The sequence below is a fragment of the Acinonyx jubatus genome, chromosome F2 (genome assembly GCF_027475565.1).
Source record: "Acinonyx jubatus isolate Ajub_Pintada_27869175 chromosome F2, VMU_Ajub_asm_v1.0, whole genome shotgun sequence".
Lineage (NCBI taxonomy): Eukaryota > Metazoa > Chordata > Mammalia > Carnivora > Felidae > Acinonyx > Acinonyx jubatus.
This window is the reverse complement of record NC_069394.1, coordinates 75,098,904-75,220,799: the sequence shown is the minus strand read 5'-3', so window position 1 is coordinate 75,220,799 and position 121,896 is coordinate 75,098,904. Positions and strand designations below refer to the sequence as shown.

Here is a 121,896-nt window from a genome sequence, read left to right as displayed (position 1 = left end):
TGAAACTAAAAATAGGGACTATGTCACCCTTGGATGTATTTAAAAAAAAAAAAGACTCCCAGACCAGTTTGAGAGTGCTATTTCTCACACTTTTTTGTAGTTGAAGTTCATGAATTATCTCGAAACATCAGAGATCTTAAAGATCACCTAAGCCTTCTGTTGTCACTGCAGATTACGGAGACACTTCCATCAGAATGCAGACGAAAGCTGGATCCGCTTTGGAGAAGGGAGTGAACAAAATTGTGCCTGACTTTTGCCACCACAAGTGAATTAACTTTGAGGAGAAAAGCAGAAACAAAGTTTTAGATAGCATGAGGTTATCGTTACACCGAGTGATCAGTGAAGTTACCCCTACAGGATCCTCCTAGCTTCCCATCAGTCCTAGACTGTTCCACCCTCCCCTTTTGTGATCAACATCACTTGGTGATGGTGAAGCCCATCTCTCCTGGGTGCCAGCTAGTCGGTCTCTCTGTGTGCTGCGTCACGTCGGGCTGCGTGCGCTGATTTCACAAGCCGTCTTCACGATGGATCTTCAGTCCATCACTGTATGTAGCATTTATGAGAGAATGGGAAGGGCGCATTATGGATGAGATTAAAATCAGACAGGAGGTACAATTGCCATCAGCGTGTACTTCAGGGGAAAAAAGTGGGTTTAGTGGTATGTTTTGAAGTTCAGCATCAGAGATACGAAAGTATTTTTCTTCCCTGGCTCATTTTAGATTTCATATTTTTCTGTTGTTTTCCTCAATGAATGGAGTGGAATGGGGAATGCCAAATGATGTCAAGAGTTTTGCAGTTCAGAAACTGTGACAACAGTCTTCTGGTTTATTACCAGAGTGGTTTTACGTGAGCCACAGCTCACATCTTTAGCCACTGATGGTGCTGGTATTGTCATCTTCTCTGCAGAGGGTCCAGTGGATAACCAAGAGACAGCAACATATATAACAGACCTAATTTAATTCTACCTTCAGAACCAAAGTTAGTTTAAGAGACAAGAAGTAACCAGAAAGCCGAGTCAGGCAATCTCTCTGGACCTTGATGTATTATAGTTTGGATTTGCTCCAAAGCAGACCATAACACAAGGACATACAGGGGATTTATTTGGGGGACAGTCACAGTGAGTACCTTTGGAATGAAGGAGTAGACAAAATGAGGCTGGAAAGAGAGAAAAGTCAAGGTAGGGACATTAATGACCTAGAATTCCTTCTTGGGACCTTGAGAAACTCTGCAGGACACCCCTCAAGCCTGTCCCACAAGGGGGAAGCCCTCAGGCAAAGAGGCAGTGAGACAGGGGGTTGAGGAAGAAAGCTGTCAGCATGCCTGAGTTATGTACCAAAGCAGCAGGGGACCAGAAAGGGACCTAGAAGACAGTGGGTGGGGCTACAAGCACATCTCCTGCAACCAGTGATGTGTATTGTGAAATGTCCCTTGTAAAGGCTCACTGGGGATTGAAGCACAAGAAGGCTGTCCAGGCGCACCTGAGAACACGCACAATCGTAGTCTGGTTTACAGAAACACCCCTGGACTAGTAATGTTGTGAGTTTGGCCTAAAGATTTCCATTAATAACAAACACGGCATCAAGAGTTAACAGCAGTAGGTCTTCAAATATAACATTGAAATTCAAACTGGTAACAGTGTGGCAGCTGGTAAGACCACGTAACCCTATAGGAAACACAAAGCATTACGGGATTTGTATTGTTACCACAAAGTAGGGTCACAGTGGCTAGTAGTCAGCTGTCATTTCTGGGATCATTGCGGACTTGATTAAATTCATGATCCTTTCCTCAGGTAATTTTAGGTGGTTTTTCTCAACAAGAATCTATGAAGAAGTAATGTGTGAAGGAGTTCTTTTGATTCCACCCAGAACAGCACGTCCTTTGGGTCCTACCCCTCTCTAGAAACGTTAGTGAGTGTTTGACATGACAAAGTGACTCTGTTTAGGAGTGAAGATGCCAGGATGCCCTTCCACAACAAGCCCAAGAATGTGCTCTATATATTATTTACAGAGGAAAGTACAGGAGAGGATGTGTTGAAGCATGGAAAAAAGGAAGGAGGGAGGGAAGGAAGGAGGGAAGGAAGAGAGAGAGGAAGGGAGGAAGGAAGGAGGGAAGGAAGGAAGGAAAGGAGGGAGGGAGGGAGGAAGGAAGGAGGGAAGGAAAAGAGAGAGGGAGGGAGAAAGGAAGGAAGGAAGAGAGAGGAAGGGAGGGAGGGAGGAAGAAAAAGGAGGGAGGGAGGGAGAAAGGAAGGAGGGAGGGAGGGAAGGAATGAAGGAAGGGGGGGAGGGAGGAAGGAGGAAGGAAGGAAGAGAAAGGAAGGGAAGAAGGAAGGAGGGAATGAAGGAAGGAAGAGAGAGGAAGGGAGGGAGGGAGGAAGAAAAAGGGAGGGAGGGAGAAAGGAAGGAGGGAGGGAGGGAAGGAATGAAGGAAGGGGGGGAGGGAGGAAGGAGGAAGGAAGGAAGAGAAAGGAAGGGAAGAAGGAGGGAATGAAGGAAGGAAGAGAGAGGAAGGGAGGAAGGAAGGAAGAGAGAGGAAAGGAGGAAGGAAGGAGGGAAGGAAGGGAGGGAGGGAGGGAGGAAGGAAAGGAAGGAAGGAAGGAAGGAAGGAAGGAAGGAAGGAAGGAAGGAAGGAAGGAAGGAAAGGGAAAATTTGTTTCTACATGTCTCCAAATATATCAACATGCATGGAAACAAAACTGGTTTTACATATTAGGGCTCATGGTTTTCAATCTGACCACCTACTAAACTGTGTCACAGGAGCAGGAATCTGAGTAAGAGAAAAGCCACAAACCAGAAGCCTTTGTAGAAGGGTTTATGTCTTACATTAGAAACTACCACAAATGGGTAAAATAAAACTGCAGAAGAGAAAAAAAACCACAGAATTTTATTTTGATAGATAAAAGTAACTTGCTTATCTTCTTTCCTTCTTTCCCCTTTTGATGCTAACTGTGGTAACATTATCTCTTCTAAAGTAGCGGCTGCTGCTGGCCGTCCTCGGCCTCTTACTGCCTGCATTTGCCGTGTGGGGACTCACGTTATTTCCGTGGGGCTTTTCTCTGCCTCCTGCACCAGATCGATACGTGGCAAGTGGAAAGCAGTGTCTCTCGGCAAACTTCAGAAGGTGCTGCTGCGCTGTGAGGCCAGTGACAAATCCCAGTACGGGTGTTGTGACAAGGTCATGGCCAGAGAGCCTGGTGCCGCACCCGAGCCTGTCTTCACCTGTGAAAGGTAGTGCTGGTCCCTCTGGTACCTCAAAGAGTGTGCTGCGATGTGGGTAATGCTGTGTGTGCGTGAGCTGGTGTGCGTTCAGGTGTGGGGGTTTGTGTCGCTTACCCAGTATTCCACATCATCTTTACTCATTGATTGTTTGAATGACCTATCGCTAAGCATCGCAAAGAAATCTTATCGTCATTTCTCACTATTTCGGTGTGCTCTATATATCACACGAGGATCAAAAGTTTAATCCTGGAAATTTTTACCTCCATCATGGTAATGTTTGTTTAAATGTTGGCTTTACTTTACTTCCATTACTTAAAATTGTAGTGTTATACCAATTTCATAAGGGAACTTAGCAAGAATTGTGGCAAGAACTCTCGGAATTGAACCTGTGAAAGACAAAGATTAAAGTCTAGATAACAGGCTTTCCCTTGAGCCTCATGACATGTAACATTGTGTAAATTTAAGGTATACAATGTGATATTTTGATACTTTTGTATATTGTACTATGATTGCCTTTGGAACAATGTTGATTACGTTACAGCATTACCGTACAATTTTGTCTGTATTCATCACACTGTACATTAGGTCTCTGTGGCTTGCTTACTGCTCCCTGCAAGTTTGTATCCTTAAGTACCATCGGTCTCATCCCCGTCCACTCCCCGTCCTTTGATAGCCATTTCTGACCGGGTCCTACTGCCTCCAGATTCAAGCCTTGCTCTCTAGACCCTTGAGTCTTCTCTCTCCAGAAGCTCCCAGCTGGGTATTGATGCTTGGTTCTCACCACAGGGAAGAGGGTGGGCCCCAGACCCAGGAACGGGATTGAATTACGATAGGGTTCTACACAAAACTCCAATCTATTGTACACATGGAGGAAGAAACCTGGGGTTCTGTTTTGCAATTTTGAATCCTCAATGTTGGGGCCCTACGGCCTTCTTTCAACAGATCATAGATAATCAACAGGAAACGAGGCACAAAAAATTATAGACAAAGAATGGCTTTCAGGTTCAGGCATATAGATTCGGAGACGTCAAAACAACTGCAACTTGAATTGCGAAGCCAAAAACAGAGCAGAAGACAGTGAGTCAATTCAGCTAAAAAATCTTAAATGCATGCCACTAAAAACCACAAGCCAGAGATGACTGGGGGCGACTAACCGAGCAGGAGCAGTGGGAACCACAGCGGGCTGTCCCCCTCTTGGGCCTTTGTAGTCGTTGAATTCAGTCAGTTCCTTTTCACAGGGCCTGTTTAACACACCCCTCCTTTTCTGTTATCGCTTCCTTTATTCCGGTTGTGCCCTGGACTAGACTGTCGAGGTAGGTTCTGGACTGTCTTGATTCCTTCTCTTCTGGTCCTCCCTGCTGGCCACTCTCTTAGGACTCTGACTCTGCTGAGGCACTTTCTAGCTAATCCGGCTCTGACACAAGCATCATTCTGACTTTAGCTTATCTCTTCTTCTTTCATTTTTCTCCTGCTCTGTTTTATAATTTTCTTGAGTACTTCTTGCAACAGTTTTGTCCTGAAAGTTTTCAAGAAACAGAAAAAATGCAAGGATGATGTTGTTCCTAAGACAGTGTTTCAATGACGTCATTCCCCTGTTCAAAAATCGTCAATAATCTCTATTACCTACCAACAAACAAACCAAAACAGCCTCATGACCTTTCTATTGAAGGCTTTGACTCCATTCCCACCCTCCCCCGTTTGTTTTCATAACTGTCCTCTTGCCAGATCTCGGTGATATGAGACCATCTCTCGTTGCTGGAACAAGTTCTGTTCCATTTTGCTTCTGTCCCTTGGAGTTTGCTGCCTTTCACTCAGGAAGGCCCATTCTTCCTTTAAGTTCCTATTCAAATTCTCCTGCCAGCATGACCTAACTGGCCCCACCAGAAACACTTCTCCTTCTCCCAGTGCTTTTTCAGAACGTAGCATATACACAGAACCGCCATTTGCTGAGTGACAAATATGCTGGAAGGGACTGAGTGTCACCTCCCAGCCTCTCCCACCTGCAGCATACGGGCATCACAGGGGCAGAAGGGAAGCTGTATTTTATTCCTCGCATCACAAAAGCTAGGGAGTGATTCATCTACGATATTCTTCTTGGGTTCTAGTATACTTTGGCACATTAATACAGTTGATTTATTTTTATTTTATTGAGAATTCTTAAATATTTATTTTTCGGAGGGAGACAGAGAGAGAGACAGAGAGGCAGACAGAGAGGGAGACACAGAATCCGAACGGGCTCCAGGCTCCGAGCCGTCCGCACAGAGCCCGACGCAGGGCTCGAACCCGCAGACGTGAGATTGTGACCTGAGCTGCAGTTGGACACCTAACCGATGGAGCCACCCGGGTGCCCCTGATTCTTTTTTAAATGTGAACTCTTCTCGGGGTTATTTAGATGTGTTCATCACACCGTTCAGGCCTACAGGTACGTACCCTGTCATCAGTGTTGCCAGCCCTGGCCACCATCACCCCCACTGCCTCCACCATCACTCCCTGCACCACCTTAGGTCATGTCTGCATTAAGCTAATACATCCTTGTCTGGAACGAAGAAACACAAGTGATGGCTAAATGTAGTTTCACCGGATTGAGGCTGAAGAGAGTTTAATTACGAAATACGCGAACTGACCAAAAGTGACACAACAGATACGCACCGTTCCGACACAACCGACTGATGATACTTGGTGTCCCGCTCACAGTAATAGGTCCTGAGAAAATGGTAGCCGATGCCCATTCACACAACACCCTGATGAGGAAAGTGAGTTGCAAAAATCACTCCCTCCTGTCTGTCGGTGTGAAAAGATGAGGCAGATCCTGTTTTCTTAATTCTCAAAGAAGCAGAACAGTAGCGGCACCAAGAATAGAACCCAGGCCCAGCAGGCTCCTTTCTACGACAGAAGAGGACCTCGAGGCAGCTGCCGGGCGGTTGCTTCTGTGCCTTCAGAGCCTCTCTCTGCATGTGAAAGGTCAAGGACAGCTTATTGTCAGCAAGGCAGGTGTGAGTCTGGAAGGCCGCTCTAATAGGACGGGAGACCCACGCTGCACGCAGGAGCTGGACGGACCTCTTCTCTTTTGGGACTGCCCGGCCTCCTCTCAGGCCTGATGGGGAGCCGGCCGCCGTGGGGTGCCGGGTGCATTCATGACGGCTAATGAGTTCTGGGGTGCAGGCAGCAGAGACGCTCAAGTGTATACATCACAGGGGAAACGGAAAGAAAATCTCGGTACGCTTCTGATGCTCCCTCACAGGACCAGAATGTGCAGCACAGCTGAATTAGGGCCGAGAGAAAGACCACCGAGCGTTCGTTCCTTTTATAAGTTGAGCGGGAAAACGTGAACTAGAACGCACAGCTACAGGAAGAGGACGCTTTTGTGCATCACAGACGCTTCCTGCGAGCATTTGCGTTTCCTTTTCTTTTTTCTTGTCTCCTCTTCAACTCGACACCCACATCCTTATGGTTTTGTTTTGTTTCTATACCTGAGGATTTTATTTTTCTGCTTTTTGTACATTTCTCATAGATAAGAGTACACACCGCTGGATTTCTACCCTTTCCGCACAAGGGTTGGCGGTTTGAGTTTGGGGCGAGCAAAATTGGTGTCTAAATCATCTGACCATGAACTGAAGTAAATACTCTAATTTACTATTTGTATTCGTTTCCTATGACTGCCGCAATAAATCCCCACAAGCTTGGTGGCTTAAAACAAGAGAAATTTGTTCTCTCCTCATTCTGGACGCCAGAAGTCCGAAATTCAGGTATCAGTGGGGTCGTGCTCCCCCTGCGGTCTCTGGGGAATGAACTTTCTGTGCCTCTTGTAGCTCCCGGTGACCAGTTGGTAGCCTTGGTGGAGAGCTGTGTCCCTCTACTCTCTGCCTCTGCGGTCACGTGGCCGTTCGTGTTCTTTATCTATGTGTCTCTGTGTCACTTCTCTTCTTATGGGGACTTAGCCATTCAACGAGGACTCACCCTGCTCCAGTATGACCTCGCCTTAGTTTATTGCATCTACAAACAGCCTATCCTCACATAAGGTCCGTTCTGAGCTTCTGTGTGGATACGAGTATTTGGGGGCCCTGTTGAATCAAGTACGCTATTTGAGTGGCTCTCACGATGTACTATCCACCACAAGATATATTAGCATTAGATTAGAGGTTTCCAGATTTTTCTGTATGTTACCAGACTTATACATGTGTGTGCATGCATGTGTATAGACTTTTAATATTGACATCACCGAAAAGAAGTTAGTATCTACCTTTTAATAGAAACAATGTTATTTACCAATATATTGGATAACCCACTTGACCTAGGTGGGTCTAGATTCACAAATGGTTAATGGCAGAGTTCTTCAGCCTGAGGACAATGAGGGCCAAGAACCTCTCAGCGCTGCCTTCATTACTCCTCACTGGCTTCGGAAATGAAATTGGCATTAGCTTGTGGGAGCAGGTTAGGTGAAATAAAGACCCACCTAAGGGCAGTTCTAAATAGAAGGTGATTTATGGAGGAAAAATTGAAATGTTAAATACAAATAAATGATATTTTGAAAAACTCTCTAACTTGACTTGCCAAGGCAGAACAGCGTGACCTGCTTTGTCCTCTCAGAAGCAAATTGTGGTCAGATAGGTGGAGTGACCCTAAAGCGTATTATCCTAAGGAATAAGGACAGGATGCTGCACAGTGTTCCTCAGAGTTGGTATCGCAGCTAACACTTCTAAAGTGTTCCAGCCTCATTTCCAGTCAGGTTTTTTTTCTTTTTTCTTTTCTTTTCTTTTCTTTTTTTTTTTTTTAGGAAGGTTGAGATCATTTCCTTTATGTAAAAGTAGAAGAAAAGAAGACTGCAAAAGCTCTCCTCTCTGGGTAGACTAGACTATCAGCAAATCCTGGGTACTTTCTGTAAATGGAATGCTGCCTCCACTCAAGGCCCACACCCACCATTTCGGAATCCTGAACATCGTCTGATTGTTGAAAACAGGGTCTGTTTCTCCATTAAAATAATCGTGAGCCCTGCAGGCATGCGAGGCAGGCATTTGAGCCGAGTGGGTAGGGAGGCCTTTGTCACACCCTCGAGACAGCACCCTTTGCAGCTCACACCAGCCTCACGCGCCCTGGGGGAGACTCCGTGCTTCTCCGCTCCTGGTCGGCCCTGGGTGTTCCTCTCAGCTGGTGCTGTGCCACCTGAGTTTGCCCAACCTCTGGTCCTCTCCTGGTGCCTGGAGTCTTGTGGGCTCTCACTCTGTTTACTCGTGAATCAACACGAGGTTGTGTCCCCTGTACCGGGGGGTCTCTCCTAAAGCTTCAGGTTGGGCCAACTGTCCCTTCCTTCCCTATTTTTACCAAAGTACGTATTGTTAACTCAACACTCACTTTCCGTAGTTGTATTTGTGTATTTATGTCTATGTGACTTCTAGCTCTCACAAGACTTTCTTCAGGTCAGACTTACGTCTTATGTTTCTATTCAATCCCTACCGTATATCCTGAAATACAATAGCTTAAAGTTACATACCTACTGAACTGAACCGAAGGGCATGCATTAATGAAGACACTATAAGCCCTAAGGCAAATCACCTTAAATGAAGAATTGGGCAAGCCCTAAGGCAAATCACCTTAAATGAAGAATTGGGCATTAGAACATGGAATCTAAAAGGTCTACATATGTATAAGACATGTATAAACAAAATTATCACTTAATACATATTTTGAAGTATTAATACAATACCAAAGAGTGATTCTTTTTTTTTTAACGTTTATTTATTTTTGAGACAGAGAGAGACACAGCATGAACGGGGGAGGGGCAGAGAGAGAGGGAGACACAGAAACTGAAGTGGGCTCCAGGCTCTGAGGGGTCAGCACAGAACCAGACGCAGGGCTCGAACTCACGGACCGAGAGATGGTGACCTGAGCCGAAGTCGGCCGCTTCACCGACTGAGCCACCCAGGTGCCCCAAGAGTGATTCTTAAAGTGAGCCCAGAAGTGTAATATTCCACTGGTATAGATATTTTTGTCAATGAACCGTTTATTTGTCTCACGATATCTCGGTCTTGAAAAACTCTCACGTTACTGGTTGATTAACCACAACTGGGACTTTTGTGTCTTCACCGTCTGGCAGAGAGGGGCGCAATCTCTGTGGTTTCATCTCTGTGGCTCAGGCATTGGCAGGGCTGCATTAGACGCAAGAGGCTCTTAAACGGAAGCAAGGTTGATGATCCCCTGTCTACCATTCCGTCATGATCATTCACAAAGCATCTTCCGTGCTTAGTTGCCTGTGCCAGTTCTGGTGTTTATTTTCTGGCGTGTCTTCCGAGGAAATCACACATGAAGGTCTATGCCCTTAGAAGGGGGTCATCAACACCCTCAGTGTCCATAGGACAGACTTATCCCAGAATGTTGTAGGTGCTCAGGAAGCGTGTGCTAAATTTGAAGAATTTGTGAATGAATCATAAACTAAGTTATAGACAGGGCAGGATTGAGTTTGTGGAGAGGGTCAGGAAGGGACTCAGGGCAGCCCAGTTTAAAGGGCACGCTTCTTCACATCACCATAGTGGACAAGGGAAGTGTTACACCCAGGCCAGCTATGTGTTAAGGTGTTAGTTTGTAGTGCCACGTGTAAAATGAGTTGACCCCTCCTGTCTCCCCAACAGCCTTTCTAGTCTTCTCTCCTAATTCTCCCCAATAAAGTGCATTTTGCTCTCTTCCGTAGACATTCTCCAGGGACATTAATACTCTCTTACCGCACAGGTCTTAGCTCATTTTATTCTTTCCTCTGCTTGGTGAAATCCTTATCCTTCAAGGCTCAGTATACAATGCTGTCCATGCCACGAAGCATTCTCTGCTTGCCCAACCAGAAGTGTTTCTCTTTACAGTTCTTTAGAGCTTTACTTACACCTCTGTGCAATACTTACCACACAGCGTCATCTACTGTCATTGTTTACAAATGTGTTTGTCTCAGGTACTTGATGATAAGCTTCTTAAGCTTCTCATACATTTGTTTTTATTGTCCAACATGGTTTCTTGCACCAAGCACAGACTTGGCCAATACTGGAAGGAAGGAAGGAAGGAAGGAAGGAAGGAAGGAAGGAAGGAAGGAAGGAAGGAACTGAGAGAAGAGAGAAGGAGGGAGGGAAAAAGGAGTGGCAAGAAGGGAGGGAGGACTAATAAAAAGCAGTGGAAGAAACTTTAGAGGTCTCCTCCTCTTTATATCAGTTTCCTCTGTAACATCCTCAGGTGTTTCAGTAAAAATTGTTTATGTATTTGTTTATTTTGAAAATAATTCAGCTTATGTACTAAGAGTTTTATTTTCCCTTTCTGGGAAATAGGGGAAATGATCGATAAGAAAGGACACTGAAATTTTGACAAAATACAGAAATGTAAAATACTATTTTTATAGGGAGAAAATAATAAAAATTATCACGAGACAGTGAGCAATCACTTAACTTTACTGATTTTTTTTCCCCTGAAAGAGGCCACTATTAATCATTTCTTGCTATTCTGAGCATGTATTTGTGCTGCTGCAGATTTCCGGGCTCTTTTTGTCAGTTCGAGCCATTCTTCAGTATGGAAGTGACAAGTGGTGATGGTGGGAAACTGACAGAATGAGGCGCAGGGATGAGTCTTGCTCATTTTTCGGGATGGGGGTGGAGACGTAGAACCTTCTTACAAGCATTTAGTATTTCTTCTGCCGTTTTCGATGTGAGTGAATGGTGGCCGTATCTAAAATATATCTCAGACAAAATCTCCTCTATGTCACCTTTTTATGCCCCTTCCCCCCAAAAACAGCCCACATATTTAAGGGCGACATCACTCATACATATTCCATGGTTGTCCACTTTAACCTTAAAAGGCTAGAGAAATTTCTTTTCTTTCTGTGTTTGTATTTTCTAGCTAGCCAGCGAAAGGGAAGCCCCTGGTGGTCTGGGGGTATTTAAGCATGCTTCTGCTGGTGGCTGCAAAATGTGTGTGGTGTTTGTTCTTGGGCAAGCAGGCTCCTCCTGCTTACCTTTTGTTCCATTCCTTTAATATCATCATGTTCCTCAAGCCATACTGCTCCAATATTTTCCTCTGTTCACTGGATTGGGGGGAATTTTCACATCCTAATGCAAACACATGGTTCACAGTCCTCAACAACTAGTCTTGGTTAATCCTCTCAGTTTCTTTTGTGGCCCATTCTGGGATAGAAATTAAGGGATGGGTGTGGACACAGACCTAGGCAGCTAGGTAGAGCCATTTTTCAGAAGAAAATATGCCTGTGCTGCAAATAAGCATCATCCACAGCAACTAAGATTTATCTTGTTCTGTTAATTAGACAGAGTTCATGAGTCAGTATCTAATGATGCTATAAAACCGTTAGCATCATAGAAATTATGGTGACTGATGGGAATTAAGAGTTCATAGTCTTGGTGATTTCAAGTTAAGAAATCCATACCTGGAACAAACCAGAGGGAATTAGCATATACACAGATTAGTAGATTTCCAGTACTCAAAAGTCTCAGTAGCTTTCAGGGCCACAACCTTGCTTTAGCCGTGTATCTTCTAAAAAAAAAAAAAAAAAAAAAAAAGAGAGAAGCCATACTAGGGACCTTCCATGCACGGACGAAACGAAAGACAAGTTGAGAGTATGACTTTGAAAATTTCAGTTGGTCAGTCGATAAAGCCTGGTTTGCTGCAAGGATGAGGAGTTCACTGAAGTTAATTTTAGAAGGGCAACTTGGAAAGTGATTCTCGTGGAAGCCATCAATAAAGAAGTAAAGCTAGACATTGTAAATTAGAAAGTCATCAGAGAGCCAGTCCCTCTGTTTGCATTTCCACAGTGTCTCTTCACTGAACATCTTTGTTCTGCCTCTCTACACCAGCTTCTTCTCTCTGTGCGCTGGCTTTTCTCTGCCGTATCTTTGGCTTGGGCTCCAAAATGCCACCTGGCCTTAACATACAGATGCTGTGAAGCCTCCGTTGTCCGTGCCTTCTGATGACAGTTTCTGTGTCTCTTGTGTGAAAATATGAAGACCGATTGAGTAAGCATGGATCAGGTGTCCCTATCTGCCCCAGTCAGCTATGGTAAGAGGCAGGACTTCTGGTGTAAAGGTTAGTGTTCACGGTCTACTTCTTTATGACATATTTGCAAAGCAGGGGCATGGCAGTCACCCCAAATGGAACTGTAACCCCAGCTAAGTACAAAGTACTGGGTTTGGCAGTGAGAAGATACAGTAGTGACAGATATTTGGTGGCCATTTGTCACACATCAGATACTGTGATAAATTTATGTATCTAATCTTGTATCCCTATTGTGTAGCCACCATTATTATCTACAGTTTACAAATGAGGAAATCGAGGCTCACAGAGACGAAGATTGCTAATCAGTGGCTAAGCAGTGTGGAACCAGGCAGTCTGACCGTGCGTGAAATCCAAAGACTATGTTCTTCAACATAAAGTTGACCTGCTTTGTTCTGGCTTATCGGGGAAACTGTGGAGACGACCATCTTGCTGCAAAGACAGGATACATAGACCAAAAGAAAGCAAAATTGCATAATCGGGCTAAATAAACACATAAAGTAAGTTATACGTGTTATTAGATTTCAGAAAAGGGAAAGAAAGAACACTGAGCGAAAGTGATCAGAAGGAAATAGGAGCTCTCAAAGCTTTGGAAAAACAGAGAGATGAGCTGTCCTGAGAGCTGAGGTGAACACAGTCCACCTTTTTACCCTGCCTGTTAGCATAGTCTGGAGATTTCAAGACCAGAGTGGTGGAGTGAGTCCCGCAGCCCCACCTCTGCATCACTCGACACTCTCAGCTCCAGTGACCTCCCCTTCAGTGACCCTCACACGGGGTCCACTCCCCTTTGCCCCCGTGTCCTTCCCAGCAGCCTCCTGTGCTTCAGCCATGTGGAACCTTGTCTGTGTACCTTTGCCGATGCTGTTTTCTCTCCCTGTGATGCCCTTCCCAATCTCTGGTTTGCCTGTCAGACCTCTCCTTACCCTCCGCCCTTCGGATCAAGTATCACCTCTTTGTTGACATTTGTTTGTTCTTCCTTTGTACTTCCCCATTGTTGCCATTCAGGCTTGGTCAGCCTCCTTTTCTCTTCCTACAATATCTGCAAGTATTTCTATACATCCACCTATAACTCTTTGTACATCGATACCTTTACATGTCTGTTTCCACATTTCACACTGAGATTCCTTCAGCTCAGGCTCCCTGTCTCTATTGTTCTTCCTGTGTCCCCAGCACTTAGCAAAGGACCTGGTGCACAGAAGGCACTTTCTAAACACTTATTGAATAGACGGATGGAAGGAATGGAAGTATGTTTGTGAGATAACAATAACTGTGCTTATTATGATATAATAGTAACATTTATGTACCACTTAATAGTCCATAAAGTATGTTTACGTGACTGTTGACTTCAGCTTCACAGCAGCTCTGTGAGACAGATAACTTAGTCAAGGAAATGAAGCTTTAAGAGGGTAATGTCACAAAGCCAGAAAATGATAACGTTGGTTTTCTGAGTTTAGCCTTGGCTTTTTCAACGACATGGAGCTTCTAACACAGAAGTTTGGCTGATTTAGAGGGAAGTTGTCAGGATGAGCTATTATTTAGCATAAGCACATTTTCCAAAGTGGTAATATTTTCATCAAGTTTTAAGGTAATACCGTTATTCTTTAAGGAGGAAGAGATATTAGAGGAAGTCATGTGAAAGCAAGATAGAGACCTCCATAGAAGATGTATGAAAATGAGGGAACTTCTTTTTCTGGGCCAATGGGTGGGCCACCCTTTCTAGCCTAGCCCAGGTATCGGGTTCAGTCTTAGACTAGCCCTTGCCTTCATCACAGCTTGGTGGGGCAGGTCTCTGCTGGAGCCCCAGGTGCGTTTACGAGTGTTGTGACTGAGCACTGATAAACCCGGAGAAGTAGGTGGTTAGCAGGTTTAGCAATTTACATGTTCTATTCTTCAAGCCACGGTTATGATATCGTTCTTACCACAATCAGGAGTACACGGTAGATTGGATTGTTTGACTTTATAAAAAGCTGTTTTTTTAATAGTTACCTTTTCATGTTCAAAATTAGTATAGAATTGAGCTTATTGGAAAAATTGAGAAAAAAATTAATTTTCTTTCTTGTTTTCTTCTTTCTTTTTTCTTTCTTTTCCTTAGATGGCTTCCCTTTATGTCTCAGGGCGTAATTCATTCAGAAATTGAACTCTGTCTTCAAGGTGAGGATTAATGAAATCTTCAGGAGAAGAAAATACAAGATGATTATTTGAAAAGTTTTTATTTAAATTCCAGTCAGTTAATATACAGTGTAATATTGGTTTCAGGAGTAGAATTCAGTGATTCATCACTTACATACACAACACTCAATGCTCATCCCACATACCCTCCTTAATCGCCATCACCCATTTAACTCATTCCCTCCCCACCACCCCTTTGGCAAGCATCACTTTGTTCTCTCTAGTTAAGAGTCTGTTTCTTGGTTTGCCTCTCTCTGTCTTTATGAAAATAGCCCAAGTGTCCATCAACTGATGAATGGATAAAGAAGATGTAATATATATGTATATATACATATACACACATATACATATATATACATACATACATACATACAATGGAATATTACAAGATGATCTTGATACTACTGGATATCATGGAACATTCCTCAGTTGTCCCCAGAATGTCCCTTTTGATAGTTTACCTTTGTATCAGATGTATAGTTATTTCTCACAGTGAAAATAAAAGCACATATAAAGATGTGTCTTGGCAACATTATATGCCCTATAATTTGTAAGTTACAAATCAACCTAAGGATTTGGCTACCATTAAAGAGTTAACTCACCCTTCATTTTCTCCCACTTACAATATCATCAGACAAATCTATTATTAACTGTACTTCACTTTTATTTTTGCAGAAATGCAAATAAATCATCAGCCTAAAATACAAGAGGAAGCAAATGGTAAATGTTGTTGCCACTTTTCATCTTCTAATCATCTGAAATGATCTATTTCTGTTTCAAGATTACCTGCCTTGTATGATTTTTAGTATGTTCTTATTGAGTTTAAACTATTGATCCAAAAATATTTAAAATGAATATAGGAACAGGCATTATATTATGGTTTGATTTATAAAGAAACTAAGATAAGTAACTTTAGCCCCAAATGCTTTTTCCCTTCAAAAGTTTAAATGTATGGATGAAATAATCATTTTCCAAATGATTAATTTCTATTAATTGTCCTTTTTTTAAACTAATTTTGCATATTGGTTCTCAGTTTTCTTTTTAAGTCTTCTGAGATTAGCTTTTTCTATTAGATCTTCTTCAAATCAACCTGCAGTTGTGTTATTAATATATTGACATTTTAAAGCTGATCTGAATGATATGGATAAATACAAATTACTAATATGCATACTCAGTGAACAAACCTTCATGTTTCCAAAACTGTTTGTTCTGTGTGGCAAGTTGAAATGAGGCAAGGGGTAATGCTAACATTATTATAGTCGTAAAGTCTTGTAGGATGGCCACTAAGATGCAAACACTGTGTCCATAAATGGCATTTGCATTTATTGTATTAGAAATTGTATTTTGGTTAATATTTTACTTTTTGTTTTCTAATTATGTAGAGAGGGTAAGCTGTGTAGGTGTCAGACTGTTAATATGGGTGTAATTTTACTATTGTTCTAGAATCTGTTAGTAACTTTAAGGGGCCTCAGAAGTTCTGTGTTTTACGGTAAGTCTGGAAGTGATAAAACTTGAAATCGCACTCTCAGTAGAAAAATTATCCATTAATCTCAGGACTTGGTGGTGACTTCATTATATATGAATAACATAGGCTAATAGTTTTGAACTGAAGGTTTTAAATAAGGTTGAAAATGTTGAAAGTCCTTTGTTAATAATAGTATCCATGTAATCAACATCAGTGATACCAAATAGAATGAGGTTGCTTAAGTAGCAGACATGTTTACCTAGGAGGTTGGTAGATACACTTTTAAAACTTTGCTAAAAATTAATTTTGATTAAATAAACTATACAAAATGTTTTCTTTATTTCTGTGGTTTTAGCTTATTTTTGTGGTCGAATTAAAATGTATTTTTTATAGTACAAATGCAGATTAATCACAGACCTTAGTTCTTGGGACACTATCCTCATTTGTCTGTGAATGGTCTTTTATTTTCTTTCATTTTTGAATTCTGAAGAATGCGATCTTTAATATTTCTTGGAATATGATTCTGGAAATACATCAGTAGTTTTACGGTTGTATGAATCAGCTGGTTTATGGTGTGGAAAGAACCTTGGGAAGTTACGTAGTCTAATCTGATGAGGCAGCATTACATTGTGGTGAAGAGCAAACATGAGGCTTAGGCTTGGAAAGTTCATGAAGCGTGTTTGTGTAATTCATGCCCTTCCGTGTAGCTGCAGTGGGAAAAAAATAGCCCAAGATCCTAGTTCGGTTTAGTGGTAGAAAGGACAAGAAGGAATCAACTGAGTTAATTTCATTTCACTTCAGGGTAGTTCACAGTAAATACAATTATGTACCATCATTAACTCCAGGCCATATTTAATAAATTCCCACAATTATCTAAGACATGTTTCCCAAACCTGATGCCTTATAAACATAAATATTTATAATTCATATAGGTAAAATAATTTATCACAGTAAAGCTGCATTTCTGAGTTAGACTGAACTTGCTCATGAATAATATGTTTTGTACATTGCAGGATTGAATTTTTCATCTGTTATCAATGCCTCTTATATCATGCTTATAGTTAGCCATTATGGTAAGCCCTCTTAGTAATTCTAATAAATGTATATTAATTTATAATATAATAAATAATTTGATAATATATACATACATTAATAAATAACAAATATATTAATCATAACTCGAATAAATTTTTACACACTTTTTGAATGATCTGTGAAGGCAGCCACATTATATGTGAATGACGATACCTTTTCTTGTCCTAGGATGCTATCTACGTCTGTACTACAATGTGGAATAGAGGCAGATGGCAACATTAATAGTGAACTTATATAGGTTTTTACTATGTCGGGTCTCCATGTTTTAGATCTATTTATTTAATCCTCACAATAACCCAGGAGGTAGACAGTATCATTGTTCCATTTACAGATGGTGAAAGTAAAGGATACACAAGGTTTTGGGTTTTTTTTTTTTTTTTTAACTCACATAAGGTGACACAGGTGGCAAATAGCAAATTTAGAGCTTGAATCCAAATAGTTTGATTCCAGAGTCCGTACTGTTCTTTTTAAAGGAACTTCTAACTGTCCCTAGTCATTCAGAATGTGTGTGTGTTTATGTATGTGTAGATATCATCTGTGTCTTTGGATTTATTTTGTTGTGTTGTGTTTCTAGTTGATTAGGCTATATTTTTAGATCTTTAGTTTTTAACCTTATTCCAGACACACATGAAAGGACGTTTTCAGTTCTCGGGGGTGTTATTGTTATTATTGTTTTATCTTTATTAATCTTTCTTCACCTAGAACCTTTGTAGAGACAGATCAGGCTTCTGCTGGGCTTCCTTTGCTTATGATTACTTGGAGCACAACCTTTCACTAAGGGCGTAGACTCTTTAGGCTTGCCTCAGAAGTCTCAGGTCCAGCTCCCAGCCTTGTGTAGCTCCAGCCTCCCGCCCCAGGCCTGGGGTGTTGACATTTACCCTAAGCGCAACTCCAGACCTAGCAGTTGCTGGTGACTTGCCACTAAATTTCTGCTGATGGCCTCTTTACTACTACTATTCTTCTTCTTCTTATTCTTCTTCTTCTTATTATTATTTTATTTGACAGTGGGGAATTTTTCTTACTTTCTTGGGAATGAAGTAGTGTACTAAAAAGGTTTTTTTTTTTTTTTCAATGTATCCAGAATTTAGTGGTATTATAGTGACAGAGCTTTACAAATACCGTCCCAAGACACTGGCTCAGAAGTATCAGAAGCTTGTCTTAAGTCAAACAGTAAATGAAAAGAACTGGTATTGGCATTCAGCTCTTAAGCATTATACACACGAAACTGCTTCACTTTAAATGGCTGAGCTACCTACAAGCTCTCAAGGGTTTCTGACCTGAGGGAGTATAAGACTCTGGGAGCACTCATTTATTTACAGGCAATGCCAACTTTTTGCAGCATGAGTATTAGCAGCTTGACAGATTATCTGGGGTAAAGATTATTCCAATATGTTCTCTCTCCTCTCAATTCTATTTTCTATACATGCTTTCAGGTCTCTCTACCCAAAGAGTGTCTGCTCTAGGAAAGAAACTGAAATTTAATTATTGGATTCACCTAACCATAATTAAGAATATAAACTATTTTATAACATCATCACACATTCCAAGTCAAGTGTAGATGGCTTTGAATTGCTCCCTGCTCTGATCACTTATGGCACAGTTTTTGGTAGTTGTGTGGATAAAGAAGTAACCACCTGAGCTCCTCTGTCAGAACCTTCTACCTGTTTGGTCAGTCTCATTTTCCGGATAGAAAGATACGCTGTGGGCACCTGAGAACCTGGGTGGGCCTGAGGGGTCAGTGTTTCAGATAGGTGCCCATGATGTTTGCAGCTGAGATGCCAGGGATACCATTTCTGGGATTGCCTCATCAGTCCCAATATAGGTAGCCTGAAACGTGGTTAACAAATTCCAGCAGGGTTAAATGGGAAAAGAGAAGTCAATGTGGGGACAAGTTTGGAACCAAAAGGAAGAAGGTGAAGTCGCAGGAATTCTCAGCTGAGGCTAGATATTTGCTGTGACTTACTGTTTGGTGCCCAGAACCTTCGACGTGGGTCTGCCAGGAAGAGTTAAGTGAGCAATGAAGGAAACGATGCAGTGTTTCCCATCCCCCCTGCTTGGCTTTGGCCTCATTTTGTCCTGACAGGAAATGGCCAGTGTTTGAATAGTCATTCATGCTGCATTGATTCTAGAAGGTAGGTTCGTATCTTTTCCTGACTGAGACAAAATACCCATAAATCAACACAGTAATTGAATATAATGGATTTGACACTAAAACAATAATATGATCTCAGCATCTTCAGAATATCCAACAGTTATGCAGAAACATTACCACAGAGAGCCTACTCTCAACCAATTTATAGTTGGAGATCATTCACAAAAAGCATAGTGCAGTTTGGGGTAAAATAGGAATAATCAAATTGCTCTTAATCTGAGGCAAGGTTCTTAAACCTTGTAACTATTGACATTTTGGGCTGGATAATTCTTCATTGTGGGGAAACTGTCAAGGATGTTTAGCAGCATCCCTGAACCTCTGCCCACTGGATGCTAATAACCTTCAGCCCCCTGTTGTGACCATGAAAAATGTCTCCAGGCTTCAGCAAATATTTTCTGGGGGGAGAAATTACCCCCAGTTGAGAACACTGACCTAGAGAATAGTGGTTTTGTTGGAAAAGGGGGCTGAGGAGCGTTGGGATGGGCAAGTCTGAGAGGTAGATGTGAAAGACTCTATTTGCTAAAATGCTGTAGCTACATTTCCTGCCCCATGGACTCTCCCAGAGCCTTGCCGATTCCCCACAAAAAGGTGCAGTCAACCCAGTTAGACCTTTGGGACTGCCTCAACTAGTAGCATGGAATGCAAGTTACGCTATGTGACATTTGTGACATTTCTGTTTTTTACTAGTAAGTAGGTCAAAAGATGTGTTAGTGCTTCTGCCCGGCTCTCTCTTGGGGGGTGTTTGCTCTTGTAGCCCAGCCACCATGCTGTAAAGAAGCCCAGAACACATGGACAGGTCTACATGGAGAGACACAAAGGCTGTTACCCTGAGCCCTGCCTGGCTGAGCTCCCGGCCAGCACCAACTTGCCAGTCACGTGAAAGAGCTATCTTGAACACAGATCCTTCTGTCTGCTGCTGAGCCACCCCTGTCAATGCCATGTGGAGCACAGATGAACTTACCCTGCCAAGTCTGGCCCACATTGCAGATTCATTGGCCAAAGAAATAATTGTTGTTTCAAGCCATTCAGTTTTTGATGGTTTGTTCCACAGCAGTAGATAACTACAGCTGTAGAACTGATGGAGGGTGGCTCACGTAGAGTGCAGATGTGAGTCGAGACATGCGTTCTGCCACTGAGGACCGTGAGTAGCGATCCTAATGACGCCAGTGATGTGGTTCTGAAGGTAGGTTTAGACCTAATAGGTTGCTTGGAAGCCAGAGCATGAAGTATTTGAGCACTGTTAGCAGATATCCAAAGAGGGGCAAGCTAAGGTGTCTAGCCGGGGTAAGGTGGATGGTCAGTGGGGGAGTTTGAAGGGAATTGGGGATAAGGACAAGGCAGAAATACCCACTGAGGAGAATCTGGAATCCAGGTTGAGGATGGCCACAGGGACCCTGAGGCACCCTGGAGGAGCCTGACACTTAGCCATTATGCTATTCCGCCTGTCAAGAATCAAGAGTTGATGTGGAATTGGACATACCAGACAGAGAGAGGCAGAGGATTCACAGCACGCTGCAGTGAACAGCGGTCATCCTAACTTAACAGTGACACGTGACAAGTTCCAACCCGCAGGGAGGCTATGGAGCACCGTGGTTACAGGTGTAGGTTCTGAATTTTGACCGCACTGCTTACTCACTGCCTGGCTTGAGGAGATCCCTGGATTTCTCTGTGCCTCAGTTGTTTCTTATAAAATAGAGGCCATAACAGGAACCGTTAGGGTTGCTGTAAGGATTAGATAAAATAATATCTACAAAACATGTAACCAGAGCCTGTACGCCTCACAACCCCAGTACGTGGTAATGTTTAACCTGCATTTTCCCTTGTGGTAAGAGGGATCAAAGGTCGTGAGCATCCAGTATCCCCCACGGCCATCAACTGTCTCTAATCACTGAGTCTTCTGTATTCAGCCCTGTAAATTGGGGTGTCCTTTACCCCATCACGCAGCAATAAATAACGAACAAAACCACAGAAGTGACAAACCATGTACCCTACACCAATATCAATGTGGAATATATCACAGATTCATTTCTGATAGTGTTTTATGCTTTTTTCCCAGACTTAAAGTGAAGAAAATGGAGTATTGTTTGAAATCATTTTATTCTAGGAAGCATAACTGTTTCTAATTCTGTATCGAATTTATCCTAATTCCTGGGCTAGTGAGCACATAATTTCTCTATTGCTTTGTATGTATAATAGGATTAATGATATTTGTCTCTTGGAAGAATAAAAATATTTGTCAAGTACTAAAAAAATTCAAAAAAAAATCTCATGATCCTCTTATGAGGTTGTATTTTGAAGGATTTGTGAGTTTATAGACAGAATTGTTTGGAGATAAAATTATCGAAAATTAGGATAAAGTAATAATTTGTCTTATTTATAATATCCTTGCCAAATCTCATTGAAATATATTTACATGCCCTTCAAAATTTGGGTGATATAAGGTCAATATTGTTTCTATTATCTTTGTGCTAATAACAAGACCAATTATGAGGCAAATAGCAATGTCCTTGTCCTTTGTACAAAAAAATACCCTAATGACAGAAGTCCTAATCAGAAGAACTTACTCTTTGTTGAGAAATAGTTGTATATTGTGCTAAAGCATTCTTAATACCTTGCATATCCTTTCTCACACGTGCAGTCTTTGCCTTTCAAACTATTTCTTAACGGATCCCCAAATATTTTCTGAATTGTTCACTCTTTCGTTTTGTTTGAGAGCCTGCTCTGGGCCAAGGGTTGTACTAGGTGCTGGGTTTACAGAGACATGTAAGACCCAAACTGGTCCTTCGAGGGGCTTACAATCTGGGTGGGTGCATAGGGGTAGGAGGGCCAGAGAGATGGCGCTTACTTATAGATCTCAGAGTTGAAGTTTGCATAGGGTCTGTTAGAGATATGGAGAGAAGGGTTCGTTCTAGTGACTGGGAGGGGTGTTTGGGAATGCTTCTTGCAGGAATTGACTTGCAGGTGAAGGCCTGGAGGTAGGACAAAGCCCTTCGAGATAGCTGAGGGATGGTGTAAGGGAAAGTGGCTGTGGGAGAGAGATTTCGGAGAGGCCAGAGGCTGCGGTGGGCAGGGGGTAGCAACGGTATGAACAGAGTAGAATTAAGCATTTGACCAGCATGCCAGTCCATAAGCAATGCTAAAATACTTCCATGGATGTAAGGATTGAGAAAGTTTCATTTGCCATGACCTCTCTCGAGGAGAAAAGGGACTGTGAGTAGAGTAGAATTCTTAGATTCGTCACCTAGAGTCTGGGAGAGCCTCGCGGGGCCGTGTGAGGGGGGGATCTGGTTCCCTTTAGGGCTTTTGTTCCCGAGTCCCCTGCAGCTCTCCTCCCTCCTTCCTTGCCACAGGCTCAGCCTCTCCACCAAGCTCGAGCCGAGCACACGCTTCGTGATGCACCGTGCTATTGTTCTTTGTAGGCTGTCTCAGTCTACCTGTGATTGTAATCAGAGCAGTGGGAGGCTGCGATCTGCAGAGGGGAATAAGGCTCTGTCACGCTCACTGCATCTTTTTGTGTCCTGCTCTCTTAAGGCAAGCGTCACAGGAATATACTTGCTGTCCGGTGCTTCATCAGACAAAGCATGCCTGGCCCGTGGTTTTTACTGTGCATTAGGATGACTTAGGTTGGCAGCTAAGAGGAGTTTTTTCCTCAATATGCCGAGCTAACAATTGCATGGTCAGAGCTTAATTCACATGCAGTCTCCTTACATTTCTTTGAGTATTCGGTAGGGTAGTTGCCAAGTAACTGAAATGTGTCTAGACACAGATGTTTCTATATTCAACAACAGGGTCAATTTTCCGAGCTACAAAGGCAAATGCGTGTAGCCTCTGTAACAGAATACACAGAATAAGGTAAATATAAATTGTTAAGATCTCAAGAAGGGCTATTGCACTTTACTAGCTGCAGGGATTTTGCTCCCCAAAATAACTCGCTCGTGCCTTCCTGAAAATAAACCTCCAATTAATGAGAAAACTTGGGAAAGGAAACAGTTAACAGTAGACTTGCAATCTATTTTTTCCCCTTTTCCTAGGAAATGAAGGAGGTGCATCAGTCAAACCCCCCTGCATACATGCTAAGAATAAGACCTCCTGGTAGAAACACTAATGGTATTTATAAGAGAAAAGATAACAGAGAGCTCTTAACTAGGAAATGCTTTCAGCCGCTCTTCCAATTTTCCACTGCTTCATACGAAACCACCCTGAAGCTTAGTGGCTCAAAACAGTAATTGATTACCGTCTTTTACCTTTCAGTGGGTCGATGTGGCTCAGCCAGGTGATTTTAGCTCAGAAACTTTGGTGACTTTAGTCCAATAGTACTTCATTTGCACAGACCTCTGAAGCTATGGCTAGCCAGACTTCCAAGATGGGTCACCCGTTCCACCGGTCGATGACACTGGGAGCTCAGCTGGAGTTACCTTCCTCCGTAAGGCACCTTCCCAGGTGCCTTAGGTTTTCACAACACAACTCCTGGGGTGTAGGAGGGACTGTCCTAAAAGAGTGTCCTAACAGACCCAGATCAGTCTAGACTCAGAAGGCCCAGAATGTCACTTTGCTGCATCATAATGGTCAAGGGCAGCCCGAACTCAAGCAGGAAAAATGGACTCCACCTCTTAGTAGAGAGGTAAAATGGGCATTTTGCAAAAGAGCAAGTGGGTTGGGCGATATCGGTAAGGCCTTTAAATAATGCAGTGAGATCAGGCATATTCTGTGTAGATTGCCTATTGCAAATAAACCTGGTATTTATGGAGTGGTGGAGGCATGACTGGAGCCTGGGATGTAAACTGGGAAATCGATGGAGTTTGATAGCTGTGCTTGCATTGTTTAAATTTCGCATGTTTAGTCTGAACCAGCACATGTCCTAACGCAGGCTGGAGAGGACATTTTTGAGTTATATCGATCGTGCAGGGCAGGACTCGGCAAACTTTTATGATAAGGGGCCAGATAATAGGCATCTTAGGCTTTGCAGACCATATGGTCTCTGTTGCAGCTACCCAGCTCTGCTGTTATAGCACCAGAGCACCCATGGAAAATACATAAACAAATGGGCATGGCTGTGTTCCAGTGAAACTAATTACAAAAACAGGTTGTGGGCTGATTTGGCCAGTGGGCAATAATTTGCCAACCCCTGGTCTGGGATCTCTTCAAAGGAAGAACGCTTAGCCTATGGCTTGCCAATGAATAATCACTAAATTTGGTATTAGTTAAGATCTACCAACTGTCAAGTCTGGTTTAGTACTTTGACTCACATGACCCTTAGAGAGCCTTTTGAATATCTGTCACAATGCTTGAACATAATATGGACACTTCCTACTTGTAAGTCAGCTGGTCAACAACTACTAGTTGAATTCCAGTTGTTGGCATACCGTCAGGTCCTAAAGTTCAGGATTTTCTGGTTCGGTTTTATCTATACTGATTGCATTTAACTATGTAAGAATAGCAAATGACAGAACACATGCTTTTCATTGTTAATGTGGAAGCCCCTGTTTACACTTACTTTATTATTGACAAGAAATTTAAATTCATTGTTGGGTTATTTAGAGATCATGGAGTATATCTAGACTGCTTTTAAACATTTCTAACACAAAAGAAAAATAATCCTCCTAGGATGCAGCGTCCAAGAAAAATTTTCTTTTTTTCTGTAGTAGGATTTCTTCAAGTGGAGGTGACTATTATAGTATCTTTTCCAAATTTAAGCGTTGAGAGCCACTGAAAAGAGAGTAAAATGGGGCAGCCTGAGACAGATGCTCAGCGATGGCTTAGTGCACAGTCAACAATCTTTTTAAAACCTTTCAAAACATTGGTAAATACAAGATAGATATTTAGATTTCAGTTACGTGGAATTTTCTTGCTTCCTTTGGGAGCTTTGAGTTAATAGAAGTGATTTTCTGAAGAAGTTAACAGTATTTTGAGGTATGACTCCTTGGGGTTGGACACACAGCAGCTCTAAGGAGAGAAATAAAAGAGACACTTCGAATATCTGAACTCATGTTCTTTTGATTTTTTGGTAAAAAGAGTTTCACAATAGAAAATTAGAGAACAAAAACCTTGTAATTGTGACGCGTGATAAGAGATATAAAAACTATAAACATATTTTTAGCTCTGACAGAAATAAACTTTCACAGGACAGTGGAGTTTTTAGTTTAAATATAGACTCAGATTGTTTCTCTCTGTGATTTTCTACAAATGTTTCTAACTATTTTGTATTTTAGTAGTGAGACATTCTTAGAGAAATTAAATGATCAGATTTTAAAAAGTGTACTCTAGAAAATACTGGAAAGTAGTTAAAGTTTTTTCCAGTGGTGGTAAAGAAAATCCTGCCCAGAATAATGACAGTTTAAAAATATCACTGCAGAAGACGTTTCATTGCTTACTCCACTTTTAAAGCTCATATCGTGGTGACCTGGTAATTTCAAAAGGGAAGAATACAGGAGTATTATATAAATCAATGGCTCATTGTTACTTGTCTCTGTTTTAGTAAACAAGATATCCAAGCCGACACGCAAACTCCTCTGTGTCCCTCTCCCCATGATAGCATGATACAAAAAGCCCAGGGCGGGCCCAGATGGCAGGGGAAGGAGATAAGGATGAGATAGGAAAGAAGATCTAAAAACAGGAAAAGAGATACTTTAACTTCTTGAATTATGCATCAAAGCACAGGTGGAAAGCCTTCTATAAGAATTAATACCGTGATGAGATTCTCAATGAGATCATAGTTTGAAATGTTCGTGTTCTCTGTTTTCCCACTGAAAATGAACTGAAATTCCTCAAAGCAAACTTGCCACAGGGTGGAAGTCGCAGGGTGCACCCTGGGACTTGTGCCTCTCCCTTGGCATTTTGGTAGTGAGGCCTAATTAAATTCCATCTTTATTAACAAATGCAACATTACGCAAAATCTACCTGATGCAAGTTTTGTCAAACTGACTAGAGACGTTCCAGTGATCTTTGTGGATGGATTAGGGGCCGGGGAGAGTGGCGTTATGTATTAAAAGGGAAGATAACCTCTGAGTGGAGGACTTCCTGAGAACTCAGATATTCAGAATGGTGGTGGGTCTTCACCATCTTTTGCAAATGTAATAAATACTCACAAGGCGGGATGTACTTATGGAGGCTTTGAAAATAACAATAAAGACACCTTTAAATTGGCCTTACAATCCAGGATCGGTTGTGATGAGTCGGGATGCGTGCCCTACGTAGAGTTCTAGGGGACAGGAGGACTCTGTCCTCTGTTTCGCTTGACTACGTGGTATTGAGCTCGCATGGGAGGGTTTCACTGCTTTGGGGTTGATGATGTCGTTTTCTAAAGCGCACCGGATGATGAAATAAATACTATCTCGATTTGTTTTCCCAACTAAGTCTATCGTAGAACAATTGGTAGACCTTTTAAAAAGATATTTTCTGTCGTGCTCTGCTTGTCTCAGCCTTCCTGTGCCTCCAGCATTGCCCTGGCAGAAAGCTCAATGACCCGTTCAGCTTACACGACTCCTGGTGTTCCTCTGCTTCAAATTTGTCTTTTCTTCAACTTCCCCCTCCCAATTCTGCTAGGCCCTACGTACAATATTTTACTCCTTCCTTGTTGGTTCCTTCCACCCCTTAGGGGTTGGAATTTTTCTTGAAAAAAAACTTTAGCTCCTTTTGCTTTATTTTTAGGTTTTCCGCCTCCTCACCACAATTCTGCTAGAATCGCCAAGCCCATCTTGCCAAGGCTATTCCCTAGTACAGATACTGCCTTAATGCTGGGTTGTCAATATGTCTGTCATCAATTACCACCCAAAGGTTGGACGGTGATAAATTCCTAAATCTTCCAGCCAAGCACCTGGTACTAAATGTTTCCAGTTTAACGTTTTTCCCTAAAATGTCTGCTGTCCTACAAAGTTCACTGCTTATTTGCTTTGCGATTCAAATGCTCTATTCTAAGGCTTTTCCACATGCTAGTTTCCAAAAGGGAGTCCATGATTAGCAATTGCTGTAATACTTCTTGATTTCACAAATTATTCATCTCATAACTAAGTAGATTAGGTAGAACTCCTCATTTCCTAATATTAATATGGTTTTCTTCCACAATTTTTCTTATTTCCTTTTTTCTTTGCAGAAGGAGATTGGAAGGTGACCGTTGTCACTGGGGATCTTGAAAATGCTGGTACCACAGCAACTGTATCCCTTTATGTCCATGGGGAGGCGACATGTTCAGGTCCTATTATTTTGGGATCTGGGAAATACCAGCTATTCAACTCTAACAGTGCAGATATATTCAAGGTAAAATTGATATGCTACAACTTGCTTGCTAAGATATATTATGATATACATTCTCTAAGGTGGAATAGACCGTTCTTGTTTTGATTCTGTATTTGCATTACATTTTCTTGGTAGACATGAAATCTTTTATCCCAAGAGGTAATAGGAGTAGAGGGATAAATGGGTGTAATAACAAGAATATAAGATTTTTTGTTTCTTCACCATTTTTTTTTTACTATAAAGGTAACAAAGTACATGAACTTCAAAAAATTTTTAAAATTAGAGTGGAATACTTTATTCCTAATGCGATCATCAAGCAGTATTTCTGTTGTTGAGTATCTTTTCTAGTCCTTATCCATATCCAAGGAATATAATGCTATGATAAAAAGGAGGTGTGGCCTCATGGCTAAGACATGGTCTGAGGAGGCAAATGGCCAAGATTCAAATGTTGACTTGACTATTTACTGACACGGTGACCTTGACAACTACTGTGTGCCTCAATAACTCTTACCTCAAGGGGTTATCATGAGGCTTAAAATGAATTCATATACGTAACGTGTTTGGGGGCACCTGGGTGGCTCATTTGGTTAAGCGTCCGACTTCAGGTCAGGTCATGATCTCATGGTTCGTGTGTTTGAGCCCCACGTCAGGCACTGTGTTGACAGCTCGGAGCCTGGATCCTGCTTCTGATTCTGTGTCTCCCTCTCTCTCTTCCCGTCCCCGCTCATGCTCTGTCTCTCTCTCTTTCTCAAAAATAAATAAGCATTAAAAAAACTTTTTAAAAGTGTTTAGGGCAGTACCTAAAGGGCTTAATAGATGTTTACTCTTAATATGGTAGCACGAATTCTGTAGCCCCTTATTTATGCAAGGGACTACACAGTCTTCTGAACTAAAATCTTTATTAAATATTGACTATATGAAATTTGCCATATGCTATAGTTGTTGCTGTTGTTGGACATTTAAATGGCTTCAAGGTTTTTATTATTATAAATAATGTCATAATGAATATGTTTTTTACCTTAGTTTCTTTTTTTTATCCAACCAAAGCTTTTTATTTCCTTATGACAAATTCTGAGAGATGGGATTACTCTTTTTTTGTAAGATTATTTATTTATTTGAGAGAGAGAGAGAGCGACCTTATGCAGGGTAGGGGCAGAGAGAGAAAGAGAGAGAAGCAGGCTCCTCATTGTCAGTGCAAAACCCGACACAGGGCTTGAACTCACGAACTGTGAGATCATGACCTGAGCCGAGATCAAGAGTCAGATGCTTAACGGACTGAGCCGCCCAGTCCCCTCGAGATGGGATTACTCTTGACCCATTCTGACCAAGTGCTGACACTTTGTAAAAGTGTCTGATTTGTATAACACAGTGCCTGGCAAGACATAGTAAGCAATTGGTAAATTTTACTTGTTATTAAATAAGTCCTACACACCCCAAATCATGGTATTTATTTCTGCCATACACAGTGCTTAATATCTTTTAGTTAAAAAATTTTAATACCTCTTTCCAAGTTGCAGTATGTGACTGTGGATCTGTGCAAGTTATCTTCATTTCCTACCTTTTTGTTAAAATACCTTTATTGAGATGTAATTTACATACCATAACATCCATCCATTTAATGTATACAACTCATGATTTTAGTATATTCATAGAGTTGTGCAGCTAGCATCACATTCCCATTTTAGAATATTTTCACCTCCCCCCAAAAGAAAGTCCAGACCCATTAACAGCAACTCTCTAGTTTCTAGCCTTAGGAATTGAGTATCTACCCATTATTATCCAGTATTATATATATTATCCAGTATTATCCAGTATCTATGCAGTACTCCATTATATGAATATATAACATTTTATTTATTCACCCATTGGCTAATAGACACTTGGATTGTTTCTACTTTTAGCTATTAATATGGATAATTATTATGAATAATCTGTGAACATCCGTGTATAAATTTTTATATGGATACATGCTGTACAATTGACTCTTGAACAACACTGGTTTCGACTGTGCAGATCCACTTATATGTAGATTTTTTACAGCACAATACTATAAATATACTTCTTTTTCTTTATGATTTTCTTAACATTTTCTTTTTGCTATTGTGAGAATACAGTATATAATGTGTATGACATACAACATATATATTAATCGACCATTTACGGTATCAGTTAAGGCTTCTGTTCAACAGCAGGCTATTAGCGGTTAAGCTTTTGAGGGAGTCAAAAGTTATATGCGGATTTTCCACGGTGTGGGAGGTTGGCACCCTCACCCCTCATTGTTCAAGGATCAACTGAAAATTTCTCTAGGGTAGGTACCTAGGAGTAGAATTGCTGTATCATATGGAAGCTCAGTGTTTAACATTTTAAGAAAGTGATAAGCTTTTCCAGAGTGGCTGAACCAATTTTACATTCTCACCAGCAATGTATGAGGGTTCCTATTTTTCCACCTTCCAACAGAAATTTGTTAATTGTCTGTCTTTTGATTCTAGCTATCCTAGTGGATGTGAAGTGGTATCTCGTTGTGGTTTTGATATATATCTCCCTAATGACTAATTACGTTGAGTATCTTTTCATGTGCTTGTTAGGCATTTCTATATCTCCATTGGAGAAATGTCCTTTCAAATACTTAGCTCATTTTAATTGGATTATTTATCTTTTTACTAATGAGTTTAAGAGTTCTTTATATAGTCTGGATATGAAGCTCTTACCACATATATGACATAAATATTTTCTTCCATTTTGTGGGCTATCTTTTATTAACTTTTTTGATGGTATGGATTTGAATTACTTCTGGTGTCCTTTCAATTCAGCCTGACACATTCCCTTTAGTATTTCTTGTAGGGTAGTTCTGCTAATGATGCATTCTCTCAGTTTTTCTTTACCTGGGAATGTCTTAATTTGCATCTAGAATTCCTTGTCGGCAGTTGTTGTTGTTGTTGTTGTTGTTTCTCTCAGCTCTTTGAGTATGTCATCTTACTGCTTTCTGGCCATCATGATTTCTGAGAAGTCAGCTACTAATTTGATAGAGGATTCCTTGTGTATGATGAGTTGTTTTCTTTTGTGGTTTTCAAGATTCTCTCTTTGTTTTGGCTTTCAGTAGTTTGACTGTGTTGTAGCAGGATGTAGACTGCCTTCCTGTTGTTTTTCACAGCTACCATGGTTGCAAGTTTGCTGGGTTTTAAGGATATTGTAGAGCATGAGAGAAAAATGGAAGTAGATCAAGTTACAACACATAAACCCTTCTGTTCTTAACAAGGTCCACAGTTTTTATTGAACAAATGCTTTTCAGATTGTTGAAAGTCTTTGATTAATTTCCAGAGTTCTTGAAAATTTGATTTCAGTAATTTTTGCCATTGCTTTTATGGAGGGCCTCAATACACCATTCCAGAAGTCCTGCACTGTCCCTTTTTAAAAAATCTTTATCATATTTTGTTCTACTTTATTGAAATTTCTATTCTTCTATGAAATAATCTATTTGTGGCTGTGATTTTTATTATCTGCTGAAGATAAGTAGGATCTGTCCCAATGTAAACTTTGAGCCTGTGACTTTGAGCCTGTAATGTCATGTGACTAAATCCGTGCAACTTAAGAGCCACCAGCCAAGTGGTGTTAAGACATTGACCATCTCATTTTTTTAAGTTTATGTATTTATTTTGAGAGGAAGGGAGAGAGAGATTGAGAAGAGAGAGAGAGAGAGAGAGAGAGAGAGAGAGAGAGAATCCAAGCACCTTTTACACTTTCAGCACGGAGCTTAACGTGGGGCTTAAACTCATGAACTGTGAGATCATGACCTGAGCCGAAATCAAGAGCTGGATGCTCAACCAACTGAGCCACCAGGCACCCCTTGACCATCTCATTATTGTCAGAACAGTGAAAATCTTTTTGTTGTATAACTGGTTCATGTTGTGTTTGGCAACATGGGGCAGCTATAATGTTTCCTTGACCCAATCATAGGTGTTGAAGGAGAATTTAATGGTAGGCGCTACATAGAGTAGAGGATTCGAGCATCAAACAAGGGCTTGCAAAGTGATGTCAAGCTTTGTAGTAATTTTGGTAGCTACCTTCCATAGACTGTGGAGTCAGCCCTGTAGGAGCACCTGTAATGTCACAGAGAACCAGCCTGAAGGAAATGAGCCATCCTCAAAAAATGACCAAAAACAAAAATCAGAGCACAGTCTGTTACAGCAGGAAGTTTGAAGACAGAGGAATTTCTAGACCACAGGGACTGGACCTCATTTAGTTGCTAATTCTTGAATCTTACCCATTGACTGACATAGACTAGATACTTGTGGATGTCTTTTGACAGCATGAAAATTTAATAAAAATGACTTTGCTGAAATTTGTTTAATATTTGCTGCTTTCTCTTGAGGCACTCGTTGATTTTCCCTTGTGATCATTTGCACCTTGGAGGCATCATAAAGGCATCCCGTGTATCTTATATGTTTATTATTTACTTATAAACCTGCCTAGAGATTTAACTGAGCTTTTTATTGCATTTTTGCAAGTTGAAACACTAATAGTATTCTGTGTTGCTTGGGTAAGGTTGGTAGCTGAGCCCTTTGCTCCTAGAAAGTGTTTCCTGCTTCTAGTTTACTGTTGGATGAAGTCAATTAATTTTGTAGATGAATAGAATTAATGTTTATTATGAGCTCATAGGGCACTTACACAATTATTTGAATATCCCTTATGTTCCTCGAATAGAATGCATCATACATTTTTGCCTTTTAAGAATAATTTATATCAGCAGGAATTAGAAGACTTATATTTGAGCTCCAACTCTGACCTTTACTGTCTAAGGAAATATGGATAAACCACTCAACATTTCTAAGCTTTAATTTCCTCCTTTGTAAAATGGGTACAATAATACCTCAGAATGTTATTGTACATATTTAAAGAGTTAAAAATTAAAATGATTTATAGAAACACTTGACTTTATACTTCTAATGCAGACTCTATGTTCCTGCCCGCAAATTGAGGTTGTTTTCCTGATGGGGTGAGATTTAAGAAAAATTTTCAGATGAATGAGGGCAGGAAGGCAGCTCGGCAGATGGTTGGTAGGTGGCTATTGCCGGCATGGGAGGGTCTGCGTAGAAACGTGTCTGGAGGCTGGAGTAGGAGGAAGAAGGAGAGGGAGCCAAGACTAGGTTGGCTCGGCTAGAGTAAGGCAGTGACTATGTAAGTAATAGAAGGGATGTTCATCTTGGGACTTTTCAGTGTTGAAAGGTTAGATATTCATGTGGAGCTACAAATTATTAGGCATTAGCTAAATGGATGCTAGCATGTCATTTTGATTTTGGCACAACTGGGTATGACTTATTTCTTTGTAATTTTCTATCCTTTTCTCTCCTCCTCTTGTCCATTCATCCTCCCTCCCTGTCTACCTTCTTCCTTCCTTCCTTCCTTCCTTCCTTCCTTCCTTCCTTCCTTCCTTCCTTCCTTTTTTAAATTTTTTTCTTTTTCTTTTATTTTTTATTTTTAATATGAAATGTGTTGTCAAATTAGTTTCCATACAACACCCAGGGCTCATCCCAACAGGTGCCCTCCTCAATGCCCATCACCCACCCACCCTGCCCTCCCACCCCCCCATCAACCTTCAGTTTATTTTCAGTTTTTAAGAGTCTCTTATAGTTTGGTTCTGTCCCTCTCTTTTTTTTTTCTTCCCCTCCCCCATGGTCTTCTGTTAAGTTTCTCAGGATCCACATAAGAGTGAAAACATATGGTATCCGTCTTTCTCTGTATGATACTGAGATACCACCTCACACCAGTCAGAGTGACTAAAATGAACAAATCAGGAGACTATAGGTGCTGGTGAGGAGGTGGAGACACGGGAACCCTCTTGCACTGTTGGTGGGAATGCAAACTGGTGCAGCCGCTCTGGAAAACAGTGTGGAAGTTCCTCAAAAAATTAAAAATAGATCTACCCTATGACCCAGCAATAGCACTGCTAGGAATTTACCCAAGGGATCCAGGAGAGCTGATGCGTAGGGACACTTGTACCCCAATGTTTGTAGTAGCACTTTCAACGATAGCCAAATCATGGAAAGAGCCTTTCTTCCTTCCTTCCTTCCTTCCTTCCTTCCTGCCTTCCTGCCTTCCTGCCTTCCTGCCTTCCTGCCTTCCTGCCTTCTTGCCTCCCTCCCTCTTTCTTTCTTTCTTTCTTTCTTTCTTTCTTTCTTTCTTTCTTTCTTTCTTTCTTTCTTTCTACTTAAAATCTGGAGTTTGGTAACATTTCACATTGACTCCATTTGGCAGTCTAGGAATTGCAACCTTCAGCAGTGCCGTGCTGACATAATTGGCTTTCCTGTAGACGACAGGTCCTAAAGACAATTTAACTTGATCTTTTTCCTCTGTCAAATAGTTGAAAGTATTTTCTAATGATGTCTACGTTTGGAGCACCAAGTTTTCACATACGAATTCTTATCCAAAAAGGCCAGTAGAGTTGCTTTGCTTAAATAAAGTACAGAAACCAAAACCCCAATACAGAATAATCTACAGAAAGCAGATAACCACTTTTCAGAAGGACCAGATTTTCTCAGAAAAGGCTAAATGTTAAAACAAAAAGACTATTGACCTCAGATAGCAAACATTACATAGTAATTGGAGGATTACCAAAAGAATATGGCGTGGCCTATTCCTTAGAAGCCAAAAACCTTTGTGGATGAAAACTAAAAGGGCCTTAGCTAATGTCTACTCCGAGCTAGATGTCAGCTATTTAGTAAACCTGGACACATGAAAGAAAAGCCCCTTTCTCTGATGCCTCTCTCTTGACCTGGTGAAATTCTCTTCTTCGCAAAGACCAACACATCTGTGGTCTTGATCACAGCCTCTTCCATTTTTCGTGATTGTATTCCATCAGCCATCCTTATTCTTCCTTGCATCTTCAGAATGACTCTGCTTAATCTTTGCCTTCAATCTATCAATGTGCTTACATCTTCCCTATTATAAAAATAACCTTTAATCTGCTCTTAAATTACTGACCTTTCTCCTCTTCTTTGCACACCTTTTAAAATACTGATTTATCCTTGTAGCTTCACCTCTTTCTCTCCCCATTCTCTCCTGTGGTTTGGGATTTTCACCCATCACTCTATTTAAGACATGTTTTCTAGGATCGTCAATGAAGTCCTAATTATCCCTCTCCCCCACTTGTTATCCCGGGTTGCTGGTTAAGGAATTATTGGGCAGGTGGCTGGGTAGTGTCATGATAGGGGTTGGTGCTAGGATCAGATCTCCTAGATTCAAATTCTAGCTTCTTGACCACCTTATCTGTAGGAAATCATTTAAAATTTTATGGTCTATAAAATGGGCAAAAATAATCGCACCTAAGAGATTTGTGAGGATTATATGAGGTACATAAAATCAGTATAAGATGTTTAGCACAAAGGAGGGCACATAGAAAACACTCAGAAATTTTGAAATATTTTTAATGTATTTGGAAAGAAATGGACAAAAGGGTTTCAGGAAAGAATAGGTGACTGTTATGAGTGTCTCCCCTCATCTCCTGCCCTGCCAAAGATACTGAAATCCTAAGTCTTGGTACCTGTGAATGTAACCTTATTTGGAAATAGGGTCTTTGCAGATATAATTAAGATATAAATTATCATGAGGTGAAGGGCTCACCTTTGATGCAATATGACTGGTGTCTTAAAAATAGAGGAGCAGAGAGACACAGGGAGAACACCGTGTGATGACAGAAGCAAAGAGTGGAATGTTACAGCTGTAAGTCATAGGATGCCAAGGGCCAATGGCCGCTACCAGAATATAGAGAGGCAAGGAAATACTCTGTTTAGAGTCTCGGAGAGAGCATGACCTTGTCAAAGCCTTGATTTCAGACCCTAGCCTCCATAAGGTGCACTAAGACATTTCTGGTGTTTTAAGCCACCCAGTTTGTGGTGCTTTGCTGCGGCAGCCCTAGAAAACTAAAACAGTGATCGACAGTCAGATGTTTCCGAGGAAGGGAGGGTGAAAACGGAAAGAAGATGATGAATTTGCCAACAAGGAGGAGTGTTTTGGAGGAGAGCTGTTTTACTGATGGTACTGAGAAAGATCACAGGGAGTGAAAAGAGTCTCTCATGGTGTGAAGAGAAATGGTGGCTCTAGATAAAGAGCCACTTTCCTTTTGAATTTCTTAGATGAAGAACAATGGGTGGTTTGATAGAAGTCACAACAGGATAGAGAATGGGACTCTTAAAAAGCAGAACTGTCCACTTTTGAACTGGAAGAAGATGACAAGAGAGAGGCATCTTTGCATATAAGATTGCAGAGGAACAATGGCGTGTGAGAGTCAGAGCTCTTAAAAGACAAAGGGATCTATCTGTTAGCAAGGATACAGCTGGAGGCATTGGTTGTGTTAAGGAGAAGGACACTATGTCATGGTCTTTGATACTAGAAATGAGGATTAGAAATACATATAGTAACATGGGCACCTGGGTGGCTCAGTGGGTTGAGCATCTGACTTCTGCTCAGGTCACGATCTCGCTGTTCGTGGGTTTGAGCCCCGCGTCAGGCTCTGTGCTGACAGCTCGGAGCCTGGAGCCTGCTTCAGATTTTGTCTCCCCCTCTCTCTGCCACTCCCCTGCTCACACTCTGTCTGTCTCTCAAAAATAAATAAACATTAAAAAAAAATTAAATAAATAAATAACAAATAAAATAACAAATACTAAGATAGAAATAAAGTAGGGGCACCTGGGTGGCTCAGTCGGTTAAGCATTCAACTTGGGCCCAGGTCATGATCTCACGGTTCATGAATTCAAGCCCCACAGCAGGCTCCGCACTGATGGCATAGAGCCTGCTTGGGATTCTCTCTCCCTCTGTCCCTCTCTCCCTCCCTCTCTGCCTCTCTCCCACTTGTACACGCTCTCTCTCTCTCTCTCTCTCTCTCTCTCAAGATATATAAATAAACTTTTAAAAAAGATAGAAATGAAGTATAAGCAGTTTAGTTCTAACACTTGTTTTGAAAATGTGAACTTGTGCCAACATGATTGATATAGTAAGGAAAAATTTGATTCTAATTGGAATTTCACATTTGGTTATTATGCACATTTCATCCACAAGAAACACTAGGTGCATGCGGTAAATTCTACCCAGGCGAACCGGGCCACAAAAGGACTATAAAAACTGCACATATACACTTTAAACACCTACCAGCTTTCTCACCTCACTGTGTGTGGGGTAAGTCACATCTCTCCACATCTGGTGTTAAAAATTGTCTTCCAATTTCTGATAATCCTATTACGTTACTTGACAAAAACTCACAAGCTGCAGTACTTTCCACCATCTCCTCCGCAAGTAAGCCTGATGTTTGGTGCTACATATATTGCAATATTTATGAATTTCTTAACCATCAGCATTTGTAAAACTTCCTACCATTTTCGTGAGGTGTCTATCCTGTTTTTATGTCACTGACAGAGTTTTTGGTTGTTGGTTCCCAACTTCTTTTCTCCCCATAAATCTTGTGGTTTTTATTATACGATTTTGTGTTATGGTGATTTTTTTTTTTTTTAAAGGAAACTGAAGTCAGTGCATTTCTTTAATACTGGTGGCTCTGTTACCCATTTGTTCCCTGGAATTTTGAAAAAAAAATTATTTCTTTTTTAAAAATACAGTTACGGGGTACCTGGTGGCTCAGTCAGTTGAGTGTCCGACTCTTGATTTGGGCTCAGGTCATGATCTTGTGGTTGTGGGTTTGAGCCCCATGTCCAGCTCCGTGCTGAGTGTGGAGCCTGCTTAAGATGCTCTCTCTCCCTCTCCCTCTGCCCCTCCCCCACTTGTGTTCATGCAGTCTTTCTCAAAAAAAAAAAGGAAGTATAATTAATATACAGTGTTATATTAGTTTTAGGTATACAGTATGATTCAACAGTTCTATACATTACTCAGTGCTCATCACGATAAGTGTACCCTTAATTTCCTTCACCTATTTCAACCTTCCCCCAACCAACATTTCCTCTGGTAACCACCAGTTTATCCTCTGTATTTAAGGGTCTGGTTTTTTGTCTTTTTTTCCTTGGTTCATATTTTTTTGTTGTTGTTTCTTAAGTTCCACATATGAATGAAATCATATAGTATTTGTATTTCTCTGACTAATTTATTTCCCTTAACATTATACCTTCTAGATCCATCCATGTTGTTGCAAATGGCAAGTTGTAATTCATTTTATGGCTGAGTAATATTCCATTGTTTTGTTCCCTGAAATTTTATTATTGAAACAGTCACAAATTGTATCATGCAGATGAGGCCAATTAGTAAATTGAGTTTATAGCTCAAGTGATTTTCAGGCATAAGACAACAGAGGAAAAAGATCATCATGCTGACATGATTTATTTTGGGGTATTAAAATTCTTACTGTATGTTGAGTTGCATGAATATGAAGTGATTTGTTTCTTGAATATTTTAATTACCAACATATATACAGGAAACATTCTTCATCTTTTTGGTTGTCATTTAAGGGAGTAAAAGTAAATTATAAGGTTGTTCTTCTCCTGGCTTCACAATATCACGTATACTTAGGTATCTATATAGTAGTTTCTATTTTTATCCCCATGGTCTTTTAACATACACAGTCTTAGCTTTACAATATTTTGTATATATCTTTTTTTTTAAAGACCTATGGTAGCAAAAATGATTAATGTTTTCCATACAGTTATTTTATTCAGTATTTTTTGGGCTTGATTCTCCCTACATTAGCAAAATCTATAAATAATAAGGTTATTAAAATAAATGCCTTTGCACATTTTGAGATTATGCTAGTTGATTAGAAAAGTTTTTTTTATGATGGAATTCAGCAAGACCTTGGTGATATTATTTGCTACTGTCATATAAAAATAAAATGATAGGAAGCTATGAAGTGATTAATTTTAATGCTATGTAAATTTGATAACTTTTAACTTTAATAAAAAAGAAATAAATCTGGGCTTCTGGGTGGCTCAGTCGGTTGAGCATCCAACTTCAGCTCAGGTCATGATCTCACGGTTCATGAGTTCGAGCCCCACATCAAGCTCTGTGCTGACAGCTCAGAGCCTGGAGCCTGCTTCGGATTCTGTGCCTCCCTCTCTCTCTGACCTTCCCCTGTTCATGCTCTGTCTCTGTCTCAAAAATAAATAAACATTAAAAAAAATTAAAAAAAAATAAATCTCTCACTGTCTGAAACAAATTCATTCAAAAACATTAATGGAGACATTCGTTCCCAAATACCATGCCAAAAATGTTTAGTTTCTCTGTAAAATTTATAGATATTTGTAATATATCTACATATTTATAATTAAAGTGGGTTTTGGGGCACCTGGGTGGCTCAGCTGGTTAAGCATCTGATTCTTAATGTTGGCTCAGATCATGATCTTGTGTTAGTAAGATCGAGCCCCAAATTGGGCTGTGTGCTGAGTCTGGAGCCTGCTTGGGATTCTCTCTCTCCCTCTTTCTTTCTGCCCCTCCGCTACTTGTGCACACGCTCTCTCTCTCTCTCTCTCTCTCTCTCAAAATAAATAAACTTTAAAAAATAAAGTGGGTTTCTTATAAATAGTATATAGTCAAGTCTTGCTTTTTTACTCTCTCTGATAATCTCTGTCATTTAGCTATGTTTAGACCATTTATATTTAAAGGATAATTTCTGTAATTGGAATAAAATATGCCATTTTGTCAATTGTCTTCTATTTCTTACCCTCCCTTCCTTCCTTCCTTCCTTCCTTCCTTCCTTCCTTCCTTCCTTCCTTCCTCTTTCTGCCTTCTCTGGATTTAATTGAACTTTGAAAGTAAATCAGTTCTAACTCCTCTATTGATATTATTTATACTTCTTTTTTTCTAATCTAAGTTAACCTAGTGTAGTAGATATTATTTATACATTTTTTATTTTTCTGTCTTTTATCAACTTAGCAGTTGTCCCATGGTTTACAAATATCCATTTTAAAATAACCTGAGTCTCCCTTCAAATAATATACCACTTCATGTAGAAAGTAAGGATCTTATAACAGAATTGTCCTAATTTCTACCTCCTGTTTCTTGTACCATTACTATCATAGATTTTACTTTTACATGTGTATAAATATACAACATATAATTACTGATTTTGCTTTAAACATAAATAGTTACTTTTTAGAGAATGAAAATGAGAAAAAAGAACTTTTTATTTTACCTTCATTCTTTTCTGACATTATTTCTCTGTGTAGATCAAAGCTTCTGGCTTTTCATAATCTGAAGATTTCCCTTCAACACTGCCTGCTATGTAGGCTTAATTAAACAAAGAATTCCCTCAGTTTTTGTTCCTCTGAAAAAGTCTTTGTTTCTCCTTCATTTTAAAATGATGTTTTCACTGGGTATAGAATTCTTCATTACCAGGGTTTTTTCTTTAAGTACTTTTAGTACCTCTTTAGTACTCCATTGCTTTTTTGCTTGTGTATATTATGACAAGAAGTCTGCTGTAATTCTTATCCTTTCTACTGTTCATGTGTCTTTTTTTCCTCTGACTGCCTTCAAGATTTTGTCTGTTTTGGTTTACATCACTTTGAATATAATGTGCCTGCTGCTGGTGGTGGTGGTGGTGTTGTGTGTGTGTGTGTGTGTGTGTGTGTGTGTTAGTATTTATCCTCCCTGGTGAGCTTTTGGGATCTATGGTTTGGTTTCTATATCTAGTTTTGAAAAGTTTTGACTATTACCTATTTCAAATATTTCTCAGGCCCTGTTCTGCTTCTTCTCCTTCTGGGATTCCAATTGTTAAACTGTAAGACTGTTAGTTTGATATTGTCCTACAGCTGTTGGGTTCTCTGTTCTATTTTTTTTCCCATTTTTTTCTGTTTATATCACCTTATCTAAAAATTCATTGATTCTCTCCTATGCCATGTTGAATCTACTGATGAAGCTGTCAAAAACTTTGTTTTCATGTCTATAACTATGTTTTTGATTTCTAGAATTTGCTTTAGCTCTTTCTTATAGTTTCTCATTGTTCTATCTAATCTTGTATATTGTCTGCATCTTCTATTAGAGACTTAATATATTTATCATAATTACATTAAATTATTTGTCTGATAGTTTCAATGTCTGTGTCATATCTGGGTCTGGTTTTGATTATTGCTTAGTCTTTTTGGATTGTGGTTTTCCTGTCATTTTACATGCCTTGTAATTTTTTTTGTTGGAAGCTACATATATTGTATAGAATAGAAGATGCTGGGGCCAGTATTGTTCATGCTTAGAGATGAGCATACCTTCCTACGTTTAGCATTTAGTGTAAGAGTATGTGCTAATATAATCAATAGTTGGGCTGAGATTAAAGACTTTTGTTGCTATGGTTATACTTAGTGTATTATAGTCTTCATATTCCTTTAATAACACCTGTGTTTAGGATGTACCCTAATTTGTCAGAGAGTTTTTCTCAATGTTTCTTTCCCAAATGTTACATTTGTTAATGTGGTGATGAGAGGGTGGGAGAGAGGTATGTATGTTCTCTGATATTCTGATTAAGCCTCAGTCTTGGCTGGGCATTATGAACATGGGTCTGGGGTTATGACCTTCACAAGTGTTCCCACTCTTCTCCAGATGTAGTGAGTCTATTGCATATTCCTCCTCCTCCCCCAGGGCCAGAGGTTTGTTTACTTCATGTTTCGTGGCCCAAGCTGCAGTGGGTTTCCACCCGTGTCCTCAGGTGACTGTTTTTGTTCCTTTTCCTTCTGCAGATTATATTTTCTGTTCCAAAGGAGAGATAGGAAAAATAGGTCTGGGCAGAGTTTCAGCAGTGACTGCTGTTTCCCCTTCTAGCCATACCAGGAAGGATTCTTTCTTAAAATTCTACGTAATCTTTCCTGTAAATTCCTGGTGGGGTTGCTAGAGGAATAGTCTGTAAGTAGGTTCAAGCTTTTGTGATAGTTCACACCTAGCCCTTGGCAATTTGTTGAAAATTTCTAGGTGAATTATTGTATTGACTTATATGAGATTTGTTGGCATCTGCCCCAGATAAGCAAATATTTGGGTCCTATGTCTCCCTGCAACCCCCCCACCTCTCTCTCTCTCTAATTTTGGGTTAGTTTTCTATCCTGGATCCTAGTTCTCTGAAAAGGTCATTAATTTACAGCTTACCCAGTTTTTTTTTTTCTGTTGTAAAGGTGAGAATGACCCCATTTCTTCCAATTCTCTACATCTCTAAGCTCAAACTACATGTGTTTATGTGTGTGTATATGTACACACATATTTGTACACATATATACATCTATCTATCTATCTATCTATCTAGATCTATAGATTTATTTATTTCCTATTTATAAGATTGGTTTTTGGATAGTCATCAATGAAGAGCTAAAAATTCTATATAAAAATTTAAAATGTATAAAGGCTCAATAACCAGCTGGGCAAAAAGATATTACTCAGAAACATTAAGTCTATATACTCCATCTTCTATGAGAAGAGAATAAATATCCTAGACTATAATAAAAGAAATTAAAGTAATATTTAAGAAAGCACTTCTAAATAATAAAGGTAGAATAGCCTTGGAATAATATTTATTATGTTTTCTTCTCTGACAGTATTAAACAACAGCTGGGACTTTTTTAGTATGTCCTAATTTAGATGAAACCAACCTATCATCAGTAAGGGAATCTAATTTTTGAATTTCAAATAGACGGCTTAATCATGATATTCAATAGAAAGTATTAGACATTAAGAATATAGGCATTTTACATTTGCAGCAACATGGATGGAACTGGAAGGTATTAATGCTGAGTGAAGAAAGTCAGTCAGAGAAGGACAGATATCATATGTTTTCATGCCTCTGTGGATCTTGAGAAACTTAAAAGAAGGCCTTAGGGGAAGGGAAGGGGAAAAATGGTTACAAACAGACAGGGAAGGAGGCAAACCACAAGAGACTTTTAAATACAGAGAACAAACTGAGGGTGGAAGGGGGTGGGGGAGAGGGGGAAATGGGTGATGGGCACTGAGGAGGGCACTTGATGGGATGAACCCTGGGTGTTGTATGTAAGCCAATTTGACAAATTATATTGAAAGATTGTAAATCAATAAAAAAAAGAATGTAGGCATTTTAATGAGAAAAAATGAGAAATACCTTCAAATATACATTTGGAGTCAGGAGACTAGTAAGTTCTTAGGAAGGATAAGGTAAAATCTAAGAAAAATGTTTCATCCAGCTTTTCAAAAAGCATTTTAGAAAGATCAAATTGTTTCTTCCTTAGAAGATAGGGTCTTCAAAGGATATTATTCATTTCAGTGTAGTTCAGCAAGTGTTTATAGAGCTCACACAATGTTTTCAACACTGTGCTTAGACCTCTGATAGGTATAGAACTATAAAATAAGGAACAATCACATTGAAGAGAGGGGACATGTGCACATGAAACAGGGAAGATGCCAGAAATTTTATGACTTAGTGCCCCATTAAGCAGTGTAGATAAAAAATGTTTTAGGCGCTCAGGGAAAGGATCTACAGTTCTCTCTTGGGACTTGCTCAAGCAAAATCTTTTATAGCTGTTGACTAGTGGACCTTTCAACTGGGATCAGGGTGTGCTGGACGTGTTGTTCTATAAAAACAAGGTAGCTTACTAAGCTTAAGGGAGACAAGAAATTTGCCTCTCTTTGAATTCATGGTTCATTCTTTTTCTCTGTCCTTCTTTGTGCCTCTCAAATAGAGTATGAGCAACCAAAACTGCAACGCCTTATTTTCAAAAATCTCACCAAAAACTTTGGCTTATTTTTTAGTCTAATCATAATTCAGTTTTCAAATTAGTTTTCATAGCTACTTTGAGAATCAATGTGATATATGCACTGGGAGTCTATATAAATATGTTCCTTATTATCTCATGGAGAAGATTAGAGAGAAACACATGAGCAGATTTTTGGACTATTGATAAGACAGTTAGATATCATAGGTAAAAATAGAAGATTGAGATGTTGAATTCTGCCCTGTGACACTGATGGTTATGAGAGGCCTCCTAAGGACCATGGAATTTACCCTGACCCTTTAAGGGTTAATGGATTTGATGTAACTATAATGACTCACTTAAGAAAACTAAAGATCCAGAAAAATATGTAACAAATAATGGAATTACACAGTATCATCCCCCAAATGCTATTCAAAAAAGGATGTCATTGAATAATTTTCCTAAAATAATTGCTTCTATCTAAAGGAATGAGGTTTATTTCCATATACTATTGTGAAATGATTTCCAGAATATGTTATATAGTGGGGAAAAAAGTGGAGAAAAACATGTATGCTACCATTTATTTAAGAAAAGGGATGTTATATGAATATATGGTGTCTTCAACTTTTCCAGTAGAGGTACAAAAATAAAATAAAACCAATGATGGATAAAGATGAAGTGGACCAATTCCGTGGAAGATACAGTTTACCAAAACTATGCAAAAAGAAATAGACAATCTGAATAGATTGTGTCTATTAAAGAAATTTAATCAATTAATAACCTTCCAAAAACAGAAAGCATCATGTCCAGATGGGTTCACTGGTGAGTTCTACCTAACATTTAAAGAAGAAATGATACAAATTCTCTACAATTTCTTTCAGAAAACAGAAGCAGAGGGAATACTCTCATACATTGCTGGTGGGAATGCAAAATAGTAAGCCACTTCAGAAGACAGTTTAGCAGTTTCTTACAAAACTAAACATACTCGTATCATATACTCCAGCATTTGCAATTTTCAGTACTTACCCAAAGGAGTTAAAAACTTAAGTATACACAAAAACCTGCACGTAGATGTTTATAGTAACTTTATTCATAATTGCCAAAACTTAGAAGCAACCTAGATGCCCTTCGGTAGGTGAATGGATAAACAACAGGTGGTGCATTTAGACACTGGAATATTATTCAGCACTAAAAGGAAATGAGCTATCAAGCCATGAAAAGATATGGAGGAAGCTTAAATGCATCTTACTAAGTGAAAGAAGCCAATCTGAGAAGGCTGCATACTGTAGAATTCCAACGATATGACACCTTGGAAAAGGCAAAACTATGGAAACAGTAAGAAATCGGTGGTTGCCAGGGTTTGGGTGAAGAGAAGGAAGGAATGAGCACAGAGGATTTTAAGGCAGTGAAAATACTCTGTATGATGTCGTGTGATGGGTACATGCCATTATACATTTCTCCAAACCCATAGCATACACAACACCAAGAGTGGACTGTAATGTAAACTATGGATTTGGGGTGAGTGTGACAAGTCAACGGAGGGTCACTGGTTGTAATAAATGGACCATTCTGATGGGGGATATTGAGCATGGGGGAGGCTCTGCATGTGTTGGGGCAAAGGGTACCAGGGAAATCTCTGTACCTTCCTCCTCAATTTTGTTGTGAGCCTGAAAAAAATCGTAATGAAAACAACAACAACAACAAGACATAAAACCATGGAACTTTTACACTTATGACTTGAATCCTCTTATGCCGAATAGCTTTACCTGTTTTCTATGACACCCCATGAAACTGTGCCAAATTAATTGAACTTTTTTCAAAAAAGTGACTGAGTTTATACAACTGGAAAATACAGGCAACCTGGTTGGACCCTTGGCGTTTTGTCCATACGTTAGTTATGACGTCCCTGGCAATGACACCAGCTGCATGTTCATGTAGTGGAAATGTTTTTCATTTCCCTCGATTTTTTTCATGTCTGCAGGTGCCACAGAAGGCAGATGAATGTTGTCAATGATTTCCAGGCTGCTAGAGAATCCAGCCGTTACATAAGGCATCTGAAACTTTGTGAATGATGGGTCCTCATGAGTACCTCATCAAGGGTTGTGTGCCAGCAGCCTCCAGGATGTGTGTTAGGTGCTAAAAGACAAACACTGATTCTTCTGAGTGGAGACTATTCTGCTCTTGTGCAGAGTGTCTGTGTCTAATACAAAAATAGAAGAAGATAATGAATGCACTGTCTTTGTTTTTTCCTTAACATAGCGTCAACTGGAAAGCTTCAAGATGGACATCCTTTCGATGTATAATCATCGACATTTATCTTAGGTTCGGCTGGTTAAAAACTACAAAAAGCCATCTCTCATTACAGGGTTTCCCTGGCTACATCTTAGCAGAGACTTAAAACTGGTTTTTTTGGCAAGCAGTGGCGCTGGTTTAAAATTTCAAATAGATTTCTCATTTTTTTCACTCCCACGTTTGTTTCATGAACACAATTCCTAAAGTTCTACACCTTGCTATATGTGAACTTATGTGCCTTAAGAACTCATAACTTACATATAATCAAGCTTACAATTATTTGGTGATATTTTTAAAGACAGAGTATTGGCCAGCATCGAAATTCCAAGAATGGCTCATATATTCCTGTACATTTCCCTCCCTGTATTTTCTCTAAAAATATTCCTTGTTTTAAAATGTTTTGCCGGTGATGGGTGAGGAAGAACGTTTAGTATCTGCAGAGGAGATGGATGGTCTCATCACCCTGAGAAAATACTGTTGTTAAGGTTACTGAATGCGGGGTGTGCTGGAAATAAGCTGGAGTGCATCCATTTAAGTTACCTTTGTCTTTAAGGTCAGATTTGCCACAGAATTAGGTTTCTGAGAGAAAAATGAACAGTTCCTTGTTGGCAGAGAGGTCTCATTCTTATTTGCATGATATGGTGTCAGAATTGGTATTTATTGGCCACCTGCAAGGGGCCAAGCTTGTTTGAGGTATTCTGTGTATGTCATTTAATTAAAATTTCTCCATCTGTCATAATGTAGGCTGCAAATGAACAGGTACTTGAAAGAGCAATGCACATACAGCCTTGTGTCAGACTTTGCCAGGTCTTTATTATGCTGTGCTTTGCCCACTGGGTTAGAGACTGAGCTACTTTGTTTTTTTAAGTTTATTTAGTGTGTGTGTGTGTGTGTGTGTGTGTGTGTGTGTGTGTGTGTGAGAGAGAGAGAGAGAGAGAGAGAGAGAGAGAGAGAGAGAGGGAGAGGGAGAGAGAATGAGAATGAGTGGAGTGGGAGCAGAGAGAGAGGGGAGAGAGTGAATCGCAAGCAGCCTGTGTACACTGTCCTCACAGAGCCCAAGGCGGGGTTCAAACTCAGGAGCCTGACCTGATCCGAAACCAAGAGTTGGATGCTTCACTGACTGAGCCACCCAGGTGCCCCAAGACTGAGATACTTTAACAGATCTCAAAGAACATGGCAGAAAATTGTCACTTGTCCTTCAAAGAGCAAAATCTAATGAACTGAATCTTCTACTAATGTTAGGGGAGGAGATTTTCCTCTTTTTAGTCAGAAGTAATCATGGTAGTTACATGGCTAGAGAATTACATTGCTAAAATGTGCCTCAGCCATCGCATTAAATCCACTCATTCTTTTGACTGCCTGAGTATAACTATATGATGTATGGATGTGTGTTTCTGATACTGGTCTTTTCGTTTGTTTGGAGTTGAGCTTATCCCTTAACTTAGAGAGGTACCTGGATATAGTGCACTTGTATTAGGGTTCTCCAGAGAAACTGAACCAACATGATGTGTATTCATGAGGAAGGGAGGGAGAGGGAGTGGGAGAGAGAGAGAGAGAGAGAGAGAGAGTTTTAAGGAATTGGCTCATGGGGATGGATGTCTGACATCTGCAGGGTGAGCCAGCAAGCTGGAGACCCAGAAAAGAGCCAGTGTTGCTGTCCAAGTGCAAAGGCAGTCTGCTGGCAGAATTCTTTCTTGCTTTGAGGAGATAATATTTTGCTCTGTTCGGGCCTTCAGCTGACTAGACAAGGCCCACCCATATTCTGGAGGACAGAGGACAGTTTGCTTTACTTCAAGTCCATTCTTTAAATTTTAATCTCATCCAAAACACCTCCACAGATACATCCAGAATAATATTTGACCAGGTATCTGGGTATCATGGCTTGCCAAAGTGCCATATAAACCGTCATCACCCCTAAAAACGCCTTCTTCAACAACCACATAAAAAGGAACTTCCAGGATATGGAGTTCATTTAGGTACAATAAAGTTCTCTGTCTCCCAGATTCAGGAGTAGCAAAATGTTGGCCACTTAGTAATCCTTCAGAAGGCCCTTGCCTTCAGTAAACTGGACTCAAATGCTTTCCACTAACTAGACTGGGTCTAGTCCACGGGTCTCTGCAAGTTCTTTTGGGATTCCTAGAGTGAACGGAAGAAGATGTCATTGCTTTATCCAGCATCCTGTAGCTGCCAAGAGTGTGAAGGTGGGCATGTCTGCATCCATCACATCCTCTACAGATTTGTAATCAGCCTGTTTTGAATGGTTTTGATTTCATACTGAGGTTCATAACTTATAGGAGGGTCATAATCCTGATCTGAGAACGCTTCATTCTATCATGGATTAAGACACCTAGTTGGTCATTACCAATCATTTTTTTCATCAGTAAGATTCTTCATAAATCCGGAAGATGTGAGCAAGGCTCTCCTTCATTTTTCATTTTGATTCATTCTTTTACCATTTCTTTCTTAAAAATCTTACTCCTCCATGGGCACCAACCTCCAGAGCTTGGGAGGATCTGATGCAGAAACACTGCTTATCTATTTCTCCTTCTTTTCTACCTGAAAGCTCTGTCTGTTGTGTTATCAGAATAGTTCTTCATGGCCACACCCCATTCAACCTAGATCAACTTCGCAGAGTCCACTAAAGTTTGTAAGTTCTGTCTATCAGCCAATATTATCTGTCCTATGGCATAAAAGCTAATGAATATCATTTTATAATGCTAATGAGGAAGAGAAGCCATCTTTGGGACTAAACGCTCTAGTTCTAGCAAATACTTGAATAGTTTATTTATTTATTTATTTATTTATTTATTTATTTCCCTTTATTCATTTTTGAAAGAGAGAGACACAGCACAAGCAGGGGTGGGGTAGAGAGAGAGGGGGACACAGAATCTGAAACAGGCTCCAGGCTCTGAGCTGTCAGCACAGAGCCCGATGCGGGGCTCGAACTCACGAATCGTGAGATCGTGACCTGAGCCAAAGTCGGATGCTCAACCAACGGAGCCACCCAGGCACCCCAATATTTGAATAGTTTTCAATTTATACAAATGATTTGACTTAGCATTCTAACCTTCATTTCTTAAGAGTGTACCTACATCTTTCTGTCTTTATTTTTAAACTCTGGGCAATCACGTTTACGTCTTTTTTGCCCTTACCTAGAAAGAACGTGGATCTAACAAGATCAAACTTGCTTTTCTTAACTTGGAGATCTTTCTGAAGTTTAGAAGTACTCACAGCTTGTTAACACGCATGCTATCGTAAATAAACAACTCATTCTTCCTCATCCTTTCTCTTTCTTCATTCTGCAATGCAGAACTTGGATCAGGATCAGTGTAAGTTATGAATGTGCTCCGTAAGGAGGCCACATTTTCACAGGACATCAAAACAATCTGGTAAGATAGTATCAGCCATAGGGGTTCAGTGGAAGATACGGTGTCTACTGGTGGCATTTGAATTATGTACAAGACAGATTCATGCAGGATGTAAGTCGTAGGGGACCGTGTTGTTCGTAAAAGCCTTAAATTCAAGCATATTCTCTGTATTTATTTCAACCTTATGCCAGAAAGGCATGCTATACATAAAGATGACTGTTCCTTTCACAGCCATTGTACTGTAAACGAAAGAAAAGTCTATTTTGTTTGGTGGCCTTGCTAGGGAAAAATAGCCCTCTCTCCTAGAGCGAACTATGCTGCAGACCTTGATGCAGAGAACTACGCGCAGGTCATTTGCAGTGGCTTAGGTCGATGCTGAAAATTAAGTAGCAACTTCAGCTTCTATTACTTAAGGTGGGAAAGAGAGAGTCATTTGTGATGCAGTGTGGCAGCGGGAGCATTTTCTTCTGAATTGCCATGCGAAAGAGAAAGCTGGAAAACGTTTGACAGTATTCCAGTTGGCAAACGGTAGCATTTTAATAAGTCAATACTGCTGAGGGTGCGGTGCAAAAGCTCATCTGAAAGTGAAATAAACTGACGAAAGCTGAGACCAGTGAGCACTATCACCATTCTAAACAGAACGTACATATGTGTTTGAGCACATATGTGAGTAACCTTTCAAAATAATGCACACATCTGACCATATGCTCCATTGAATGCTGTTAAGATCCCTGCCACAGTTTTCAGAGAGAAATAAACAAAATTTACATTTGGCATCAGCGTGAACTTATAATTATCTTGGGATAAGAAAGATACTAAGCAATGGTTTAACATGACTTTTATGCTGGAATGCCCTGCTTGTAAGGCAATCACTGAGATGATTGTTTGAATGTCAACATAAGGGTTTCCAGAAAGGATGTTTTCTGAGTATTTGTAATACTTAATCCTATACTTTGCACAATTATTTCCTTACAGATAGTAGCTGATCACTTTCTAAATAGTTTTTTTTAAAGTCTCATTATTCTGTCTTTTGCCTTTTGCCATTAGTATAACTATTGCTACAGTTGCTACTATCGAATGATTGCAGTGTTCCCAGGAACGTTGGAGTCCTTTTCACAGGCATGAAGCCTCTTAAAACTCACCATAGACTGATTTATTTTTTTCCCTTCTATTGGAAACCAGTTGGAAGTAAATCAACTGTTAACTATTGTTCCCAAGTACATCCCACCAATCCATGTGTTCCTTTTTTAGAAAAAAATAAATTTCGTATTATTGCAACAGAGGAAACATGTAATGCTTGCGCCGTTCCTGTGGAAAATCCCTGTTCAAACACTTTGCTGCTTAGGGTTTAATGTTGCTGCTAGAGAAAAGAGAGGGATCTGTCCGCCATGGCAGAGAAAATTCACAACTTCTGTCTGCCAGTCGTAGAAAGGGGTGTGAAAGGTGACACCGTCCCATCCCTCTGGCTTTGAAGCAGAGCCCTCTTTGCTTCTTACCCCACCGGCCAAGAGGTTCAAATCTGTGTACCTGCGTGAACAAAAGGCTGAAATAGACATGTAGACGATGAAGCCCAGGGTGTTTGTCTTAATCCATTTGGGCTGCTATAAGGTGGCTTACACACAACAGAAATTTACTTCTAGTTTTGGAGGCCTGAGGTCTGGCGCCAGTATGGTTGGGCTTGGGTGAGGGACCTATTCCAGGTTTCCAGGTTGCTGACTTGCAACTTCTCGTTGTGTCCTCACGTGGGAGAAGAAGGATGAGAAAGCTCTGGGGTTGCTTTCATAAGGCACTAACCCCACTCGTGCGGGTTCCACCTTCCTGACTGTATGCCCCCTCAGAGGCCCCCCTCCTAGTGCCATCACACTGGAGGGTTTGCATTTCAACATAGGAATCTGGGGGACATAATAGTGGGAAGCTTTGAATGTCGTGAAATGTGGTTTTGTGTAGAGAGTGAAGGGAGAGAGTAAATCCTCGTCCCATTGTCTTTAGGTCTCTCGCTACCCTGAAATGCCCCTTTCCTTGTTTGTTTTAAAAGAACCAAAATGAGGCCGAGCTTAGAGAAGGGAGAACTCCCCTGATTTGACAAGCAAGTAATATACAAGGTTTTGTCCCTTTCGCTCTGCTGTGATGTGCAGAAGTACGGTTTTCTGTGCAATCGTCACTCCTTCCAACCAAAGCCTGACCTTGCCTTTGCACGCCTACACTTCAACAGCGTCCTCGGTGCAGGGCCCTCCTGCCTGCCTTTTGCCTGTACGTGATGGTCCCCAGACCCACCTTCAGCAGAGTATCATCGACACTCCTTACAGTTTTCACAAAACACACCATTCCTTGACACCTGGACTAGTTTAAGTCAACATTTGCTGTATCTCCACAGCTCTCTTGTAGTTCCCCCCACATCTGACACTAACGTTTTAGAGACCTGAATCCGTGTGTGACATGTAGTGTGTGTGCTGTTTGCTTTCTGACAGAAGGGGTTATATGGGTCTTATACGTTGTTCCTTCCTCAGCACTGGGCACCAGCCAGACTCAGACCCTCCGATATCTGTGAAGTGGGTCAAAGGGATAGTGGGTTCTAAACACATACTCCAAACCTCAGATATCTCCAGCCATTGTTTAAAAAAATCGGTAGAAGCCAGGAATTCAAAAAGTTAGGGGTGGGGAGCACTAAAGTTTCCAGGTTTCAACTGATCCAGGTTTATAATTTGATCTTGAGGTTTTTCATTGAACTCAGGATTGCATAGCTAACCCAAATGGAAAGCTCACTTGCAACATATTTGCTCTGTTCACAGAATCCAACAAGACTTAGCTTCTGATCCTTCCTCACCAGAGACCTGAATTGCAGTCTTGGAGAGGGAGCTCAGTTATAATTGCATAAAAACATTTTGTAAAACACCAAGATTTGTGGAGTCAGTTTCAAGAACAGTTTGTATCCTCGTGTCTGAAACTTGTCTGTAAATTACAGAGTGGGCACAACTGAGTTACAGCAAGACCAAGAGAAAAACTTACAAATGTCATCAATAGCATGAGACATGTGTACATTCACCAGGTTTTTATTTCCTTATAAAACGCACATATTTTCTGCCAGATATATCGGCTCCAACAACATAATAACACAGACTCATGCTCACATGTCTCATCCTCATGCGTGGCTGCTCAGTAAGCCACCTTAGAAACATCCATAAAGCTATTTAAGTCTTCACTTCCATTGGTTTTCCTTTGTCTCTTAAGTATATGTTAATTTTACATCTCAAGCATAAGAGTAGATTCTCATTTACATGATTCTAGGTACTTCACTTCCTCCTTCCTCCTTCACTTCTCCTCCTTTTACATTTATTTACCTATATCTGTCTGTCTGTCTGTCTATCTATCTATCATCTATCATCTATCATCTATCTCCTATCTGTTACCTATCTACCATTTGTCTGTTGAATTAGAGAGTAAAGGACATAGAAATGATATTTTCGATAATTCTCCAAAGACTCAAGCTATAGTTAGTTCAGTTTCTTAAATGCCTGTGGGAAGTCATTCTTACTAATCCATCTGGCCAACAGATTTTATTGGTATCAACACTTCTGTGCCACAAGTCAAAATTTAGGGTTTTTTTCTTGTTTTCTCTGAGAGTCTTATTGTGGTGATGGTGAGAAGCTATGAAGGGGAAATCTAGTCCCAACTCCTCTAGCTTGAAGGCCAGGAAAGTAAGTCACGGTTTGAGCATGAAGGTGAAGACTTATGCGTTGAACTCTAATTACAGTCGTCCCCACCCCCCTTATCCACGGTTCTGCTTTCTGCGGCCTCAGCTACCCATGGCCGACCGTGGTCAGAAAGCAGATGGTCCTCCTGACTTGTCATCAGGTCAGTAGAAGTCAGTGCTGCGTCACAGTGCCTACGTCAGTCCCCTCACTACATCTCGTCATGTAGGCATTTTATCATCTCACATTATCACAAGAAGAAGAATTAAGTACAGTGCAATAAGTTATTTAGAGAGAGAGAGGCCATATTCACGTAACTTTTGTGACAGTATGTTGTTACAATTGTCCTATTTTATTACGAGTTGTTGTTACTCTCTTACGGTCTCTAATTTATAAATTAAACGATCATAGGTGTGTATGTATAGGAAAAAACATAATATGTATCGGGTTCAGCATTACCTGCGGTTTCAGGCATCCACTGAAATCTAGGAGTCTTGGAATGGATCCCTATGGATCACGGGGTGATTGTGTACCTAAATTGTTTCCAGCAGTTTCCTAAGTCTACTGATGGTGGGCAATCAAAGCAGTATCTACCTTGTTCCTGTGGAATATATTTCACTCTTCTTTACCTGGACTCGGGGACAGAGCTAATTGGCTGCATCTTAGAATGCTGAGAAAAGAGCTCCAGGCCTTAGGTTTGTCACCTTATTTGGGGGGACTGAGTTTCATGAACAGCCTTCCCGTACACGTTAGGGATGTGCTGACTCAGTGTCTGGATGCACCCTGAAGACTTCTCTGTCTTTACTCCTCAACAAGCTCAGTCTCTTCCGGCTCAAGTCAGAGTGACTTCTCCTGTACTCATTCAGTCTATTTTTTTTGTGTTACCATGTCTGTGCTGTACTGTTTAACTGTACCAAAGTGTAGCGTCAGCATTTACAGAAATGGTTAACCTTTGCTCCAAATGCAAATGGAAATACAGTGCCATGATAAAACCAGGCCACTGCCTGGAGAGCACCGGGGTATTGGAATGGATGCTGTCCACTCTCTTACACTTAGAGCAAAATGACAAAAACATTCCATTTCAGCAGATGTAAAGGACGTTTTAATTTAATCATCTGTTGTTTAATCATCTGTAACATTGTTTAATTGTTTGTTCTCACGCATGCGTTTGCTCTTACCCATGATTAATCTTACTTAGTCCCCTGGAAAATACTGTAGAACATTTGAGAGCTGGTCCTCAGAGGTACAGTCACACACATGTGCTCATACATATGACATCCGCACACATTTACTTGATAAATCGCAGACTATATCCACACAGGGGGTGATAATACAGGAAGTGAAGGGGGAAGGAAGAAAGGAGGAAAGATTGATTTACTCCTGTGTTTCACCAGGTATACTGTTTCTGCTTTGTTTTGTTTTGTCCTGTGTTCCTGTGTGGATCAGGTTCACCTCTTGAGGTAGGATTGTCCAGCTGTTTTGGGGTGCTATGCGGTGGGAAGTATATGCACTATAAAATCCAAGCATCTTGAGTTAAAATTCCTGCTTGAAATTTAAGGGCCACGGAGCTTTGGGCAAAAGACATCACCTCTCTGAAGCTCAGTTTCCTCTTTTTAAAATGGAGACAATTGTGTATCTCCTAGGGTTGCTGTAAGGATTTAAGATAACATATGTGAAGTGTTTGGCAGACAATCTCCTTTTCTCAACATGTTCTCATCACTGGTTTATTAGACCAGATAAACATCTTGAATCCTGACTTCGATTTTGATTACAAGACTGGATTCATTTTAAATGAAAACCCCCAAACTCTTATTATTGTAATTCTGAAAAATGGAGTATGAAATTCTCCAAGAAGTTCATGGAATACGAAGAAGGAAGAAAGCTTTTAAGTGACACCAACCTGGAATGAGTGGGCACTCAAAATAAACCAAAAGCAAACAAAACAAAACAAAAGCAACAATGCAAACAAATCAACCCCCAAATAACTCAGAGTAACGGCACTCAGAGTGTTGTCTTTGGTGCCCATATAGCATGTAGTAGATGGTGGTTTCTCTATGGAGAACAAGGTGCGTGATGGATGATCATTAGCACATAAAACCTGGTGTGTTTGCTCAGAACTCACCATGTAAGTTCTGTGGCCATTAGGCCCCGTAATGGGACTCTGTCTGTTGGTGGGAGTCATGAATGTGGAATTTAGTTTCCCAGTTTGCCCCATGAGGTAAGAGCCCTGCTTCTTGTGTTTTCAAAGCTCTCTCTCTCTCAGGTGTGCTGGTTACTTAACCCTCTTTCATTTGGTAAAATTTTTACTTTGTTAAGCGGACATTGGAGAGGTTTACCATGATCACAAATGGTGATGCCCATGGGCCCATTAAAAACAGTGGAAATAATGCCTAAAAAACTCCACATACAGGCCAGCCTTTCTTTTGTAATGTAGGTAATTTGATAAACATATACACCCCTCTCTCCCCTAACCCACAACCACAGAATTCTCTCCTTTATGGCCAAATTATTCTTTTATAAGTCTGTTTATGGGAGAACTATCTTCAAAATATTCTGGGACATATTTGTTGAATGTCTCAAAGGTTTAGAAAAGCTTATTGTCTAGTTCTCAAGTTAAAATCAAGCCTTAAAACTCTCTTCTTCAAAGGGGATTTTGGAGGTGATGGACGTGTTTATCACTTTGATTTTAGTGATGGTTTCATGGGTATATGCCTATGTCCAAACCCATCAAATTATGTACATTAAATATGTACAGTTTTTGTATATCAACTACAAATAAAGCTGTTAAAAACTAATTAGAAACTCTCTTCTTTTACTTTTATTAAATTAAATAAAAAATAATCTATTGACCATTATTTAATTTCCACACCAACTCTATAAAATTTCACTCTTGATATTCTAGACTATGAATATGTCCAGTATTGATTTGTTATACTCCAGACAATGTAGTTTGATAGCAATATTTCTAACGTAAGATGTGAATATTGAAGTAGATTTCCAAGGAAGTCTGGAATTTTCTTCATGGACCGGGATGGTCCATTTGTAGACCTCTTATTCTCAAGATGAATAGACTAGATTAAACATTGCAAACTGCTCCCCAGCCCTTTAATTCTTGTAGTATTTTCACAATAATATAAATGTGTGTGGGGAGGGATGGGTGGCAGTGAGTGAGAGAGAGAGAGAGAGAGGGAGAGAGAGAATGAAGAATACTAGTTCTGATATTGTAAATTTAAAAAACAGATGCCTGCTTTGAAGTTCTATTTGCTAATGTTAATGTTTTCCAGAACAATAGTTCATATTTGGCTCAGTTGTAGGTAATTATTATAATGGGATTAACTTATGTCTAGACATGAACAGTTTGCCTTAGCTGCTAATGGGATTATTACTTCTGGAATTTTAATACAACATGGCTATGAACCTGTAGCATACTGATATATCTTAATTTGACCATAACCTTGTCTGCGTGTTACAGATTTCTTGTCTACTAGCTTTGAAATGGTTGCTGAGTCTTAACTCTGTCTTTCACAGGTATAAATGTGAAACCTTGGGGGATGTCACTTACAAAGAAAGATAGATTCTTAAAAATAAAACCCTTACTCTCCAATTATAAGCAATACCAAAGAGAGAAAGGCGTATTTAATAAAGTCACTGTAACTACATAGAGATTTAGCTGATGAACTAAAATTTTGAAAGCTATTCTAAAATGCATAGAACACATAGAAACAAATAGGAGCTTTCCTTTTTCTTTCTTCTCTTTCCTTCCCTCCCCCCCTCCCCACACACACAAAGGAGTTTATTCGAGAATAGCAGAGAATTGCAATTCAGGACATGCAGGAGCTTTCAAAATATGTCTTCATAAAGCTAAGGCCTTGTACAACTAGAGACATGTGGAAAATGCTAAGGGCCATTAAAAGCCAGGAAGAAGACAGGAATGAAGGGATAGACTCCCTGCTTGTGTCAGATGGATAATGTGAACACAAACCAGGAGAGAGGCGCAGGTACCAAGCTATGATGGGATTTCAGTGAGAATACTGTCTCACCTGGAAATATAAAGGTAGACTTTCAGCCCAAGAAATTAAGGATGTGGTCAGATAAAATATGGGGAATAGAATGCACCTCCAGATATGTTCAGAATCCCTTTTCATTTCCATTTCCAACACCCTAGTCGAGGTCCCCATGTTCTGTCACTCAGATGAAGCATTGGTCTCTTACACGGTCCCTTTGCTTCTTCTTTTACAACCGTGCAGTCTTTCCTTTGCAGAGCAGTCAGTGAAATTTTTTTTAAGCCACAAATCAGATCAGGTAATGTCCTGCTTACAGTCCCACCCCTGACAAATGGTACCTATCTGCCTCTTTGTCCTTCACCCATTCTGTGCTTCTCCTGGCTGCAAAAGCCCATTTAACTTCTTTCTGCTCAAAGCTTGAACAATCCCAACTCATTCCCACTTTAGGACTTTTAATAGATCATGGTAGCTGTTCCTTCCACATGCGATGCTTTCCCTCCTGATAGCCACCAACCAATATCTTTACATCATCCGCACCTCTGCCTGAACATCACTTTCTCAGAGAGGCCTTCCCTGGACGTCCTATGTAGAATGGCCACCCATTCATCTGTGTAGGGGACTAAGCACCTCGTTGATTTTTTCTCATTTGTGTCTGTTGTCTCTCTCACCCCATTAGGTCTACAAGGGTTGGTACCCTATTTTATTCATTACTGTCTCTCCCGAGTACCTAGGACAGTGCCTGGTATGTAATAGGCTCTCAGTAACATATTTGAATGACTGACTGACTGAATGAATGAATGTGTGAATGATTAAGAGCTGGGAGAAATCAGAAACAAAGGAGCTTGATACAAATTAGAGTTGGAATGCTTTTGGAAAAGGTGGGGTCAGGTTGGAATTTTGCCCAGGGCTTGGAAAGGTGGAAGAGAGAACTGGGCACATACGCTGGGCTAGGGGATTGGTAGAAGGGCAAGACCTCTGGCCTTTGGAAGCTGGTGAGGAAAGAGTCAGCCTAGAAAGGAACTTATGTGGCAGGAAGTGGTAGGGAATGAGACTACACGGAGTAGTGTCCTATTAATGGCAGAAGGATTTGAAAACTACCCAGAAAGATCAGTGATTCTGACAAATAGAGTATATTCTGTGTATGTGTGCGTGTTGTGTGCAAAATAAAACTGTGTTTACTACAGAGAAAGTGTAGTAAGTCACAACCAATTTTCTAAATGATTTCCTCACTTATATAGGAAAACATTTTGGTGGTGGTTGTTGTTAAATGACTCTAGAAACCCTTATTATTACATCTGTTAATTCTACAGATGTTCATACAGACATAAAGTAAAAGATTTTTCTCTAAAACCAATATACACTCTTCATTTTAATTTATTAGACTTGCGTTGTAGTATTATAGAATTCTACTTGCGGAAAAGGTCATAATTACTATGTGGCCTATTTTATTTTATTTTCACAAAAGAACCATGAAACCCTTTTCATGATTGGGACATGTGACAGTTCCTTATAGAGCTTGTATTTCCTGTCATAAAGCTTGACCAACCCAAATGCTTACAACCTGGGCTTCTCTATAAAATAAGAAAAAAAAAACACATAGAAATAAAAACTCAACCGTTTTGAACATTGCAAAGATGCAATGTGTTAACAATTGCTGAGATCACTTTCTTATACCAAGGTCATTTTAAGCTGCCTTGGTCAGGATTGAACTTGACTGACAGTTTTGAACCAAATGTGTGCTGGAGGCCTGCATTCTTAATTTGCATGCTTCCTGTGCAACCTTGGACTAGCTACTTTAGCTCAATTTCCTCAACTGTGAAATGGATTCAATAAACAGTGTCTTTGCAAAAATGCAAACTGTAGCTGAAATAAGCTGTACGTTAATGATGGCCTGTTCTGACAGGAGATTTCCTGTCCTCTCACTTCTATCAACAATAAGACATGCTATTTTATAAAAATCCCTCAGATTTATTTAGGTTGAGACTTTCTGTTCAGAATGGCATCTATCTCCCCACAAATGCATGAAGATTCAGTAGCCCTGAGACATTTCAGCACCAAAAACTAAGGATAGCAATAGACCTCTTGATGCAGAAGGGCATCTACGTGGAGCTGAGTCAGAATGCCAGGCTCAGCTTTGCTTCAGGAGAGCAGCTGCCCGGGGAAAGGTCATGAGGCCTGGGGTAGTAACCCTGCAGAGTCTTAGGGTGAACACCCACTGGACAAGCCAGCTACTGGTTTTCCCCCCTGGGGAACTCCTTTGAGAGGCAAATTACTATTTGTTCTGCTTTGTCTTGAAGCCATAGGATGTTTTCTGCCAGGATCTCAGAACGAGGTAGATACTGCAAATCCCAGGAGACTCGAGCAAAAAAAAAAATGTAGGAGGAAATTGGCAGTGATAGACTGCATTCTGTGAGGTGGAGTCTTTAGGAGCAGAGCCCTGGAGATGGGGCTGGGAGCCTGCAGGGAGCAGTCTGTGCTCAGGAGCTTGGAGGTTAGAAGGAGGGCTGGGGTGCGGTGGGATCAGGACATTGCAGTGCCCTACTGCAGGGCCCAGAACATGTTTGGGAGATTGGTGTCCTCACAAGAGGAAGAGAAGCCATGGTCTCCAGGTATCCACAAGAGGAAACAGCAAGATGAGACGTAGAGCCGGCAATGTCTTCAAGACAAACAATGCAACAGTAGAGTGACAGTTCACATGTAAACTGGACGAGTGTGAGATAGCACCCCCCACGACTGAATCAGTGGTGTGGGGCATGCCAGCAGCGATCCCCTAGGATGAAATGAGAGAAAATGGAGAAAAGAAGGCAGGGGGAGAGGATCACGAACAGAAAGTAAACCAAGGTGTTTTGGAAAAAGAAACAAGAGAATAGGTAATAATGGCCATAAAAAATGATGGAACAAACTTTATAGAGCTATGGAAAGATTATCCTATATAAATGAAAGAGCTCTTCAGATTATACACAAAACCAGTAGAAAGGGACCCCCCCATCAGACACACCTTAGCAGCTTTTTGGAATGCTAAGATAACCCTGTAGATGTCTGTCCAAAAAAATAGATGCTGCCAAACCATACAAAAAAAATTTACATAAACATATGGACACCAATTTCAGTAGACTTCTACGTCTCAGATTATATTATTGGGGCACCTGGATGGCTCAGTCGGTTCAGCATCCGACCTCGGCTCAGGTCATGATCTCACGGTTCATGGATTCGAGCCTCGCGTCCCGCTCTGTGCTGACAGCTCAGAGCCTGGAGTCTGTTTCAGATTCTGTCTGTCTGTCTGTCTGTCTGTCTCTTCCCCTCCCCCACTCACCCGCGGTCTCTCTCTCTCTCTCTGTCTCAAAAATAAACATTAAGAAAATTTTAAAGAAATTCTATTATTTATGGATTTGATTCCATATTCTGCTTTACTGTATAACAGAGGCCAATTTAATACTTTCCCAAACTCTGCCTTCTGATTTGTAGAAAGGGGGTACAGATATTAACTTCCTATGTTGGTTGTGGGGATGAAAGTATCAGCAGAGGCAGCCTCGGTGGTTGATAAAATTTCAGACCCTAGGAAAGGTAGGGAGCATAACTTAATGTATTCAATTGGAAATGTTAGTACGAACTCATGACCTTAAAAAGATGCATATTTTCTGGTCTGTCTCCACGAATTGTCCCTACAGCAGCCACATTTCCACCACCTGAAGCTCTCAGATGTCCCACATCTGTGTTTTGTCTCTGTGTTTTGTCTCTAATGTGTTTTGTCTCTAAATGCACGCTACTAAAAAGAACCAGAATACCTGCGTACGAAATTGATTCCATGTCTTTGAACCAAACGAAAACAAAAACACCCCAGAATTGGTCTGGAGTATCCTTTTGTTGTCTGGAATCCCAATGATAACTTTAGAAATGTCAAGGGCAGTGCTGAAGGACAGAAGAACAAATTTAAAAGGGGCCTGCACTAGCTAAGCTGCAAGTACCATCTTCATAATAGTGATAATAATCATAATAGTTAATTGAAAAAAGTGGAGACTGTGAACAGCTATGAATTAGTAATTATATTCAAAAGAGAAAAGTGGGTATAAAATGCACAAAATGTAGTTATAATACAAAGAAGGGTGTATATAATAGTGTATGTTTAATTATTTACCGATTTTAATAAATAAAGGAGTGTTAATAAATGGGATTCCTATAAAGCCCTGTGCCGTGTGAAATTTTAATAAATTCACTTCAATAAAAGATGTAAACAATCTGCAAAATGCAACAGAAAAAAAATTACCCAGAGAGTAGCATATTTGGTTGCAGGAATCATTTTTCAATATATCCACTGTGATTTTGGATAATGTTGATGTCATTCATAGCATCGTTTTTATTACCTGGAATATAAAAGAAAGAAATTGGAAAAAAAAATGAATCATTAACAATTTAATTTAAATTATGAGTAAATTCAAACTCTCTTACACTTTGCAAATTGTTTATATCTTATATAGATGCAAACATACTAAAATTAAAACTGCACATTTAATTTCTCTTATAGATATATTGAATATATGAGTATTTTGTTACTTATTTTAATTATGTATTATTTACAAGTACGAAAACGTATGTATTTCTGTCTGTGTGGGAAGGGAGGAAACAATACAGAGAATTGTAATTCAAATAATCCAGGAAAAAGTAGATATTACGCTGAGCTGAAGAAGGTCTGCCTTCACCTGCTGACATCAGAATTAAAGCAGTAGGTCACTGTGTGCTCCAAAAATGGCAAATTAGCCAAATGCCTAGAGGAGAAATAAATGTGGACAAATTCTCTTCTCTCCTAAGAGACGAGGCCTCTAGATGGTCTTGCTCATCGTAACAAAATGCTAGTAAGTACGTATTTGTTGACCTTTTTATTATTATGTAATTATAGAGTCACAGGAAGTTGCAAAGAAAGTTCACAGAGACCCCATGCACCCACTTTCCTTCCCGTGGATTCATCTTACAAGTTACAGTTCAATATCAAACCAAGATTTCAGCATTTGTACAATCCGTGTGGATAGTTACGTGTTGTTTTATCAGGCGTGTAGATTCACGTAACCACCACCACAGTCATGACACGGAATCATTTCATCCCCCCCCAAAGGTCTCCCTTTACACTCCCAGACCCCACTGCTGCTCATGCACCATTCCTAACCAACACTGTTCTGTTTTCAATCTCTATTACCTTGTCATCTTGAGGACGTTATATAATTGGAATCATACAGCTACATTAGGCTTTTGTTTTTCATTTAGCACAGTGCCCCTTGAGATCCACCCAAGTTGTGGCCTGTATTGGTAGTTTTTTTTCCTTTTTGTGGCTGAGTAGTAGTCAATGTCAGCTACTCTGGCACTGGTGAAGGTGGAACCGAAATACAGAACTGACCACAATCTGTTTATATTTGTCCAAGATGTATCAAAAGTTATGAAAAAAATCCAGAAAAAAAAAATCTCTGGTGTGTTGGAATAAGTCAAAGATCCATGGTATGGGACAATGGTTTTAGCCTTAATCACACAACCCTTTTTGTAAAGATGACAGCATTTGTTTCCCAACAGAATTCATTCACTCTCAAAAATACAGATGGTATAATAAGGTAAAAGCCATTTGTTTCCCATTCATTTGGGCAGCACTAATTGGATTGCATATCATTACTAAATTTTTAAAAAAGCAACAGTGGGGGCGGGGGGCGCCTGGGTGGTTCAGTCGGTTAAGTGTCCGACTTCGGCTCAGGTCATGATCTTGCACTTTGTGAGTTCAAGCCCCCCCGTCGGACTCTGCTGACAGCTCAGAGCCTGGAGCCTGCTTAGGATTCTGTGTCTCCTTCTCTCTCTGTCCCTCCCCTGCTCATGCTCTGTTTCTGTCTGTCTCTTAAAAATAAATAAACATTAAAACAAATTAAAAACGTAAATAAAAAGCAACAACTGGGAGGTACGATTAAGAACTTTTTTCTAGTTCCTGGGGCTTGGCTATTTACTAGGAGTATGTCATAGCAAATTATCATAGTTTTGCAAATTAACATCAATTTTTTTCATCCAGCAGAATTTTGATAGCAAAAAGAATGAAAGAAACATATGAAAATTTAAAAATATCAAAAATTAAATTATTTATTCAACAAATGTTATATTCATTTTTACATGCCAAATGCTTATACATACTAAGGATACAGAAAGGAAAAGAGAGCTTAGGTCCTCACAAAGTTGAGTCCAGTGGAGAAGATAAAGTCAACAACCAAAAAATACCAAATACTGAAGTTTTCTCAAGAAATTAAGACTAGAGTGCATAATGTACCCACAATTAGCTTAGAGCTAGTAGCTTCCAAATCTTTAGAGACTCTGGGTAGCCAGTTGTATGAGAAGCTGTTTACCCTGAAAGATGAGGTCAGTGTCAGGGACTGGGTACTGGGAAAACCTGGTCACATCTGAGATAATGAGGTGCTTTAAATCTTTTAAGACTGGTGAGACCAGGGCTTTTGAACTTGACTTGTGACTGGCACCAACAATAAAAAAATAAGGCATTCTTCAATTCAGGCACTCTTGTCTGGTTTCAGAAGGAAGCCTAAACATTTTAGGACACAAGGTTCCCCCCTTTAAAAAAAATCTATTATTTACTCATTGAGTCAGGAAACGTTTCTTTTGCAGCTCTTTCAAGGGGAATGACATTGGCATACAGAAAACGCCAGAGGGCAGTGCTTCTGGAAAAGTACTTGCCAATGATAGCCAATGAATAATTATGGGCCTATCAGGACTTCCTATCTCTTTGCTGGGCGCACTGGGACTGATTAACATCCGGAACGTTTGCCTAAGACTGGCGGAGGAGAAAAGCCTCTTAGTTTTTATTTTCCTGTTGTATAATGTAACAAGTTGTTTATGCTTTTGGTTTTTGTATGTTTATTTTTAGCAGTGTGACTTACTTTCTCTTAAAAATTTACCCTGATAATGTTCAGTGTTTCTAACATATTAGAGCCCAGGTTTCCAGTCTACACTTCCACATTCCTGTCCGGAGCTTTTAAGCCATAATGTTCTTTTTGAAAGACGATAAATACGTAAAATGAGATATCTGTATAAATTGAGACATGGGGTGGGGGGGAAATGCCCCCAGATGGGATTTCAGCGATCACACAGCTAATTTGTGTTCCAGTATGCTTTTTCCAAACTATGGAAGTGTTCTTAAACAGAGAATACAGACTTTGCAGGCCATGGAATTGTCTTCCAGAATAGAATTTTTGTAAAAAGAATTCCTTTGCCATTTATTGAAAAAAATACTGACGTTTGCACGAAGAGATTTAGCATCTCCAAGTTAGAAAAATCCAACTGGTCAGTAATTCCATATGCAAAAATGTCTGCATTAAGATCTACATCTAAAAGTAGATACCTGATGGTAGCTATATTTGTGGTGAGCACAGCATAACATATAGAGGAGTTGAATCACTATGTTGTACACCTGAAACTAATGTAACATTTTGTGTCAATTCTACTCAAAGAAAAATTTTTTTTTAATTTGCTACAATTTTTTTTCTGCAAACAAACAAAAAAACCCAACACTAGATATCTGAAGAGGGAATATGTTTTTTCCGTAAACTTTTTGTATGACTATTTCACAGATCCCCCAGTCATGTTGTTTTTCTAGAAAATACAGGTTATTCCTCCAAAGTTCTGTATCTGAACATTCTCTAATAGGCTGTACAACTTTTAGCGTACAAAAGCCTTCATCTTTGGAAAGGGAGGATATGCATTGTATTGTGCAATTTGCAAAAGGAATGTATTTTATTCAAGTTCATTTCTTGGCTTTGAGAATCTTTTCTGCTATTTTTTGCGTGACTATTTCCATTTTCATTGACAAATGAAAATGGCCTTTTTTTGTGATAATCCTCAAATTCTTTCTTGAGTACCCCTCAAATTACTACCTAATTTTCCCAACTATTTCAATCATGGGAGCTCCAAGAAAAAGGGTGGTCTGAACACAAGGTACAGGACGAGTCCTGGTTATTCTTTAGAGACCTCTCCACACCTCTCAATTCTCTTCTCTGTCCTGAGACCTGCACGGGCTGGCGGTCTATGAATTACAATGTGTTTTCACAAGATTATCTAATTTGGTCCTTACAAAAGCCCTCTTTTTACAAAGAGAAACTTGAGACTCGGGGATATGAAATGACTGACATGAGAGCGCTCAGCCTCGGGCCTGGTTTTCCGATGACAAGCTCTGTGCTTTTCCTCTCATGCTCTGCTTCTGAGAACTAGCCCCCTGATCTATTAGGCCTACCCCGTGGTCAGGGATCCCATGCCAGCCAGCCCTGGGGATTCCGCTGGCTGCTGAGGACCTGATGGGGGGAGAGGGCTGACTTTACTCAGTTTATCTCCTTCTCCCATCTGCCCGGCTCAGTGCTGGAAGGTCAAAGGCACGGGAAAAGAATGCCTGCAGGTTTGAAGCATATGGACTTTAGTGGCCTTCTCCCTGCTGTATTTTTCACCTACTTCCTTCCATCCCCCTTTCGTTAAGAATAATAATAATTACTAAGATCACCACTCTTTGTTAAGGACCTAGTGTGTGTTTATTTGACAAGTTTTCTCTAATTAATGCGTCCTTTATCTTCGCAGTCTCTCACTAAAGTGATTCTTAATTACTCCATTTTGTAAATGAGGGAACTGAAGTTGAGAGAGAAGATGGAACTTCCTCAAGATCCCAGTGCCAGGAGGTCTCGGTACTTGGGTTTGCGGGGCGTCCCTCTGTGTGCTTAGGTGTGGTGCTCTGTCCTCCAGCCCAAGTAGCTGCTCCTGGGCTGTTTCCTGGCAATGGCATCTGCATTTGCTAAGTACCTACGCATACCCGGAAGGGTACTAGACTCTGTTCAAAGGGAGGGAATAAAACCTAGAGTTGTAAAATTTCAGGAACAATAATCTCAGATGCAAGCAGTACGTTCACTCTCCTTGGTTTCGCTCATACCATTTTCTGTCTTCTCTCCTTCATAGACACGCTGCTTATTCCTCAAGGTCCAGGTTCCTTGCTACCTGCCCCACCTGTACTAAACCATCTCACACTTTTCTTGCTTTATTTCTCACTTTGAACGTATTGGATTAGTGGTTCACAGGAATGCGAGAGCTGTTTTTTTCCCTGTTTATATGCTCGCTTAGAGCAGTGTGTGTTTGTAATACAAATTTGTTAAATGTTTAAAATGGCTTAATTTACTTAGTCTAGTTTAAAATATTCTTGGGAGTAGTATGTATGATAAACAGAATAATTTTTTTAAAATGTGGGTATACAAAGTGCTTTATTTTCTTACTTAAACTCGATAGAGACTTAATCTATTTTCAAGTACCCAAATCAGACATTTCAGATAACATTTTTTTAGATCTTCATGTTCTGGTTATGTAGTCGTGTATTGATATCTTTATGATTTTCAATATGTGACATTACAGCGATGGGAATGGGCTATATTTCTTCTGCCTTTCTCTTTCTGACCCTGGATCTAGCAATCCATATGCCTTTTTGGTCCTCAGGTTGAAAAAATTTTTATTTTAATCTGTGACCACATAACGACTTTAAGCATAATTCCCTTTCTGGAGAATAACTGAGCCATGATGGGGTCCATCTGTATGATGAAAAGCCATCCTACATTATAGAATAACTTTGTGTGTGTTTTCAAGTGTGGAAGTTAAATGGAGAAAACTAAAAACAGTTACGTGCAAGAATAATTTCTTGGCATATTGCATTTGAACTTTACTAAAGTTGAGGTGACCCAGGTTGACTACGTTAAGCCAGAACAAAGAGTTCCAAATGCGTTTGGCTAACATGTTAGAAGTAATTTGGGAACAATCTATAGCACCAGCCAGACTGTGGTACATTCGGTTCTGATTGTATTGGCTAACCCATGCACACGTCGTGTGTGAATAATGATTTAGTTTCTAGACGACGCCACCATTTGGTTTTTGTTTACAATGACCTATTTTTACCATCAGGGAAAGACATAGGCTTTATTCATTTCAATTTTATATGTGATGCCCAAATACTAATTTTAATTTCCTACTGTGAATGCTGGACTCTGTCTTTAGATTAGTCTTGTCTTTACATTAGGTAACTTTAGGAATTTTCTAATTAGCACACAACTCGGATTGATAAAACAATGGCTGCTAATACTTACTGAGTGCTAGTGTAGACTTTATAAGGTTTGTACTATTATAGTGTTCAGATGGGGATGCGGACGTTAGAAAAGTGGACATACTTGGCTGCCATTTACACAACCAGCAAGGGCAGGGGAACTTTCAACTCCAGATTTCACTTCAAAAACCAGGGTTTTAGCCACCACACAAATTTGCCTTTGAGCAGATTTTGAGATGTGCCCTCTATTTTCTCTCCTTCTTTCCACCATCTGCAACTGTAACTCTGTAGGAGGCTAGTTATCTATACTGAGCACCAATATTAGGATTTTCTACATGAGAGTATTTTACAACCACTTTGTTCCAGAAATAATAGGAGGTGCCCAGTTATTTAGCTCAAGTCTGTTGAACTTTTGTGCGTCCTGACCAAAAGGAATTTTTGGCTGCAGGACAGAATTTATTCACCACAATTATCACCCATACAGCAACTCAAAATTATATTACCAGTAAAAAATATTTTAGTAGAAAAAGAAATGTGGTAGGTCTGCATAAACTCTGGACGAGTAACTTCCTGTGGCCATGTGAATGTTTATGGTAATACTGATACCAAAGGGGAGAAAAGAAGTTAGGTGGAGGGAGACAGAATACCAGAAGCAAATGAAATTGTTTCTAATTACAGTGTTTCATGGTATGAAACTTAAGTACCTTACAATAGGGAGATGAGCCTGATGAATCTAGGTGGGCTTAATCTAAATCGCATGAGCCCCTAAAAGCAAATACCTTTCTCCTGCTGGTAGTGGATGGAAAGCCAGGGATGCCAAGCATAACAAGGGGTCAGAGTGTCCTTTGTTGGCTTGGAGATGAAGGGTTACATGTCAAGGAAGAGGAACCTCGGTTCTAAATCCACAGGGAACTGGATTCTGCCACCAACCTGGATGAGCTTAGAAGCAGAATCCTCCTCTGAGTCTCCAGAGAAGAGCCTAGTTCAGCCCGTACCTTGGGTTCATCTCGTGAGGCCCTGAGCAGAGAACACAGTTGAGCCACACGGTGCCTGGGTTTCTGACCCGTAGGAGTGAGAGGCAATGAAGGTCATTGTTTACAATAGAAAACTGATGTGGTAGAATAATGGATCAATTTTTTTTTTCATATGAAAAGAAAAATATTGTTCCTTCTGAACAGTGGATGATACTTGATGATAGTTACCATGTCGGGTAATTAGTTGTTTGGTGAGGTGCAGAGGAATATAAGGCGGAATTACTTGTTAATCATGTTACCTACGCTGTTGGCTATGTTGTCGTCTCTCCAGTACCACTGTTTCAGGGCTACGTGGTGAGCCCTGGTGTAAATCCAGAAGCATATATATATGGTTTCTTTTCCTCAGGATCCCTCCCTACGGGGAATATCCAATCTCTTGTAGACACCAGAGAAATAGATTCTCTCCTTCAGGCCTAACTACCGAGTAAGTCTTGTATATCAGTGATCACAAGAAAACATTTATTTTGCAAGGTAATAACAATGAGTTGTTAAAAAAAAAAAGACGTCGTGAACGCTAACTGGATTTAATCTGTTGGTTTCTCCATGGTCAATGGGCTCACGCTTTGCCATACGTAACAGCATTTTACAGTGTTACAAGTAAATAGTTCTAAGGAAAATGAGTAAGGAGTATGTGTGGGGAAGATAGTGAGTTCAAAACTGAATATGGATTTTTGATTTGAAAAATCGAATCAGAAATGTGGGGACTTTCATTTCCCCTTTTTTTCCTTTGTGTTGCAGATTGATCTTAAAGATATTGGTGACATCTATAAAACACGCATTGGACATGACAACAGTGGACAGGATCCCGGGTGGTGTCTGGGAGAAATTAGCCTTGAAAATATAGACACGTGTGAGGTGTTTTGTCTCACTGTTGACTCCTGGATTGCCGAGAATGAAAATAATGGAGGTCCGTGGAAAGAGATGCCCACTGTAAGAACCAATAAAGCACCTTTGCCAGGTATGTAATTTCCTTTCCTTCGCGATACGTATTAAAAATTAAAACTGTTGAGATGATTTAGAACAGAGATGGGCAACCTTTATCTGGAAAGGGCCAGGCACTGAATATATTATGCTGCCTGGACCATAAAGTCTCTGCAAACTGCCCCGCCTTGCCAGGGTTGTGAGGCAGCTGCTGCAGATGATATGTAAACTAATGGTGTGGCTGCATGCCAAGAGAACTTTATTTGTGGACACTCAGATTGGAACTGCATGTAAGTTTCGTTTGTCGACAAATACTATTCTGCTTTCAATTTCTTTTAACCGTTAACAGAAGTAAAAAAAGCATTCTCAGCTCCTATATAAAAACAGGTGCCGGCAGATTTGGCCCATAGGCCATAGTTGGCCTGCTCGTGATTCAGAATATTAGGCTTTAAGATTAACGCTTGTGTGGCCATTCAGAGGTGAAATGTATATGCAAGGATGTATGTGTGTCATCAGTTCATCTTTCCGTAAACTGTTTTGCTAGCCACCTCAGTGTGGCTTTCTTCTTGGCTCTACTATGTGAGCAAACATAAGCAGTCATGGATTTAGGAGCACCTGAGGTCCCTTACTCAGTTTTGTTTTGTTTTGCCTAAAAGTGAACTGACACATTGCTTTAATTGTCTTTCCATCCATTCCCTGCATCTCTCTGACAGCCGTCTTATTTTTTGCCTCCACTGCTGTAGTGAAAATGTTATTTCTCAATGGATTCTGATGGCCATTGTGTTCCAAGTTCAGTGACTCGTGTGTGTGCGCGTGTGTGTGGTGTGTGTGTGTTCTTGGTGTCCTAGATCTCTCCACTGTATTTGACACAGTTGATTTCATATTTAAAGAGGCAGAGATTTCTAGAGGCTCTGGAACCAGGCACACTTGAGTTAGTCTTGGTTTGGTGATGTGTTTAGCTGTGTCACCCTGGGCAATATACTTAACTTCTCTTAGCCGGAAAGACTTGATCTATGAAAGGAGATAAAAATAGTACCTATATCATGGGATTACTTGGGGTACATGAGATAATGCACTTAGTTTTCAGGGTAATGTGCTTATAGCTCTTTGTTTCTGGCACATAGTAATCATTCAATAACCACTAGCTTTTACCATCATTGTTCTTAAACGCTTCTCCAACCCTGACCTCTGTCACATGAAACCAACCTTCACTTCACTGTTTTCTCTATTTTTTTTTCTGTTCCTATCACTGGTTCCATTTGGTCCTTTTTCCTTGAACATATGGATTTAAATGCTTGATTCCTCCCCGCCCTTTTGAGGCTCTCTCTAACTTTTGTTGTTAACTCTACAGAGAGGTGTAATTCTTCTTCGTCTTCAGCCCCGTCCTCTCCCTTGCCTTGAGCCCCAGTGTTCCAGTAGATGGTTCGCCACCTCATCATCTCTAATACCCATCCGTGGTCTGTTTAGCCGTTCCACACAAGTAAAGGTAAACAGATGTATGCAAACAGGTAGAAAGTGCCAAACGTGTGCCACGAGTACCAAGATCCGGAGGATATAAACATGATTCAGGAAGGGCTCCCGTTCCCCAGAAGTTTCTCAGTTTTGTGGTTTCAGTTCTTATTTTAGCTCTGATGACTCACTCCCCTCTTTCTGCCTTCTCATCAGTTTCTTCTCTTCAACTCCCCTCAGGAGTCCTCACTCCATAGCTCACTGATGCTTGGAACCCACCACACCCCCTAAGAGAAGTCACCATCCCTGCCCCTCCACTTTAGCCTGCAAGGAGAGTCTGCTCTTCCTATACCAAGTTCATATTGATTAGCCTTATCTCCCAGCAGGGGCTCCATTTTATATTCTCGATCCCTGTTAGGTTGATGTTTGGCACAGGACACAGAAGCTGTATGCCACAGAAATACTTGTAGGTTAATTCAGATATAGCAAAATAAAAGACTTAGGATAATGCCATCTTAATGAAAGGAGAAGTATTTAATACTAATCCTTTATATTTGTGTATAGTTTGACTGTTTGCAAAGGCATTTGCTCATAGAAGATCTCATTTAATACATGAATCTCCAGATCCTGACAGTTTTAGTTGCCCTACAGTCATGTGGGGTGGCACTAGTGTCCAGGGGTGTCTAAAAGACTGAAATGGAAAAGATAAAAGGGTCTTAAGAAATTACAGGTCAATACCCCTGATGAACATAGATGCAGAAACGCTTAACAATGTATTAGCAAACTGAATTCAGTAACACATTAGAAGGATCATACACCATGATCAAGTGGTGTTTATTTCATGGGTGCAAGGATGGCTCAACATCTGCAAATCAGTTAATACGATGTACCACATTACCAAAATGAAAGATAAAAATCATATGATCATCTCAATAGATGCAGGAAAAATATTTGACAAAATTCAACACCCATTTATGATAAAAATTCTCAAAAAAGTGGGTTTAGAGGGAAGGTGCTTCAACATAATAAAGGCCATCTGAGACAAGCGCACGGCTAACATCATGCTCAGTGGTGAAAAGCTGGAAGATCAGGAACAAGACAAGGGTGCCCACGCTCACCATTTTTATTTAACGTAGTACTGGAAGTCCTAGCCAGAGAAATTAGGCAAGAAAAAGAAATAAAAGGCATCCAAATTGGAAAGGAAGAAGTAAAACTGTCATTGTTTGCAGCTGACATATATCTAGAAAGCCCTAAAGATTCTATCAAAAGACTGTCAGAACTAATAAATGAATTAGGTAAAGTTGCAGGATACAAAATCAATACACAAAACTCTGCTGCATTTTTTGATACTAACCACAAACTATCAGGAAGAGAAATTAGGAAAGCGATCCCACCTACAATTGCATCAAAAAGAACAAAATACATAGGAATAAATTTAACCAAGGAGGTTAAAGACCTATATATTGAAAACTACAACACATTAATGAAATAAATTGAAGAAGACACAAATAAATTGAAAGATATTCCAGTGCCAAAGCAATCTTGAGGAAGAAGAACAAATCTGGAGATGTTACACTCCCTGATTTCAAACTACATCATAAAGCAATCAAACGAGTATGGCATTGGCATAAAAGCAGACCCATCTGTCAATGAAACGGAATAGAGAGCCCAGAAATAAACCCACATATATATGGTCAATTAATTTATGACAAAGGAGCCAAGAATATACAGTAGGGAAAGGACAATCTCTTTAATAAATATGTTGGGTAGACTGGACAGTCACATTCGGAAGAATGAAACTGGACCACTATCTAACACCGTACATGAATTTTAACTCAAAACAGATTAAAGGCTTGAACATAGAACTTAAAACCATAAAACTCCTAGAAGAAAATGTAGGAAGTAAGCTCCTTAGCATAGGTCTTCATGATTTTTTTTTTAAATCTGATACTGAAAGGAAAAACTAACAAAAACCAACGTAAATCAGTGGAACTACATCAAACTAAAAAGCTTCTGCACGGCAAAGGAAACCAGCAACAAAATGAAAAAGCAACGTCCTGAATGGGAGAAAGTATTTGGAAGTAATGGAAGAACCATATATTTGTTGAAGGGCTAACAATCTAAAATAGATAAAGAACTCATATAATTTAATAAGAAAAAAACCCAAATAGTCCGATTAAAACATGGGCAAACCTAAGTACGTACTTTTCCAGAGAAGTGATGTACTGGACAGGTAGTAGCTACACTTGTGACCACAACCTAATGTACAAACTTGTCAAATCAGTAGGTACTGTGCACCTGAAGCTAAGGTAACATTTTGTGTCAACTATACTCAAAAAAAAAAAAAAAAAAAAAAAAAAAGGAACATTCAGATAACCAACAAATACCCGAAAAGATTTCAAGTCGTAATCATCAGGGAAATGCAAACAAAACCCAATGAGATATCACCTCACGTCTGTTGAGTGGCTATTATCAAAAAGACAAGAAATAACAAGTCCTGGTGAGGATGTGGAGAAAAGAGAGCCCTTGTGCACCATTGGTGGTGGTGTAGATTGGCATAGCCACTGTGGAAAATAGTATGGAGTTTCCTCAAAAGATTAAAAATAGAACCATCATTTGATCCGGCTATTTCACTTCTGGGGATTTATCCAAAGCAAATGAAAATGCTAATTTGAAAAAAAAAACCATAAGGACCACAAAGTTTATTGCAGCATTATTTACAATAGCCAAAATATGGAAAGAACCTAAGTAACCATCGATGGATGAGTGGATAAAGTATATACTGTATGTCTGTACTGATATCATACCAAATAATTTTTATATTATTATGAAAATATAATTATGTATACAAACATTGTATACTATTTGTATATTAGAGTAATAGTATAGGAATAGTAATTTACTATAGTAGTATAGTAAATAGTATAGTAATTTGTATAGTACTGTATAGTGTTAGTAATTATATGCAATTTGTATATTATATATTATATAATATATTAGTAATTGTCTAATTTGTCATTGTATGTAGTAGTATAGTATACTAATTATACTATATATATGGTATATAATTACATGTACCATATATCATACCAGGGTATAATATATATAATTTTGGTATATATAACATAATTACACTTATATAATGATATAACTATTTGGTATAACATATATGATTTTGGTATTTATGTATTTAATATACATATTTATATATATAATGAAACATGATTCAACCATTAAAAAAATAAAATCTTGATTTGTGACATGGATGAACCTCGAGGGCATTTTGGCAAGTGAAATAAGTCAGACAGAGAAAGGCAAATACTCTATGATCTCTTTTATATGTGAAATCTAAAAACAAAAACCAAACAAAAAAACCCCCAAGCTCATAGACGGAGAACATATTGGTGGTTGCAAGAGGTGGGGATAGGGGAGGGAGAAATGGGGAACTCTTTTTGTTAGTTTAAATAAATTGAATAAGAAATATGAAAAAAAAAAACTCATCATGTTCTGTCACATGAATCATTTCTAACTGATGTAGGAATGTTAGAAATACAAAGTATCTATGAGGAAAAATTAGAGCTGATGTCTTGCAGTTGGGGAACAAAAAATTTAGAATCCTACAGCCCCCCTGTACTCTTCACCCTGTTGCTAACAGCTATCAAGAACCCATTCTGCTTTTTGAAAATGATGTATAGAAGGACTTTGAAATCCATGGTCCCAATAAGAAACACAAGAAATCTATTGGCCTACTATATTAGCTATTTCTCAATTTATGGTGTTTTAAAGAGCTGCATTAAAAAAAATGAACTTTATTTAAACTCTATTAGACACCTATTTTGTATTTCTTCCAATCGCTTCCTATTTGACAAATGCACAGTTTGTTACTTGTAAAAAAATAAAAAAGTAGAAAGCAGTTGTATGGGTTTTTAAAAAACCCAAGATACAAAAGAAACTCCATTGTGCTTTAAATGAACTATTGATTTTGGGTTCATTTAACTTTAGCAGCAGTAAAGACTCAGCATGTCTCCCAGCATCATTCTGTTCATCCCTTTCCCAAACTCTCTAATGAAACTTTATCCATTAGCATTTCCCGTTTAAGGGGGTAGGTAATTTCTTAGCCGAAGCACACCAACCACGTCTACAGCATTTTCTCTGACAAAACAATGTAACATAATACATAATACCTAGAGCTGATCCAATCCAGTCCTTTTTCTCCAGTTCTGACAAACCCATCCGGCTGCCCCTTTCCCAGATTGATTATTTGCTCATTTAGGGGAAAATCATTCAAATAAGAAAGTGAAAAAACAGCGACACCTTAATGTTCAGGTTTAACTAGAGATCAAAACCTACTGGTGAGCAAGCCGCAGTCCAGGCATGCTGAGTATTGCTTTTGGAAAGTCATTCTTGGTGCCAAGAGGTTCATTTACTATTCTTGTGACATCAAGGAAAGCCACAGCAGAATCACACCACTGAATTGATGCTTCTCTGGTTTGGGTTTGAAAGGAGGACTACGGAGGGGTTGACCTTCAATATTTTGGGATTGTCTGTTCATCTGTCAGAATATTCCGAAGCTGGCCCGGGGAAGAGCACAAAGAATGATCGCAGAGGAACTTCTTTTTAAAATGAAGCTATTAATACTTAGGTTTGCCAGGCTGGATAGAGTCCTAGGGACACTTGAGGGTTATATATTTTTTTAATTTAGTAGCACAAGAAGAGTGCTTTTCCGTGCAGCTGGCACTTACACTCTGAGCCAATTAATTTTGTGACTTTGCCTCTTCTTTTCAAAAGATTACTGGAATGTTTTCAAAAGAAAAGGGTTTTTTTTTTTTTTTTTGAGACTATTAGTCTATAAATCACTATTCTTTGGGGGCTGAGCTGGATTGCTGCTGGGATCAGAGCAGTCTCCTCCTGGAGACCAGCACTGCCAAGTGAAGCCTGTTCACACGCATGACTTCCACACCTTCCTCCCATTTGCTCACCATCTGCCATGTTTGTGGGGAAAGGGACCAAGGGCTGCTCATCGCCATTGCTTGGTTGTTCTTAACCATCTTTATAAATGGCCTGGTCGGCATGCCCCGGGCTGAAAAGAATGCTGACTCGGCTCACAGCCTGTTCACAGGATCTGGCTCTGGGTTTTCTTCAGGAGAGACCCATGATAATAGGAGGAGAGATTTGGGGCCACCACTGTGGCTGAAGAAATATGTGACGCTAGGTTTTGGTAAGCCAGCAGGAGGTGTGTTTAGTGGTTTATTTCCAATCAAGAAATAATTATCTGAGAATGTATGAAAGTACCATCATAATAGAAATGTGTTTCCTTTAAAATATTTGTATTTACCAGACTTTCAGTAGTGAGAAAGTGTCTTTCTGAACACGTGCAACCTACAGCAAGTTTTGGATGCTAACAGCTGAGCTAAGTTTGGAAAAACAAGCAAGCTTTCTTTAATGCTTTAGCGTTTTCCACCAGACCCGTGCTCGAGGGGAAAACGTGGCCTTTCACTGATGAGACATCTGACGTGCAGAGATGCAAAGTCTGGCTTCCAAACCTTGGCCTCAATCACAGGCTTGGTGAACTGGGGCAAGTTACACAAGTTTTCTCAGCCTCAGTCTGTCTGTGAAATGGAACGAATATTATTAGCGTAATCGCCATATATTCCCCATCCAAGGCTCTACTCGTGCATGAGAACAATCAGTATCAATTGGGACCATTCCAGCCAAAGGAGACATGTGATCACCCATGGGGTTTCCATCAGGAGGGTATGAATCTGGTATTTGTGACATCGGAGGCACTCAGCACGCTCTAAATTAATCTCGTTGTTCTCTCCCCTCAACTTGTCTTTCCCTCTGCTTCCTTCATACCATTCAGCTGGCATCATGATGATGGGAGGTCAAACACAAAGAACAGTTTGGGGTTAGGACAGGCCATTATTCTCAACCCCGCAGTCAGAGTGGCCTTCTTAAAATATCAATCGGATTAGGTCACTCTTTTGCCTATGACACTCCACGGTTTTCCTACTTGCTAAGAGTAAAGCCAGAGTTGCCACGATGCCTACAAAGCCTGCTTACCCTCCCCCCAACTCCGGCATCAGCGTTCCTTGATGGGGCCAGGCAAGCCGTCTCCTGAGCCCTTAGGACTCTGCCCTTCTGTCCTGTCTGCCGGCCTGTGCTTTCCCCAGGCCTCTACGTGGCCAGCTCCTACACCTCTGGTCAGGTTTCCGGTCCAAGGAACCTTCTCAGTGAGGCCTTTCTGGAAACCTTCTATAAAATATGAAGGAATCCCACTTCTTTCCCACCTGGGCACTTCTCTCTACAGCTCAAAGGTATTTCTTTTTCAGCAATAAGATAAATATTTTCGATCAAGAGGCACATGAGGATTCAGTGCTGAACCGCCGACGTACGTGGTCAATGCAGACTGACGTGTCTGCACATGTTTAACACTGAATCTCATTTACCATCTGTTTCTGAGATCGGATTTCTTTGGGCAGTTTGTATCAACATGATCACACCATGATGAGTGCTGAGAAAGCTTAATTCTGGGTGGCCTGAGAGAAAGCACTAAAACAGTCCATTAATTAAATCAAATTAAAGCTTCAGCCGGGGGTCAGGAGGGGGGTTATCTTGGGGAGGGTCAGCTGTGCTGCCTGGAGATCTCTGCAGGTACCAGAGCCAGTGCTCATAGCCCTGAGGTGGTACAGGCAGCCTTCAGTGCTCATCAACACTGCAGGTGCCTCGTGCAGAGAGGAGCTGCCTCCCACGGGGCAGACTGCAGAAGGCCTTGGAAGGGCAAAGCCATTCAGTATTACCTGGGAACATTTGAGCATGATGACTAACAACATGGCACCAGGAAGTGCCCCCAAACATAGATAATTACGTTTCATTTTTTCTGATCGGAAAGTCTTCAGGGAAAAAAAAAACAACTTACATTCACTAAAAATATTGCACTTTGACAGGGATGGGGTTACAAATGCAGAGTTCATGGCCTTCCAAGCATTTTCCTTAGACTCTATGATTATTTGTTTATGACACCCAAGATTGGTGGACCTGAGATGTTTTGAGTTTGTCTCCCAGAATGGAGAAAAGGGCACTGAGAGGTCATGGCCCCAGGGTCATTTGTTAGCTGGGGAGAGTCGGGAGACCAGTTGGTCCAGAGACCATTTGGCCCAGCTATCTCTAGATTGGAGAGCTAAATATTTGGAAAGGCCTGGGTATACCATCTTCCAGCTAGGAACCTACTTAAGACTTAGGGTCCCATGCATTTCACTGAAATATTCATGTGTTTATTCCCAACCCAAGGCATAGAATCTGTGTGTGTGTGTGTGTGTGTGTGTGTGTGTGTGTGTATGTGTGTGTGTGCGTGTCCATCTACCACATTTGTACAGAGACATGTCTCTCTAGGGTAGGTCCCCAAAGCCACCACCCAATGAAAATTTGAAGAAAGTACCCTGGGAGGAGAGTGGAAGTCTGGAACATTAGGGATACAGCTGGAAGAATGATATTTTTATGTACCTCTCTTGTTTGGTAAATGGGGAATTTGGGGGCCTCATATTGAGCCCTCCAGGATGGTTTGCATCAAAAGAGAATAACACCACTGGGCTATACTGCACAAGGAAGATGAGGCGGCATTTCAAATGAGCTCAACTAGGAGATGTTTTTAGCACAAGTCCAGCAGGGAGGGCTTGACCATGCCAATTCCCTGACCGCCTTCCCTTCTTCAGTCACTTCCTGGGACTGCTGGAGCTCCCTGGACATTCTAGGATCAAAGTCTAGATGGCCAAATTCTCTCATCCACTCCTACACATACAGATCTAGGAGAAAAAGCCAAATGGCCAGAAATGGGTGGACCCTGAAATAAACTGGGGATTGAAAGTAAAGTTGAGAGCAAACAGAGCCTGGGAAGGTAGCCTGGGTTTAAGGCACAGTTCTGGGTGTGGAGCAGCCACAGCCCATTCTAGATGGCTCAGACTTGAGCAGTTCTTTGGCCAAGCAGGGGAGATCAGTACACAGCACTTTTTGATGGATGGATGGATGAACAGGCATTCCTTTATGCAGTACTGTTCAGTAAATATTCACATGTACTAGGAGCTAGGGGTTCAGAACAGAAAAACACGTGAGCCCTGCACTCACAACATGTGAGATTGAGGAGAGGAGACCGAGATGCCCAGTACACAGGTAGTGCATTCCTGGGGACGGGGATATGTTCAGTGCGAGGGCAGACCATGGCTCGGACTACGGACTGTGGGATAAGGCAGCAGCCTGTTTCTTTCCATATTTACTTCTGGGGCTGACTTTATTTGGTCAGTGTTACTTCTTTGGTTCAATCTTGACATCCTAGGTTGGGTTAGTGGTGGTCCTTTCTTCCTGAACCATGCACTGGGCCTCCATGACCCTATGAATGTATAGACACAATGTAAGTCTGATGGTGAAGGACCATCAATTCTGCAAATAAACTTCTGCTGCCTAAATATTTAAAACACTCCATTCCAGTAGCTGTGTGAAAAGGCTGCCTCATCACCACATACCTGATACCTTGGGTAATCAAGAAATGGGCCACCAAGGGAATGAAAAACTTCTTGGCATGATAAAAATATTAAGAGGCAATCCTTCAAATGGAATCGAGATGCAAATTACAGAACTGTGCTAAATATATTTTACAAACAGTTAATTGGCTTCAATTCCTTCACATGTTCATTCAAAATTCAGGCAGGTGTGTGTATGAGACGATCTTTCTAGAGAGCATCTAGGTTATTCCCCGTGCATTGTTTTTATCATCATGTCATGGATTTGAATCTTCACAATCAAAACTCTGAGGGTTGCAAAAATACAACTTTTTTCATGCTCCATAGCTTATTAAAATCATACCTTTCCTTTTGGAGTGATAAAAACATTCTCTATCTTGATGGTGGTGGTAGTTATAGGACTTACAAATATTTCTCAACACTCATCAAACTATATAGCTTAAAAGAGTCAATTTTGCTACACGTAAATCATATCTCCACAAACCTGACTTCAAGATAATCCAAGCCCCTATTTCCACGGATGATCGAAATCTTAATTGTTTTAACTCAAAAGAAGCTCGGTCACTTCCAATATAAAGCTTGGTTTATTTTGGTCAGAAATTGGTCAGTTCAGAATTCTCATTCTGCTCCCATCCCTACTTCATGTGGATACCTTACTTCCTGGATGTCACGCTCAGATGTGAAGAGGGCCCTCAGGGTGGCCACACCTGAGGCATCTCATTTTACTTGGTCCTTAGGTATCACTTCCTCCCTCTTAACTTCTGCTGAAGGAACACACGTCCTACCACGCCTTCGCTTTCCCTCTCCTACGCTTCCTGTGAAAAATCACATCGGAGGGATGTTTTTTAGCCCCCTCTCCAGCCATCTGACATTTTTAATATATCTTTGTGGCTGAAGAATAGGGGTGCCTGGATGGCTCAGTCGGTTAAGCGTCTGATTCTTGATTTTGGCTCAGGTCACGCTCTCATGGTCCATGTGATGGATCCCCGCATTGGGCATTGCGTGGACAGTGTGGAGCCTGCTTGGGATTCTCTCTCTCTCCCTTGCTGTCTGCCCACCCCCTCCTCCAGCTCGTGCTCACTCTCAAAAATCAATAAATATTAATAGTTAAAAAAAGAAATTATATATATCCCATGAAGAACAATTATGTATATCCCATGAAGAATATATATATATTCTATTATTATATATATATATTCTTCTTCTTATATATATATAAATTCTTCTTATTATATATATAAATAAATTCTTATTATATATATAAATATTTATAAATATGTAAATATAGATAATATATATAAATATATATAAATTTATAAATATAAATATATATTTATATAATATATATATTTATATAATATATATACTTCATGGGATATATATAAACATATAGAGAGACAGATGTTTAACTCTATGCTGACTGAAGTGAGTAGAGGCTAAAGAATCCATTATTTCTTTCTTTTAATGTTTACTTACTTATTTATTATTTACTTATTTATTTATTTTCAAGAGAGAGAGCAAGCATGAGGGGGGAAGAAGCAGAGAGAGAGGCTGAGAGAGAGAATCCCAAGCAGGCTCCCTGCTGTCACCGAGGAGCCCAATGTGGGGTTCAATGCCATGAACCATGAGATCATGACTGGAGCTGAAACCAAGAATTGGATGCTTAACTGACGGAGCCACCCAGGCGTGCCAAGATTTCTTGAAAGAGAATCTTAAGGTTACTGTTGACAGAGATGTTAATGCTTGGGGTTGGGGCTGATACATCATCATTAACAAATGTCTGGCACAGACTGGCCTAAAATGATGTTTGAGGGGGGGAAAAAAGCCCTCAACCTACAGGTGAAAATTTGAGGGGTTTTTGTGTCACCGATGAGATGATGTGAAGTCTTACGACGTGGGCCACAAGTTTATAAGCCCAGAGAGTGCTGAGGTGTGACAGGGATGTGTGTCCCATGCATTCCTTGAAAGATGGGGGAGTGTTCGAAATGACAATAAGCATAGGTAAATATAAGGAGGAGAGGGATGAAAGTGATGACAGTGACAACACAAGTGAAACAAAGCCTCCCTCCCTTCAAAATGGTGGAAGGGTGTAGTGTAGCTATGAAATGACCCAGATGACAGCTGTGCCAGAGAGACCAGCAAGCTCTTCGGTGCTCATGGCAGACTTTTGTCAGAGTGCGTAAGGCTCCCAAGCAGCTGAAGCTCCTAATTGTCAGAAAGAAACATTGAGCATCAACTGTAGTAAAAAGAACATTAAGAAAATTGGGGCAGAAATGCCCAGTATTTATGGATAACCTAAACCAACCAGTTAACTCTTCTGGTGCATTCAGCCAAATCATAGTGATAGGTATACTAATAATTACTTAAAACCTGGTGCTTTAAGAACGGTTAATTGCAGCCAGAATTATTGATTAGCAATACTTGGCCTTGAACATGTTCAAGTAAAATGATCTCTTCCATTCCATGTACTCTCCGTAGCTAGAAACCCAGCCTTGTGTTTTTCAAGTATTTGAGGTAATTATAAAGTTTCTTCTAACTCACATTTTCAGCGTACTGTTTCACTCCCTCAGGATTTCACCTCCCTGTGTGGGGTGTCCCTCCCTTAGAATAGAGATAATTTGTTAGCCTTCTACATTTTTACAACAATGCATGCCTTTTAGCTAGAACATATGGCCCTGCCTTTAAATCAACAACACTGAGACTGGACTTTCATGCCCAAGGATAGAGACCGAACAAAGGATTCTCTGAGAGCTTCACTTGCTAAGAATTGTTTAAGACACACGATAGTTTAGGGGTGCCTGGGTGGCGCAGTTGGTTAAGCATCCGACTTCAGCCAGGTCGCGATCTTGCGGTCCGTGAGTTCGAGCCCCGCGTCAGGCTCTGGGCTGATGGCTCGGAGCCTGGAGCCTGGAGCCTGTTTCCGATTCTGTGTCTCCCTCTCTCTCTGCCCCTCCCCCATTCATGCTCTGTCTCTCTCTGTCCCAAAAATAAATAAACGTTAAAAAAAAAAAGTTTAAAAAAAAAGACACACGATAGTTTAACGTGTGTCTGTGCAACATGTTTACTAAGCATTCCTTAAATTCTCCCTTTGCATTAAGTTAGTGGAAGAATTTTGTACTTAGGATCATGAAAAAGTTTGGAGTTAGAATCTATTGTGATAAATTTAGTATTTAAAATATCTACATGCCTTTGCTGCAGAACTACAGCAATGGCTTAGTGAATTATGTAATACTGTACAATTAAAGTAGGGTCAATAGTAAAGATTTCAGCAAAATGTCTGTCTTTCTGGGTAGGATTATATGTTTCAATTTCTTAAAAAAATTTTTTTTTAATGTTTATTTTTGAGAGAAAGAGAGAGAGAGACAGAGTGTGAGTGAGGGAGGGGCAGAGAAAGACACAGGATCCAAAGCAGGCTCCAGGCTCCGAGCTGTCAGCACAGAGCCCAATGTGGGGCTCGAACCCACAAACCACGAGATCGTGACCTGAGCTGAAGTCTGACACTTAACTGACTGAGCCGCCTAGGCCCCTCTTTTTTCTTTCAATTTCTAATTCAAGCTACATAACTCTTTTTGATGTAGGTTGAGAATAAAAGTTAGTGCTCGACTAGGACATCCATTTTGTTCTAAATATGTGGTATATTTAACTTCGAATTTTAGATGGCCAGTGATTTTGGGGGGGGGTGCCTATGTTTTCCACTTAATCAATTTATAGCAGTTCCTGGGAACACAGTGTGAAATATTTGAGGTGTGTGCAGGGGGCAGTCCAGATATGTGATTTTGTCATGGGGCAGTGGGTACATTGGTGGTAAAATACGCACACTGCACAATGGTTGAGGGAGGGCTGAGTGTTGTTCTTCGTGCTCCACGGATATGATCTCTGTCCTAAATAATTTTTGATATGTCCTTTTTTAGACCTTTAATGATTAATTTTTTTTTTTACTTTAGATGTGTTTTAATATTTTAAATGTCATTTTTTTTTTAAGTTGTAAACAAGTTCACTCTTCGTCTGAAATACTGAAAAAATTCTCAGGAAACAGAAGCGTGGCTTCCCTCTAAAGACTTCTGATGCTGCTTGCCCATGTAGGTTTTCGTGACGAATTCTATCATTAGTTTGGCTTAATTCAGTTCAGGCGGTTATCCAGGTTGTAAGACCAGATCTTCTTTGTAGGGTGTTTTAAAAGATTTCTTTGGTTGTCCTAAATTCATGAGAAGTGTTCTAATTTTCTGCTTAAGCTCAGCTGGGTTTCACTCTGGGGTATTTTGGAATATGTAAGACTCCACAAAGAAACTGATTTATCTTCTCTGCTTACACCATTTCCCAATATACCACATTTGTCTTTTTAAAGGTCAGGCACGATGGAAACAGGCAATGTTTCTCACTTACCTTGTTTTCTTACTTGTTGGATTTTCATGTCTGAGTTCTTTGGAAAATGTTAATGTGAATTTCTATAAATGCAACTGTTCAATTGCACCGAGTACCAGTTATAAAGCGTTCTAGGACTTGGAATAAAAAGTATCCGTTGTGTCCAAGATATTATTCACAGCAGTCACATCAGCAAGAGCAGTCTCTTTTCTAATTCGTGACTTCTACCGGGGTCTCAGAAATGGTCTTAATTCTAAGGTCAAGTTTAGTGGATTACAATTTGCTGGTTACCTCACTGGCCCCTTTTGAAAAAAATTATATTTAAATTTGTATCTCTCTAAGATCTGTGTATTTTTCTCTCTCTCAAGAGCGCTAGAAAAATCTCCATTATGCCAGTAGTGATCTCCATGCAGTATGAGTGGCCAGCCGTGATTAGAACAGCCAGACTTCAGGGGGGAAAGTTGCCGCTTTCATCTAATTAAGAGAGAGGACTTTTTTTTTTTTTTTACACAACTTTTCCTAATATCTGTGAGAGTATAGTGGTTAATGAAAGTGCGTAATTGCTAACAATTATTTCACAACAGTAGTTCTGGGAATAGCTGAGAGTGTGTTTGAACAGGGTCCGCACAAGAAAAAGAACGGTGTCCAAAACACCACAGAGAAACGCACGTCAACTAGATTAGACGACATTCTGATTGTTTTTCTGGGTGTCTCCTACATTCGAAGAGAAAATAGAAACGAGAGAGAGAATAGCAGATTTCTGACATTTCAGTGGTGGTTTACGAGATCTACAGGTGCACAGGCAGGAAGCCTGGTGCGGAGACAGAGTCTAACGTACTTATCAACCTCCTTGGCACCAGGGGAGATTCAGGGAGTCGGTGGCTTCCTCGATGCAAAAATAACAAAGTCAAGTTTCGACGTGGGCAGGTAATAGAAAGATCCTTATCGATTCTTACCTATCATCCCTCCTCTAATTTTTTTTTTTTTAACTAAAAAGACACACAGAAAATTCCAGAGGGGCTCATTTGATTACCAGTTAGGAAGTAGAGGGAGGTACAGTCTCTTCCCAGTGTGGGTCGTACCGTCTGGAGCTGAGTGGAGGTGGGCTTAACCGGGAACAGGGCAACCGTAAGTAACTCCTAGTATTTTCTATTAGAAACAAACACAAGCCAAAACCAAAACAACCAAGATTCTGCAGCCAGCTGGGATGGTCAGCTTTATAACAAAGTAACTATCCTGCTGACAGCTAGAAACATTTGATAAATACCTTATAACACTGGTGTTAAAGGCACTGGGCAGCGGCGAAGGCAGGTAGGGCGTGAAGGTCCAAGATCCTGGAGAGAAAGAAGGGGCAGGGGGAGGCTTGATATTCAGTACAGTTTCTAAGCTTAGAAGCAAGAAACCAACCAGAAAGGGGCCTCGGAGAGCCCTAGATGCTATGTGGGGATTTAGAAGGTCTCAAAGGGCTGGGGTTCTGTCTGGACCTAGCCTTGAGATAGGCCTTCACAATCTTCCACTTGAAAAGTGGGACCTTCATGTGAGTTTTCCCAAAGCAGCACCTGGGACAGGTCCTGTGGAAGGTTAATGGGGGAGGTGATCCCAGGAAACACAGTGAAGGAATGAATGGAGAGAAGGAGAGAAGGAGAGAGGAGGAGCCAATTTAAGTATACATTCTAGAGGTCCCCTCTGTTGGCAGTAGGGACTAGAACCTTGAGACCCCCGCCCCTCCCCCAACCCGCGGCAGACGGCTCCAATGGCAGTGGTGGTTAAAGCAGGCTAGCAGGATGGGGCACAGTCCTGGGGCCATGCAGAGCCCTGCTCTCATGCGTAGTCCATCCGCAGCTGGCACCCAGGTGGCCAAGGCAAGACCTCCCCTGAGAAAACGACAAAATAATATTGGGAGGTTTTAAAAAGTCATACATTATACTATGTTCCTGGATTGGAAGTTTCGATTTTAGAATTATAAACCAATCAGAAGCCCATAGCTTTTTGTTATGGAACTTGGCAATCTGATTGTAAAATTTACGTGGATGTGCAAAGAGATACACCCAAAACAATCCTGAAGATTATTAATCTTGCGAAAAACAAAGCTGGAGGGCTCACACTACCAGATATTGCGATTTAGTGTAAAGTTAAAGTAATCAAGACAGCATTGATGGGTACACGCAAGACAAATAGAACGAAGAAACGGAAGAGAGCCAGCAGATTCACATGTCTTGATGGGCAGCATCAGGGAAAGGCAACAAATTGGATATCCTCATAGACAAAAAGAAATTCTGAGCCCTCTTTTCCATTGAGCCCCAAAATCAATTTCGTGCAAATGTAGGTCTAAATAAGAAAGGCAAAACAATCAAGTATCTAGAAGATAATATGAGAGAAAAATTCTCTGTGATCTTGGGGGGGGGGTAGGCTAGGATTTTTAAAAATATTTTTAACGGTGGTAAAATAGACATAACGTGAAATTTACCACTTTAACAATTTGGGGGGAGGGAGGAGACAGGGGGAGTGTGTGCAAACGAGTTGGGGAGGGGCCGAGAAGAGCAAGAGAATCTTAAGCAGGTTCCAGATAGGCCTTGATCTCACATCCCTGAGATGTATGACCTGAGCAGAAATCAAGAGTTGGTCGCTTACCTGACTGAGCCATCCAGGTGCCCGACCACAGCGTAAACAATTTTAAAATGGCATTGAGTGCATTTGTTCACACTGTTGTGCCACCATCACGACCATCCTGCTCCAGAACTCTTTTCCTCTTGCAGGACCCAAACTAGACCCGTGAAGCGATAAATCCCATTCTCCTCTCTTTCCCCCTACCCGGCCCCCCGGCAACCACTGTGCTACTTTCTGTCTGTATGAATTTGATTCTTTTATGTATCTCATCAAAGTGGTATCACAAAGTATTTGTCTTTTTGTGACTGGCTTATGTTACTTAGCACACTGTCTTCAAGGTTTATCTGTGTTGTAGCAGGTGTCAGAATTTCCTTTTTTTTTTTAAAGGCGGAATAATATTCCATTGTGTGTATATACAACATTCATTAGTTTATCCGTTCATTAGTATGAGTTGTATTGCTTCCATCTTTTGGCTCCGGAGGCATCGTGTGCTAGGTACGTGAGTGTATGCATATAGACTAAGATTTTAAAGGCAAAACAGAGAAAGCACTAAGCGTAAAGGAAAAAAGATAAATTCACACCATTTTAATAAAGACTTCTTTTTCTTAAGGCACAATAAAGAGAGTAAAAAGGCCGTTCAGCAAGTGGGAGGAGATAATTGTAACACATATCCTAGCAAAGGACTTGTTTCCAAACTTTATACAGAACACCAGCAGATCAACAAGAAAACAGGTAGCCCACTTTAAAACATAAGCATGACACATGAATATGTCCTTTCTAAAAAGAGGATATCCAAATAGTCAATAAAATGAAAAATGTCCCCAACGTTGTTAGTAATCAGGAAAATACAATGAAAACCATAATGAAGTGTCACTGTGCACAGTCAGATGGCTCAAAGGTAAAAAGAATGATGATACCAAGTAGGAGTAGGCTGTGCGGCACCTTGACCTCCCACACACGGAGCATGCCCAATGTGCAGTGCTATGAGCGTTTTGGAAAAGTAGACTGTCTACAAATGCTCTATAACCCAGCAGTTCCCCACCAGACAGGTACACATCCATACTCAAAAAGGCACACACAAGAATGTTCTGAGCAGTGTCATTTTTAATGCCTCAAACCCAGAAACAACCATTATCCATAAGTAGTAGAATGCGTGAATAATATGGAATGACGTTCGGTAATGAAAAGGAACACAGTGCTGTTAAACGAAGCAATATGGATGTGTTCCTCAAAGGTTGAGTGGGACAAGCCAGGCAGAAAGAGAACATACCAGATGATTCTGTTTGTGGTCCGAGACCTGGCAAAACTAGTTAAAAGCCGGGATAGTGGTTATCACTGGGGGAAGATTATGACGGTGGTGGGGTGTCTTGGGGTGCTGTTAGTGTTTAATTTTTTGCGTGGATGTGTGCATTGAGTGTTGTGGCTTTTAATTCGTATACTTTATAACTAGTTAATAGTTGATTTTAAAACTTCATTTGTATGTGTGTGCACATGTAGATATTGCGATGCATAGTTTATTTAGATACTATAGCTACTGAGAGGCGTATCCCGATGGTGGAGAGCACACATTCTGAAGGCAGACTGCCTGGGGCTGAGTCCGGGCTGAGTCCCTCACTAGATGCTGACCTTGTGCAAGTAGTTGAACTCTGTATGTCTCTGTCCCTTGAACTGTAAAATAAGACAATGAGTAGTACTTACTTCATGGGTTATTCTGAGGATTAAATGTATGAACAACAGAAGGCTTTGTGTATCGTGAAGACTATATGAACTTTTATTATCGCTACTAATGGTAGACTGAAATGTTATGATACATTTAAAAAGTCTTCTTCAGATTTATGTCGACTGTCTCATTGAGGAGGGCAAAAATTATATCCCCCGCTTGTGTATGTCTCACAAGGTATAGTGTAGGACTTTTCATATAAAAAAAGTAGGTGGTAATTTTTTGAAGTAGTAGTAGTAATAAAAGAAAGTTCTGATTAGTCACGATGGGACAGGTCCAGGTAAGATTCGTTGTCTTGGTAAGAAGTTTGTTTTCAAAATACATTAAAAGTAGCATCAAAGGGAGCTAAAAGAAAAAGGTAAATGTACATATCATGTAAAATCGAGATCAGAAAATAATTTGCTTTTAAGAAATCACGGTGAAGTGAAGTTTTATCAGGTTAGGCTTATTCTAGGACCTAAAAAGCTTGCTGCTGTGTTATTATGAAGGAAAGACAAAAGCTCTATTGAATGTCTGTGCCCGCACATAAAATTGGCAAACCTACTAGGCACCATTCAGAACTGCATCTGCCACGTTTCCTGTGGAAATGTTTCTCCTGGGTTCCCCACCGCACCCTCTTCGGCAAACCAGCAACCTGAGAATCATTTTTGCTTCCTCCTTTTTCTCCCTGCCTTCTGCCCCCTCCACATCTTTTAACTAAGCTTCGCCAATTCTACTTCATTAACGCCACTAACTCTGGAAGGGCCATTCAATTCAAATTTTCGTGGTTGTCTCTAGAACCTACTGCTAGAATATGACCACACATCTTAACTTATAGTGCCTAAACCATTGATTACATTTATTCCTATACTACTTTTTTTGCCTTCTGCTTGATTTTGAGTTTTTTGAAGCCTGGTGTTATGTTTTATTCGTCTTTACCCTCTTTACTGGTACAGTGCTTCATAGTATGGAAGTTTAATTGATGACCATTGATTGAACGGAAGAATCAAAATCAGTGAAACGATTTTGAGCAAAACCCTTGAAAAGGAATGAGGAGAGCTTAAAAAGGACTTTGCAAGAAAGAAGTATGTTTATTCTGAATGCAAACCAAAGAGAAAGGAAGAAGGAAACAGAAGGTAGCTGTGTATAGACAGAAAATGGACACGTGGTAAAATGAGTTGGGGATCACATGGGGGAAATTATTAGAAAGAGGCAGAAATAAGAAGTTGAATAGGGAGACACAGTATGCTGCCTTCTCTACACGGTGTCACGGCAGAGGGGTATGACTTTTGCATTATTTTCGTGGCGGATGGAAACTGGCACTGTCCTGCCTTCACGCCAAGGCTCCACTGCGCACAGATCGGGGATTCGCAGGACAGCTACCGAGAGGTGAGACTGGAGGCTGGGGTGTGGACCAAACAGAGCAGTTGGCAGAAATCCCTACCTGCTCCAGCCTCTCGTTTCCGAACATTATTCTAAGGCTCGCCTTGGAGAGGAGGGAAGGAAGCCCCGAATACTGAAAGGGCCAATGTTGAGGGACTGTGGCAGGTGTTGAAGGTCGGGTGCTGTGGAAGGTCCCCGTAGGGCAGTCACAGGGGGCTGTCGCGGGTGAAAGGAAGCAGTCAGGGGCTTATCTAAAGGGGCAAGCCGGCCACATGAAGGCGGCCAGGTCATTACCGATGCTAGTTGACATGGTCTACAAATAGAAGTGACAGAAGGAAACACGGGAGAAACATTGTGATTTTGAACATGTTGAAGGAGCTAAATTACTGACGCCGAAAATTCTTTGGACAGAGGATGCAACAGATTTCCAAAATCAACTTTTTTTTTTTCCCCAGTGAAACATTAATCAACAAAACCTGTGCAGGTTTGGGACCGACTTCGGCTGCATCCTCGAGGCTTTTTTTTCCTTCCCCCTGCCCGTTTTTATTTATTTTTTTTTATTTTTATTTTTTTAAATGTTTTTATTTATTTTTGAGACAGAGAGAGACAGAGCATGATCAGGGGAGGGGCAGAGAGAGAGGGAGACACAGAATCCGATGCAGGCTCCAGGCTCTGAGCTGTACGCACAGAGCCCGATGCGGGGCTCAAACTCACAGACCGTGAGACCATGACCTGAGCTGAAGTAGGACACTCAACAGACTGAGCCACCCAGGCGCCCCCCCCCCCGCCTGTTTTTAAAAAGAGAAGCTACTTACCACATTATTCTTTCAACCTGAATACAGTTATATCTGTAGATACCTAATGTCAAATAGAATAATAGAAAGCTTCAGGAAAGCCCTACCTTTTCAGCCAACTTTATAAAACTCCAGAATATTTAGGAATTATTGGAGTATCTTATAACAAATAAAATAGACTCCCAGGCCCACTCCAGAGATTCTGATCCAGTAGGTATTGAGTTATAGAAATATGCTTTAAAAATATATATATATTTTATATATAAATATAATATAAATATATAACATATACAATATATACAATATATACTATATAAATATATAACATGTATTAAATAAATATAAATATATAACATACATAACATTAAATAACTATATATAATTTTATTATATATAAATATTTTTATTTATATAAGTAGTTTAGGAGATTCTGATTCATGTGGTGCTCAAAGCAATCACTAACAAGCACTTTAAAAATTTTTTTAAATGTTTATTTATTTTTGAGAGAAAGAGAGAGAGACAGAGCACAAGTGGGGGGAGGGGCAGAGAGAGAGGGAGACACAGAATCAGAAGCAGGCTCCAGGCTCTGAGCTGTCCGCACAGAGCCCGACGTGAGGCTCGAGCTCACGAACCTGAGATCATGCCATGAGCCGAAGTTGGACGCTGAACAGACTGAGCCACCCAGGCGCCCCTACAAGCACTCCTTTCTATGTAAGAGTTCTTTGCTGAGGGGCTGCTATGTGCCAGGCACTTTGCCAGAGGCTGGGTGTGCAAACGGGAAGAAGATGCAGGGGGTCTCTGCCCCCCAGACAGGGCCTAGTAGGGGCAGACACATATGAAATAAACAAGTGTAATAAAATATGAAGCAGAGTCCAGAAGTGGCCCTCAGAGTGCTGTTGAACATATGGCAGGAGTACTTAGCATAGTTCAGAAGAACGTGGAGTTCTCCCAAGAAAAGATGAAAATGGCGTAGGCTAGGGGTGAGAGCTATGTTTTGGTGGTATTTGGAAATCTTGATGGTTTGCTCTGACCGATGGGATTAGACTGCTTGAAACTGCATTTAGGGAGGTCGAAGGGGCAGGCATACCTCCAAGATATCGCAGGTTCTCTTCCAGAAGACTGCAATAAAGCAAATACTGCAAGACAGTGAGTCAAATGGATTTTTGGGCTTACCAATGCAGAGAAAAGTTCTTGTCTACACTACACTGTTGTTTATCAAGTCTGCTATAATATAGCATTATGTCTAAGAAAACAATGTATGTACCTTAACTAAAAAATAGTGCTAAAAAGTGCTAACCATCATTTGAAGTTTCACTGAGTAGTAGCTGCTGATCACAGATCACCGTGGTGCATATAATAATAATGAAAAAATTTGAACTATTGTGAGCATTACCAAAACGCGACACAGAGACAAGAAGGGAGCGAATGCTGTTGGGAAATGGCGCAGATACATGTGCTCCGTGCACGGTTGCTAGAAACCTTCCGTTTGTAAAAACTGTGGTGTCTGCAAAGTGCAAAAAGCAAAGCCCGATAAAATGAGGTTTGCCTGTAATTACTTTAACATTCTTTTTAAATTATTTAAACTATCCTTCCTGTGTTCTGCACACTCTTTTCATTAAAAGAAGAAACATGCCACAATGGGGTACTTAGGCTATGTTTTCCTTTCTTCTCTTGCAAAATGCGTGTCTTATAAAGCCATGCAAAGTGAATCGTAGAGCGTTCCCAATACCGTTGTTCTGCTTGTTATCTCAGCACCCGTCCTCATCCCCCAGAGTAGACATCCTGAGTTTTTTTGTTTATCATTTCTCAGTTTGTTCATCTTTGCTTTTACTCTATTAATTGCGTAGCCATCCTTGAAAATACTTTGGATAGTTTTTGCGCTTTGTATAAATTGTGTTGTGCTGTATGAGGTCTTACGTGGTTTGATTTTTTTTTTTCCATTCAAGATCGTGTTTCTAAGATTCATTCACTTTCTTGTGTGGTGCTGTAGATAATTTTTTCGTGACTGTCATATCCTATTGCCTGATGACACATAATGGATTCGCTCATCTCCTGTTAATGGCTGCGTTGTTTCCAGGCTGGCTGTCGCAGACTGACTCGAACACTCTTGTGCACGGAAGCAAGAGGTCCTCCAGGGTGGTGATTCCCCCGTGGGGTTGATTGTGCCTCCCTAGGGGCATGTGGCAATTTCAGGAGAGTGGTTTTGGTTGTCACGCTGGGAAGGAGGGGCTACCAGTACCTGGTAAGTGGAGGCCTGGGATGCCGCCAACCGTCCTACCATGCACAGGACAACCCTACAGCAAAGAATTGTCAGGTCCAACGTCTCAGTATTGCTGAGGCTGAGAAATCCTGCTCCAGAGCAAAGCTAACTGCTGAGTCAAAAACTATGATTATAGTCAGCTTTTAAAATAGGCCAGTTTTTCAAAAAGTGATTTTATTAAGCTTTTCCGACAGTATATAAGAATTTCTTTTGTGTCATAGTCTCACAGATACCTGGTACACTGAATTTGTACAGTAATAAGGTACAATGTATAAGTTACCTCACTGTGGTCTTAATTCACATTTCCCTGATTCTTACGAAGTGTGAGTTAGCTTGCTTCCTTCTTTCCTGCCTCCCTTCCTCCCTCTCAGTCTCTTTCACCCTCCCTCCCTTCTTTCCTTCCTTCCTCCCTCCCTTCCCCCCCCAATTTCTCTCCCTTCCTTCCTTCTTTCCTTCCTTCCTTCCTTTCTTCCTTCTTCCCTCCTTCCCTCCCTCCCTTCCTCCCCCCCTCATTGTGTCTCCCCCCCCTTTCTTCTTTCCTTCCTCCCTTCCCTCTCTCTTCCCTTCCCTTCCCTTCCCTTCCCTTCCCTTCCCTTCCCTTCCCTTCCCTTCCCTTCCCTTCCCTTCCCTTCCCCTCCCTTCCCTCATCTTGAATTTCCTCTTCTGTAGAAATACATGTTCTTGTCCATAATATTTACGGTAAAGGCAAAGGAGGTCTTGTTTAAAAAATGCTCAGGGCACCTGGGTGGCTTGGTTGGTTAAGTGTCCAACTTTGGCTCACGATCTTACGGCTCATGGGTTGGAGCCATAAGCTAACAGCACATAAGCTGTCTGTGGTGGCAGCTCAGAGCCTGGAGCCTGCTTCGGATTCTTTGTCTCCCTCTCTCTCTCTGCCCCGCCCCACGCATGCTCTGTTTCTCTGTCTCAAAAATAAAAACATTAAAAACATTTTTTTTAAACTGCTCAAAAAGGGTTTTAAAAAGATAGAAGCTTTTTGCACCCTAAGGCAGCAGGTGCCAAAGTGAGCAGTTATGATGGATCTTCTGTAGCCAGTCACTGGGGACCCAGGGTCCTTGCATTTTGTTATTACGCCACAACCTTGATCTCTTCCTCTTCCGAGTGGTCAGAGCTGGTCCCGGCACAGAGAAGAGAGAAAATCCCTGACAACAGTGTCCTTGAAGCAAGTGAGGTAGAAACTGCCCCCACTACTTCTGGTCACATGAGAAATTAGTTACACGGTTAGCTCCGGCTGCAAAGCCATCTGAGAAATGTGGCTCCAGCTTGCAGTGCTTGATGAAGGGGACAGCAACGAGCAGTTACTACCACAGTACCTTGTTCAGGGTGTGGTATATTTTGATGAACTGAAATTCCTAATTTTAATGTCTTTCAACTTAGCAATAGGGTATTTTTTTCTAGTGATCAGATTTTATATCTTAAGAAAGACTTCACTACTCATGGGGTATTCTATAGATAGATAGATAGATAGATAGATAGATAGATAGATAGATAGATAGATAATTGATAAATAGATGTTCATATATATGTGTATATATATATTTATATAAAGATACACATATATAAAGTCTTGTCTTTAAGATTTAGATATTTAATCCACCTGTAGTTAATTTCTGTGTGTGACATAAAGATATAACTCACTTTGCTTTTTCCCACGTGGATAAGCAGTTGTACCACAATGATTTATCATCTGTTCTACCTTTTCCTGTGTGTTCTACCTTTTCCTGTGTGTTCTACAAAGCCACCTTTCGGATATAGGCAGTTTTTGCTTTGCATGGCTTCTGTATGCACAATTATCAGTGAAAGTGATTGACTGATTGATTGATTGATTTTTAATGTTTATTTACTCTTGAGAGAGGGGTGGGGGGCGCAGAGAGAGAAGGAGGCACAGAACCTGTCAGCACAGAGCCCAGCGTGGGGCTTGAACTCACAGACCACGAGATCATGACCTGAGCCAAGGTTGGACCCTTAACTGACTGAGCCACCCAGGCGCCCCTTAGTGACAATGACTTCAACAACACAAGTCCCTAAACAACATAGTTGAAATTTCAGTTACCATGGTAATCTAAGTGTAATTACATCAACTACACCCTTCACTGCCAGCTCTTCAGTCCACAAATCACCGTGTACGTAACGGATGTGGGTCCTGATCCAACACCAGTCACTTCCTGTCTTTCACAGTCTGTTACACCATTAGGGCACAGACAGCAGAGCCTGCAGTTGTACTGACTCCTCGTCTCCCAGTGACATACGCATCTGGCATTTCCTAAAAATGTGCAGTTCCCAGATACAAGCACATCAAAGCAATACCAGTGGTAATGCTGGGATGGACGTTCAAAGCAAACATACATGGAGTTAAAGAAGAACTATCTGCCTACAGGAATGTTGGCCCTGTCACCATTGGAGACTTTAGATGAGCAGCTGAAGGGACTTGGGACCATAAATCAGGGTGACAGAAAGGTTGAATATGTCCCGGAGGAGGTGATGTTGGTAAAAACTTACCACGAGAGGAACTCTCGGATATTTTATGACTTTGGAAGCACAGAGGGTAGAACATGGGAAGCTGATGGAAACTTAGATAGGAGTTAGGCAGTTTGCCAGGGCGTAGAAAAGACATGTGCTGTTTATTGTAAGTTATATGACGAGAGAAAGAAGGCAAGCACCATGCAGAGCACTGTCGATAAGGCGTTTTTTTTGTCTTATAACAAAGAAATACACCTTGTAATTCTCTGTTTCTAATGTTTTCATACAGTGTACTAAATATTAGTGTTGATTTTTTTTTTCCATTTTCCTATCCGTTTCTAACCAACAGTAAGGGAGGTTTCGATGTTTTGGCAAAAATGTTTAGCAAGTGAACAGTCATCACTTTCTTCACTGATGACGATGGTGTTCCCAGCGAGCCGTCCTTCATAGCACTTCTGCCCCAGAAGTAAAGCACAGACCTCCTGCAATGAGTTTGTGTAGATGTGTAGGTCAAGCCCAAGGCCTTTCTCCCATTCCATCAGTTAATTTATCTATGCCAGCACCAATTCTGTATTGTCTTAATTAGTATAGATTTATAATAAATGTTGGTAATTGGAAGGATGAATCACTTACCTTACTCTGATTCAGGAGCGTCAGGATATTCTTGGGCCTCACACATCCGTACACATTTTATCATTCGCTTGTCAATTTTCTTGTAAAACTCTGTGGTGGGTTTGATTTAATTATATTCAGATTTTAGATTAGCTTGAGAGAAACTGACATCTCTATAATTTCTGCACTCTCGCGAGTATAGAATAGCTCTTTATTTATGTCTTCTTGGCTGTTATTCTTGAAATTCGGATAATATTTCTATAAATTACACTACAGCTGTTTTTAGATTTATCCCTACGTTCTTAAATTTTTATAGCAATGCAACATGGTAGCTTTTGTTGAATTATGCTTCTCAGCTCTTCCTTTCTGGTCAATAGAAATGTAATGGACTTTTACATATTTATTTTGTAACTTTTTTTTTTCATCTCTCACTATATTCTGCAACTTCTTGGGGTTCTTAATTCAGAAAGTCACCTTATACATAATGATAATTCTGTTTCTTCCTTTCCAGCACTTACTACTTTTCATTCCCCCTTCTTCCTTATTTCTTTTTTCTTTATTTAATTGCATTGACAAATGCAGTAATCCCTGATAATTTCTAGATTTTCACCACCAAGAGCGATGATTATTGTGCCTTTACATCATGATTTAAATATATCAATCTTCTATAAATGATGCCGTGAAATACATTTAAGTGAATTTATTTAGTTTTGCTCTTGGCCTTGAAATACTTTTAAAGAATTTAGAGAGTTTGTGTCCCTGATAGGGAATCTTCTCTTTTCCTCTGCTTCTACTGCTCTGAATACTCTGAGTACTCACGCTTTCATTTCTCTTCTGGTATAATTTGGTGCATAGTTTTGTACCCAACTTTTGAACGTTTGGAAAGTCTATGAATAAAATCACCATGTAGTACGTTGTATGCTAAAGGATCAAAGTGATCTCCTTTGTCAATTTAAACAGGTAATGGACAGTTCCTTGAGAGTGTTGTTGTTAAGTCTGAAGAGGAAGATGGCAATCAAGAAGTGCTGTTTCTTAATTCCTCATTATGCAAAATATTGCTCCCCTCTGTCCAATTCATTTCAGCCGGGTCATCAGCAAGCTCCACCCCTGGCCCTGCCCATCCGCCTGGTCTCATCAGTCCCTCCTTTAATACAGAGCTGAAGGCCTTCCCTCCTCAGCACGCTGTTCCTTATCAGCACTAGAAATTCTCTCTTTATTTGTTCTATTTAATATTTTTCTCTTCTGGAATATGCAACGGAAAGAAAAACTGGATTAGGATTTAGAAAAGAGGTTCTTGATTTGTTTCTCAACTTGCTCTGTTCCCGCTGGTTCTGCAAACCTGGGTGCTACTCTCAACTTTCCCTGAGGTTCAATTCCTTCATCTGTAAAACAGGAATGATACCTGGTCCTCTGAGCTCATCAGAACCATTTAACCTCAAATGAAGTTTGGTATATGGGCAGTGAACTCTAAAGCATTATTCTGATGTGGTGTAGGGATAATATAAATTAGGGGAATCAAGTTGCAAGGGCGGGTCTGTAACTCACAGGCCATGTATAGGTGTATCACTTCTACTCTCTGATCCTCGGTTTTCAAATTTTTATTTATTTACTTTAATTAAATTTTAGTTAGTTAATATACAGTGCAATATTGGTTTCAGGAGTAGCTTTCAGTGATTCATCACTTACATGCAACGCCCAGTGCTCATCTCAACAAGTGCTCTCCTAAATAATACCCATCACCCATCAAGCCCATCTCCCACCCACCTCCCTCCTTCAACCCAGTTTGTTCTGTATCATTAAGTCTCTTGTGCTTTGTTTCCCTCCCTTCTCTTCCCCACCTTCCCATATGGTCATCTGCTTTGTTTCTTAAATTCCACAGATAAGTGAAATCCTATGGTGTTTGTCTTTCTCTGACTTATTTCGCTTAGCATGATACACTCTAGCTCCATCCATGTCATTGCAAATGGCAAGATTTCGTTCATTTTGATGGCCAAGTAATATTCCATTGTGTATGTATACCGCATCTTCTTTGTCCATTTATAAGTCAGTGGCCATCTGGGCTCTCTCCATAGTTTGGCTATTGTTTGTAATGCTGCTATAAACATTGAGGTGTATGTGCCCTTTTGAATCTGAATTTTTTTTATCCCTTGGGCAAAGATCTAAAGTGCTAGTTGTAGGGTAGTTCTAGTTTTAGTTTCTTGAGAAACCTCCATAGTGTTTTCCAGTGGCTGCACCAGTTTTCATTCCCACCAACAGTGCAAGAAGGTTCCCCTTTCTCCGCGTCCTCACCAAGACATGTTGTTTCTTGTGTTGTTAGTTTTAGCCATTCTGACAGGTGTGAGGTGGTATCTCATCATGGTTTTGATTTGTATTTCCCTCTTGATGAGTGATGTTGAGCATCTTTTCATTTGTCTGTTAGCCATCTGAATGTCTTATTTGGAAAAATGCCTATTCATGTCTTCTGCCCGTTTCTTAACCGGATTATTTGTTTTTTGGGGTGTTGAGTTTGCTAAATTCTTTGTAGATTTTGGATACTAACCCTTTAACAGATACGCAGTTTGCAAATATCTTCTCCCATTCTGTAGGCTGCCTTTTAGTTTTGTTGTTTCCTTCATTGTTCAGAAGATTTTTATTTTGATGTAGTCCCAGTAGTTCATGTTTATTCTTGTTGCCCTTGGCCTTCAGCAACGTGTCTAGTAAGAAGTTGCTCCTGCCGACGTCAAAGATGTTCTTGCCTGTGTTCCTCTCTAGAATATTGATGGTTTCCTGTCTCACATTTAGGTCTTTCATCCGTTCTGAATTTATTTTCCTGTATGGTATAAGCAAATGGTCCAGGTTCATTCTTGTCCATGATGCTGTCCAGTTTTCCCAACACCATTTGTTGAAGAGACCATCTTTTTTTCTCACTGGATATTCTTTGCTGCTTTGTCGAATGTTAGTTGACCATATAGTTGTGCTTATTTCTGGGTTTTCTATTCTGTTCCATGATACTGTTTTTGTGCCAGTATCATAGCTTGAAATCTGGAATCTTGATCCCTTCATTTTTGTTTTCTCTTTTTAAGGATTGCTTTGGCTATTCAGGGTCTCTTGTGGTTCCATACAGATTTTAGGATTATTTGTTCTAGCTCTGTGAAAAATGCTGGTGGTATTTTGATAAGGAATGCATTAAATGTGTAGATTGCTTTGGGTAGTATAGACATTTTAACAATGTTTGTTTTTCCAATCCATCAGCATGGGATGCTTTTCCATTTCTTTGTGTCCTCCTCAATTTCTTTCACAAGTGTTCTACAGCTTTGAGAGTATATTATTTTACCTATTTGGTTAGGTTTATTTCTAGGTATCTAATTTTTTTGGTGCAGTTGCAAATGGGATCAATTCCTTGATTTCTTTTTCCGCTGATTTATTATTGGTACATAGAAATGGAACAGGTTGGGGCACCTGGGTGGCTCAGTCGGTTAAGCATCTGCCTTCAGCTCAGGTCATGATCTTGTAGTCTGTGAGTTTGAGCCCTGTGAGTTCTGTGCTGACAGCTCAGAACCTGGAGCCTGCTTCAGATTCTGTGTCTCCCTCCCTCTCTCTCTGCCCCTCCCCTGCTTGTGCTCTGTCTCTCTCAAAACTAAATAAGCATTAAAAAAAATAAATGGAACAGATTTCTGCAGGTTGATTTTATATCCTGAAACTGCTGAATTCATGTAGTAGTTCTAGCAGGTTTTTTGGGGTGAGTATTTCGGGTTTTCTACATAAAGTATCATGGCATCTGCCAATAGTGAAAATTTGACTTCTTCCTTGTCAATTTGGATGCCTCTTTGTTGTCGTTGTTGTTGTTGTCTGATTGGTGAGGCTAAGACTTCTAGTACTATGTTAAATAGTAATGGTGAGTGGACATCCCTGTCTTGTTCCTGACCATAGGGGAAAGGCTCTCAGTTTTTCCCCACTGAGGATGATATTAGCTGTGGGTCTCTTGTGTATGGCCTTTATAACATTGAGGTATGTTCCCTCTGTCCCTACTTTGTTGCGGGTTTTTATCAAGAATGGATGCTGTATTTTGGCCGATGCTTTTTCTGCATCTATTAACAGGATAATATGGTCCTTATCCTTTCTTTTACTAAAGTGGTGTATCACATTGATTGATTTGTGAACGTTGAACTAGTTCTTTAGCCCAGAAATAAATCCTACTTGATCCTGGTGAATAATTATTTTAATGTATAGTTGAATTCAATTTGCTAGTATCTTGTTGATAATTTTTGCATCCATGTTCATTGGAAATAGTGGCCTGTGCTTCTCCTTTTTAGCAGGGTCTTTGGATTTGGAATCAAGTTAATACCTGGCTTCATAGCATGAGTTTGGAAGTTTTCCTTCCATTTCTATTTTTTGGAACACCTTCAAGAGAATAGGTGTGAACTCTTCCTTAAATGTTTGGTAGAATTCCCCTGGAAAGCCACCTGACCCTGGACTCTTGTTTGTTGTGAGATGTTTTGATGACTGATTCAGTTTCATTGCTAGTTATGGGTCTGTTCAAATTTTCTATTTCTTCCTAGATCACTTTTGGATTTTGGTAGTTTATGGGTTTCTAGAAACGTGTCTATTTCTTCCAGATTGCCTAGCGTTTTTGGCATATAATTGTCCATAGTATTTTCTTATAATTATTTGTATTTCTGTGTTGTTGGTTATGATCTCTCCTCTTTCATTTGTGATTTTATCTCTTTGGGTCCTTTCTCTTTTCTTTTTGATAAGTCTGGCTAGGGGTTTGTCAATTTTGTTAATTCTTTCAAAGAACCAGCTGTGAGTTTCATTGATCTGTTCTATTGGGTTTTTTTGGTTCCATATCATTTATTTATGCTCTATTCCTTATTATTTCCCTTCGTCTGCTGGCTTTAGGCCTTATTTTATTTTCTGTTCCTTTTCTAGGTCCATTAGGTGTAAGGTTAGGTTGTGCATTTGGGACCTTTCTTGCTCTTGAGATAGGCCTGAATTGCAATATATTTTCCTCTTAGGACTGCCTTTGCTGCATTCCAAAGGATTTGGACTAACAGTTTTTCATTTTCCTTGTCTTCCATATGTTTTTTTTTTTATTTCTTTTTTAATTTCCTGGTTAACCCATTCAATATTTAGTAGTATGTTCTGTAATCCCCAAGTATTTGAGGGCTTTCCAAATTTTTCTCTTACGGTTGACTTCAAGTTTCATAGCGTTGTGATCTGAAAGTATACATGGTATGATCTCAGTCTTTTTGTACTTGTTGAGGGCTGATTTGTGACCCAGTTTGTGGTCTGTTCTGGAGAATGTTCCATGTGCTCTCGAAAAGAATATGTATTCTGCTGCTTTAGGATGAAATGTTTTAAATATAACTGTTAAGTCCATCCAGTCCAGTGTGTCATTCAAAGCCATTGTTTCCTTGTTGATTTTCTGCTTAGATGATGTGTCCATTGTTGTAAGTGAGCTGTTCAAGTCCCCTACTATTATTGTATTATTATAAATGAGTTTCTTTATGTTTATTATTAATTCATTTATATGTTTGGGTGTTTCAAGTTGGGGGCATAAATATTTACAATTGTTAGATCTTCTTGATTGATAGACCCCTTAATTATGACATAATGCCCTTCTTCATCTCTTGTTACTGTCTTTGGTCTAAAATATAGTTTGTTGGATATAAATATGGCTACTCCAGCTTTCTTTTGACGTCCATTAGCACGATAGATGGCGGGTGCCATCAAATTGCCATGTTCACCCGTATAGGAACAGTAACAGTGGCTGAGGGTAGCACGATAGATGGTTCTGCATCCCCTTACTTTCCATCTGAGGTTTCTTTAGGTCTAAAATGAATCTATTATAGGTAGCATATTGATGGATTATTTTCTATACATTCTAGTAACTTGGGTCTTTTAATTGGAGCATTTAGTCCATTTATATTTAGAGTGATTATCGAAAGGTTTGTCTTATTGCCATTGTGTTACCTATAGAGGTGGTATTTCTGGTGATGTTCTCTGGTCCTTTCTATTCTTTGTTGATTTTGTTTCTGTTTTTGTTTTTTATGTCCTAAGGGCCATGGTAGAGACCTATACGAGAGCTCAGGTGAAAGTAGATGTCATTGTGATTGCAGGTTCCTTGACTCTGAAGAACTCATGCATTGTGTTTATCCATCTGTTCATCCATTTATGCATGCAGAAACATTGCCTGCCTTCCGGGTGTCGGACCCCGTGCCAAGTCCTGGATATATAGAGATAAAAAAGCGAAGCATCCTTGTTTGAAGGAGCTCCCGCTTAATGCTAGGCTAAGGCAGGAGGGATGTGGTACTAAGTGAAGCCAGAGAGCTGGGTGTGCTCTGAGCTTACCAGGTGTTTTGGCGTCACCGTCTCCTAAAGTGTTGGACACGCTTTCAGAAACAGAGAAACGCGTCGGTTGACTGAGTGGACTTTACCTTACGATAGATTCCAGGAAATATCGGTTCTTTTGAAACTTAATAAGGAGTTGCATTCTGTGTGAACAAAATGTGGAACACTTCTGTGATCTGCTGTTTTTTTTTCTTAATACACATCCATTTAAAATGCATGTGCATCACAGTAGTTATTGCCATTGTATAACATTCAAGCTCCGGAGAGAGACCCTATATTTTTATTTTTTGCAAGAATTTTTTTTTTATTATTAATGGGGAACGAAAAGAGCAATGATTGAAGTTTTTCAGAACTGGCTTTGAATTATAATTCCTTCCCTGACTAGCTCTGGAAGCTTCAGTTTATTCTTATGTAAACTAGCGATAATAACACCTATTTTGCAGGGCTGTTTGAAGGCTTCACACAGTGTACATAAAGTAACTGCAAAAGTGTCTCGCGGTTATTAGAAGCTCCATGATGATAAATGTTATGGTGATAGAAGCAGTTTTGAATTAAAGAAATCTTTAGATACAGAGCCATACATGCAAATGAAGTAGAAAAGCTCACTTTTATTTCTAGGTCATATGGCAAGTATTTAGAAGTCTCCAAATAATCGACTAACTTTTATCTTTAAAAATCTAGATATGCATTGTACAATATGATAGCCACCTGCTACATACATCTAATACATATAAATTAATTAAAATCAAATAAGATTAAAAAATTCAGCTCCTGGGTTATACTAGCTACATTTCAAGTGCTCAGTAGTCACAGCTGGTTAGTGGCTACTCTATTGGCCATACAACATTTGGTTCTCTATCACATCTAGGTATTTGGTATCATATGAAGGTACATTTAATATTATATAACATACTTTTATTGCTCTATATGCTGTGGTAACTACGGAAGAACACGAGGAGCAAATACAAGATTTTTATTTTCACAAATGTGTCACATTTTAAAAATCAAGAATCATCCAGAACAGATGATCATAGTCCTATACTCCTCAGAGCTGAAATTATTTTTACCGGCAATACAAAGGAGTAAAAGTCAAGGTGGAAGTGACTTGTTTCTTTAGGGCCTGCCAGCATTTTAGAATAATTACAAGCCTTGGAAATTGGATTTGTAAGGAAGAAAATAATATAAATGAAGGCACTAAAATGTTTTACTGCATTAAACCACATCATATTAAATACTGCACACAGATACACCATTGCCCTCTGATCAACTGAACTGTAAGAATATTAACAGTTTCCCTGTTCTTTTGTACTGAGGGCTCTCAGTTACATAAATGAGAAAAGAGGGACATTTTCTTGCTGTTATTCCTTTATAGGTGAAGAACCCATAATAACATTGTAGCTCATCGACAGATGAGAAAAATGTCGCCCGCGGAGATTAAGTGATGTGCGCAAGGCATAGACGAGTCAACGAGTGGGGTCATAGTCAGAGAGTGGGGTCTCTTGGTCCCTTGGACATTTTGGGGAATTTTAATTTAGTGTCTCTCAATCTCCTGTTCTCATTTTGTCAGCGAGATTTTATGCATTACCCTCCAAGGAAGAGGTCCCTGTGCAAATTACTCAGTTCATTACAAAACTGATTTGTCAGAAATTCTACTGAGATTTGGAGTGTTTAGAAAACCCAGGTTTTGCTACTTTTGCCAGCATAGCTTTGCCCTTTAAACTCAAGTCTCCTTCTACTTTGAAGAAGAGAAAGTCCTCTGGAGAGGAAATTATTTAGGGCTTTATCGGGGAATAGAAACAAGCAAACATAGAGGGTGTTTATTCTGTTGTGGGCCCGCTAAGGTTTACACACCTGTCTTCACTTGGGAGACAATCAGGGAGTGCCCAACCCCAGCATGTAGCTCACTTCTACCAAGGAATGGGTTCCACTGGGTGGTCAGAGCTTCTGATCTCACAGCTGAAGGTGGAAGCTGGAAGCCCGTGATCAGGACGCCCACAGGGTGAGGTTCTGACAACGGCCCTCCCCAAGTTGCACATTGTCTACTTGCTATGTTCTTGCAGGGTGGAAGGAGCAAGGGATCTCTCTAGGGCCTCGTTTATAAGAGCATGAATCCCATCTGGGACGGACCTCGTGACTTGAAGCACCTCCAGAAAAATTCATCAGATGAGTTGGGGTGCGAAGGGGAACAAGCAGTCACGTCTTTCATATTTCTTAAAATGATAAATATTAGGGGCGCCCGAGTGGCTCAGTCGGTTGAGCGTCTGACTTCGGCTCAGGTCATGATCTCACGGTTTGTGGCTTCGAGCCCCGCGTCAGGCTCTGAGAAGACAGCTGACAGCTCAGAGCCCGGAACCTGTTTCGGATTCTGTGTCTCCCTCTCTCTCTGGCTCTCCCCCCACTCATGCTCTATCTCACTCTCAAAAATAAATAAACATTTAGAAAAGTGATAAATGTGAATTTCACCTTTTTTATTTTTACTGTTTTTACATGCACGGCTTGTGTTAGATTTCTCTTAAAGAGTGCTCTTCTCCAGTCACATGAAAGGAGAGAAATAAAGGCTTCCATTAAGGGGATCTCAAAGGAGAAATTTTACAGATTTTATGATATATTAGAATATGTGTAAAGTTACCATAGGACCTTCCTAAAATCTCACATTTTAGGATGAATCAATGTAACCTTGCAACTAGAGCGTAGGACAAAGGTTTGCTGAAGTCACGCTCCTAAAGATCATTCGGTGCGGCTTGGAATCTTAAATGCTTTTTAAAATGTCTGCGCTCCTCCCGGAAGGCCTCTTTAAATCCTTTCCGTATTTTATTTTCAGCACTAAGTAATGTGCCTTCTTTAAATTTTCTCCTATGAATTATCTTCTCTCTTCCCACGGCAGATGGTTTGATGAGTACCAAGATGATGGCCGGACCGCACGAGAGTTGTTCGCACAAAGTGGCTACAGTGCAGGAGAGACGGAGCCTGTGGCCTCCCGGGGCCAGCGTTCCACCATGCCTCCAAAAGGCTTTTGATCTGGTGGTGATAGTGTGTTTGCCCCTTCCTTCTACTGGAGCAAACACCTGGGGAGGGTCGACTTGTACTGGACACGTCCTTCGCTTTTGAGAACTTCAACGGTTGGGAGAAGAATCAGCCGGCAGCCAACCAAGATCAGCCTATGGCAGCTGGGGTAGGTACACACGTTGTTTCTTCTTATGGGCGACACGGGTGAGGGAGATAAGAATACACTCAGTATGATGAGCACTGGAGAATGTATGGAATTGTTGAATCACTATATTGTGTATCTGAAACTAGTATAATACTGTGTGTATAGTGGGATTAAAAGTTTTAAAAATATTGTTTCTTCTTCTCATTCTTTTTTCAGAAAGTCTGACACCTGTTGTTTACTGAACTGTTTAGGTGGCCTTAGTAGGAGGTACCTGAAGAGGTACATAACATTTAATTACTGTAAAACACTTTATACAACACACGTTAGTTTTAAAGTGGAAGTCCTATTCTTAGATAATGGTATGTCTCTCTCGGTATTGGTGATAATATAAAGAAGAAAATGGGCAATGAAAACAACTGATTGGGTTAAATCACATTGTCACTGCACGTCACGCTGATTCTCATTGACTTGGTCTTTTGAGAGCTGGTCACTAGGGCCGTGGTGGACAGTCAGTGAGTGCCATGCAGGGGACACATATGAAGGTGGACGTCTTCTACCCATATGTCGCTTTCCTCAGTTAGCCTCAAATACTTGTGAACTCGGTGGCACAGGCAGCTTCTTTTAACCCTTCCGATTGTCGCAGGAGATAAAACCCATCTGCCAGTGTAGGAGAGGCTATGGCCTGGCGTCGGTATCAAAGGGACCTGTGTTGGAATCTAGATTCTGCCAAGGTGAAGTGGATAGTATTAATCGCATTTTGCAGACGAGGGAGCTGAGACTTAGAGAGGTTTGCCCGAGCTCAGAGAATGCAATAAATAGGACGGCGGAATTTGAACCCAGCGGTCTTTACTCCACAGTCCCCCACCACCCCCCATACACATGGCGGCCCTGTTCCAACTGGCCTTCCTCCACACGTGTTTAGGTATCCGTGAGATCACACAGATGCTCCCAAACAGATCTCGCACCGCCTTCGTGTTCTTGTCATCTGCAGGTGCCACCTGTACTATTATACATGTCACTTTGTTCTCCTTTAACCTCTTTTTAAATCAGGTTGCTTGGTGTTGGGGAGAACTTAGCCCCAGTCTAAACTATGTTCATAATGTCCATGAAATCATTGACGTTGTCACGCTTTTTCCTAAAACACGTTAGGGGTGCCTGGGTGGCTCAGTCGGTTAAGCGTCCGACTTCAGCTCAGGTCACGATCTCGCAGTCCGTGAGTTCGAGCCCCGCGTCGGGCTCTGGGCTGATGGCTCAGAGCCTGGAGCCTGTTTCCGATTCTGTGTCTCCCTCTCTCTCTGCCCCTCCCCCGTTCATGCTCTGTCTCTCTCTGTCTCAAAAATAAACGTTAAAAAAAATTAAAAAAAATAAAGCACGTTAAAATGAATTTATATCTAACAGAAATTTTAGGTTAGTCTATATGCTACCTAAAATCATCTTACAAACCCTCAGTGGTCCTGGTATATAGTGATCAATAAATACTGTTTCAGTAAATAGAAGCCGTTTTTGTCGTCGTTTACTTTTTACCAACCTGTGACTAAGGACTAATCTAGTCCTTAGAAATAGTATGTTTTGCGTCAAAGTTTGAAAATACATCAAGAATAGAGCTTCGGTGATTTGAAGTTACAAGCAGGGTTTTTTTTTTGCCCCCCTAACGTGGTCGACAGGCCATCTTAGGGGTAAGAATAGTTGATAGGTTCCGCAGGCTGATGGGAAAGTGTGATGAACCACCTGTAGTCCCTTCCTAACACTATTGCCCTTGTGCACAGCACCAGGCAGATGGTGAATAAACACACTCATTGATTAAGCAGAGTCGTTAAGCGCTTGTTTGTGCCAGACACAGTCAGGCACTGGGGATAAACGGGCAAACAGCTCAGTCATTTTCCCTGCCCTCAGAGGGGCTTCTGTCATAGTGGGGAACTGAGGGAATAATGCATAATTAAACGTAGATCAGTACCGCTCGTTGCTAAATTGCAAGCTCACTGGAGGTAGAGATCATTCTGTGCTCCTCTGTATATTTAGTTCTTGGCACGCTGCCTGACTCATAGTAAGTGCTCCGTGTCTATTAAATGCATGAATCATCCCTGCCTGAAATTACAGTACACCTTTTAAGTGATCAGAATGTTACACGATAACCTGATTCAGCCCATATTTGCACGGAATAAGTACTTACAAATAATCACACCCGACTCCTCTCTTTTTACAAACTTTTCTATGACAATATATTGTAATACTGAACGTGATCCTGCCTCTTTGCCCCCACCACACAGATGGGAGCTGGGATGTGTCCCAATTCTATCCAGCTGCATATTTACAACCTTCTCCAGAGAGCGGAGGTGGTGTGAATACTGATTTGATCCATTTTGTGTCGATTCTTGTTTACTTCTCATAGGTGCTCATTCTCCCGGACATGGTCCACTCTGCTCCCTCAGTCTAACCCCTTTACCTAATGGGTACATCCTGAAAACTGGGAAAAGGGGAGAGAAACCGTATTTATTTCTGAGTTCGCTGAAAAGGCAAAAAATTACCAGAGTACCTAGCACAAAGAAGGCAAAGAGATTCTTAAAGGTTTTGTGGAAAGAAGTGTCTGTTGCCTGTGGCGAGAATGATGTAAGACCCTAATCCAGAAGCCTGCCATGTGTATTTCTTGGAAAGGTTGGAGAATGGAAAACAAGTACAAAAACAGAGGCCAAAACCAGAGTGTGGCTCATTTCATGGGGCACCGCAATTGTCTAGCACGATCCTGGCATTTTCTCACGTTTTCCTGTTTCTTGGATAAAGTCAGGAGGGAGTGAAGAACACTTCTATCTGATGGGATGAATCTTATATTTTAAGCAGCAAACTATAATAATGCTCCATGATGATGTGGGTGGCCTTCGGGGTCTAATGTGTTTTCATATAAGCTCGTCGAGCTGACTCAGGTGAATATTTAAGTGATGCGTTTGTTATATCAAAGGAGAATGCAACTTCTTTGTGACTCTAGGTAATACAGTATCTTGGAGAGCTAGATTAATTGTTCTTTAATAGGGAGAGAGGCTTTCCAGAAAGCCCGCCAGGGTTAGATTTATTTCACAGTTATCAGCACTGATAATACTTTTGAATTGTTGCATTTTAAACCTACTAGAAGCAGAGAAGCACAGCAAAGTAGGGCCCCCTTCGTGATGGTGTTTTTTAAAAGGAGGTTTATTGTAATTCCCTCAAGCAGTGGGAATAAAGTATAGTAAGCAAAGACTCTCAAGTTCAGAAATTAATCTTGACTCTCTATCACAGGCGTCTGAAGTCCTAGGAGTGGAACATCAGCTCCCTGGGCTTTCTCCCGGCCTCTGTGGCAGAGACGGCTGAATGAATACCAGTTAAACTGATGACCGAGTTTACAAATGTGTAAACAAATGAGTATAAAGTAAACATTAACGTTTGCAAGCTCAGCCCTATCGACTGATGGAAACCTTGCAGATTCACCATTCTCTGGGCCTTTACCTCTGTTGTTTTGTTTGCTTGAAAGGTAACTTCCCTCCTTGCCTGCTGCAAGACTCCTACTCATTTTCTCAGCCCAAGCTTGAAGTTCTCAGCATCAGTCAGCATTAAATCATCCCATCCTCTGTGCCCATATGACTTTGTCCTTCCTCTCTGATGGTAATTATTTTCGTGGTGGGCATGTGTCCTAGTTTACAAGCGCAGAAGTGTGACAGACGGGACGCTTTTTATTTTCTCTACATCAGTGGAATGTCTGATTTCAAGTCTCCATTACATTGACTGGTAGAGAAATTCTTCTTAAGCATAATTGTGGCACGTTCTCCTACCCAAGGTGCAACAGAATCCTGCAAGCTAACGCTCTGTTTGGAAGAAAATACTTCTCCCTGTCTGCCATTGCCTGCTGAGGAACGTTCTCTCTCTGCTTCTGGGCCACTCACGAAGGGCTAGAATTTGGGGCAAGGCTGGAAACCTGAGTGTCCCAGGTCCCCCCCTTCCTAGGCTGCTGGGTGGCCCTCTCCTGGGGAGTCTCTCCTTACATATCTCCTTGCATTTCCTTGGGGGTCTCTCCTTACGCAATGCTGACAAATCCCATAGGGATCCCGTGGCGTGGGGCCCACAGATCTTTCTTTCTGGTCGAGGAAAATCTCTCCTCCTTACCCTGTCACTTCTCAAAAACTCTTTCCCTTTCTCCTTTTGTAGCACAACCAGTGTAAGCTCATTTACACATTTTGGCTTTTATAGAAGACATATTGCTTACCGATAACAACATGGTGATAGCAGAGAAAAGAATCTTTCCCCTCTGTTCTTACTCAAATTAACAAATAGAAGGAAACATACAGTCTCCAATTCCAATAAAAGCGTGATATAGTGAAAATCTGCCCAAAGCAGATAAAACAGGAACTTGAAGGGCCAAGCGGTGGCAAATTTTAGAAACTGCCAACAAAAAAAATCCACTTACAGAGAGTGCACACCCTCCTAGGAAGTAAAAAGCTATATTTTTAATTTATGACTGCTCAAGCAGGCACATACATGAAGTCTGGTGGCTGAAGGGTGGTGGGGCTGAGGTCAAGCCGAAGCTGCATAGAGAACGTCACTTTCGGGAAGTGTCGAATCTCCACAAATAATTTGTCAAAGAAAATGGACGGTGCACAGTAAAACCAGAGATTTATATAAAAAGAAAGAAACACTGAGGAGTCATAACTAGTAACAGATGGCAGACCTAAAACTGCAAGGCCTTCAGACACTGGGATTGTTGATGCCGATTATAAAAACATCTAGAGTGCTATATTTAGAAATAAGCAACAGGTTTGAGAGTTTCTGCCTAAATGGAAAATATAAACTTAACCTAGCATATTGAAAAAAAAAAATAAGACTTGTGGAATTTAAAAAATGCAATGCCTAAAATTTAAGTCTCAGTGTGTGGGTTTAACAGCAATGTGGGCTCAGGTGAAAAGAGAATTTGTTAACTGGAGTATATAGACCAGAAGGAATTTTCTGGAATGTAGCGGAGAAGAACAAAGAGATGTTATGTATGAATGAGAGGTTAACAGACTTTCAGAATAAAATAAGCTCTAAGATGTCGACTCAGATTTCTCAAGAGAACACAAAGAATGTTATAGAGGCAATACTTGAAGTGATAATGGTCGAGAAGTTTCCAGAAAAGTTTAAAGATACCACTTCACAGATACTTCACTTTCCAGAAGATCAGTACATCTTAAACAGAATACATTAAAAGAAATTCGCATCGAGGAAAAACAGTAAAAACTTCCTACTATGAAAAACATTCAGAACATTCAAAAAGGAGCCTGAGAGAAGAGTTTACCTTCAAGGAAACAGAAGATGAACTCATGGATGATGTCTCAAGAATAACAAAGCAAATCAGAGAATGGAGGGATATCCTCAGAATTCTGCAAAATAATGGCAATTTAGACTTCTTGAACCAGGGGAAATATAGTTCTAGGATGAGGCCAAAATAAACATATTTTCAAACACAACACACACACATACACACACAAATTCTGAGAGTTGGCCCCTAGTCCTTCACCAACGGAACTTCTGAAGCGGGTACTTGAGGCAGAAGAAACATGACCCTATATAGCAGGACTGACGCGTAAGGAGGAACGACAGTCACAGGAAGTGGCCGATAGGTCGGCAAATCTAAAATAACATTGATTACATGCATATAGTGAGACTGAGTTAAAGATAAAATGAAATAGGATGTAAATTGGAAACAATACGTAACACGTAAGTCTGTATGTTGGGGAGCGGGTGAGTGAAGCACTGTATTCTCAAGCCCTGTGTTTTCTAGAAGGAGGATAGAGGTATTAGATTAAGTTTGTGTGTTTGAACTTCTAGTGTAACCACTGAGAGAGAGAAAAAAAAAACCTATAAAACTTCCAAATAAGTGTATGTGAGATTAAAAATTTTAACACACCAGGAAGATATTATAAATTTTAATTAATATGTCCCAGGGCGCCTGGGTGGTTCAGTCAGTTAATCATCCGACTTGGCTCAGGTCATGATCTCACAGGTTCATGAGTCTGAGCCCCATTTCGTGCTCTCTGCTATCCCCACAGAGTCCATTTCAGATCCTCTGTCCCCATCTCTCACTCCCTCCCCTGCTCGTGCTCTCTCAAAAAATGAATAAACAGTAAAAAAAATTAATATGTCCCCAATAATATAGGCTCAAATTATATGAAACAAAACTAAACATAAACAGAAGTAAAAATAGACATATATATCGTAGCATCGGGAGACTTTAGCACCTAACTCTCTTGGTAATTGAAAAGATAAGGGCTTAAGGGACATGATCAACAAAAGACCTAAGAAACACAAAACACTGCATCCAACAAATGCCAAATACACGCTCGCTTCAGATATACACTGAACATCCTAAATGCTGAGCATGTGTTGGGCCATAAAACAGCAATAAAACTGAACGAACTACAGATACATCAATAACATGGGTGAATTTCGTAAACATAATGAGCAAAATCAACAAGAAGCACAAATATGTAAACGTAATTCCAATTGTATCAATTTTGAAAACCAGCAAACATTTCATATGTAATGCTTAATTCATTAATATATATAGTATATATAGTTGTGTTTATGAAAGTCTGGAAATGATTACCAAAAAGTCAGGGAGACTAATCTCTGAGAGTGGGGGCTTGGTTGAGGAGGGACTTCCAGACCACTGGCAGTGGTCTTTTATGGGCCTTTTTATGATGGTTGCCTGAATGTTGATTTCATAGTCATTCTTTACACTGTTCATATGTGTTTCTGTGGTAAAATATGCATAACATAAAATTTACCAAGTTAACCATTTCTAGATGTATAGTGCGATGGTATTCAGTACATTCACAGTGTTGTACGACCATCGCCTTTACCCATTTCTAGAACTTTTTCATCACTGCAAATAAAATTCTGTACCCCCCTGTTGACCTTAAAAGGGAAACGGCCAGGGGCGCCTGGGTGGTTCAGTCCGTTAAGTGTCTGACTTTTGCTCAGGTCGTGCTCTCACAGTTCATGAGTTCGAGCCCCACGTCGGGCTCTGTGCTGACAGCTCAGAGCCTGGAGCCTGCTTCTGATTCTGTGTCTCCCTCTCTCTCTGCCCCTCTCCTACTTGTACTCTGTCTCTCTCTCAAAAATAAATAAAACATTACAAACTTTTTTTGAAAAAAAGTAAAAGCCAGTTATTTTACTGGCAAAATGGGTTTCCCTAGGAATAGCAGAGATTACAATTCAGGACACGTAAGCTATGGAAAACCATAAGAAAGTTGAGATATCAAAGGAAAGGAAGATTGCTTTATAGAAAAGACAAGGAAGTTGGGAGGGGCTGCTTGAATGAAATCCATTGGAGGACAATGAGAGTTCAGGGTAGTGATGGTTTCTCATTGGCTGAGTTGTGGTATTTTTTTATTGGCTGAGCTTGTTGCTAGGTCAGGAGAAATTCTCCCTTCCTCCTTCTGAGGTAGTAAAGTAGGCTTCTTCCTGCGGGAGTCTGGGAGGGACAAGCATATGAGAGTTCCCCCTTCTGGCCTCCTGACTCCATTTCAAAATTTTTTATTTTTATTTTTTATTTTTTTAATGACATTGATTATTTATTTATTTATTTATTAGAGAGAGAGTGGGGGAGAGGGGCAAAGGGAGAGAGAATCTCAAGCAGGCTCCATGCTCTCAGCACAGAGCCCTACCCAGGACTTGATCCCATGACCCTGGGATCATGACCTGAGCCAAAATCAGGAGTTGGACACTGAACGGACTGAGGCCCCCAGCTGCCCCTCCCAACTCCATTTTATTTTATTGTTTTTTTTTTTTTTAAAGTTTTTAATGTTTATTTATTTTTGAGAGAGAGAAAGAGACAAAGCATGAGCAGGGGAGGGACAGAGAGAGAGAGGGAGACGCAGAATCTGAAGCAGGCTCTGAGCTGTCAGCAAAGAGTCCTACTCAGGGCTCTAACTCACGAACCATGAGATCATGACCTGAGCTGAAGTCAAAGGCTCAACCGACTGAGCCACCCAGGCGCCCCTCCCAACTCCATTTTAAATGAGATTTCCTTTATTTAATTTCACACCATTAAACAGTATCTCCCTTCCCCGCCCTTCCCCAGCTCCTAGTAACCTCTAATCTAACTTCTGTCTCTGTGGATTTGCCTATGTTGGATGGACAAGAGATTTATTAAAATGTTTTAAATGGTTGCCAGTGGTAGGACAGAGACAGGAATGCAGAGAATGGGAAATGAGGGTAGGAATGTCTGTTCGTGCCATTTGATTGTTTTGAGTCACCGAATTTATATTCTTTTTTAAAAAATTAGTATGGATAAATAAATGAAGAAGTGAAAGTCAACGGGGAGCATCTTACCTACCAACATCCAAAAAGGATAGATTCTTGAGGAACTTTGATCATCCTCCCCACCAAAATTTAGGCGATGGAGATTCTGATCTGCTGCTTGAAAGGAGAGGCAGGAGAGAAAGCAAATCAAAGGAGATGTCAGGAACTAATAGCTCAAAAATGTTCTTGTTGTATTAGTCTATTTCTTGACACTTGACGATGAATTCCTTGAGAGCAGGACTTTTCATCTTCTCCACCTTAGTATCCTTGAGCACAGTGACTGGGCCAACCCAGGCACAATAAAATCATTGCCTCCTTATTCCAAACTATATGTATTTAGGAATAATGGAAATTAAGAGGAAGGCTAAGAAACCTGAAATATTCTAGGAAATCCATCTTTTCTTTTTTTTCCAACAGTTGTTGTGATTCTGTTTTCGCCCAGGAAGATTCTCAGGAAAGAGATTTGAGCAGTGTGTTGCTTGGCCAAGTGTCACAGTTAATGGAAAGGGACTGGTTCCTCCGAAAGCCTCAGGAGGCTGCAAACGTATGGTGAAGTGACAAGCCCAGAAGTCGTGGGTCAGAGCGCGCTGAGAACATGCAAGGATTTCCTCAGAATATTCGGCAACTTTAAAATTGGCTGATGAAACTCCAGCAGTCTCTTCCCCGAGGTATCTGGCTAACGTAGAATCCGTGAACACGCCATCCAACTCCTTGAAATTATGCACATGTAACTGATGTTACGCTGGATCCTCTATTGAGAAAAGAAGACTCAGGAGAAGCTCCTGAAGTGTCCGTTTTGGTAAACTGTTAACCTTAAAAGTAAAACTGGCACTTATTTTACCAGCAAAAATGTCTTTGTTTGGAAACAGCAGAGAATTCCAATTCGGGACAAGCGAGTTATAGCAAAACCATTGGCAGGGGCCATCGGCAAGTCGGCAGAACAAAGGAGAATGTTCTTTTATAGAGGAAAGGGGTGGGGGTGGTGAGGAAGGCTGTTATAAACAAAAAAGTCCATTGGAATAACCGGGGAGTTTGAAGGACAATGGTTTTGTGGTACTGAGTTGACAGTCTGTCACTGGCTGGGGGCAAGACTTTCTTCCTCCTACCCAATGGTGTGGTCATGGGAAGTACATCTTCCTGTTGGGTCTGCAGTTGACCAAGAGTGGTAGGGTGTTACAGCTCCCCCTGCCGGCCTCCCCACTCCCTCTGAAATGAGGTTCCCTTTTTTATTAACTTCCGCAAAACTTTCTGAGTTATTTTACTACCCATCTCCCCATTGTCCTGATTTTTATGACTCGCTAATTTATTTTACTGCCAATCTCCCTGTCAGAATCGATGATGCCTGGCGTCCTTAATTTTACCAATGAAACTGGTGGTCGTGGAGAAGTCAGCTTTAAGCCTGACACAGCCATCTGAATGTTTTGCAGACGTTTACAATTTCAGCAGATTGCCGAACTTAAAAATTTCTCACCACCCACCCCCCCCCCCCGCCCCGCCCTTTGACTTGAGTTTTGTGGTACGAACAACAGCGGGAGTGGTTTGGGGCTTGTTATTTTATATTGCTTTGATGATGACGTGGGCATAGGCGAAGATCATCCAAAGGAGAAAAGCGGAGGCTGTTTATTCAGGGCCCGCTCTAGCGAGGGAGCCAGCCGGCCGCCTGGCTTGCCGTTAGCACCAGGCAGTGGAGCGGGGAGGCTTTACGGTGGAAAAAAAGAAGCTCTGGGTTTGCCCTGATTGGGGGCTTTTGACCTGGGGAGGCCGCAGGGGGCTGACTAGAAGCTGGCATGCTACGAGATTGGTTTGGGGTGCACACTGGGCTGTTTCTGGTTGATCCTGAGTTGCAAGAAGGAACAAAAATGAAGGAAGCTAGCCGTCGTTGGTCAAGTCCTGGTTGTGGTTGGCTACGGGGCCGACAGCTGGGGGTCGTGAGCCACCCTTCTCCTGACCTACGTACCCTGCCTGTTGTCTGTGTATCCAAACTCTCAGTTCGCGCTTGAGCTTGTGGTTTGGGCTTTTTGATACTTAAGGCGCTGTCCACTTGCTGTTAAGTTCCAAGCTGTCCTTTCCATTTCCAATGCAAAAAGGAAGGAAATGCTAAGAAGTCACATTCTTTGCCCCAATTCATCTGGTTTCCGATCGCATGGCGTTTTCGGTTTTGTGTTAACACATGAAGAGGTTCTTTTGGTTTCCCTCGGTGGTATCCACGGTCAGGTGGTCAGGGCCTGCACATGAAGAGATTTTTAAATTCCTTTCGCATCACACCTCCTGCCTCTGAATACATTTTTTAAAAGAGTTTGCAAGACAGCTCAAGGAAGAGTTTTCTTCCCCGTGTGCTCGTGATCAAGATATTATTCCCAAACGTCATCCTACATCAGAATGAGCTGGGCCGGTTGTTTAAGATGCAGACCCCCGGGGCTCCCCGCGGACTTCATGCGCCAGACTGTCTGGAGGGGGAATCCACAGCTTTTTGGTTCCTTTGCTTGTTTGTATACGAGAAATGCCCGGAGTGATTCTTAATGTCGTCTGGCAAATAGTAGGCACTGGGCTGGCGTTTGGCAACCACTGAATTAGAAATTCCACTGCTGCATGTTGCTGAGACTAAGGCTGTCACATCATTTACAATTTAAAAAAAAAAAAATGTTGCATTTGACAGCACGCGCGGATTTCCATTTGTGTTTTCTGATGTTTAGAGATTCTGCGGCCCAGGGGATTTTGCGATTGGCTGCTGTCATATCTTTTTCACGACACGTGGAGGTGGGGACAGATCAAGGCAGGCCATATTGGTTACTTTGGGGCCTTGGACATTGTGCCGGATTTCCTGAGCCCAGAAACAGAACAAGGCTTCCCCACGGTCCAGAGTTCAAGGGAGACCAGCGCTGTAGACTCCTGAGCACAAATCCGTGCAACCTCTCGCAGTTAATTTCACGAAAGGGGTGGCTCTATCAGTGTAATCACAGTGCCCAAAATAGCTCGCTCTAAATTCTCTCAAGCCTGGCAGTACAAAGAGACAGAAAAAGTTCCATACTGTGTCAGACAATAAGACCCCCGCTTCTTCCAGAGTTGTTCTGGCTGAACGTTGATTAAAATCCCCTTCCACATACTCCTGACAGGGCCTCACGCTTGCAGAGGAAAATGATCCCCAGCCGGGCCGGGGCTCTGTTGCCCTCTGAGGCTGGCCCCCCGTGCTAGGAGCTCCCCGGTCCTCCGGACCTTCCAACCCAAGGACTGCTGTCCGGTAAAGACACGCACTGCCTGTGGCTGTCAGCTCTTCAGCGGTCTCCCCAGCCCTCCCAGGCCGTGGATTCTGGAAATGCCATAGATCTTTGCAGGCTACCCGTGGGGGCCTCACAGCTTCCTGAACCTCAGACATGAGGGTCCTAAGGACAGGTGTCAGCAAAGGGTACTCCTCAGCCCGCCAGCGCCCCCCCCCCCCCCCCCCCCCGCCATGCTCGTGGGGTGTGTCTCCTTGCGTTCACGCAATGGTTCATTCGTGCAACAAGCCTCGCAAAGTTTGCCCCTGGGGGTTGCTCCCGGGCTAGTTCTGGGAACCAGAGTGAGGGCTAGTCCTGCCCCAAGGGTCTCAGAACGTATTCGGGCATTGGTCACACACTCTGCTGCCAGGATGTACGGGCTCTGAGAGGAGGCGACATCACGCCACATTGCAAGGTTCTGACCCGGCGTCCGCCTGCCCCTGTGATCGCAAGGGGTGCTGGGCTGGAGCCCGTCTGGAAGAGTCGAGGGTTCTCAATCACAGCACAACACCTGCCTCATCAGCCTGGGCTCTGCCTTGCGTGTGCCGCAAGAGCCTTTTGTTAATCAAATAACAGGGTGGGGGCGCTTGGGTGGCTCAGTCGGTTGGGCGTCGGGCTTCGGCTCAGGTCACGATCTCATGGTTCGCGAGTTCAAGCCCCGCGCTGGGCGCTGTGCTGACAGCTCAGAGCCTGGAGCCTGCTCCGGATTCTGTCTCCCTTTCTCTCTCAAAAATAAATAAACATTAAAAAAATAATAATAATAAAAAAGAAAATGGTTGCTTGTTCTTTACAAATTGGAGCCGACTCAGTCACTGACTGGCTGTTATCACACAACAGGTCTTGTTCTAGAAGATTTGCCTGAATTATCTTATTTAGTATATAATCGAAGAGACATACACTGATGCCTGTAGTAAAAACGAGGACATTAAGGCAGATTAAGGAACTTGTCCACTTGCTACTACGTGGGCTGGCATAGACCTGAGATTCAAAGCCAGGCCATTTACGTCTGGTGCCTGAGCTCCTGAGGCCTCCACTCCCAGAGGTACGTGGTTCCCCATGGGATACAGACCCGATTGCTTACTCTTTTATGGAGGCAGCCTTGCCCCACCTCCTCTTCCCTGATCTTGAACTAATTTTCTACAGTTTTATCCTGAGGCCAAAGCGAGCTCAGCCCTTCTCGAATGCACGGTGTCTTTTCTTTCTTTCCTCCAGTCGGCGTGTGAAACTCCCTTTTCCATCTTCCATCAAATCACCCGTCTTTCAAAATCTGACTTTCTGTCTTAATATCCCTGTACGTGAACCATCCAGTGTCCCTGGATAGGTCTTTAGCATTTGAAATATTGGCCTTGGGTTTTCCCTGTAAATCTTCTGATGACTCTTACTGTATAAAGCAGGGTGATTGCAGAAATATAGACATTTTTCCTATAAAGCTGACACGGAGGACTGTCACGTAGGGTGAAAAAACTCAATCAAATGTTTAAGAAAAGTAAGCCATTTCGACGTGCATTCTACCGTGGTGTGATCTTTAGCATAAAGTGCTAAATGTCATCTTTTTAAGCAATAATGATCTTTATTGCCAGTGCATGTCAGCATAGGTGGTAAAAAAACATAACTGACATTTCTGAAAAACTGTATAAAAACACCTGAAGCTCTCAGTGTAACTATATTAAATGTTGCCACAAGGAGAAAGAGTAAGTTTTCGGAAATCGCCTTTCAACCTGATCACTAAACTCTTTGTACTGTGTAAGGTTGTGTTTCTCCTCTTAGGATTTTAAGTTTCCTCAATATTTTAGGCCGGTTTTCAAGTTGCAATCATTTCAGCGTTTTTAACATGCTGATGGGTTAAAGCAACTATACTTCTACTTCTGTTGCTTAAATTTTATTAATCTTAAGAAATCCGATTTATTTGGATGATTTCTTTTATTGTTCAAAAAATCTTTTTAGTGCTTATTTTTTGAGACAGAGAGAATGCAAGCAGGGGAGGGGCAGAGAGAGAGGGAGACACAGAATCTGAAGCAGGCTCCAGGCTCTGAACTGTCAGCACAGAGCCCGACATGGGGCTTGAACCCACAAACCGTGAGATCATGACCTGAGTTGAAGTTGGAGGCCTAACCACTGAGCCACCCGGGCGCCCCTTGGTGAATTCTCTTAAAAGCTACCCTTAGATAGCATTATGGGGGCACCTGGCTGGCTCAGTCGGTTCAGCGTCCAACTTCCACTTAGGTCATGATCTCACAGTTGGTTCATGAGTTCCAGCCCCACATCTGGTCCACGGGTGTCAGTGCAGAGCCTACTTCTGATCCTCTGTCCCCTTCTCTCTGCCCCTCCCCTGCTTGCGCTTTCTCAAAAATAAATAAACATTAAAAAAAAGAGAGAGAGATAGCCTTGTGGAGTTACCATTAGATGACAAGGAAAGGTATTTTGAGATTCACAGGCCAAAAAAAAAAAAAAAAGTCTTTGTAATTAACAAGTATCTCTTTCCTCCTATAAATTATCCAAATGAATTCAATCATGGCCAAGCTACCAATCACATTGTTGACACTTTTGGATAAAAATATATGCCTCCAACTACTCAAAATCCTATCCAGCCGTGTGGCTTTTGTGGGTAGTAAGAACAATGGTTAGGGCTCAAATAGCGTCTTGACCATTTTCCATTTGGGGGACAGAGGCTTAACAAGTTGTCTTTCTCCCTGTCTCCTCATCTGCAGAGTGGGGTTAAGAATCACACTGATTGTGTAGAACAGTGACTGCCTTATGGTGGGCACCCAATAAACAGTTACCATTACAACTCTATTTACATGTTATGCATGGAGTCTTCTGATAGGATATTTTTCTCTATTATAATGAGTCGGACACCTGTTGAGGTGAAATTACCTGGATATATTCACTTTTCTGTAGTCTTCTTCACCATTTGCTGAGTTTCCTTCTTCCATAGGCTGGAATCGGTTCTCTGTCTTAGGGTAGAACACAGTGAGCCTCGCATTGGCTGCTCTGTTCCTTCCAATGGCAACTGTTGTGTGAATTTGTTCGTTTCCCTTGTTTGGGGGGTTGGGAAGGCCGTGGGGAGTGTGCTAGTCTCTCCCTCTTGACCCCGGCTCTCCAGCATTGCAGATAGAAGCTTCCCGATGTACCAGCACGTTTGCGTGTTTAGGGAGTCCTTGATAACCACCTATATGTTCATTCCTGGGAAAATACACTCCAAATGCTGTTCGTATATGAATCTAAACGCGCTTCGAAACAGCCATCCAGGCCTGTTCTATTTGGATCATGCTGCTTTTCCTCACTTCACTTTGTCCTCATCAGTTGTTTCAGAGCTTCTGAAAATGTGCTTCCCTTGTAGAGACAGGGAAGTCCCATGTCTGGATCGATCACATGGTCAAAGACCCACAACCTAAACCACTGGGGTTTCATTGACCCCCAAAAGTGTAATAGCTCTGCAAATGCACTCAGTGAGATGCCCTAAGTTATATCTCCATTAAAATATAATGATTTTAAGCAGGGGTTGGCGTAGTTTCAACAGCGGCCTGCAACCTGTTTTGTGTAGCCTGAGGGCTGAGAATAGGTCGTAGAGTTTTAAAAGGGCAGTTAAACAAACAAATAAATAAATTGAAAAAAGAAGTATGTAACAGACACCATTAAAAAAATTTTTTTAATGTTTATTCATTTTTTTTGACAGAGAGAGACAGAGCATGAACAGGGGAGGGGCAGAGAGAGAGGGAGATACAGAATCTGAAACAGGGTCCAGGCTCTGAGCTGTCAGCACAGAGCCAGACGCGGGGCTCGAACTCATGAACTGTGAGATCATGACATGAGCCGAAGCTGACGCTTAACCAACTGAGCCACCCAGGCGCTGCTATAACAGAGACCATGTGTGACCCGTGAAGTTTAAAAAACTTGCGTTGAAGTCTCAAGAACAAGCACCGATCAGTCCATGATTTTAATTTAAAATAAGCTTAAGGAAAGTAACAAGGAGACTACAGCCGGTGCCAGCGCTGGGAGCCCTGGAGTGACCTCGCCCTGTGGTGAGCCTGCTGGGGATCCCAGACCCGGCATGCCACTTATCCAGACAGCACCTGAAACCGCTGGAAACAATCTAGTCTCAAATGTGAATACATTGTTTCTGATTCCTTTTTAATTCCCTGCGCTTCCTCTAACCTGCTTTGCCTGAGGTTTCTTGAAACGTGTAGCCATTCACCCTGCCCTATTCATCTGGAAATAACACAGTGAACATGATCCCTTAATGGTATCGATTCTGGCCCATCTGTGAACGTCATTCCACTAGGGAGGAATCTCTGTGAATATTCCGACTTTTGAGAATAAACAATTGTTCTCTCTAAATCGCCCACAGGACAGACCACCAGCCAAATCGTGTCTTTCTTTCGAAATTACACAAAGTTTCCAAGTGTTTGTAAACAAAGTTAATTTCTTTACAGTGGCCAAATCTCTGCTCTGTTTACGTTTCCGGATTCGTTTCTTTTCAAAGGCTGCCCTTTTACATAAAGCATGTGTCTATACTTCCCACTGCAAGTGGATTCTAATGACAAGGACCTGCATTCTGTGACAACCAACAGAGTCCTCAAAGCACATAGACTCAGACCGTATGGCTGCTTACTGAGACTGTTTGCAGAAGGACCAGGGAATTTTGAAAGGATATATAAAAAAAGGCTGCGCAGAAAATGATAAATGAGGAATCAACCTATGATTTAGCGGACAAATTCCGTAGTGAGAATAGAACAGTTAAAATTACAGAATATAAGTTGGGAATACCATTTATGTTGTTGCAAATCCACCTCGAAATCCACCCGGTCTATGTCATATTACTCCTCCTAAAACACACATTCTTTTTCCCTGAATTCGTCATCAGTCTCCTGATGATCAGTCTCCTTTATCTAACAATCGAGACACAGTTGGTGATGTTTGTTTCCTCGTTGCCTTTGTAAACTCACTTCCACCTTAAGCGAGAGACTCTGCTTGTCTCTGCTGGCCTCCTGACCGACCCGTGTCTCGGCTGCTGAGGGGGACCTGTACTTTTCCTGCAACTCAAAAAATTCCCTTTCGTCTCAGAGATGATTTGGTTGGTGTGAACAATGTCGTCTCTGACACTCAAGACTTACTTTTTTTAGCATTTATTTACTTTTGAAAGAGAGAGTGCGAGCAGGGGAGGAGCAGAGAAAGAGGGAGACACAGAATCTGAAGCAGGTTCCAGGCTCTGAGCTGTCAGCACAGAGCCCAACATGGGGCTCGAACCCACGAACCGTAAGATCATGACCTGAGCCGAAGTCAGAGGCTTAACCGACTGAGCCACCCAGGCGTCCCTGCTTTTTTTTTTTTTTTGAGAGAGAGAGAGAGACAGAGTGAGAGTAAGGGAGGGGCAGAGAGAGAGGGAGACACAGAACTCGAGGCAGGCTCCAGGCTCTGAGTTGTTAGCACAGAGCCTGACGCAGGGCTCGAACTCACAAACCCGTGAGATCATGACCTGAGCCGAAATCGGAGGCTTAACCAACTGAGCCACCCAGGTGCCCCAAGACTTATTTTTTAAAGAGTGAGATTCATTCATTCATTCATTCATTCATGAATTTAGTTTTTTACACTCTTCCACAGAACAGAAGCTTTTAATTTGAACAGACTCCAACTTATCAATGAATTCTTTCACGGATCGTGCCTTCAGTGTTGCACCTAAAACAACATGCTCCAACCCAAGAGCATCTATATTTTCTCCGTTTTTATCTTCTACAAATTTCATGGTCTTGCATTTTACATTTAGGTTCATAATCCATTTTGAATTCATTTTTTTTTGGGTACGGTGTTGGGTCTGTATCCAGATTCATTTCTTTGTACCATTTGTTGAAAAGACTATCCTTTCTAAATTTACTCTTTCGGGGTGAACACATTGATAAAATTTGACAAATGCATATAGTTGTGTCAACACCACCACAACTGAGATGTAGAATATTTCTATCAGCCCGAAATGTTCCCTGTGTCCCATTAGACTCTGTCTTCTCCTGCTCCTTTCAAATCCTGACAATTACTGATTGGTGTCTGTGCCTATAGTCTTGCCTTTTAGTGAATGTCTTATAAATGGAATCATATAATTCGAAGCCTTTTGTGTCTGGATTCTTTCACCTAGTGTGATGCTTTGGAGTGCCACTCACAGGGTTGCATGTGTCATAGTTATTTAAGTTATTTGTTTTTACTGTTGAATCGTATTCCATTGTATAGATGTACCACGGTTTGTTTTTCCATTTGTTGATGAACCATTCAGGCTGTTGAGCTTAAAATTAGAAATACCCTTTCCTCCCTCCACTCCCACCTTGTTTTAAA

The 121,896-nt window shown here is 40.8% G+C and overlaps 1 protein-coding gene across 1 annotated transcript; it reads left to right on the top strand.

Annotated features, from left to right (window-relative positions):
- The first annotated feature begins 8,942 nt into the window (after positions 1-8,942).
- On the top strand, positions 8,943-104,006 carry LOC128312798 (polycystin-1-like). Its single transcript, XM_053208185.1, has 6 exons — positions 8,943-12,275; positions 14,335-14,393; positions 15,087-15,131; positions 27,213-27,376; positions 68,197-68,416; positions 103,751-104,006. Exons 2-6 carry the CDS (start codon positions 14,348-14,350, stop codon positions 103,972-103,974), a joined length of 699 nt encoding a protein of 232 aa, XP_053064160.1. The 5' UTR covers positions 8,943-12,275; positions 14,335-14,347; the 3' UTR covers positions 103,975-104,006.
- Positions 104,007-121,896: the final 17,890 nt, after the last annotated feature.

Excerpts from the sequence above, each read along its gene's own strand:
- LOC128312798 (XM_053208185.1), top strand. The coding sequence starts at position 14,348 with ATGTCTCAGGGCGTAATTCATTCAGAAATTGAACTCTGTCTTCAAG. Across the intron at positions 14,394-15,086 it reads AATTGAACTCTGTCTTCAAG|AAATGCAAATAAATCATCAG; the intron begins GTGAGGATTAAT and ends TTATTTTTGCAG. Across the intron at positions 15,132-27,212 it reads AATACAAGAGGAAGCAAATG|AAGGAGATTGGAAGGTGACC; the intron begins GTAAATGTTGTT and ends TTTTCTTTGCAG.